At 49.7% G+C, this 141,917-nt stretch overlaps 2 protein-coding genes across 4 annotated transcripts; one reads left to right on the plus strand and one right to left on the minus strand.

Annotated features, from left to right (window-relative positions):
* The first annotated feature begins 2,829 nt into the window (after positions 1 to 2,829).
* On the plus strand, positions 2,830 to 50,554 carry Atp6v1c2 (ATPase H+ transporting V1 subunit C2). Of its 3 annotated transcripts, none has more exons than XM_076832858.2 (13): positions 2,830 to 2,908; positions 4,251 to 4,409; positions 6,638 to 6,705; positions 26,931 to 27,016; positions 33,206 to 33,300; positions 36,407 to 36,498; positions 39,584 to 39,682; positions 40,221 to 40,289; positions 42,239 to 42,331; positions 42,437 to 42,530; positions 45,684 to 45,781; positions 49,897 to 50,029; positions 50,292 to 50,554. In XM_076832858.2, exons 2-13 carry the CDS (start codon positions 4,281 to 4,283, stop codon positions 50,379 to 50,381), a joined length of 1,146 nt encoding a protein of 381 aa, XP_076688973.1. In that variant the 5' UTR covers positions 2,830 to 2,908; positions 4,251 to 4,280; the 3' UTR covers positions 50,382 to 50,554. The 3 variants fall into 3 exon arrangements, with proteins under 3 accessions (XP_076688973.1, XP_076688975.1, XP_076688974.1); XM_076832860.2 differs by having other exon boundaries at positions 36,410 to 36,498; XM_076832859.2 differs by having other exon boundaries at positions 2,843 to 2,908; positions 4,255 to 4,409.
* Positions 50,500 to 72,466, minus strand: Pdia6 (protein disulfide isomerase family A member 6). Its single transcript, XM_076832857.2, has 13 exons — positions 72,358 to 72,466; positions 65,806 to 65,947; positions 62,706 to 62,763; positions 61,960 to 62,086; positions 59,034 to 59,140; positions 57,455 to 57,585; positions 57,027 to 57,141; positions 56,410 to 56,550; positions 55,623 to 55,707; positions 55,438 to 55,510; positions 54,320 to 54,478; positions 52,174 to 52,270; positions 50,500 to 51,460 (listed from the first exon to the last, which is right to left on the minus strand). Exons 1-13 carry the CDS (start codon positions 72,374 to 72,376, stop codon positions 51,392 to 51,394), a joined length of 1,323 nt encoding a protein of 440 aa, XP_076688972.2. The 5' UTR covers positions 72,377 to 72,466; the 3' UTR covers positions 50,500 to 51,391.
* Positions 72,467 to 141,917: the final 69,451 nt, after the last annotated feature.

Here is a 141,917-nt window from a genome sequence, read left to right on the forward strand (position 1 = left end):
ATCTAAACACATAGGTGGTTAAATTTCAGAACAGCGAGTGGCGTACACCTGTAATCCTGGCTACTCAGGAGGCTGAGGCAGGACCATCACAAGTTCAAGGACAGCCTCAGCAACTTAACGAGCCCCTGTCTCAAAATAAAAAGTAAAAGGGTCTGAAGATATAGCATAGTGGTAAAGCTATATCAATCCTCAGTACTTCAAAACAAAACATAACAAAACCTCAAATCTCTTGGACAAGATATTCTCTCTCTCCTTCTCAAGATGTAAATTGTTCAAAAAGATATCTTTATTTGGCTTTGAAATCTGATTCGAGTTCAGGGCTGTGATAAATTGCTGATAACACTAAATTATCCTTAATGATAATATACATTTGATAATTTTTAGTCTTTAAAAAGCAACCAACCACAGGTTGCCAAACTTATACAATATACAATATTGTACAATATATAATAATCTGAATCATGCAAAAAGTCCACACTTGTATAATCAAATATGCATTAAAATTAACAAAAATAATTTGATTACCAGTTTCAGTTATTCTCATATCATAAAAATTACAGGCTATTTTATTCTTTATACTTTTTCACTTTCCAATTTCTTCATATTAAGCATAGAATTATCTTTATACTTAGGAAGAAAGATTATATGGAAAAAGCCAAGTTACCTCTGCACCTATGGTCATCCCCTATTATAAATTCAGATATTTAATAGGAAACTTAAGATGTGAAAGACCAGAAAAATTTCAGATTTTGAGAAAGAAGATTTGAAGGAAGACAAGGAGCTTATTGTTTTATTGTTTTCTTATTGTTTTCTTCAGCAGACGTCCAGGAGTTATTTGCATCTGATTTTTTTTTTTTTTAAATAGTAGTGGAGGCAGGACTCAACATACAAATCTTGAATATTTTGGGGTTTAATCCCCAGCACACACACACACACACACACACACACACACACTGCCATAAGTAATATTGGAGACACCATTAAATGTGTTGCCAATCTCTGAGAATTCAAGTCAAGTCAATGATTTTGAACGTTGGCGGGTAGAAAAATATTGACTGAAGGGACAGCTCAATTTCTTTCTGAGTGATACCTCATTCCTGCAGGTTCACTGGGAGCAGCAGAAGCACCCAGTCCTGGGATGGCTGGCCCGAGTTCCACGCAGCTCTTCCATTGACCAGTTGACACTGGGCAGTTCACACAGCCTCACAGGCACCTCTACACTTGTTTATAGACGATGTGGGGCCCCAGATCTACCATTCTGTTTTCCCTGACTAAGAATGGCATGACTCAAAGTCCAAGACTGCCACCACCCCAACTCTAATGTCCAACCAGGCCACTCCTCCCCTGGAATAGCCACTCAACCCCTGTGCCAGTGGGGTTTCCCCATCCCTGGGTTTCGGGTGTCCTCCCTCGGAAGATGTTGCAAGGACTGACTGATGCACATTAGTGTCCCAATAACAATGATACGCCGTGCAGGTGCTGGGAGTTCCACAGCCACAAGAGCACTGTGGTGACCGCAAAGCCACCTTTGTGTCTTGATTCTGGGCTTTCCATCCTACCATTTGGGGTTCCAGCTTAAGTCTCAAATGACGTCACTTTCCCCAGGGACTAGAAAACATGCACTAGGATAGATGGATATGGCTAGTTTTATATAGTAGGGGAAGTCCATTCTTAGGAAGCCAGGAGTGCCTTCTTCAGCGTACCCCTCAAAGAACAACCCCAGGGGGTGTTGCTATTTTCTTTCCTTTTTGCAGTGCTGCGGATCAAAGGCAGGGCCTGAGGCCACTGAGCTACACCCCTCCGTTGTAGCCCTGAGATTATCTTTCCCAGAAACCACTGAAAACATTGCCAACTCTAAAGTTTCCTCCTTTAACCCAGAGAAACCGAATCCTCAGGTTTTGTCTTGTTTTTAACATTCCTAGTTAGCTCCTGAGATTCCTGTCCTGGTTTCAGGCAGCGCAGGATTCATCCCGCGAAGTCAGCAGCTTTATTTTATGTATGTATGTAGCTACGCATGTATGTATGGTGCTGGGGACTAAATTCTAAAATAAATAGGACTGGGCTAGTCTAGTTAGACCTCACTAGTCGTACTGAAATTGAACGCAATTTTATTTGTTAATTTATTTGGGTGTTGGGGACTGAACCCGAGCGCACGCCGGCAAACCCTCTATCATTGATCCGCACCTCCAGCCCAATCCTAGTAGCTTTATATCCTCTCCATACACAGCGCAATTCCGGAGGTGGGTGGGGGGAGCTGGGTTTTTCCTGGGTAACAAGTGACAAGCTCGCGCCCACACGGACGGGAAAAGTCGCTCCTCTCCCAGGTGTGTGTTCCGAGCATCTGAACCTGTTGCGTTGCTCTCCACGGGTCAGCCCCGTCTGCCCGGCACGGGCCTGGGAAACACCCGCAAGCAGGTGTTTTCCGGAGACCCGTGCGGGTGCCCGGCGGCTGTGAGGTGGGGGTGGGAGGCGGCGGCAGCTGGAGGGCGGAGTCCCCGCTTCTGCCTCGCGGAGTCGTCTTCACTCGCGGTGGGCCCCGCGCAATCGTGGGGCTGGAGACCGGGCAAGCTCTCCGGCACCACCCAGGCCCAGCCCGCGCGCATCGGGCTCGGGGAAGCTTCGCCGGGTCTGACCGGGACCGCGTCCCCTCTCCGCCAAGGCCCAGACGGAGCCCAGCGCCTGCTACTGGAGCCGCTGGCCCCGGCCCGGCGCGACCGCGGGAGGCAGGCGGCCCGTATGCAAATGTCCCGCGGGGGCCGGGGGACGCCTCCAGCGCCGGGGATAAAAGGCGGAGTGAGGCGCGCGGGGCCGCAGAAGTCGCTGCTTCCCGGGAGCCTGCCGGCCGTGCGCTCAGGCCCCCGCGCCCCTGCCCGCAGCCCCGACAGCGCGGTCCTCCCCGCGGCCCCCGGTAAGGACACGCGGCAGCGCAGACACCGGGCGAGGAGGTGGGCCAGAGGCGCCGACGCCGCGATTGCGGCACCGCACCGGGCGACCCACGTCCCCTCGGTCGGGACGCGCCTCCGTGCGCCCAAGGGACCCTAGTCCGCGCTTTCTCACTGGGAACGTGGGAAGCAGACTCCCACACCGCGCTCTCCGGGACTGAGCAGGTGGCATCTCCCTAGGTGCCGCTCTGGGACAGTTTGTCCCCAGGCCATTGGCAGTGAAGACGGAAAGAACTGCGTTTGGTCAGGGTTAGGAGGGACTAAGAGGATCTCAGGCTGGAGTGAGTGGGAGTCAGGAGAAAAAGGCCAGGGGACCCCCGATAGTCCATGTTATTCTCCTGTTTTCCCCCCAGAACTCCGGGGACGCTCGGGAGGCAAGGGACCTGGAGAACCCGCGAGGGGGACCGTGTGGGTGGGTGGGTACGCGTTTGAATGAGCAGAATCGACTTTCTGGGCCCCTGCGCTGCACTGAAACTGCGAGTTACCCAGCCCTGCGGAGTCCTCACCTCCTCTAGTCAAAGATGTCCTGCTCCGCAGCCCCCTTCCTCCTTATTTTAAAAAAGAAGAGACCTTCTAAAGTCTGTTTTTTGTTTTTAATTTTTTTTTTTTTTTGTACCGGGATTGAACTCAGGGGCACTTCATCACTGAGCCACATACCCTGCCCCCCGCCCCCTTTGTATTTTATTTAGAGACAGGGTCTCACTGAGTTGCTTAGCTCTTCGCTAAGTTGCCGAGGCTGGCTTTGAACTTGGTATCCTTCTGACTCAGCCTCCTGAGTTGCTGGGATTACAGGCGTTCTTGCCAACAGGCACTGGCCTAAAGTTTTTGAAGCTAATACCAAACTCAAGGTTGGTGGGTTAATCTGGGGTTTGTGATGGCTCCTTCCTTCATCCACCCATCCTGCACCCGCAAGATGCAATGTGTGAGGAAGAAAAATATCCCAGAGAGCACCCAAGTCTGACTGTCTGTCCCCCCAGCTTACGATGGCAGGCAGCAGTTGTGACCTGGGACCTGGGGAGAGTGAAAGGAACCAGCCCTCCTGCTTAAAACCGGTCAGGGCCACCTGGGGATGAGAGCCTGTGAGTCTCCTGAGGGCTTCTCCGGAGGAGATAAGCACATTGCTTTGTTCCTATGGGTGTCTTTGGAGCTAGACTCTGAACTACAAGGTCCAAGCGACAAGGAATGAGAAACAGGAAAAGTGACGGATCCAGAGAGGATTAATTCTGAAGGCAGGGAGTGGTGACAAGTAGAGACATCTGACACATCTCTCCTCCTGTTTCTGTTTGTGTGCGTTTGTCTTGGTTCTAGACAGTGACTGGGAAACAGAAGACTGGAAACATGTCCGAGTTTTGGTTGATTTCGGCCCCTGGTGATAAGGAGAATTTACAAGCACTGGAGAGGATGAATACAGTAACCTCCAAGTCCAACCTGTCCTACAACACCAAATTTGCTATTCCTGACTTCAAGGTGAAATTCCTGGGGAGGGGAAGGGAGATGGTGGACTGGTGGGCAGGAAGCAGCCTCTGGGGAATGAAGGAGAAAATAACAGGTCAAAGTAGGGACACTGAGGACAAGCCTGAGCTAGGGGATAGATAGGGGAGTCAGTGGGCTCCATGGGTCTTCAGGCCATGGCTCCAAACTAACTGTGGCACCTTGGCCTTGAAGCCCCGGGAGAGAATGAGGAGAGGGAGATGGTGGTGGTGGCAGCATCTAATGCTTCATATAAGTGGGAAGAACCTGTGAATAGCAGGTCCTCACCCGTGGTCCTGGGGACCTTCTTGTTTTGTCTGCAACATTTAAGAAGACCAACCACAGACTTGGTGTATTCTGGCTTGCAGGCCTCAGGCCTCGATTGTACTCCTGACCTAGGGGAAGGGCAGGAAATCCAGGATCTTTCTGATTTTGTTGGGGGGGGGGGCTGTACAGACAGCTGGCAGAATGGCAGAGGTTTGGGGTAGTGCACAGTATCCGAGGGCTCTTTAGTGGACAGCAAAATGAAGATAAAAGGGTAAAGAGGAGGAAGATATATACAATCCTCAAAAACAGTGGACTTGGGCTGGTGGTGTGGCTCAGTGGTAGAGGGCTGGCCTGGCACGTGAAGTCTTAGGTTTGATCCTTAGCACCACACATAAACAGAACACAGACTGGCAGTATTTCCTAAGACTGTAGGTTTCCAAGGGGAAGAGGTAGCTAAAGAATTCTTTGGGACCACACCAATGTACACACACTGAGGGTGCCAACCACCCAGAGTCCTTATAATCAATCCTCTTCCAATCCTCAGTTTGCCCCCCTGCCAAAAGAGTGCACTGTCACCCTGAGTTGTTGGTGATGCTGCTCCATGTGCCAGCATTTATTGAGCAATGTGCTGGCAGCCAGGTCCTGTAAACAGAAGATTCCTTGTGGAGTCTTCGAGGCTCCCCCTTACAAGGTTGGGATGGGCTGAGAGAAGCTTAGTGATTGCTAGGCTGTGGGGCTGGCAAGTGGCAGGTGGGGTTCTGTATCCAGGTCTTGCTTCTTCTTCAAGCCTGCCTCTGTTAACCCTGGGGACAGACACTGTAGAGGTTAGTGAATCCAGCCTCCACTCATTTACTGAGCAGGGCACCCTGCTAGACTCTGGAGGATACAAAGTTAAAAAATGACGTGGCCCTACTAAAAGTTGCTTAAAACTAAGTTGCTTGCATGTCTATAATCCCAGAGACTTGGGAGGCTGAGGCAGGAGGATCTCAAGTTCAAGGGTGGCCTCAGCAATTTAGCAAGAACCTGCCTCAAAATTTTAGAAAAAGGTATGTAGCTCAGTGGTAAAGTGCTCCTGGGTGAAATCCTCAGCACCCTTTGCCCTCAAGAATTAATTTTTTGAAAATAAGCAACTTCGCCAATATCCAGTGGAGATTTCCAGACTTCATCAAAGATTTATTAGTTTTTAAATTTGGGGGTTTTCTGGGGACTTAATGCAGGCCCTTGCTCATGCTAAGCATGTGCTCCACCACGGAGCCATGCCCCCAGCTCTCCCTAATTGCTTTTAAAGTCTGGTTGGTCTAATCACAGGATGGCAAACCTTTTCTTTCTGATTCTGTGAAAAGACCTTTCAATACAATTTTGCGGACATTGCAATCATTTCTGCACTAAGAGACAGATCATGAATAATCCACAAAGGAAAGGTCCTCGAGGGGATGTAGCTTAGGTAGAGTGCTTGCCTCACACAGGGCCGTAGGTTCTGTCTCCAATATTGAAGAAAAACAAAAACAAAAGAAAGAAAAGGACCATTACAAATGAGTGGGAAGAAAAGCTGCTCCCTTCTAATCAAGGTCAATGTCAATAGCAGCAAAGGACAGAGAAAGGGATGGTGGTCCTGTCTTAGGGAAGAAAGGCTTTTAGAAAGGATAACTTGTTAAAGTTGCTGGGGATTCATCTCATGAATAGCAGACTGCCTCTCTCAGAGGAAAATGAGCTGAGGTCAGCCCATGACGTAATAGTTCTTCCTATGGTGGAGATATGACAGTTTATCCTGTTGGTCCCTAAAATAAAATAAAAATCCTAAATCCATGGGTTTGCCTTAGGAGTTCTTCCTACTTCTCAGTTTGGCTGTTGGCCAGGAGCAGCCAACTCCAGATGAAGGTAGAGTGCCTCACACTGCTGTTGAAGCGACAGCCACGCCTCTCTGCCAGCCAGCACTAATTATTTTATGATCTTTCTAGGTGGGGACCTTGGATTCTCTTGTTGGTCTCTCTGATGAGTTGGGGAAACTCGATACCTTTGCTGAAAGGTAAAATATTTCTTATTTACTACATACAAGTGAGAATTTGACATTGTTGTCAGAGGACACAGTGTTCTTGCTTTGGCTGAATCAAAGTATGGACTCATACTCTAAACCTGGCTCCAAAAGTCAGCAGAGTGATCAGGTGGGTCCCCTGGGGGAGTGGGGTCAGCAGGAGCATGCGGGGCCCATCCTTGCTTTGCTTGCCGGAAATAGCATCTTTTTTTTTTTTTTTTTTGGTACCAGGGACTGAACCCAGGGGTGCTTAACCACTGAGTTCATCCCCAGACCTTTTAATGCTTTATTTTGAGACAGGGTCTCTCTAAGTTGCTTAGGGCCTTGCTGAAGCTGGCTTTGAACCTGATCCTCCTGCCTCAGTCTCCTGATCTGCTGGGATTACAAGCGGGCCTCACCGCCAGCTAGAAGGCAGCATCCTATAAGGGGTTGCCTTCAGTATGAAGATCATGCATACAGCTGAGTCACTTAGAGAAATAATTGGTGCAATTCCCCTCAAAGCTTTTAAGTTTGTTGGTTTTTTTGATAATATTTGTAAAAAAAAAATCAAAGTACAAAAAAGAAAGAATGTAGAGTGAAAATTAAGTTTCCCTCTGATGTGTTTTCCTCTTTCCTGTCCCCTGGCCCCTCATTCCCCTCTTCTGAGGCAGTGCTATGACTTTCTAGGCCAACTTTCCAGAGAGAGCCTATTTGAGCACAAGTCCACATGCATGTATTTCATATGTGCTCTCATAAAGTGCAAACAACTGCATATGTTCTGTGTCTTGCTTTTTTGTTTAATAGCATAGCTTAGAGATAGTTCCATGCCAGTTCATTGCTGCACATTCTTTTTACTAGCTGTGTGGCCTTAAATAGATGTACCCTCATTTATTTGATTTCTCTGTTGTTGGACGTTTAAATTTTCTAGTCTTTTGCTATCACAGGCAGGGTGGTGATGACTGTCCTTTGTGCACATGTCGAAGTGGAACACTTCAAAATGGTTGGTAGTTCTGGGTCAAAGAGTCTTTGCAAGGACAGCTTACAGATATGTCCCTAGTGCCCTGCCAAGAAGTTGTTCATTCCATTCACACGCTCTCCAAAAGTGTATGAAATATCGGATTTCTTTTAAATAAGTTTATTACAAATTTGGTGCATAATCACTGGGAATCAGTTATAGCTCATAGAATAGCGTGAAAAAGAAACTACAACTCACCCATGATCAGGTAGTCCAGAGACAAACACTGTTATATTGTGTTTACAGCCTGTACCTTCAATTTTCCCAGCATATATATTATTTATATATACATATACTAATAAATGTAAGCCCATATTATATACCTTATACATGTAAATCCATATTTTGCTGTTCTCTTCATATTTTAGATTTTTTTTTTATGTATTGGGGGTTGAACCCAGGGGCACTTGACCACTGAGCCACATCCCCAGGCCTTTTTTTTTTTTTTAATTTTGAGACAGGGTCTTGCTACGTTGTAAGGCCTTGCTAAGTTACTGAGGCTGACGTTGAACTCTTGATTCTCCTGCCTCAGCCTCCCAAGCTGCTGGAATTATAGGTGTGCACCACTGTGCCTGGCAAAAATCATTTTTTAAACTTAGAGTCTTTGAACTATTATGGTAGAAATTGGTACTATGGATTGAATTTGGGGCACTTTACTTCTAACTTACATCCCCACCTCCCAGTCTTTTTTTTTTTTTTTTTTTTTCTTTTAAAAAAATTTTTTGAGACAGGGTTTTGCTAAATTGCTCAGAGCCTTTTAAGTTGCTGAGGCTGGCTTTGATCCTGCAAGCCTGCCTCAGTCTCTTGAGCTTCTGGGGTTACAGATGTGCACCATTGCAATTGGTGTGCAGGTCATAGTCTTTGAGAAAGAAAACCAACTTTGACTTTCTCATCTATAAAGCGAGGTACAGTGACCATCTCTCTGCTTTCAGGGAGGAATGTAGGGCAGTAGAATAATGTTAATTGTCATCAAATCCCAGCGCATGTCCTGTGAAAAATCACCATCCAGGAGATTTGGCTGGATTCCCAAGTGCCAGCTCCTGTCTGCGGCTGCTCTGTACCTGAGGTTTGGTGGGCCTTCTGTAGCAAGAGGACAGATGCTAGTCAGATCATCAAATCGGAGGACACCAAGCCTAAGCAATGGCTCTGACAGATGCCATCGAGTGCAGCCCCTGCCCTTGGCTGGGATGGCCTTCCGTGTTCCCTGCCAGCCCTGACAGACCACAGCACGAGGCTCTTCAGTCCTCGGCAGAAACACCAGCTGAAGGAATGAGAGCTGCTCCGTGGCAGCTGCTCAGCACTCTGGTCTCAGCCCTCAGTGGCTGCCCTTCTCTCTCTCCGACCCATTCACCAGTGCCCCCAGCTCTGAGCTTCTGTGGGCCTGGATTATTGCTGTTGGTTCCACCTGAGTTTCTTTCTTTCTTTCTTCTTCTTCTTTTATTTTTTTGATTGCTTTTTTCTTCCCAATAGACAGTTGTGTTTTGTTCTGTACATACTTGTTGTACGAATTGCCTCTGATGGTTCTATAGTATATTTGTTTATTGTTGTTGTTTTTGGAAATGAGGTGAACCCAGAGGTACTTAACCATTGAGCCACATCCCCAGCCTTTTTTATTTTGAGACAGGGTCTCACTAAGTTGCTTGGGGACCTCTCTAAGTTGCTGAGGCTGGTCTTGAACTTGCAATCCTCCCGCCTCAGCCTCCTGAGCCTCTGGGATTATAGGCATGCGCCACCACACCCAGCATGGTGTAGCATATGCTTAAAAAAAAAAAAAACAACTAGAAAATGCATGTACAAGCAAGTCGTGAGCTCTCATTTTGAAACACAGAAATGTACAAATGAGAGTGTTTTTACAAACAGGGACTAGGTGTGGTCAAGAATGAAAATCACTGTGCGCTGTTTTGAGTTTTGTTTGTAGGTGTGTATTCCCAAGAGCTTTTCTATCAGGGGAAAAAGAAAAAAAGTGAGGTTTGAGTGCCCTTAGAGTTCTAGCTTTGCTCTAGTCCAGGGCCTGGAACTGATAACTCCCAGGTCCATTTGGGAACAAGCTCCCTGGCTCCGTGGAAAGTGCTCCAGTGTTATTAGATAAATAAACCCCAGCTGGCCCTGTAACCTAGGCAGCATAAACCTGTCAGCACTGCTTCTGCCCAGGAGGACAGAGAAGGGACAAGAGTTTTCAAGGTGTATTGTTTCCCTATCCTTTTATTATTTATTTACCGGGGACTGGAGTGTTTTTCCATGTAGCTGGAAGGCAGCCTTTGCTTATGCGAGCTTTCCCATTATTTTTTGATTCATTCTTTCATGCCACTGTGTTAATTTATTCTGTATTTACATGGTGATTCATAAACATTTGAGAAGCCCAGTGCTTTTCCCCGCCCCAGCCCCAACCTTTCAGCGTGTGAGTCTGTCCCAGCATCGTGGCCTGTCCTGCCGTCCTGGTTGACATATTACATTTCACAGGCACTTGGCATTCAGCTATGCCTCATGGTTTCTCCGGGGCCATGTTGACTGCCTCTTGCCCCTGAGCACGTTGCCTGTGTTGTGGAATAGCTGATGGCTTTTTCTTTACCCACGTGGTTCGTGAAGCTGTCTGAGGGTTGGCTGATCAAAGATCACGGATCTGAGTGTGGACGTCCACTTGGTGATGCCAGTAAGTTCTTGTGGGGACCTTCTAAATAGGAGTGAGATGGAACGGGAAGAAGTGCCCAGGCTTCTCTTCTCTGTCCATGCAGAATATCAGGTTGAGGTTATCTGTGGACATTTCAGGCCTGTCCTGCACCGGTCCTTCCGCCTGCCCCCCCTGACACCTCTCCCAGCTCCTCCCCATGCCTCCAGACCTCCTGCTCGCCTTCTCCAAGCAGAGTGCCGCTCCACTCCCTCCTCCACGGCCCTCACCCCCAGGGACAGGACTGAGAGGCCGCCTGTCCTCTGACCCCATTCTGTTCTCTGCTTCTGTGAGTTAAACTGTTTTAGATTCCACCTGGGAGGGAGGAGAGGCTGTCCTCCTTTCTCTGTCCTTGCGCTGTTCACCATGGCATCTGCTAGCCACCGGGCTCAGCAGAGCTCTTGAAATGTGACCAGTCTGAATGCAGATGTGTGTCAAACACACATCAGGTTCAAAAGACAGAACGGGAAAAATAATTTCAAATATCTTATTATTCTTTTTAATGTTAACTGCCTGTTAAAATGATAATATTTTGGATATTAGATGAAATAAAGTAGGTTGCTAAAATTAATTTCACCTGTTTTTACTTTTGGAAATGTAGTGATTAGAAGTTCTTGAATTACTTACGTGGCTCCTGTAATATTTGTATTGGGCAGCACTGGGCTATAGCTCTGAGTGTTTCTCAACCTTGACCATGTAAGTGAGTGCCCTGGGGATCTTTAGACAACGCGGTTGTGACTCAGGGGATCTGAAGCCAGGGATTCTGCATTTCTTACCATGTTGCTGGCCTGCAGACTGCACTTGGCTTACCAAGGCTCAACACTTTAAATTAGTGGCTCTTCAACTTCAATGTGCGTCGGAATCATCTGGAAGGTTTGTTAGAGCACCCATTACTGGGCCTCATCCCTAGAATTTGTTATTCTGAGGGGCCTGAGAATCTGATTCTCTAAGCTCCCCGGGTGGCAGTGCTCCTGGTCCTGGCTGAGCTTTGAGAATGGCTTCTTCACCTGGTGGTGGGGCGATCTGTTTCCCCAGGGCCCAAAAGATGTCATTATGACATGTGCATTTTTAGAACTGGTTCTTGGATGATACAAAATTTTCCAGTTCTGTTGGTGTGTTGATTTTCTCTGGGGGAAGGAGTACTGATATTGGTATATTGTGTTTTTGGAGAGAAGAGTCAGTTTCATGAACTTTTTCAGGTTATTTGCATGGAGTCTACCAGGGTCTGCCGTAGCTGCACATTTCCCGTTGGTTTTGGCCTTTGCATTTTCTTTGGTTATGCTACCCATGGTCTACTTGTTTTGCTTTTAAGAGGAGCAGTTCTTGTCTTCATTTACCAATTTTATCATTTTCTTGATTTCTGATTTTTAAATTTCTGCATATATCCTGATTTTCATCTTCTTGCTTTATTGAGGTTTGTTTTCTTTCTGCAAAACCTACTTAATTGCATACTTAGTTCATTTATTCTCTCTCTCTCTCATGCTAAGATAATGAGTTTTTCTCTGAATATCATATAACTTAAGTTTTGATGTGTGGTGTTTTCATTTTTTTAAATTTAGCTCATTTTTTTTTTAATCCTATGTTTCTGGAAAGTTAGTTTTTTTGTTGTTGCTCCTCCTTCCCTTTCTTTCTTTTGTAGTACAGAGATTGAACCTAGAGGTGCTTACTCTACACTGAACCACTTCCCCAACCCTTTTTAAGGCCAGGTCTCATGAAGTGGCCCAGGTCCTGGCTTAGCTTCCCTGGCAGCTGGGACCACAGGTGTGTGCCACGGTGCCAGACTTGTTTTTCCCTTAATTCTTTTGCCTTGTGAGAGAATGAATTGGGTACTATGTCTGCCTTTGGGAATTTGAATTTTCTTTGTGACTTCATCTATTGCTGATTTTTCTTTTTTTCTCTTTCGGAACTGGAATTGAACCCAGGAGTGCTCTACTACTGAGCTACATCCCCAGTCCTTTTTATTTGTATTTTTTGAGAGAGTGGCTCACTAAGTTTCTAAGGCTGGCTTTGAACTTGTGATCCTCTTGCCTCAGCAAATCACTAGGATTTCAGGAATATGCTGCCATGCCTGGCTGCTGTGTTTTCCATGGATTCTAGGGAAGGGTGAGTTCTATTGGAAGGACATTATTTGTGATATTTCTATTCCCTACTTCATATTGTAAACGCCCTGCTGTTCTTGCGGGGTCTGTAAAGGTCTGTGCTGGTTCTGACTCCACTGAGGACTGTCCTTTTATTATTCTCCAGGCTTCTGTTTATACTGTATTCTGTTTTGAGTTCCAGACCACCTGATGTTTGTCACTTCCCTATTTTAGTAACTTCCAATGATTGATAGATGAGAGTATTGACACTCAAAGATGTAAGTCACTTGTGCGAGATCGTACAGCGTGGAGTGTCCGGCCTTTGCCTTGGTCACCCCAACCCCCTGCCTTGCCCTGTCAAAGCCTGGGCAGGTGGCAGTCAGTGCTCCCTCTCCTCTTCTGCCCAGCCTTCAGCTCAGCCCTGCTGGGACAGTCTGTAATGCCTGGTACCTGACAGGCTTCCCCAGCGCCCAGCCACTTTTCCCAAACCAGAAGCCCGGCCACCGGGTGGGGGGTGGGAGGGAGTTCTGGCTGCCCTAGGACCTCATGCCTGAAGTGAGGGTCAGCCGGAGGCCGCCATGTGAGATCCTTGGAGGCTGAGTTTAGCATAAGGCACTTCCTCCTTGGACCCTGCGGGGACGTTGGCTCCCAGATTCCCCAATCCCAGTCCAGTTAGTTCTTTGGTGCCCTGGGCGGGTGCTATGGTGTAGGCACTCCTTATTTTCAGCAGCCACGGAGGGTCTCAAATGTCCTTTCTTTGCCTCTTTCTGCACTGCCACATCCTCTTGACAGTGTCCACAGCTTGCTTCTGGAGAGTCTCTTCCTTTGGGATCTCAGGCCGGGGGTCCTTGGGCCCCAGGCGCCGCTGCTCACAGGTCACCTGTCCACACCTCCACCTGAGACACTGGGAAGGACCAAATCCTGTGGCTCCATCGCCAAAACCTGTCCCGCGTCCATCCAGGTCTCAACATGCCCAGCCCTGCACCTCTGTCCACACTGCCCTCGACCCATTCCTGAATCTGACAACAGATGCAGTTGCCTGCTGCTTCCTTTTCATCTGCTTTCTCCCCAGAGCCAGAATGAGGCTTTTTTTTTTTTGGTGCTGGGGATGGAATGCAGGGCCTTCAGGGCATGCTAGCCACTAGCCCATGTGTTCCCACACTCTCAGGCCAGAATGGTCTTTTTAAAAAATGACTCTCTTGCTTGAAACCCTCCCTTGGCTTTCCAGTGCCCTCGGTATCAAGTCTGGGCCCTTGACCCTGGCTGCCAGATCCCTAGCTTACCCGTCCTGGCCTTTCTTCACAGAAGGAGGAGGACCACTCTCCTCCAGCCACCCTGGCTCTGTCCTGCCGTAGGTCTGTACTCAAACATCTTCCTGAACATTGAAGGCTCCTGCCCACCACCCCACCCTGGCATGGGGGGCCCCTTGTTATCCCAGTTTCAGTTCAAATGCTATCTCCCCCAGGGACTTCTCCAGACTGCTGGAAGAAGACAGCCTAGTCGCTCAAGGACACGCTGTTTTAATTTTGCACATGCCATATACCACTACTGAGCACCTGTCCTCCTCCCTCCCTCCTTCCTCTCCCCCCTCCCCGGGGCCTTGCCCATGTGGAGCACATGCTCTAGCCCTGAGCTGCGCTCTAAGTACTTCTCTTGCCCATTTTTGTCTGTGATTCCTTACAGAGTATGAGCTATGGGAAAACAGACCAGATTCATCCCTTCTCTGACAGCAAGCAGTGCCTGCCTCGTGGCAGGGGCCGAGAGACTCTGCTGCCTACACATGTCTCCCCTGTCTCCACTCGCAGGACCCTGGGGAGCGTTTAGAAAGTGCAGGTCCTTGGCAGCAGCTCCAGGATTCCTTGCCCAGGTCTGGGGCAGGGTCTAGGAATCTGCATGTTAAGTGACCGGGCACCTGTGATTCTGCAGCTGGGGCTGGATACCCTGGGAGCACTGTTGTCTTCGCTGAGTGCAGTCACAGCCATCCTCCCACCTAATCCTAAAGTGCTTCCAAGAGTCAGTCCAAGGCCAGGAGTCTAAACACATGTTGGAGAGCTTAGGGCCAGGGACAGTGGAATGTGCCTGTAATCAAAAAAACTTGGGAGGCTGAGGCAGGAGTATAGGCTGAGTATCTCAGCCAAGTGAGACCCTGTCTCAAAATAAAAAGTAAAAAGGGATGGGATGTGGCACTTGCCTAGCATGTGCAAAGCCCTGCACTCGACATCCAATACTACTACTACAACTACTACAAAAAAAAAAAAAAAAAAAGGTTATAATGCAGTTTGATTTTTTTTTCTTGAACAGGTAATGTAATTTGTATGTACTGAAGATAAAAATGATATAAAAGGCTCTGTAAGGAGAAGTCTCCTTATACTGTCTCCCTGCCTCTTGCCCCAGACACTAAGGAAGCCACTTTTATGAGCTGCTTGGATACATCGCATCTTCATACAAACACAAGACAATTCTGTATATGTTTATATGCCCCCCCCCTTTTTTTCTGGTACTGGGGATTGAACCCAGTGGTGCTCTTCAGCCGGACTACACGCCCAGGATGCACGTCCCCTTTTTGTGACAGGGTCTCTCTAAGTGGCTGAGGCTGTCCTCAAACTTGAGATTCCTGCCTCAGCCTTCCAAGCTGCTGGAGTTACAGGTGTGCACCTCCACTCCCGGCTCTTCCCTTGTGAAATACAAAGTGAGATTCCACATGTGCTGATTTGCATCTTGGTTTTCTCTCTCCTCTTAACATCCTGGGAGAACTTTCCCATCAGTACGGAAGACCTTTCCTGCTATTTCAGGTACCTAGCATTTCATTGTGGTTTGTGAACTAGTCCCTTACAGAGGGACTCTCGGGTGGCAGACTTTTGTGGAGAGAGGCTGTTACCAGCAGTGCTGCAACCTTACAGATGGGTCAGTACTTCAGGGAGACGCATGCGGGTGTATCTGTAGGATAAATTCTCAGGAGGAAATTTGCTGGGTCCGGGAGTCATGTGCCTTTGTTATTGTTGACAAGTGTTCCAGAGTTCTGTCCATCTGAAGTGACCATCTTGCATTTCTACCAGCAATGAGGGAAAGCCCCTATTTCCTATAACTTTTCTTTCTTTTTTTTTTTTTTTTTTTGTGGGGGGCGTAGGTACCGGGGATTGAACTCAGGGTCGATCAACCACTGAGCCACATCCCCAGCCCTGTTTTGTATTTTATCCAGAGACAGGGTCTCACTGAGTTGCATTGCACCTTGCTGTTGCTGAGGCTGGCTTTGAACTTGTCATCCTGTGCCTCAGCCTCCAGAGCTGCTGAGATTACAGGCATGTGCCACTGTGCCTGGCTCCTGTAACTTTTCTAATAGAGCATGTCATCAGGCTTTTGGGTTTTTACAAGCCTGATAGGTATGAATTGCTACTTCAGTGTAGTGCTCTCTCTCTCTCTCTCTCTCTCTTTTTTAATGGTTTTATTGAGAAATAAGTAAATGGCAAAAATGTTTCCATTCACTGTTGGAGGACATTAACATGGTTTTGGGTTATTAAAAAAAAAAAAGCTGTTATGCACATTTATGTACAGTCTTCGAATTGACATATTTTCATTTCTCTGAAGTAAATGACATAGCTGGGGTCTTGGGTACCCTAAGTGTGGATACAGACATCCTCTTAGCTCTCGGTATTTGGGACTGATCCCTTGCCCTGTGGCAGACACAGCTTAGAAGAGGACCACAGGGTACACCGGGTCCCAGGGCAGCTCATCTGCATCTAGCGCTTAGTATTTTGTAGACACAGGGTGTGGTGAGTTGTTGTTGTTGTTTTGTTGTCTTAAGGTAGTAGTATTCATTCTTTGAAAGTCTCAGATTCTAGGAGATGACACAAATGCAGTCTCAATGCCGGGTCACACTTGCATGATGAAGGAATGGTAAGAGCCACGTGGCCCTGAGCAGCACTGGACCCACGTCCTGCTCCACATCTCTCTCTGTTTGTTTGTTTTTTTTTTGTGGACTCCTTCACCAGTTTGTGTGCCATCCTTGTGCGGGAGTCAAACTAATCGCTGTTCCAGTTTTAGGATCGTTGCTACTGAAGCAAGCCACCCCCTCCACACCTCAAGCCTTGGTCTAGCTGGCCACTGCTACCCAGGTTCTCACTGGGCGTTTCCCAGGAGCCGCTGCATTCTTGCAGAAGCCCAGAATGAGTAGTTCTGAAAGATCTTCAGAGACCTCTTTTTTTTTCTTGCTCAGATGAGGAAAGCAACCTTTTGATGTGGTCGATGGAGTTTCAGATATAGCAACGAAGGTTTGTTTTGTCCACCTTCTCCCCTGTAATATTCCCTAATGTGTAATACTCCCTGGTATGCAGTACATTTTCCTTAAGTGCCAGAAATAATAGGCATTGTACTGTGCGTGTCAGGTATGCGCAGGGTTTCCTGGGACTGTAACAAAGGGTCAGTAGTGTCCATGTGGCTCAGGCTATCCCAGGTGCTCCCAAAGTCCTGCTCAGGACAGGCAAGGGTCAGGTTGGGGTGGCAAAAACCATGGCTGGACAGGCAAGTGTATTCCTTGTAAACTCTGCTAAGGGGTTTGAACATAATATTTGAACTTCTCAGGAAACCACTGACATAGTCTCAGCAGTACAGCAACATGGCAGGGGAGTGTTTTGGGTGTGTATTTTTATTGAGATCTCTCTGGCTGCTGTGGGATGGGTGAACAGGTGGGGCCTCTTTAAGGTCCATGGGGAAAACAGAGAGCAGGTGGGTGAAGGAAGCCTAAAGAAAGACACCATGACGTGTCTAGGATATCGACCTCAGGGTAGGCTTGACAAATTTTGGTTGCTACAAAAAACAGTTGTGATGATGGAAAGGATGGGTTTTGGGTTGCCGACGAACTTTGGAGAATGTGAATTCAACCCTTCGAATCTGAAGGGCTGAATCAGTTCTCGACCTCCCCATCCAGGCTGGCTCTCCACCCTTAAATCCAGGGGAAGAGCAGGGCATTTTTAGACTGAGCTATAACGCACACTCGGTGACATCCACTCTTCGTATACAGGTAATTCATCTGTTCCCAATATATTTACAAAATAATGCAACTGTCACTACCATCTGGTTCCAGATTTTCTTTACCCACAAAAGAAACTCTGTACCCATCAGCAGTCACAGACCAGTTCTCTCCCAAATTATCGGCAACCATTAGTCCACCATTTGTCCCCTCACCATCTCTGTGGACACTTAGTGCAGAGGGAAAACCAGGATATTTTAAGAGAAACCAGGAAAAGAAATGTATGCCTTGCAGATTTGCCAGGAAGTGCACGTGGATGGCCCTGGAAGGCGGCTATGATTGACAGGATGTGAGGCAGGTATGGCTGGGAGGCTTCTGGGAGCCCAGGGCCTCTGCAGGGTTGAGAAGAGGTTTGTCTGACAGTCTGTTCCTTCTTCTGACTCTTAACAAGCTCTCGGGGCAGACAGACAAGCAATGGAAATCACGAGCAGCTTGTGGGAAATGCTGTTGATAAAGTCCAGTTGACTACTCTGAAGTTGAGGCGGGTGAGCCGGCTGGCCTGCGGGGCTCGTTTGGCCCTGGTCAGTCACTGCGGAGCTGTGTGTTCTTAGACAAGTCTCCACCCCTCCTGGGTCCAGAGGCCCTTCACCTGTGTCCCCTCCCATGAGTCTGGGTCACAGTGCCTGTGACGGTCACACTCTTAGGCATGATCTGAAGCCGTGGTGGTAAGGATGTTTTCATGGAGGGCTCATTCTCGCCATTGTTTTTGATGATGATAAAATGAACGTTTAATTCTACTACAGTGAACTCCCTGAAGAAATCAACTATCTCTGGCATGACTTTCATAATTAGCGCACCTCTCTGTATACTTTCTGGCTACATTTTGGGTTGTCCTAAAGTTGCATCTGTAAATTGAAATTACAGGTCCCCCTGCGTTTGATCCCCAGTAACAAATGCTCCAGGGCACACACACAGGGATCATGGGGTCAAGGGACATGGGCACATTTAAGCGGTTTGTACATATTGCTAAATTGTTTCCACAAGGTTGCGCAGCGCCCTTTCCTCATACCCCTGTCACTTAAGTGCCTTTAAGAAACTCTGCCATTTCCCCAGCATAAGAAGCAGGGTGTGTGAGAGGCTTCATTTGTATTTCTTGGATTCCCCGCCAGAGTAAACATATTTCCCAGCGCTTATCAGCCAGTCCTAGTTCCATTTTGGGGACGGGCCTGTGTCTGGCTTTGTTCAGGTGGCCCCTGGGGCAGGCTGTGTGTTGGGCACAGTGCTTGGGGACAGTCTCCAAAATTTAAACACATGTTCTTCCAACCCAGATGCTTAGGGGAGGGCCGGCTTCTCCTAAAAGGTGGGACCCTGAGGTGTCACCCGCCTGGGAGCTGAGTGCAGAATGAGGATCCCTCCTGTCTGTGCCTCCCAAGGGGCAAACAATTTCTGAGGGTGGGTTGGCCTTTTATTTTACTTTTTTGATAAGGGGTCTTACTATGTTGCCCAGGCTGACCTTGAACTTGTGGCCTCAAGCCATCCTACCCCAGCCTCTCAGGACCTGGAACCATAGGCACAAGCCACCATGCCTGACTCAATTTGTTTTTGAAGAGAACCCAAAATTGCTCTCCTGGACCACAGTGTGTGAATCAGGCTCTGTAATGCCCGCGCGGCCAAAAGCTCTTCTTTGAATGACAGGGCAGTTTGCGGGTGGCTCTACATACAGAATGCAGGGGAAATCTCTCTAAAAGATCTCATGATTGGTCCTTTATTTAAACATCCAGTCTGACAACCAGTGTTGGCCTCTAAAGCATGGTGGATGTGTGCCCAGACTTTGGGACCCTCCTAGAAGTCTCCTTGGACCTTTGGTTTCCTATAAAGCCATTTAATGGCTCCCTAGTCACATTTTCCTGGTGTGTTTGCTGCAGGCTCATTGATTTCTTTGTCCCTCGGCAGAGGTGGAAGCAGGGAGACAGAGGGTGAGGTGCCCGGGGCTCGCCACCTTTTGCAGAGGTTTCTGGACTCTCCTCCCCGGAGCGCTCCTCCCTTGTGGCTGTCCCCTCTGGACTCATTGAGGACAGTCAGGCACAGAGGGCTGGGGCTCAGGTTGCCCAGAGGGGCCTGTCAGCATCTGGCGCCGTGGAGGGAGGCCTGCTGTGGGGCCACGGCCGTGGAGACAGTACTGCTGGTGCTGTGGCCACCAGCAAAGTGACCTGGGGCAGTGTTCTTGCCTCTCTGAGCCTCGGTTTCCTCTGCTGTCTGGGACTTAGTCTTGCTTGTCGAGGATTTGGGTAAATCCGTGCAAAGCGCCCTTCTGGGGACTGAGGAAAGCTCCTAGGCGGGAGTCACTGTTGTTCCTACTTGGGGACCTTGAAAACCTCTCTGCCCTGGAATCTGTCTACCCTCCTCCAGGCACCTGGGTCACTTCTGACAACCACACCATCCAACCCTGCCTCACTTTTGCCAGAATTATCCAGAAAATCCGGGGAAGGGTGGGGAAGCCCCTCTCTTTCATTTGGACTTGCCCTCAGGAACCTGAAGCCTTGCATCCACCATCTGGAGAGAGCCAAGTGGAGGAGCCCAGTCCTCCTTCCCACAAAGCAGGGAAAGCAGAAGGGGGCACATACCTCTTGACTGAGGTGGGCCTTGTTGAAAGCTTGGCTCCCAGTTCTTCTCAGAAAACTCTGGGAGAAGAGAAGGGGGCGGGGAGAGAGAGAGAGAGAGAGAGAGAGAGAGAGAGAGAGAGAGAGAGAGACAGCGAGTCAGCCCACACCTTGGGAGCTTTGCTGCACCAGTTTACAGGCAGCATCCCTGGAGACGCCAGGTCTTAAGGCCGTTTAGGAGGACTCTGTGTGTGCCCTCAGGATTGGTGCATTGTCCAGGAATGCAGAGGTCAGCCCTGACCTCCAGAGCCCTGCCTACAACCTTTCTGGGGCTGAGAGGCTTCAGGGTCACCTACCTGGCTGCACCTCTACCCACATCCCAGGACTGGAAGGCTCCTGCGGGCCCTGCTGGTAGGAATTTCCTGCCTTGTGGTTGCAGGACAAGGGGGAACAGGAGAGCTCCTACCTCTAAGCCATTTGAACCCCAAGGACTGAGTAGCTGTAGGCCCCTCAAAGCCCAGGGTCCAAACACCAGCAGGGCTGAGAGTTTCTCTCCTTCTCGTAGGAAGGAAGGAAAGAGCGTTTGCAGCACGTCCCTGGCTGCGGGCAGATCTGTAGAGCTGCTTTGGCCAGCCCCTGTCGTCCGACTGTCCCCCCACCTCAATGCCAGGTGACTAGATGTGGCCTGCGAAGTTCACGAGGCCTCCCTTCCCTGCTGCCCTCCTTGCACCCGGGGCACGCCCCGTTCTTCCTGCTGCCATCTTCTGTGTCTGCCTGGCGAAGGGGCAGTGCTCGGGAGGCGTGTCCACCTGTATCCTCTACCTGCTGTGTGGTTTGAATTTCCACTATTGCCTTGGTTTTCCATATATGCTGATTATTTCTTAAAAATCCAGACTTGACCCCCCGGCCCCCTTCCTCAAGGGACTTGATTTCAACAAGCCCCCTGTTCCAGACTCTCCCATGGACGCACAAACCGGGGTTCAGCTGTTTCGTTTGTTGTGTGGAGAAGACTGTGATGGTGACTTGACATCTGTTCGTGACTTCCTCTTCCCCTGGCTCTTGACCTTCTGCATTCTAGGGGCTTCTTGGTGATCCATTGTATTTAGTTTTTCCCTAATAGTGACATGGGGGTGGCTTCTTGTCTTTTGCAATGACAGTCCCATTCTGTATGGGCTTCGAGCACCAGAGCCAGGGTAGCAGAAGGACAAACTCCTAAAACTGGAGTCACTGGGTCAGAACATCCATGTGTTAAAGCATTCGGTGGATCCTGTAAAACACTCCCCTGGCAAGTGGGTCCCGGATGACACCCGGGGCCACAGGGTGGTGCGGTTTGTTTCCCTGAGGACTTGTCTGGCTGTATCTTATGAATCTTTTCAATACGCCCATGGATCTGTGAAAAATGATGTTTCAGAGCCATGAGGCGGAGCTTCCCTCCATGTTCAGGGGCCGCCCGTTGCTCTCCCGGGAACCTGGAGGTGAGTGTTTCTCCAGGTCCCTGCCTTCGGTGCGCAGCTGCTGACCTTGGGGGCCCTCTAGCATCTGGCCTTGTTCTGCTTGGCCTGGAATCAGACGGTGTGTGCTCTTTTGCAATTGACTTATTTCACTTAGCACGGTGTCCTCAAGGGCAACTGTGTCAGAATTTCCGTGTATGTGTGTGTGTGTGTGTGTGTGTGGTCAGGGAATCACACCCAGGACCTCACACGTGCTGGGCAAGTGCTCCACCAGTGAGCTCCATCTCCAGCCCTTTTTAAGTTTTTTTTTTTTCATACAGCCTCTTGCTGAGGCTGGCCTTAGAGTTGTGACCCTCCTGCCTCAGCCTCCCCAGTCACTGGGATTATAGGCGTGCACCACCACACCTGGCAAGAGTCATGTTTCCACAAATTCAAGCACAGCAGTATATAAATGTGTAGAAATTGAAAGTCTCTCTTCATCCACATGTGAAGATAATGAGAAATGTCGGTTTGGTGTCTTTTCTTCCAGGCTTCTTACTTATGAACATACTGACATTTTAAAAGTGGTATTATAACATGCTTATCATATTTAACATTTTTTAAAACTTTTCATTTTGAGCTAACTTCAAAGCTTCAGAGAGGTTGCAAGATTATTTAAAGAATTCCCATAAGCCCTTTGTCACCTCCTTTCTCTCTTCCTCCCCCATCCCTCTGATGGTGAGGTGTGTATTTTAGTGTGTATTGTGTAAACACAAGGACATTGTTTTATACAATCTTAGTGTGGTGATCTGGGCCAGGATAGCAATACTGATGTATAACAGCTGTCACTTGGATATCACCATGTGTCTCAGTGGTATACTTCCAGCCAAAGTAAACCTTGCAGTTTCTTAGACAATGATGAACCTTGAGGTGGCTTCCTGTCTCGTAATGATCATCAGTTCTCTTTGGCTTTGATCAAACTGGAACATGTATTTACACTTTCTCTGCATGTCATGACACCATGTTGTTTTGTTTTATTTTTTAACTGTACAGGTCAGTTTTGTGAAATACCTGTTGTTTCCTCCAGGTTAGACTCAGGTTGTGTATTTCTGGCAAGAGGAGCACAGAAGGGTTACCATGTCCTTGGTGCACCCTTTGGGGGTACACGTGGTTGCTTCTGTGTGGGTGATGTTAACTTTGGTCACATGATTAAGGTACTATCTACTTTAAAGTGAAAGTTATATATTCACATCTTAAGTGAACAGTTGGTTGAATTTTGACAAATATGTACTTTCATGTAACCAACAGCCGAATAGGGATCTTTGTGTATTGTTGCAGTTGCTCTTCACTAAAAATATGATCTGAGCTGGGCATGGTGGTGCATGCCTACAATCCCAAGCACTCTGGAGGCTGATGCAAGGGGATCAAAATTTTGAGGCCAGCCTGAACAACATAGTGAGATTCTGTCTCAAAATAAAATAGATAGAAAGGACTGGAAATGTAGTTCAGTGGCTCAATCCCCAGCAACACCAAAAAAAAAAAAAAAAAATATATATATATATATATATATATATATATATATATATATATATGTGTGTGTATAATATATACATATATATATACACACATATTCATATATGCATGTATATATACACATGTTGTATGATATTCATGATTTGTACATCTTCCTTATGAGTTGATAATTATTTTTGCCAGGTGTTATAGGGAAAGGTGCCAGAATTTACTTTAGCTTTGAAGCACATGGGCTTTGGAGTTGTGCAGATTTGTGATCAGTGTCTGGTTTGACATTTGTTTACTCTGTCAAATTCCCTGTTTACAAAATCACCTGTTTATTATGGCACTTGTTTACTGTTACCTTTAGGTAAGCTTTAATTTTTTCATCTTTGGTGTATGTATGGTGCTAGGGATCAAACACAGGGCCTTGCCCGTGCTAGGCAAATGCTGTGCCCCTGAGCCTTAATATTTTTTTCTTATAATGGAAATGTCACCTAGAACAAACACTGTCTCAAAGAATTGGTCTCCAAAATACCTAAGAACTCATACAAATCAATGAAATAGAATTTCAAAAAGAGGACCAAGCCACAGAAACAGTGGCAGGGCACCTAAAGACGTCACTCACAGAAGACGCAAGCAGCCTTTGGTAGAGGTAATAAACATGAGGAAAGACGTCCAGTTGGTCGAAGCGCTGCAGATCGGGGCATCAGCCAGATGTAAGTTCTCAGCTATCAGATTGGCGGAGGTTCCAGCGGCTCCTGACGCCCACTCTGGCGAGGCTTAGGGAAGCAGGCTGCTGGTGGGAGTGGACGTTGGCGAGCAGACGTTGGCGTGTGGTCAGAGGGGTCGGCCTTACTTCTTAAAGTTTATTTCAGCAGCTGGTCATTTAGCAGCTTGTCCCACATATGCACCTGTGCATGGGCAGCGTAAATGTGGCGTCACGTCAAAGAGGAGGCAAATCCCGGCGACTCAGGAGGCCTCTTGAGTTAAAAACCAGCCTCAGCAACTTAGCAAGGCCCAGTCTCAAAATAAAATATAAAAAAAGGGGGTTGAGGGTGTGGCTCAGTGGTTAAGCTTCCCTGAGTTCAACCCCTGGTACAAAAAAAAAGAAAAAGAAGGAGGTACCCCAGGTGTCCAGGGAGGGAGTTAGTGGAATGCTGTGCGTCCAGCATGGGGTGGAGGAGGTGTGTGACCGTGGTCAGTGTTCCTAATGACTGCAAAGTGGGGACAGTGGATTTGACCAGTGTGGAGATGCTTGGGTCCCTTCCAATGAGAAAACCAGCTGACTGGCTCCATAGCTGCAGTTCACTGATGACCACAGCTAATGGCCACGGCTAGGTCGGGCTGTGTGTGTTAGGCGTCGTCAGAGCACGCTGCTCTCGGAGGTTTCAGGTGTACCGTGCATGCCTAAGGGCCTCACTTGCCACAGTGAACCCTTGACAGGGTTGGGACACAGAGCAGTGAAGAATCCTTAACACAATTTTGGGTGAGTTCTGCTTTTATGTCTGTTAGAGAAGAAGGAAGGATATGAGGGATGGAGAGGCTGTACAGCTAGCCACCTTGAGTCAGGCACTGTGGTCAGGGCTGGAATTACTACTACAGTCACATCAACAAATAATTCCTGAAGTGTCCTAGCAGACGTGGTGACAGGCGACAGTAACTTGCACATGTCAACATAGGGATTAAAAAAAACCACCACTGGCAGCTTTAAAATAGGAGCTCAGTGACCACAGGGACTTTGTTTTGTCCATAGCATCTTGTACAGTGCTTGGTATAAAGTAGTTGCTTCATATATGGAATTACTGAATGAATGATTAAATTTATTGAATCAGGATCCCAACAGAGAACAGAAGACCACTCATATAAGGTCACTTGAACCAGGTAGTGCCCACCTGAAATCCCAGCAACTCAGGAGGCTGAGGCAGGAAGATCACAAGTTAAGGCCAGCCTCAGCAAATTAGTGAGACTCTGTCTCAAAATAAAAAGGGCTAGGGATGTAGTTCAGTGGGAGAGGGCTCTGTGTTCAACCCCCAGCGCCACAAAGAAGAGGTAAGAGAACTGAGGAGGGTGGACTTACAGAGGGACCCAGAGTTGTGTGGGGCTCTAGAGAAACCACAAGGAACAATGCAGGGTCCCTAGCTGCTGGAGACTCCCAACCACACAGCTGGAGGAGACAGGAGGATTGAGTTACTCCAATAGGGAGGGACCTGGCTCTGCCTCCTTTAACCTCTGTGGAATCCGCCTAGGAACAAAGCTAGGAGCCCCAAACAGTCTCACCAGTCACCTGAGCATACCTCAAGGTCTCGGTCACAAAAGCCCACCCGACTCAGACTTTGCATATATTGCCCAGACTCCACGAAGAACCTGTGAGGTGCACCGTCCTGTCTATTTTATGGCTCAGGATCCTGCGATGGTCAGGGGCCTTGGCTCAGGATATTGGTGAGACGCCGTAACCACTATTCCCAGAGCTGCCAGCCCAGGTAGAAGTTTCAACATGGACCAGGTCACAGTGATTGTCCAGGTGTCGGTGTGACCTGCTGGCTGAGAGTCGTGCCTTTGAAGTCCTCATGCAGACTGGATGGGGGGGGTAAAAATTACTTCTTGGAGCCTTAGCTTCCTCATCTGTGAAGTGGGGCGATTCCCACCTTTTGGAAACTTCTGTGAGGATTAAGTGAGATGATGGCTACAGGATGTCGACACTTGGAAAGCTCTAGAGGAAGCAAGGTGCTGCCGGGAAACCGCAGCTCCCTTAAACATGCAGGGGTTCAGCCTTGGAAACAGTCAGGATGCTGTGTTTCCTCCTGGGTGTGGAGAGTTTGCTGTTGTCTCTGGTGCTGGGAATGCAACCCAGGGCCTCGTGCACACCAGGCAGATGCTCTGCCCCTGAGCCCGCCTCCCCAGCCTGGTGGTTATTTTTAAACAGACTTTGTATTCAGCAGTGTTTGATCACGTGCGCATTCACTTAATAGTCAGGAAAACAAGTTGTTGCCCTCCTTCCTTTCCTTGCTTCTGTCATTTCCAGGTAATTTCCTTCCTCTGTTTCTGTGTTTTGAACCAAGCCTCCATGCTCTAAGTGGCAATGTGGCCAGTGCCTGTGACAGTGGAGGACCCTGGGCTCCATGTGGGATTTAGTGACCTGGGTCCTCTCTCCCTGGGGAGAGGGCCTGAGGCAAAGCTTCGAACATTAGAAATTCCCCGTGGGTCCCGGCTTGGCAATTGGATTCCAATTGGATTTCTCTTTATTCAGCCTCCTGCCGCTGGGTGATCATTGCTGTTAGTTATAGCAATAGTAATCCCCCAAATGGGGCATAATCCACATCTTATGGGTAGGAGAACCAAGGCTCAAAAGAAATTCAACCAATTTGGCGCAAACCATACAGAAGTCACTTGGCAGAGCCAGGGAGAATTTGAGCCCTTTGCTTCTAAATCCTGTGCTTCCCGAAGGTGTCTGTCTTGTGGAGGCCAGGTTTTAACTTTCTCATATAAAAGCAATAGCAGATGACGATAGGGAGACGTCAGGTAGGAAGAAGAGTTTCGCAGGTGCAGCCAGCAACCATGACCGTCTGTGTAAGTTCACTTCTTGGTTTTTTCCGCCTGACTTCATAATGCGTGCCTTGTTCCACGGTATTCAAAATTCTTTGTAAGCCTGATTTTCAATGGCTGCCTAATAATCCCTCAGCTGGATATACCATTACGCCCTTGAACAATTCCCTATTGTTGAGCCTTCTGGTTGTTTCCAGCTTTTCACTGTCAGCAACAATGCTGCGAAGAACATCTTTCTGTTCAGAAAGCTTTTTCTGCTTGTCCTGTTTCCTTACAATGGTTTCCCAGAAGTGGAATTACTGGTTCAAAGGCTATTCACATTTTAAGTCCCTTCTCATGGATGCCAAGCTGCTCCCCCAAAGGCCGTAGGTGCCTGGCCCTGCCAGCCTCAGTCCTGCTCTCATGGGCTCTTTCTTCTCTCCCCACAGCCTCATAAAGAGAATGGCTCAGAGTGTAGTGGAGGTCATGGAGGACTCCAAGGGGAAGGTCCAGGAGAACCTGCTGGCCAACGGAGGTAGGTGCCCAGGGCTCTGGTTTCTCAGGAGCACCTCCCTGCACCCTGGTCACGTCGACCTGTGGGAAATGCCCGCTGCGCCCAGGCGGGCCTCCCAGCAAGGGTTTAATTGCTGAGCAATAAATAGGAATCAGAGAGCCACCCCCAGAATGCTTGGGTAGTGTATTGCTGCTTGGAGTTTTGGTCTCCCTGTGCTGACGGGATGTGTCTTTAGATTCCAGTGAGGCTTGGGCAAAAATCTGGAGTCTTTGGAAACTTTAGAATTAAATGTTTAAATATCCACAGAGATAATTAAACCTGTGACTGTGCATGTTCATTGAAAATGAGAGCATACATTTAAATTCATATCATTTGTCATGCACAGAATATATATACACAAATGTGTGTGTGTGATCATATTTCCTTCCTCCTAGAAACACTAAAAGGCTTTTAATTTGCTGGTTTGAACAGATAAGAAGAAATGTGCCTTCTTCCAAGTCTGACCTGGCTGGGTCTGTCTCCGTGGTCTAACACCCCGCCTTGTTGTGTTGCAGGTGTGAAGGAGAACATGAAATGCCTCAAGAGTAGGTTGAGCTCTGTTTGCTGTGCCTGTGTTCAGAGTGATGCTGCATGTCCCTGGGGAGGTGGAATCTGGTTGTGGGGCACAGTGACCAGGTCGTGGCAGTTTCTCCAGTATGACCCTGGTGGCTTGGCCACTGTGCCCGTAGGACACAGCAGCTGTAGCACGGCTTTTCCTCACCCTCCCGGCACCCCGCCCTCCCGGGGCAGCTCGGCCTGCTCCCTGGATGTCGGGCTCTTGCTCCTCTGCCTGTGGTCTGCTCTCTGAGGCCATCTGCTTAGTGGACGCAGCACCCTAAGTGCCAGGCTCTGCCAGGCAGCCTCGAGCTTCCCACAAGGGAGCAGCCTCCCTCCCGGGTGGTGCTCCCTCCTGGTGTCATTGCCAGAAGGAGCCATTTGCTTCGGGCTTGCTCCAGGGCGCTTCAACGGGTGGACTGAAAGAGCAAGTCATCTGGGGGCAACTAAGAACCTTTACAAATCGCAGGTGACCAATTGCCTTCCCCAAGGCCCTCTGCTTGTCACACCGAGATTCTTGCTGACGGTAAGGTAGCCATGTCTTGTCAAGTGACCAGCCGATCTTCTTTCCCAGCAGTCGATTCTAGGGCCCTGGACTGAAAAGCTGACCAGGTGGAGAGTTCCTTTTCTCTCAAAAACCTGGCGTGTAGGGCGCGAGGGTTTAAACTTACGTTATAGTGATTGAGATGCTGGCGTTCTGGGGCCGGGGCTGGCTCCACGGCAGGCCACCGCCTCGCCTCGCCTCTCCAGCCGTGCAGGAAGCAGTTACTCAAAGTTAATGCTGCTGGAAGTTAGGTGTCACCCTCGGTCCGATGGCAGGAACCCTAGGGGCAGCTGGCTTCTCCATAGGAGGAAACAGCTTTGTTTAAAATGTTCCATTTTAGGCCTCCTGCGACTTGGGCTCTGACGACTTCAGGATTAGAGTTTCCAGGGCATGCTTTGTAAACCGTCCCTGCCACAAGACCCGGATGGGAGGCAGGACTCACAGTAGCTTCTGAACCTTCTGATATACATTATCATATTAGAATCTCTGAAGAGTCCTGCAGGCCAGAGACCTTTTAAAAGCGAGTCTGACTGGAGTTTTTACAGTGCTAGCCAAATGAAGAAATCTTCTCCTGCAAGGCATCCACAGATTAGTGATTGACAGAATCAACCAGAGAAGCTCTTTGCTGACCCCCTGGCCCCTGCCCCCCAAAGTGAGATTGTAACCCAGTTTCCTCTAGGGGAATTCATGGCCGATCGCATGAAGGGCCAGCAGCAGGTCAGACCAGCCCTGATACGCAGTGTTTGTCTGGACCTTGGCTGGTCGTCTCTCTGGTCTTATTTTTCTCACCTGTAAATGGATTTAATAGCCATTGACAGGCCCTTAGCTCTGCCTGGGCACCTTTTGCTTTTGTTTGTTCCTTGCTTGCTGCTGAGCTCTGCACGGCAGGACACAGATGTGCGTGAGTGGCATGGAGAAGGAGCACGTTGTCTGGCCTGGGTCCTAAAATGTCTGCAGAGGATGGAAACACTGGGCCTGTCTGGCTAACCCATCAAGGGCACAGTCCCTGTGGTCACAGTCCTGTGCGCTGGCAAGGCCTGGTTCGGGTCTTCAGATGAGACCACTGCTGCTCACAGTGAGCCAGCCAGGTCATGGCCTGACCTAGCAGGCCGACAGCCCAGGCTCCGCCTTGCCTGCTCCAGGGACCAGGCCTCACTGACTCCAGCGCAGGCAGAGGATGAGGGGCCTTCCCTTCCTGAGCAGTGGAGAGAGAACCGCAGTCAGGAAGACAGTGATGGCGGAGGGCCTTCTTCCAACAGCGTTCTCACCAGAAGCAGTGTACGGGGACAGGGAAGTGCCCTTGGCGTCTGGCCTGGGGCAAGGGTCAGTGTCCAGAGCTGGCACTGGTGTTCAGGACATGGGAGAGAGTGGAGGAGCAGGGGGACGTGGTCAAAAATCCAGAGGTCTCCTGAAGCTCCTGCAGGGAAGTCCTTGTCCAGCATCGTGTTGGGCACTGCTGAGCATCTGTGGGTACCAAGCTCATGCTGGCCATTTGCCAGTGATGGCCACAGCCTTTGCCTGTGAGCGTGCATTGCCCTGTGTGCCAGGATGGAACTCACCCCTTTGGTGTGGGTGCCGTAAGGCCTAGGACTTGGTGAGAAGGCACAGGGAGAAGAGCTTGGTCAGAAACGTGAGTGCAAGTTGCTGCCCAGGTCGGGGGGTGGGCGGGGGTTGCTCTCAGTGTTCAGAGCGTGGAGTGGAGCAGTCACCCTGCGCAGAGCTCCGTGGGCACCGAGAGGCACAGAGAAGGCGAGTCGGAGGCTCCGCCCTAAAGGAGCAGTGAGGGGCAGGTAGCCTGGCATGTCCTTAGTATCATGGAACCAGACAGGAGGGACAATCAGGGCAGCTTCCAGAAAGAATTGGCCTCCATCTAACCTGTGGGTTGAAGGATAAAAGCAGCGGCGAGAGGGGGAAGGGGTGAGAGTGGCTCGGCTGGAGTGGAAGGGCCCCAGGGTGCTGCAGTGACGAGGAGGACCGGGAGGATCTAAATGCGCACATCTGCCTTGACATCCCACGTGGGCTGCTGCTCGGCCGCCGTGAGGCTGGCTGCCCACCTTGGGGATGGACTGGGACCACCGTGGCAGGTCATCTTCCATGATGTCCATAGTGGGTTCAGCCAGGGGGATCGATTGCCATCACTGCCCCTTCAGCCTCTGCATGTGTTTCCTACTATCATCGGCCATACCCGTCCCGTTCCTCCCAGGCCCAAGTCTTTTCTACGAAGTCATTTTCCCACCATGGTGTATCAGTGACAAAATCAGCACCAAAATCTGTCTAGTCCACTTGGGCTGCTGTCCCCAAATTCTGTACACTTGAGCACCGTGAACAATGTCTGTTTTCTCACAGTTCTGGAGGCTGAAGTCCAAGACCAAGCGTGCAGGCGTGCACTGTCTGACAGGGCGGTCTCCTGGCTCGTAGATGGCCACCTCCTCACTGTGTCCCTTACCTTCCTTGCTATGTGTGGATGGAGTTCTCTGATGTCCCTTCTTACAGAGGCACAAATCTTATCAATTCTGGCACCAATGTTAGAAACATAAGAATTCTCCCAAGGATCTTTTTCAAATCTGGGGATTCTAGAAAATATCTGATATGGCTCTTGGCAAAGGGACAGTGGCAGTGTAACCCTCCCCCTTCCACCTGCATTGCAAAGGGGAGGGTTACACTTGATGGGGAAGAGAGCTGTGTGCCACCCAGGGCGCTGGGTGCTTTGCAAGCATTTTCTCCTTTTGTCATGGAGCTTACGTAACTTTCCCTGTGCCAGAGTTTCCTCATGGAATAATAGTACTTAATAGGGCTGGAAAGTGAGTTATATGAAATGATTCACGTGTCCTGGCCCAAGCCCAGCAATCAGTAAATGTCGGTGACCTTAATGGACAGAATCACCATCTGCATGACTTAGAGGCATTTCCTCTCTCTCTCTTAAGGGCCCTTAATTCTGCCACCCGACCAGTTCCTGCCTGAGTTTCCTTTGGTTTCCATCGGCTTCTTTGAGACTTGCCACCCACATATCAAACTCAGGCTCATCCTGGGCTGGAATCATCCCCCTGCCCTCTGCCCCATCCCTGCCACTGCCCCCGAGGGTGCCCAGCTTCGTGCATATCCCTCCCTCCACCCAGTCACCCAGCTTTGGAATCTGGGTGTCACCTGGCCGCCTTCGCACCTCCATGTGTCATTAGCCCTGCATCCTGTCAAGTGGGTCCCACCTCCCTCCTCCCAGGGCTTCTTCGGTCCCTCTCAGCTTTGCCTTCTCCTCCCACACCCTTGTTGTCCTCTCTCCTCACCACCACAGAGAGGTCTCCACAGTGGGCGAGAGTCCTGCCGACTCTGGGGGCTCAGTGGTGCCCACGTTCAGCACTGCAGCTGTGAGAGTGGTCTGTGGCCAGCTTGGCACGCGATAGGGCTGAGTGTGTGGGCTCTAGTATTGGCATGCGCAGGATCAGGCCCTAGGACCCTCGTGCCGGCCTGGCTTCCTGTCCAGTTCTTACCCATCTCCCTGGACCCTCAGCCTCACTCAGAGGCTCTACTTCCCATGAACACGTGGGGCTGGCAGTCCTCCTGACTCCGATGCCTCCTTCACCAGCCACCCGGCTGGTTCCTCTTCCCTTCGGCCTCTGTGTGAGTCTAGGTCCAGGAAGCCGTTGTGCCCTCCCTAGGAGGAGCCAGAACCCTGTCCTCAGTCTCCTGGCACCTGTGTCCTGTCCCCAGCTCAGTAGCTCACTGTGTGCCTTTTCCTAGTTGAGTGCCCTGCACTTGGAGCTCTTGAGGTTGGGCAGGGAGTCTGTCTGTATCCCCAACAGGGTGGAGCTGGGCTCCATGAAGACAGAGAGGACTGAGTGTTGAGAGAGGACCATCCATTTTCTTACGTAGAAGGCTATCCTGGGAAGCAAGGCGGGGTGATAGCTGACCTCAGAAGGGCCATCTTGCTAGGGTTGGGGGGTTCTAGGGGCTCTGAGCCCTGAATCAACCACTGAGCTTCCTGCTTTGCCACAGAGCAGACACGGAAAAGATGCAGCAAGCCTGGCGCAGTGGTGGGTGCCCGTAGTCCAGCCGTCCGGGAGGCTGAGGCAGGGGGATTGTTTGAGCCCAGGAGTTTGAGGCCAGCCTGGCAACAAAGCAAGACCTCCTCCCACCACTGCAAAAAAAAAAAAAAAAAAAAAAAAAAGAAAGAAAAGAAAAGAAAAGAAAAAGAAAAAGAGGCATAGCACCTGGATAAGCCCTCGGCTCTCTGAATGTGCATAGAGCACATCCAGATAGGCCCTGTGTGGGCGGCTCCATTCCTCAGGTGGGAACCCATGGGGCTCCTCCTGGCTTGAGGTCCAGGGGCTCTGGGCCAGCAGAAGCCTAACCCAGGTCCAGCTGTCCCCAGCCTGGCTGGCAGAGGGAGACAGACGCACCCCGAGGGCAGCAGGCATTGTTTGTTTTTGGAGAAAAAAAGGGGAAGAGGGAATTTATGGGAACACCCGCGTGCTCTTTTCAGCGGAAGCATTTGTGAGAAGGCTGTGCTCATTGCGCCTCTGTCCCAGGAGGAAACACCATGGCTCCAACGCCAACATTTGGCAAATGATTAAAATGCCTTTAAAGTGGACCATGTAGGTTGAAATTGCCCTGTCTCCTGCCTGGGCTCAGGAGGCAGGAGACACGGTCCTCTGAGCCGGTGTCCCCTGTTGGCAGGCCGCGGGCTCTGTGGTTTTCTGGCTGGCTCGATGCTCTCTGGTGAGCCTTGGGCTCACTGGACCTCGTGGGAGGATAGCCGGAGCAGTAGGGAAGGCGGGGAGCAGCTGCGCCCTCCTTGGGTGTTGCTGGCCTCTGGAAGGCAGGCCTCCTGACGCAGGTCTCTGGGGCGGCGAGGCCCCTTCCTCTGGCTGCTGAGGACTTAGATTCTGGCTGGTGGCCCCACTGGCTCAGACCTCTAGGCCCATGGGGAGTGTGCATCCCCAGAGGGGGCTCCTGCGGCTGGCTTCTCAGGCCGCTTCCTTGGTGTGAGTGGTGAGCTCACTTGAGTTTGGCGGCCACCACCCTGGGAGACACGGAAAGTGGCATCCATTTATCAACCTGTGTTTGTGTCCCTCCAGTTGACCTGACATCCTTTGTGACCCATTTTGAATGGGACATGGCCAAATACCCTGCGAAGCAGCCGCTGGTGAACGTGGTGGACACACTAGCCAAGGTGAGAAGGGCCTCTGAGGACATCCGGCCATCTGAGATGTGGAGTCCAGTGAGTGACCCTGCACAGGGGCCCCTCACCCTGCTCAGATGGGCCTTTGGGCTTCTGAGGTGCATCTCCTTCCATGGCCTGGGCAAGATCTGAACCTGGGAGAAGCCGTCTCACACCCCTCCTGTCCCTGCTACCCTGGGGTTTGGCTGTGGTCTCTCAGGACAATCTGCTCAAGGGCCCAAGTCACCTGTGTTCTGGTCCCTGACCGCAGTCTCCACTGGCCTTGCTGCCCTGCCTCTCTTTACAGAAGCTCAGTGGAGGAAGCTCAGCCCCACCCTCGCCCACCCTAAGTACCAGCTGCCCAGCCCCTGGGTGATTATCTACATGCAAAACCCACTTGCTTTAGCAGTTTGTCTTAGGAGCCCCAACTCCTCAGAGATGGTGTGCCAGCTTGTCACCCGGACTCTGTGACAACTATGAATGGGTAGATGGCACCTGTGACAGGCTGCTCTCTGCTGAGCTATGGCCTCCGGCTCACACTTGATGAAATAAAAACTGCACAGTGCAGGCCTGTAGGGACACTCTGGCTCCTGTGTGCCTTCAGGGCACGCTGACTTGCTGATGGCCCGTCCCTCCCTCCTGCCACTGCTGGAACTGGTGGTTGGAAAGGAGGTCTCCGCGTGGCCAGAAACACAGCTGTCCTGCTCTCTACTGCAAGGAACAGAGTCCCCTGAGTGTGGCGGGTGGGTCACTGGGGGACATGGGTTCCATTCCCCTGCGGGTCCCCTGAGAACAGGGGTGAGGCCAGACTGCTTGGGAATCTGGGTTTGGCTCCTGCGAGCAGTGCTTATACCACACGGTCCCAGCTCCTCCCACGACAATCAGGCGGTGATTCTGGAAGGCCCTTCAAGGAGGGGCTGCCCAGGTACCCGTGCCAGGTGCAGCTTCTGGGAGGCTACTGTGGACGTCCACCAGGGAGCCAGAGCACATGGTTGTTTGTGGGGCAGGCTCTGCCCTGCCCTGCCCTGCCTCGCCCTGTACCAGCTTGGAATTCAGAGTCCAGGGATGCTGGATCCAGTGGAGGCCCCCCTGGAGCACGTAGCAGGCAGCAGAGTTGGGTGGAGGCCAGGCTTCTCTCTAGTCCAGGGTGCCCGAGTGGCTTTGGCAGGACAGCAGGGCAGGAGGGGGAGGAGGCACTGGTTTTGATAGCGCTGGGAGCCCTGCCAGGCTCTCTTACTTCCCTCCTCACCCACAAGTGGCTCCAGTTTCCTCTGATTTCAGATGAGAAGTAGCTGAGAGGCCAAGGCGTGCCCAGCAGTGCGGAGGTGCATGCTGGGAGGGGAGCCCGGCTCCCGGGACCAAAGCCCAGGAGTTGAGCTATGTGCATGGCGCTGCTGCCCGAGGAAGCCCTGGTGGCCCCACCATAGGGCCAGCTGGGGCAGAGCCGTAGGGTAGCAGCTCCCTCTGTCCTTCTTGCACCGGGAACCCTTGCGTGACACCCCAGTTCTTCCAACAAGAGGTCTGGTTCTGCCAGCCAGAGACCTCCTCCTCCAAGGAAGCCCCCGAGTTGCCTCAGTGTCCTGTGGATGTGGCTCAGGGAGGTCCTGGAGCTTACACCAGGTCCCACCAGTAGGAGCTGGACCTGGCGTGTATGGGGCCTCACTGGGTCCCAGGCCTCAGTTCTCGCTGTCTGGCTGGTGTCCAAGCACCCTCAGCAGCTTTTCTCTGGCTTATGGTGAAATCAAAAAAAAAAAAAAGGATAAACAGTGATTTTGTTGTTGTTTTCATTTTACTTTTTTTGGTGGTGCTGGGGATCAACCCAGGGCCTTGTGCATGGCTGCTCACTTAAAAAAAAAAAAAAGTATAAATATTTTATTAGAAAGTAAGATTGGGCTGGGGATGTAGCTCAGTTGGTAGAGGACTTGCCTCACATGCAGAAGGTCCTGAGTTCAATCCCCAGCACTAAAAAAAAAAAATCATTTCGGTTACGACACTGTTCCGGGGTATTCTGCATGGAGTGCAGTTGTCTGCACACCAGTAGAGAGCGCTATAGCTGTACGTCACATGGTGGAGGTGAATGGTATACTGTTGTTGTACAGTTGCCAGCACAGCTGGGTAGCGAGTGCAGCATGGTGTTCATTTGTGCACTTAGATGTGCAGTGAGCGGGGGTAGTACAGTTGCGCAGCAACTCCTGTGCCCTTCATTCTAAAGGGCACTGGTATTCAAGAGGAGCCTCCCTCCCACACACATATTTTATATATATATTTAGAATCAGATTGTCCATGTTTTGTATCTAATGACTCCTCATATCCCCAACTCAGTGATGGCACCATGCTCTGCTGCGTTTGCTGGTGTCTAGGGTGTAACAGCTCCGCGGGGGCTGATGGCCGGCGTCCAGCGGTGGGCTTGGACCACTCTCCCTGCCAACCCACGGGAGGTGGGCCTGGGTCCAGAATGTACTCCAGGATAAGGGGGTCCACCTGGAAGCCAGAGCAACTTCCTGCCCACACAGGCTAGAGATGGAGACCGTGAGGACTGAGTGTGGCGCAGCTCCTCGGGGCGCCGGCTGGGGAGGCATGGGCTGGAAATGGAGAGAGTTGGTGTCGGAGTGGGATGCCGACAAGTCATTGTGACTTGGTCCTCAGTGCCTACAGAGTGGTGTGTTGTCCCCTCCTCCTCCCAGGCGTGGGCTCACCATAAGGCCCAGTTGCTGGGATGACAGAACGGAGGGGAGGTCAAAGCCCCCTCTTCCTGCCATTTGGGGGGCAGCTGTTTTTCTTTTCTTTCTTTCTTTTTTTTTTTGGTCCTGGGGATCTAACCCAGGGCTGCTTTACGACTGAACTATGTTCCCAGCTCTTTTATTTATTTATTCATTTTTATTTTGAGGCAGCTTCTCACTAAGTTGCTCAGGGCCTCACTAAGTTGCTGAGGCAGAGCTTGAACGTGTGATCCCCCTGCCTCAGCCTCCCTAGTTGCTGGGGCTACAGGTGAGTGCCACCTCATCTGGTGGTGGCTGCTGCTTTTCTCACATGTCCCCTGAGCACTTGGTGGTTATTTTGAGACATTCGGGCACCTCCTTCATCACTCGGGGTGACAGAGCGTTTCCTACCCCCACAGCAGCTGGCACAGATCGAGTCGGACCTGAAGTCCCGCACGGCGGCCTACAGCGCCCTGAAGACGGCCCTGGAAAACCTGGAGAAGAGGTCCACGTGCGTACCCTTGCCCACCGCCACCGTGGGGGTCTCATGCTTGCCTTTCCCACTGCGAGGACACCCAGAGTCTGTGCCTGAGCTGAGGAAAGTGAGCCAGGGCAGCGTTAAGGGGACCTGGGGCAGGAGGAGGTGGTTGCACCTCCTCGTTTGTGCCCAGCAGAGAGCGTGTGCCCTGGGTGCGTCTTCCCTCTCCTGCCTGGCAGAGTGGCCACAGGGACTCAGGTGCCTTCTGTGTCCACCTGAACCGTGGGTGAGGCAGTGGGCTGCTGGACCCGGCAGACAGACCATCACCCACGTGGTGCAGCTGTTGGGAGAAAAGTGAGCCCATTCCACCCACCCCTGGCGGGAACTGCCGCGCTCAGGCGGTGACCCCGGTGGTGGAGGAAGGCTGCTGCGGGGCCTGGGGGTGCTTCTGGACTGGGTGGGACAGGCGTGGGAAGTCTCCCTGTCCCTGGGCCCTCTGTTGGTGATTTCTGAAGATTCTCCAGAGAAGGGAAGAGGCCCAAGGGCTCAGAAGCAGCTGCCAGCCTCTGATGGCCTTCCTCCAGCACAGGAGCGTCACCTCCTTCTGGGCTTACCTCTTGGAGGGCCCCTGGGCTAGCTCTTTTGGTGACAAAAGCAAATACATGTTGAGTGTCTTTAATCTGAAATGCAAAATGCCCCCAAATCTGAGAGTTTTTGAGTCCCAGCATGGGGCCGTGAGTGGAAAAACCCACATGTGACCTCATGACTCTGGTCACAGTGAAATGTGGAGATATTGAAATCACTGTACAACATGACCTTCAGGCTAGGTGTGTAAGGTCGATGTGAAACTAAAGGATTTCCACTGAGCTTGGGCCCCTTCCTCAAGATATCTCATTATGTACCTGCTACCATCCCCAAATCTGAAACAGTCCAAGAGCAAAAAACACTCCTGGTCCCAAGCATCTCAGAGAAGGGATATTCAAGGTGTAGTTTTTAGTGTAAAATTAAAACCAAAGAGTGAAAAGTACACTTCATCTAGAAGCCATCACTACTGCCCGACTACATGTCAGAACATGAGGGAGAGGCGGGAGGAAGGTGTGGCAGTGAGCTCTAAATGGTGACCTTGGCACAGGTCCATGGTGGCATGGTGGCCTTGGGGTTGGAGCATGCTGAGCCGCCCCCTTGCTGCATCAACGTGTTGTAGGCTTCTTAACTGGTTGATGGTGCTCGCCTATAATCTCAGCAGTTAGGGAGGCTGAGGCAGGAGGTTCGCAAGTTCTAAGCCAGCCTCAGCCACTTAGTTGCTCAACCCTGAGCAACTCAATGAAGCCCTGACTCAAAATAAAAAAGAAAAAGATCTGGGGCTGTGGCTCAGTGTTTGAGTGCCCTGGGTTCAATCCCCCATACCAAAAAAAAAAACAAAAAACTGGTCAGGACCTGGCCTAGCCACTTTGATTGATTTATTGAGCACATACACTGAGTGAAGGAGGGTGATGAAGCAGTCTCCCTCCTCTGATACTTCTTTTCTCCTTCCTCTCCTGCCCTCCATTCCCCTTCCCTCTTTCTTTCTTGGTACTGGGGATGAAGCTCAGGGCCATGCACATACTAGGAGAGCATTCTACCACTGAGCTATTTTGAAGCAGGGTCTCACAAAGTTGCCCAGGCTATCCTCAACTTGAGATCCTCCTGCCTCAGCCTTCTGAGTAGCTGGAATCACAGGCATGCACTGCCAAGCCCAGCTGGCTTCCTTTCTTCTTTCAATGCACATTTGTAAGTGCTTACTATACCCTCGGGCCTGATATTAGGCCCTAAAGATGAAAAGCAGAATAAAACACACTCTCTGCATCTGCAGAGTCACGGTTATTCATTCAACAGACATTGATAGAAAGTCTGCTTCACACTGGGTACAGAGGGAGTCCCACAGCTTGAGAAGACTGTGTCTGCTGCTGGGCCAGGGTAGCTGGGTGCCTCTGGAGGGCTTCCGAGGGACTTGTCTGTGGCCACACAGTTGTGTGTGATGTTATAAGCAAGGGCAGGCAGGAAGGAAGGCGAGCAGGCTCCTGGGCTGGTGGGGCTCTGGAGGAATGCCGCAGTCTGGCTGGGCACAAATCACGAACCCCCACAGCTTGTAGATTCAAACAGCAATTCTTTATTCCCGATCTCACACCGGCCTTCTACAAACACGTTCTCGGGAAATCCACGTTCTCTGCCCAAATCCACCACTCCACTGGGCTTCTGTCTCCCAAAAAATACTGTCCCTAAGAACTCAAGAGGAACTCAGGCAGCAGGATACGCCCTATTCCAGGCAGGAATAATCTTCCTAAACCAGCAACGCCCTAAACTCGAATCCGCGCTGGTCCTAGAGCAAGGTCACGAGTCCTTCCACTAAAGAAACATGGGGGTATGCTGGCAAGGAAATTGTCATACCTACTTGGCTGATGGCTCCCAGCAGAGGAAGGTGTTTCCCGCTGTCTTGAAAGCTTTGGCCTTGGCTTGGAGGTGCCCGGAGGCAGGAGCAGTCCTGGCCTCTGCTTCCACTCCCGTGTCTTCCTGGCTGTCTGGTCTTGGTAGCCGCGTAGTGTTGGCCCACACGACGCCATGATCCCTGCCCTGTGAACACAATGCCCTTTATTCAAGCCAGGTCCACTGGGCAGGTCCAAAGCTATTTCAGGTGAGTGTCCCCTGGCTGCTGGACAGAAAGGCCTGTAAAGTGACACGGAGCTCTATCTAAGCCTATCTCTGCCCAGGGCAGCCCATGCAGCTGGCTGCTGTGTTGACACTTGAGTAGCTTCGGTGGCTGCTACCTGAGGTCCCCTCCTGATAGCTTGTGGCTTGTGCTGGGCAGTGCAGGTCACTTAGGTGTTGGATTCAGCAGCCCCTCAGGACACTGGTGACAGAAGCCCAGGCCCTGCCAGCCTCCCTGTCCCTGGAGGGGAGGAGGCTGGACTCTGGCTGCCGAGCATGAGCGGCGTGAGTGACGGCCTGTGGGGACCTGTGCTAGCCCCGGCCCACCTCTCCCAGGCCTCGGCCACTGCCTGCCCCACCCTGGTGCCTGGCTTTGGGTGAGGGTCAGTGGCCCTTCCTGCTGGTCACACCTTTCCTTCTACGTGCCTTCCAGGGGGAACCTCTTTACTCGAACACTGAGTGACATTGTGAGTAAAGAAGACTTTGTGCTGGATTCAGAATATCTCGTCACACTTCTGGTCATCGTCCCCAAGTGCGTGGGCCTGGAGTGAAGGGTTGGGGGGTGTCTTGGCCTGGGTTTGGGGATCACAGAGGGAAACTGGCACTGCCTGGTGGAGAGGAGGGTGGGCCCCTTCTGCTGCCACCAACCTTGCTTCACGTTGGGGACTGGAGCTGTGAGGAAGAGGATGCCCCTGAGGGTCCCAAGGCACCGGCGTTCCTGCACGGGGGCTCCTGGAGGGCAGATGTGTCTGCGTAACAGCAGGAGGGAGATGGAGCAGTGGCAGAAGCAGCCATTTATTGAGCACCTGCTGTGAGCTTATTTCCTCCTATCCTGGGAGGTTGGTGATTATTCCCTCATCCTGTGGTCATGGTCACAGGTCACCTGGGACAGGGTTAGGAAGTCATTTGTAAGAGGCAGACATCTACAGCTGAGTTCCTATAGGGACCTTCTGCAGGAGCCCTGGGACCCTCTCGGCAGGCTTGGGGATATTAGGGCTCTCCCTGGTCCCTGCCGTGCAGCTTCCTGGGAGCCTTTCTGCCAGCAGCGTTCTGTGACTCTGCTCCCGCAGGCCAAGCTATGCGCAGTGGAGGAAGACCTATGAATCCCTCTCGGACATGGTGGTCCCCAGGTCGACCAAGTAAGTGAGGGCCCGGTTTGGCCCGGGGTCCCCGGGTCCCTGGCCTGGAATTCCCTCTTGGTCCCACACCAGACTGCCGTCTCTGGAAATTGCTTCACTGCCCCTCTTCTACCCTGGCTGCTGTCCAGCAGAGGGGCTCCTCCAGGGCCCCCTGACTCTTGTTTGTGGCTTAGCGCCCATCTTCTCCACTTGAGGGTCAAGCAAAGACGTGGCTGGAGTGGCTGACCCGGGAGTGGCCACTGCCCCCGAGCAGGAGAGGAAGATGGGCTCAGTGTGTGATCTGCTGGGGTCAGAGAAGAGTGGTCAGTGGCCACTCCAGAAGTGACAGGAGACACCCAGCGTGGTGGCACATGCTTGTAATCCCACTCCTCCAGAGACTGAGGCAGGGCGTTTGCAGCCAGCCTGGGCAACTTAGCAAGTCCTTGTCTCAAAATAAAAATAGAAAGGGCCGGGGTGTAGCTTGGAGTGGAGCGCCCCTGGGTTCCGTCCCAGTGCCTCAAAACGGAAAAGGCACAGGAGAGGAGCAGGCTAAGACAGTGTCCATGTGGAGAGCCACGAAGCTGGGAACACAAGCAGGCCAGACGTGGCATCAGCAGGGACAGAGCGCTGGGAACAGAGTGAGCAGCAGAGGAAAAGCCACAGGAGGCCACCAGTGCCCTGCTGTCTCCTAAAGGTCTGTGAGTAGGCAGGTGGCATCTCTGTGCCCTGGGCACACTCAGTGCACAGGAGAAGCTGGGGAGCGGTGGGGATGAGAAACGCCACCTTCAGGGTGGCTAGTGGTGACCTTGGGACCTAAGCAGAGTGCAGCTGGGCCAGGAAGCAGGGGCCTCTCTGCTGTGTGGCAATGGCTTGCTCTCCTAAGAGGGTGGCGGGTCCGCAGGTGTGTGTTGTCCTCTCTGTGCGACTGAGCTGGTTTGTGATTTGAAGGCCGCCGAGCCACCCACCCACCTTACCCCACGCGGAGCTGCCTGCTCCCCTCCCCTCCTAGAGGCCTCTGCCCTGCCTGCTCCCTCGTGCAGGTAGCTCCCCCAGGGCCACTAACTCACTGGAGATGGCCATCAGGAGCCAAGGAACAGGACGGTCACTGCCTGAGGTCACAGGGGAGGTGGAGGGGTGAGCCGGGCAGCGTTTGTGCAGGGGAGGAGAGGCCTCAGAGCTGCCCGCTGGCCTGGCCACTCTGCTGCTACCTGATGCACGGCCCCAGGAATCCTAGCCTTGCCAGGTGGGGCTGCCTTGGCAGAGGGCACCTGCACAGACGATTCTGGAAAGATGTGGAGCAGGGAGTGGCTCCTGTGGGTCTGAACTCTGAGAAACAGGAGAGGTGACCAGGCCAGCATGTGCCCGGGGCATGCCGTTGCCCAGCACTCCCAGTATCAGGGGCTTCTGGCCAGTGGGACTTGGAGGTGCGTAGACCGCTGGCTTCAGGAGCACCTGTGTTACGGGGGACAGTAACACCAGTGATCCTGTGCTGAGGCGTGCTGGGGATGCTGTGGTAGCCATATGGCACTTGGTGACATTGGAAGTGAACTGGACCTTGTGGGGTGGTTTCTACCAACTGGAAATCTACCCTGCTTCCTTATAACCAAGAGTGCCGAGGACTCCCTGGCCCAGCCTCCATGACCGAAGCCCCAGAGGGACTTGATCCAAAGCCATTTGGTGAGCGGGAGACAGCCCCATCCTCCTCACTCCCCACTGCTCCCACCTTCAGATCCCTGGAGGCTCCGGGGCCCTGGCTGGAGCAGAGTGTGGAAGGGAAGGAGGGAGCCAACCAGGAACAAGGAAATGATAAGGGTCACCTGTGGTTCCCAGTCCCCTGGCTGCCAGGGCCCCCAGCGTGGCCATCATGCCCAGCTCTGCAGTGGCTGACCTCCCGGGAGCCCAGCTCCAGTGCAGCTGGCTCAAGGGGACACCGGTAGACGGTGCAGTGTGTGGATTCTTTTCCCCAACAGACTGATTGCTGAGGACAATGAGGGTGGCCTCTTCACAGTGACTCTGTTTCGAAAAGTGATTGATGATTTCAAAATCAAAGCCAAAGAGAACAAGTAAGGGTGCACCCTGTGGGCTCCCCAGGTTTGGTGTGTGTCCCTGGGGGTGGGGGGGGTGTCTGCCACTTTTGGAAGCTTCTTAGTGACAGCTCTTGTTTTCAGGTTCACTGTTCGTGAATTTTTCTATGATGAGAAAGAAATTAAAAGGGAAAGGGAAGAGATGACCAGGTTGCTGTCTGATAAGAAGCAACAGTATGTGAGTATCCCAGGCAGGCGGTGAATTTCACACAATTGAGCTGCCCCCCGAAGGCTCTTGGGGCGAATGCCCTCTTCTAAATCACAGTGTCCCCTGGGCTCACGCCATCAGGAACAGCTGTCTCAAGGGCCTCGAGAGCAGGTCTGGGAAAGGATGGCAAGGAGGAACAGAGCTGATTCCAGGGGCCATGAACCGTGAGCCCACACTGTGCCTCGCTACACCGGCTCTCGCCTGCCCTGACCTCTGCACTTACCAGAAGGGGTCATCAGCCCCCTGCAGAGGAGAACCAAAACTGAGGCCCTCCCCTCCTTTGGCTAGAGGACCCTGCCTAAGGTCTCCCTGCAGGTGGGAAGTGCAGCCCCAGGGTCACGCAGGGCAGGTGGGCTCTAGATGAATCCTCTGTGCCCAGTGTGGCCGTCTCCTCGGAGCATGAATGGCGCCAGTCATCTGCTGACTTTGGCTGTGTGGCATCACCAGCACCTGTATTTACCTCCCCTGTGCTCTTAGCAAAGAGAGGGTACTTAGCTGGGACTTCCAACCACAGCCACTTGGAAACGCTGTGGAGGGGGCAGCCTGGCTCACGAGGGAGAAGAACTGGAGAGACCAGAGTGTAGTTTGGGGGGAGTTGCCACCTCTCTGTAAAATGGCCACATTGCAGACTGGGTGTCCTGTAGCTGCAGAGCCCAGAGGAACCTCTCTTTGGATGAGCATCCCCAGGAGCCCATCTGGATGGAAGGGTCTCCGCCTCTTCTCCCCCATCCCTACTGGGAAGGGTTCTTAGGAGGAGAGAGGAGGGAAAAATGAGTAGAATGTGCTCAGGCCTCGCTGAGGAGTGTGTGTCAACAGAAGGCTGTGTGTCTGTGCTTGGGGAGAAGAGCAGGCAGGAGTGTTGCACACGTGGCCGGGTGTTGGCCCCGGGCCTCCTCCCACGTCAGGCAGAAGGCCGGGGACCTGCACGTCCACCTTGACCTGGGTCAGTGCTCTTCGACAGGAAAGCAGCCACCACCTCGGGAGACAGCATGAGCCATGGAGCCCCTAGACTGGATCCCGGAACCCCCTGGTGCTTCCCTTTGGGGAGGAGCCAGGGCCGGGGACGTAGAACCCAGCCTGGGGACAGTTAGCCGCTTCCCCGGGAGCGAAAGCAGAGACATGTGTGTGCACCAAGCGAATGTGCACCTGTGCTCCTCAGACTGGAAGGCTGCTGGGCCCTGTGCCCGGGGGTTGCTCCCGTCCTTGGAGCAGTGTCACAGTCCTGGCATACCCAGGCAGTGCCCAAGAACAGCAAGCCCAGGGGTGTCCCTGCTCGATGCCCGCTTGCTCACGAATGCCCTGCTGTTCTCTTCAGTTGGGCCTTCCCTGGTCGCTATGGTCTTGACCCCACACTGCCACGGTGTTCCTGGATGAGGCCAGATGTGTCCGGTTAGAGCCCTGCCAGAGGACAGGTGGTGAAGTGGGACCTTTGGCACCCACCTCCATGCTGGCAGACCTGCCAGGCTGTCTTGAGTCAGGGTGACACAAAGATGCCTGCCACCTGCCATGTGGGGCTCAGGTCGCCCACTGAGTGCCAGGCTGCCATGTGTTGTCTGCACGAGGTGTGGACTTCGGCACCCCCACGTGCCCCAGAGAGGCCGCTAGGGCTCCCTGCAGGTAGGAGTGGAGCCCCAGGAAGCCGTGCCAGTGAGCGGAGCCTGACTGGGGCCCAGCTGCAGGGGCCCCTGCTGTCTGGAGACGGCTCTCCTCCTGGCCTGGTTGGAAGTGACACACCCCGCATCGTTATCCTTTCTGCTTCCTCCATCAGAGGCGACGGAGAGGGCCCAAGTTTCAGGGGGCGTTGACAGCACAGGGTGGAACTGTCCTGTTTTCCACCTGCTTTCAGAGACAGGAGATGGAGGGTAGAGTGGCCTCACAAGCGTGCCTGACTAATTTTCTGCACGTGGCACGCTTCAGTGCTCCGTGAATGCCAAGGAGGCATCTGTGGCGGGTGTGGCAGGGACACCGTGACCGAGCCCGGGCAGACCAGCTCTGCAGGCGGGGCCCTTTCCACTAGGGCCTCTTGTGCTGTCCTTATTTGCCCATGGTGGACAGTGGAGGTGTTGGCCCAGGCCAGGCAGGGAGGTGACGTGGGACCAGCCCCACTTGCTGGCGTGGGGAACCAATGCTTCGGCTCTGCCACATCCTAATCCAGCAGTACATGAGTGCCTGGGTGGGCCAGGGTGTCTGCGCTTGCTGTCACAGCTCTTCGGGCAATGAGAATTATTCTGTGTGTTTGTGATGCATGTTTGCTGAAAGATTAATAAATCATTTCTGTGCCTTTAGCAAACTTCCTGTGTTGCTCTTAAAAAGGGATCATCTACCTTCCGGGACCACAAGGTTAAGGTAACCCCGCTAGGGAACCCTGATAGGCCTGCTGCGGGGCAGACCGACAGAGAGAGAGAGAGTGAGGGCGAGGGCGAGGTAAGCAGCCCCCGGGAGTCCTGGGGGTCCCTGCGCGCATCTCCCTGCCAGCTCAGGTGTCTTCTGAGAAACCGCGTCCTTGCATTTCTGTTGTCTCATCCGGCTTGTGAGTTCTTAAATTCATTCGAGGAGCCCGGAATCACGCCTTTCTTTGATCTGCAGGCCCCTCTGGAGCTGCCCCTCCCGGCAGGGAATGGTGCTTGTGGGTCAGCGTGCTTCTGCCCTGGCCAGGTGGCTGGGGCTGGTGATGGGCAGGGCCCTAGTGGGGGTGGTGGCAGGCAGCTCTCAGTCTCCTTGTTTGGCTGCCCTGGCTGGACCTGCCCCTGACCTTGGTGGGCAGTTGGTGGATGGTACCAGGACCCCAAGGGCAGGGCCTTCCCAGAAGGTGGGCTCCTTGGCTGGTCAATGTCAGAAGCTGCCCTCCGACAGCCTTGAGGTCAGGGGCTGCCCTGCCCTCCATGCCCCAGTCTGTGGTGGCCCCTCGCATGTGCCTGGTGGCTGACCGGCTGAGCTTCCCCAGCACCAGACGCCCTGGACACGGTGGTCCTGAGCCTCCCCTGGGGCTCTTCCGACTCTGCTTCTGCTGGTTCCTGGGCATTTCTTCTCAGCTCAGGGCTTGCTCTGTCAACACCTGAGTCCTTTCCTGGGTCGCTGTCGGCCAGTGGCTGGAGGGGTCATGTGGCTGTCCTGTCTCTGCAGGGCCCCCTGCTGCGCTGGCTCAAGGTGAACTTCAGCGAGGCTTTTGTTGCCTGGATTCACATAAAGGCCCTCAGAGTGTTTGTGGAGTCTGTGCTCAGGTGCGTGAGGGGGCCCAGCTGTCCTGAGGGTGGGCAGGAGGGACCAGCTCTGGGCCACCAAGCTCCTGCCTTCCCCTTTCCCACCGTCTTCTTGCCCTCTGCTTGCCCTCCTGACTGTATCTCAGCAGCCCTCTTGACTTCCTGAGGCCAGAGAAGCCCCCTCGGCCCTTGTCTGCTGCTCCTTCCCGTCAGGCCAGGCTCAGGCCAGGGTCACCTGGGCTTCCTCTCGTGCCTCACTCTCCTACCCTGGGTGGACTTGTTGGGCCTGAGGGGCCTAGTGGCTCCTGGAAGATGTCCCAGACTGTCTCAGCCCTCAACCTCTAAGGCCAGTAGTTAGGTGGCCCGCAAAGAAAATCAAAGCCAAACCATCACCAGTGAATTTTGTTTTGCCTTATTATTTTTTAAATAAAACCAAAGGGTTAACCGTAGAATATTTGAAAATTATAGGTAAACAAACACAAAGGATGAATAAAAATCACCTGTACAGGACTAGAGGTGTGGCTTTTCTAGAAAGTGCAAGGCCCTGGGGTTCTATCCCAAGCACTGCTAAGGACCAAAAAAAAAAATTATTTGTAATATATCCTGGGACATGCCCGTTTTGGTTTCTGGTAGGGTGTGTGTGTGTGTGTCTGTGTATGTGTGTGTGTGTGTGTGCGCGCGCACGCACATGCGTGTGTGTAAACTGCAGACCAAACCCAGGGCCTCATGCTTGCTAAGCAAGTGCTCTACCCCCATACCCAGGTGATTTTTAATAGATATTTCTTGATATAAGGATTTTTAATATGTAGATAATTTGTATGGAAATTTTATCAGACAGGAAATGCCTTTTCCCCCCATCCCCAGTCTTTTTTATTCTGTTTTTAAATTTTGAGACAGGTCTCTGGGGGTCTCACTAATTTGCCAAGTCTGACCTTGGACTTGTGATCCTCCTGCCTCAGCCTCCTGAGTTACTGGGATCATGGGGAGCACCACCACTTCATTACAGGAAATGCTGTTTGAAGCCTGCTTCTCTGTCTTACTCTGATCATGTCTGTTCCCTTAAGTGTGCTGGATCTTGGCAGTGTCACACTTGTTGGCTGCTGGCTTCTCTGTTCCCTATGACCCTCTGGGTGAGCTCCAGGGACCCCTTCCCTGCCTGTTCTGGAGGGTGCCTCTGGATCCCTCTGGTCTCCGCCGGCAGTTCCCACTTGCCCTGTTTCTTGGTCTCCAGGGTCTGCCGTTTGCTGCTGGAGGTGCTTCCTGGACAGCTGGCTCATCCTCTCTCCCTCATGCCTCCTCTGGCATCCCTGGTTCAGCCAGGGCCTCACCATCCCTTCCATCCCCACACCCCGAGTCTGGCTGCCAGCCTGGACACCTCCCATCCTTACGCCCTACAACCTTCAGCCCTGCACCCGGTGATCCACCGGCCTCCTCTGTCCTCACTCTCCTGTCCTCTCCCTGCTGCCGTCAGCCTCTGTGGGTCTCGGCTTCAGTTCCTCTTCTACATAAGTGTCTATGTATGTTTTTGCCCCATACAGACCCAACTCTGGTTCCTTGTTCTTCCTCCCGACACCCACACACATACACCTCCGCATGACACTCGTGCCCTCCTCAGAGGCCCGCTGCGACAGATCATTGCATTGAGTTACAGGGTGCACCAGCTAACCTGGTCCTAGCTGGGTCTAGGAGAGAGCCCAGATCAACCCTCCTGGTGCTGGAGATGTGTTCTCAGGCCCCATGCAGTGTGGCCTGTCCAGGCCACATGGGTTGCCCATCTGCTCAAGAGACAGGTAGAGATAGATATCCCTAAAAATCTTCAGTAAATTCAGTAAAACTTTCAACTGTTTCCCTTGAAAGTATATGCAAAAATAATTCCTAAAAGATGATGCACATCATCTTTTACTCCCCATTTTTCTTGAATGTAGTTATAATACATGTGCACTGTAAAAAATTTCAAGTTCAGGGGTTGGGATTGTGGCTTGGTTGTAGAGCACTTGCCTGGCATGCATGAGGTCCTGGGTTTGATTTCAAGTACAGCAGGAAAAAATTTTGATAATGGAGGGTTTTTTTCTTAATTCAAGCTCAGAAATATGTACTGTTCTCAGTGCCCATCCATTACCACGGTTAGTGCTTTGAGACTCGTTATTCTCCTGTTTATACTTAGTGCTCTATAACTTATTTTATATTCCACTCAGATCAGTATGTGTAGAGCTGTTTGATTCTTTTGGAAGGCTTTCTCATAGCCTGCCACATGGAGATACCATAATCTAAAGACATAGGGAGCCAACAAGATCCTTGGAGGAAAGACATGTAAGGGGAGGAAGTGAGCCACCGCCTCCTGGGCCCTCATCTAGCACCGTGGCTCACTCCTGGCTGCTTGTGGCTTTTGTCCCCCCTGCAGTGGGAAGTCTGGCTCCTCTCTCCATCTGTTATCCAGCCTAGGGTCGATGGAAATGTTTCTTGGTTGAATAAAATCCAGGTAAAGGGGACACAGCCCTCAGTTGAGGAGGTGCTGGCTTGCCCTCATGGATGAAGGACACCAGATGCTTCAGTGACCCAAGACGCAGATGGAACAGGTGCTGAGAGCAACAGGCTGGGATGAGGTTACTGCAGCTGGCTGGGAGCTGGGTTTTGGTGGGGAAAAGATATTATCGTGCTGGTAGGTTTGGGGAATGAGACCACTCGGAGAGCTGCATGGAGGAAAAGTGCCAAGGGGGAGCCCTGACATTTAAGGGGTGAATGGAGAAGTCCATGGTGGGAGGAGGGAGCAGGATGAAAAGCTGAGGTTTAGCATGTCCTTTGGATTTGGCCTTTAGGAGGTAATTGAGAGAAGCTGAAGGGCAGTGGTTGAAGAACATAGGACATTACTCTCAGATTTGGCTCTGAGGAGTACGAGAGCTCTGGAGTTGAGAAGCTTTCATGTTTGATAGGTATGAAGTCACTATGGTAAAGGAAAGGGGACGGTAATGGAGAAAGGCTAAGTCCTGTACCAACAGGACAGCTCCCACCAGTGACCTCCGCCATCATGAAGTGGCGGCTCTTCTCCCAGGCAGGCCAGGGCAGCAGCCTGGGCAGCATCTTGTCTGAGGAGGAGAGCTGGTCAGCTACTGCTGGAGGCCACGTTCTGGGAGACGGGGAAGGCGTAGGACAGGGATGCTGCCACCAAGAGGCAGAAAGCAGACTAGATGGGTCTTGAAAGGGGATGGGGGCCCTGAAGCCACCTCCAGGCTGAAGTGGCCTTGACTGGTGGGTGACCAGGCTGAAGGATGACACAGCAGGGTGGCAAATGGAAGGGTTGTATCCTAGTGGCAGAGCAAGAGCCTAGCAGTTGCCTCATGCAGACATGTTGCCTGGCGTGGGTTAGGGATTCTGCCACCTGAGGCTGCACAGGAGAGGGAGAGCCACCAGGTAGAGTCAAGGTTTGCGGTGCTTGATGCCAGCCGTGGGAGCTGGTTAGGAAGGAGCTGAGCAGCACATCCGAGGTAGGGGGCTCTCCAGAGGGTACAGCAGCCTCTCTGCTGACCACAGATGAAACAAAAGGAATGGGGGGCAATTAACTGGGCCTATCCTCTCACCTGGGATCTACCCAAATGCCAGTCACCCTGCCAGCCGCTATGGCACCTGCCTCTAGGAAGTAAAGGCAGCAGGAAGAGGTTGGGCTTGTGCTGTCAGTCAAGCTGGAGCACCTGTGGCTGCTTCACTGGCTGGTTCACATGGCCCTTCTGCAGCTCTAACAGGAGAGCTCTGTATCCCAGGAACCCTCTGCATGAAGTGAGGCCCGGGAAGGCTTGGAGCGAGGGTCTGACTGAGTGCACTAGTGCCAACAGGTGCTGCCCTGTGACTCATTTCCACAGCAGGCCTGTCTGAAAGCCAAACCCTGAGTGAGTGTGAGGCATCCTGTCGGTGGCCAGGGAGCGACTGCTCGCCTCTAGTCCTAAGCATGTTCTACAGCTTTTTCTGTGCAGAGGTCTAGTGATCAGTCTCACCTCTGACCCTGGTCATTTCGCCCAGCTGAGGTTTCTTTTTTCTTCAAACTACACTGGTTGAAGCTGCTCATTCTTGGAACTCCTTTATTTCTGTCAAGCTCGTCTTCCTGGGTCTGTGCTCAGTAGCTGAATGCCTGTCTGTCTGGGCAGGTATGGGCTACCAGTGAACTTCCAGGCAGTGCTCCTGCAGCCTCACAAGAAGTCAGCCACCAAACGCTTGAGGGAGGTGCTGAACTCTGTCTTCCGGCACCTGGATGAAGTGGCAGCAGCAAGTATCCTGGATGTAGGTATCTAACCCAAGCCTGCGGCCAGGATATCCACAGGATGGATACTTGAAACATAAGACACTTGCCAACCTGTTGGGAAAACCTACCCTCACAAACATGGAGGCACACCAAGGAGGGCTGAGTGTGTGTGTGTTTGTGTGTATGAGAGAGAAGCACTGTGCAGGCCCAAACATGTGGTCAGTGCCTGGAAAGTTTCCTCAAAAATACCAAGGAAAAGCTGCTTCTGTACTAAGAACACTACCGTGTCCTCTCTCCTAGGCATCTGTGGAGATCCCTGGGCTGCAACTCAGTAACCAAGACTACTTCCCCTACGTCTACTTCCACATTGACCTCGGCCTTCTTGACTAGGAAGGCCAGCGGGCATAGCTGGATTCACAGGCATGCTGTCGGTGCAGACACTGTTTTCTCTAAGGCAAAGGATGAAGGCCTACAGAACTGTGATTTTCAGAGAAAGTGCTCACAAAAGTTAGTTACAGTGTATTTATTTTTTTAAGTTACAATAAAATGCTCAGTCCTTTGAAGTCTCTTATGTGCTAACATAATTCAAAACTTGATTTTTTTGAGTTGTTTACATAAATCTGAATGACCTATAATGTGGTAACCTGCTGCTTTCATGTTTGTTCCTGTAGCACAGGAATAAACTAAGTTCTAAGGGAGATCAGTAGGAACATAAAATACCTTGAGCTAACTGTATAACCAGGTATCCTAATAAATGGTCACTGGTGACAGCCCAAAGAGAAATTTGGGAGAGGAGAAGCAGATCTCATATGACAAGCAAGTTCCCTTGTGCACTCTGCATTGTGGGCATCCCAAGGCAGCATTTGAGTCAAAGAGGTCTTGTTTTCCATTTTAAAAAAGGTTCATGGGGAGAAGGAGCCAGGGTCATCAGTTCATGACATTAATTTACTGCTGAACATCAGACTCTGTATGATGTGTACACTAATTTCATACATGTATTGGCATTGTCCAAAATATCATTTTATTCTTTAATGGAAAAAGCCATTGATATTCAAATGAAGGAATCACATTTAAAAAACCTATATATAAGAAACAGCCTCCAAGAACATTCAAGCAGCCATCAGGGGGAGGGAAATGTTTCTACAGCCCAGTTTTCTTCAAAATATTATGTGAGAATACAATCCAATTCACTGGCTACAACAATTCATAGAATTTTTCAAAGTTTTCTTGAGATGCAAAAGCTCACTGTCGCAGTGCTTTCAAATGACCAATCAAGTGTTACTTCCTAGTTAAAAAGGCCACTGGTAGATTAGTCGGATTGTAAAGAATGTTCCTTCACTGCTGGAAAAATCTGTTCACTCTCAAGAAAAGAAAATGATCTGAAGCCTGGGCTGTGGCTCTCACAATTCGTCTTTCTCCAAGTCATCAAGCTCCACATCGCTGAGGTCAATGTCATCCTCCACAGGAAGCTGGGAGACAGAAAGCCATGGTCAGAGCTGCAGGTGGAGACCCCCCGACAGGTCCTCCCTCTCTTGTAACAAGGAACAAACTAAGTTCTAGAGGTCCCCAGATGGCAGGCTCGTGTCCCCTTGGCCAGCTCTTCCTTTTCCTCTGTGACCATTATCATACAGATGTAAATGCTGAGAACTGGGAAGCCAGGGGAGGGTACTAGGGACAGAATTGTATAGAAATGTGAATTTGAAGTATTGTTTTTCATTTCTCAGAGACAAAATATATGAATTCCAGGTCATGTGTTCACCTTAGGGGGAAAAATAAGGAAAGCGGCCTTACCACTGGACTTTAAGTTGGACATTTGTCAAGCTTACCCAGATTTACATAGACTCAAATTGCCTACTATGTGGTAAGCTGCTGCTTGTGTCTCAATGGGAATTTAAGGCGATCAGTGAAACATAAAAAAACTTGCACTAATTGAATAACCAGACAGCCTAATAAATGGTCACTGGTGACAGCCCAAAAGGCTGTGCAGCTCTCTTTCATGTGATAGGCAAAAGCATCTTTAGGGAAAGAGCCTCTGGAGAGGTGCAGGACTCAGAACACTAGGAGCTCCCAGCCCAGGGTCTGGCAGATGGACGACTTGATTTCCAGCCACAGAAACACACAAGCCTCAGGAAAGAAAATGGGACTTTTTCAACTGTGCAGCTTGGCCTTGACCAGCACTTACCTCACCATCCCTGCCATCCCAGGGCTCTCTTACAGTGATAGCAGGAAAGGCACCACCTCCCACTGGTGCTGTGGAGCCACGCCCAAAAGACAGCTCCCTTGGGGAAAAAGACCAGAATACACGCATTTATGATGGACTACTGATCAACCAACTGTCAAAAAGGATGAGCAGAGGAATGACATGCCCCCTGTGTGTGCGAGGCATTTCTTGCTATGGTATGTTCCTGAAAGGCAGCTGGTGGTGAACAGTATTATTTTCCAGTCAAGGACCACAGAGCCAGAAAGGATGTTCCTGAGGCCTTTGCATCTGCTAAAGCCAGGCATCAGACAGTTCTTAAAAACCTAGAAGCTGTGCAGCCTTAATAAAAGTACATACAACATACCCAGGTTGATTTAGAACACTGGCTACCAGTGAATGTTGTTTTCTAAGACTGTGAACTGTATAGAGCATGTCAACTCACTAGTGAGGTGAGTGGTTTTAGCAAACCCAGGGCTAGGGCTGGCAGAGAGCTGGTGTACATATCTGTTTAGCAGTGAGGCGTGAGCATTTGCACTTGAAAAATACCATAGGCTTCTTGTAATCTGGCCATTGGAAAACCAGAGCTCAAAATACTGTCAGTGCAGATACATAGAGACCATCCAACAACCCACAGAAACTCAAGGCAACAGCAATGAAATTAACTGGATGAAGTAACAGCAACAAGATTTAGCTGTATTCAAATTCTGAAAATCCCAACTTTACAACTGAGTAAACAGAACTCTGACAAATCACAAACTTAAGCAGTCCCTAAACTTTGTATGAAAACACCCCATTAACTGGCAAGAATGTATAGTTTCATTTGGAAATGAAATAAACCATAAAATTAAGATGATTGAAAGTTCAAATCATTTAGTTGTTTAAGGTGTACGATAATAGTACTATGATTGTCTTTGAAAGCTGTCATTTAGCAGTACATGATAAAATATTTTACAGCTGACAGGAGGGGACTTGCTTTAAAATATTGTTGGTAGAAGCAGATGATAATATAAGGCTTTAGTTGCTAGCTGTTGAAGTTGAAAACAAGTAGAAAAAAAGACCTTTAGTTTAGTTTCTCTGCTTTTGCAATGATTGAATTTTTCCATAATAACTCAAAAAAAAAAAAAAATTAAGGAAAAATGTAATACCTTGAGCTCCATTTGTTACAATGCTTAGGGCAAATGCAAACTAAAAAGATGCCCTAAAATATCCACTTTGATGTCATGTTTATTGCTTCTCACATACACCTACCTTCCGCTTTATTTCTAATAATTTCTAAACGAGCAGATTTACAACAAACCCTCTAATGTAACTCCTTCTTCCCATTATTCAAATCATGATGGATGTAATACTCTTAAGATTTTAAAAGTAACAGCTACATGTAGATGTGTACTCTGTCCCTGGCACTTTTTCTGGTGACTATATAGTCACCAAAGTCTATATAGGAGTTCTACAAGAGGTAGTACTAGTATCCCATTAAAATAAATAAGGAGGTGGGGTGTGTGCATATGTATAAAACTTATGTCATTTTTTTCATATAGTGGCTGAGAAATGAACAAAGAAGGAAGCAAGAATTGGTAAACAAAATCTTTTTGGGCAAGGCTTCATATTTGCCTAAAGTCGATCAAGGCAGTTTTAGCATAAGTTGCATAGCAGAGGAGAGTCAGTTCTATAAATGGCTGTGACTTGAGAATGCATGTTGTCTGCACAATGAGGGAGTGACTTAAGTAAGCACACCCATTTTCAAGTAACTCATTCCAAAACGAATGAAAACCAGAAATGGAAACCACATCACCTGAGGTCAGCAGTACAAAGCACACTAGGGTGGGAATGGGTGAGACAGGGCTGCCTGCAGCTTTATGAGAACTGGAATGAACCCAAGGCCAGGTGCACAGAAGGGCAACAAGGAGGCCTGAGAGTGACTAGGCACACTATGTAGAGTATTTCCATGAAAAGAGAATAAAGCATAGGAAACCAATTTAAAAGCTCTACTTTAGAAACATAGAATTCTAAGTTTGAATAAAAAAATAATTCCATTTATTGCTGGTTTATACATACCTAGTTTAAAATGAAAAACCACAATAGAACCAAATAGATCAAACAATAAACAACTAAGGAAATAAGAAATTACCTGAGAAACTCATTAATGCCTTGCTCACTGAAAGACCCTTTTAGAAGTGCAAATTTCATCTTGCGTGCATTGATGGCTGCCATGGCAGGATATCCAAACCCTCCAATACCCAGTGCGTTCTCAAGTTCACTCTGGGCTCCAGCTTCGGTCCACAGCCACCTAGAAAAGTACATGGGCTTTTAGGGCAAAGATGTCTTTTAAATCAGTTAGAAGTCTAGCTAGTAGATCTTAATAAAGTCCCTGGAGTGGATGGCTGTATTTTAAGACTATTTTTGTCCCAGTCCCCATAATGTCCACAAAACTGTATGAATTTCCCATTTTTACCTGAATCCCACCAATATCATTTGTGTTATAGTGCATACTCCTGCATTTGGTGTGTATGATATGTATGCTGAACAAATGGAGGAGGGGCAAAGTCATTGTCAGAGGGACAGCAGAGTGCACTAGGTACCTGGGAGAAACAATGGATACTAAGGATGAGGAGCAAGAAGAGAAACGGGAAGACAGAGACATACTTTGTTGTAAATCTGCCTGGATCTACCCCCGACTCAGAAGTGGGTAAGGAAGTTGGGCATGATGGTACATGCCTGTAATCCTAACAATTTGGGAGGCTGAAGCAGGAATGCAAGTTCAAGTCCAGCATGGACAACTTAGTAAGACCCTGTTTTATAAAATAAAAAGGCCTAGGGACGTAGCTCAGAGGTAAAGCACCTCTGGGTTCAAACCCCAGTACCAAAAACCAAACCAAAACCAAACAAACCCCACAAAAGGTGGATAAGGAAACTCCCTCTTTCTCTCATTCCTTCCCTGGCAAGGGCTCCCACTGAGTACATCCCTACTCCTGTATTCTTCTACATTGCTAATTTTTGCTTGTTAATAACCTAGAACTCCAGTCACCATTGGAGTTAAAATATGATAACTATGATAAAAATAAAATATATGCTGTGAGTCAAGAGCTCCTTGACTTCCCCCCTCCTAAATGCCAATTATTTTTCCATCTTAAATAAAACACAAGTAGGAAAGAGAGGAGCACATCCTAGAAAACACAGAGGGCACCACTTTCAGGAAGTCCCACACTCCCTATCTATCAACACACATTGGGAAGCTGCATAACTCACCCCCACATTTTCTTCTTGTATTTGTCTGCCAACTTGAGAAGAACTTCCAAGTAAGAATTTCTCCCTGAAGCTCCTGATTTTAATGAATAAAATAATGTTAAAGGTAAAAAAATAAGACTGAGCCATTTACAAAGTGTTCTCCCTGGCACAGGACAGTCAATGGGAAGCAGCTTCTTTCGGCTCACCTGTGTCGAGGATGTGGGGCAGCACAGCCACAACGCAGAGCTGGTGCTCCTCACACGTACTCTTGGCAATGTCCTCGTTGATTATCTGTAGGACCCAGAAGACAAGGGACAGTTGGAAGGCTGCACAACACAACACCAGGTGAGCATGAAAACAAAGGCTTGGAATTGGCACTTCCATTAGAGACGAGGAGACTCCTCCCAAATAATGCTTCCTTGTATAGAAACAATAACTCAATATACAAGATTTCTGGAGCGCCTACTGTATACAGTCTCTGAAATCACAATGAATACTCACTCATTTAAACAGATTATACCCATATGGACTATATTTTCATAAGCTTGAGGCTCTGTGCTTCAGTTTCCCCATATGTAAAAGAGATATAAACAGTATCTACTTCTCAGAATTCATGTGAAAGTTAAAGGAGAAAAATCTACCTAAAAGCACTATAGTAGTGCCCCTTCTGTGATTAGGTACTCAATAAATGTTGGCTATTGTTTTAAGCGTAAAAATAACTGAATTAACTCTATTTTTAAGAAATTAATGTATGTTTTTGCTCACAGTGCAATTATTTTAATGCTGAAAGTTACATAAAGAAGCAAAATTTACCAGACTTTTTTTCCATTTGGAAATTCAAAACTACTTTAGAATATTTTTAAAAGGAAGTAATAAAGCTTAAATTGAACAGACCTAAAACAAACAAAAAAAGCCCATGTCATTTCTGCTTTAATATTCCTTATTATCAGACTGGAAAATCTTTCCTTACTACCAATGGATCAAGTAGTTTACCTCAAGCAGCTCAGGTGGTGGGGCGTTATCAGAAAACAAATCAAGGGCCCGGGACACTATGTCAGACCTTGTCCGCCCTCCATCATAATCCACGGGAGACTCGTCTTTCTGAAATATCTTGATTGTAGGAAATCCTCTAATCTATTTTTAAAATCAAATTAAATTTAATTAAAAAACAAACAAATAAACCCAAGCAATCTTAATGGTTTCTAAGATATCATCTACCGTAACAAAAATATTCCCTAGTCTGCATCAATGTCAGATGGAAAGCTCAAGAGTGCTGTCAATTATGGAGTTTTAATAATCTGACTGCAAGGTTCAGCCAAACCTTATTCAAGCCTTTGATATTTGATTAAGACAGTCTACATGCTCTAAAACAGACAGACTAACTTCCAAAAGCCAGGTACACAATTTGAAAAAGCAGGGGCAGCTGAAGCCGTCCATTAGGCTTCATTCAGTTCAAGTGGGTATGAAGAACCCCAACCCCGGGAGTGCCAGGCTCAAGAGTTAGGGTAATAATGGGACTTAAGTCTGTTCATTACAAAATGGTTCGACATCTCCACACCCAGCCTGTGGGGAGGCCTGAAGTAATAAATCAAAGAGCCTTATGCACTTACGCCGTATCGGCTGGCTAGCACCTGATTCACAGTGGCGTCCACAGCCGCCAGCTTCACTTTTCCTTTGGTTTGCTCCTTTACTTCTGTGGCTGCAGCAGCCCACTCAGGCTCTAAGCTGTAGAAAAATTTGCATCTTAGAAGTGCTTTTAACTCACAGCACAGGTACTTTGATCAGTGCCTTTCTGCCCAATCCCTATAACATCTTGTGGAGCTTCACAAAAGAAATGATGCTAGCCTTCACAACTGCTTCCCAGCCCTTCACTGCCCGCCCTGGACACTGATGTCAATGCTAAACACTCATCTAGAGTCCAAGTTTTCCTGGAGAGCTCAGAGATTATCTGCTCTCTAGTTCACCTCCTTCAAAGTGAGCAGGGGGAGAATGTACTGAAAGCATGGTGCCGGACAGACAGCTCCAGGGAAGTACTTACTTTTTGCAGTGTCCACACCAAGGGGCATAAAACTCAACCATCCACACATCTTCACTGTCAAGGACATTCTTATCAAAGCTGTCGTCTGTCAGCTCAATCACATCCTTCTTACTTGAACTATCACTTCTGCCCTGTAATTTATGACATTGTCTAATTATAACCTGGCCCAAAAGAACATCATTCCTATTCTAAATATATAAATATACATGGATGACAGCTTTACATTGCAACAGTTTTAGAGTTGTTATTCAAATTGGGGGTATTCCTTATTATTAGTTTTGCTTGGTAAAGTCTTCATTTTCAAATAATTATGAATACATTCAGTGAAATGTGTAATCTGTACTCAAACTCTTTCACGTGCTGTATTTTTATAAAGACAAACCTCAAGATGATACACATAACCACAAGAACACTGTTCTTGCTCAGACTTAAGCACAGTTGCCGCTTTGGCCCAGGACATTCTACATGACTAAAATTCACTACATTTCATATGTAAAGTCACTATCATTCAAGAAAGCTAAAAAGAACATTTTCCTTTCTTTTTTCTTGGTGGTCCTAGGAAAGGAACCCATGACTTCATACAGATGAGGCAGGTACTACACCACTAAGCCACACTGCCAGACCTCCTGTTTCTTTCTTTCTTTTTTCCCTTCCAAGAATTTTTTTTTGGCACTTAAGCAGCAGCCAGTAACACTGTTATTTTCTGTTGCCAGGCTACTGTGCTCCTTAAACATCTAAGTCTGAAATAAAAGGCAAGATCTTAGAATCTTTGAGTAATTCTCAATCTGTATAAAGAAGCTAGTGTTACTGGTCTTCTAAATGGAAAGCTTCATATTTCATACAAGGGCATCTAAAACAATAATCTCTAAAACAAGAATGTCTTAGTTCTTCCTCTTCTTTCCAATTCTTTCACGTAGACTTTTCCATGGATTTCAGGTGGAATGCCACAGATACTGGTCAAGAACTCACACAGATTTCATTGTGTTTGCCCTTAATCTGGAGAGGAGCTGGTATCCCTTTCCCCTCTGAATGGTGACAGCCAGGAGATCCCAGAGTCGGCTCCCTTGGCTTGGAGCTTATTCTTCCTCTGCAGTCCAAATTCTCCCATTTCATCCCTGGGCCTATGATACCATCATGGGACCTCATTCTTAGTGACTGGATTTATCGCAAGACTGGTGATTTTAAGGAGTCCAGATGAGCAGCCTGGGGGATGGCTCCCTCCAAGATGAGCTGACCCAATCCCCTATTATATTTTTTGGGGAATACCAGGAATTGAACTCAGGGGCACTCGACCACTGAGCTAGACCCCTAGCCCTATTTTTTATTTTATTTAGAGACAGGGTCTCACTGAATTGCTAACTTTTACTGAGGCTGGCTTTCAATTCACCTGCCTAAGCACAGCCTTCCGAGCCACTGGGATTATAGGAGATTGCCACTGTGCCTAGCTCCCTATTATTTTTTAATGGACAGTTCACTGATTTTAAAATATTAGGGGAGAAAAATCTACCTTCTACAAGAAGTCCACACTGAGGCTACAGAATCATGACACATATTAAAAACTGACATTATGCAGTCTTACTTGTTTTCCAGAACTATATCCACCACTCTTTCCCCCGAGGCGATCCTTCACAAGCTGGCGCAGAGCACTGAGGGCAGCATCCACAATGGCTTCACCAGTTCTGGCACCTACAGGACAGCAAAGGAGAGTCAGGCAATCCTCAGCCCAACCTGCTGGAAGTGTCTCTCAATCACTGTCTCAAGACCTCCACCTGATGGCAAAAGGCTCAAACTACACAAGTATTTATGCCAAACCTTTCTCCCAGAACACGCTCAGCACACTTCAGACCTGGAAAGCCAATTTTTCACCCTTCGCTTTAGGCTATTAGTGTATACAAGAAGTCCGTTTGATCACTTGTAACTGCCATCTACAAATGTCTACTGAACAACTAATATGTACACAGATAAATAAGAAAGTAATCTAGTTAGGAAAGTAGTAAAATTGCCAAATAGAGAAAAAACTATTCTAGAAAAGTGTGGAAAAGGTAAGACATAAGGTGTCTTTGAAACCAAGTAACTAGAGTCCTCTTTTTTCCCCATCTGCTTAAAAGCCAGCTGTTGTGTTGCACTTACTATAAGAACTAAAGACCACTGTTAAAACTCAATGAGACAAAATCACAAACAGCTTTTAGAAGTTTGCCCAGAACTATGTGCTCAGGAGTGAAGGGCTATTAACTGGCCCAGAAGGGGTAGAGATTACAAACGCCTTGAGACCATCTTCAGAGCTCCAAGGCCTGAAGCTCTAATATAATCTCTTCATAAAGTTTCTTTTTCTCCTTTTCTTTAGCATTCTAATCAAACTGCCCAGGAAGAGATAAAAACATTTGAGAACACCTCAGAACTCACATCAGAAAGAAAATACAGTACAGTAGCCCCTTATCCACATCTTAACTTTCAATGGCTTCAGTTAACTGTGGTCAAATAGTAGGAAAATATTTTTCTTGCCTCTTTCAAGTGGGGAGACCTCATTTACATAAGTTTTACTACTGTATACTGTAACTGCTTTATTCTATTATTGGTGATTATTGTTAAATGCTCACTGTGCCTAATTTATAAATCAAGGCACGAATGTGTAGGAAAACCCAGTATGCTCTATGGTTGCAGGCATCCACTGGGTGTCTTGGAATGTACCCCTTGCAGATAGAGGGAGGAAAAGGGACAACCTATAGTGACACTCCAGAGGCTTAGGTAATGTAGTGTTCGCTGGGTTGCAGCTACCTAGTCGGTCCCTTCATACCTTCATAAAGAAGGGCTAGAGTCACCACAACCACAGCCTTCTACCCCTCACCTACTTCAGACAGCTCCACCACCTGAACCAGGGCCTCTTCCCCAATCCTTCACCTGGAATATGCCAAATCCCAGAACTGGACTAAGGAAAGGGAGGTGTTCTCCACAATAGGTGAGCAGCTGCAGATTCTCTAAGGGGCCAGACATAAGTATCTTCACTGCAACCCCTCGGTCCTGCTGTAAAAGCAGCCATGGATAATATATAAAGAACCCAGAGTGTTATGAAAAATCTTATTTACAAAAATAGCAGCAAGTAGAACGCTCTAAACATTTTATTTTATTCAAAATAGCCAAACTTAAAAAATTATTATTCCAAAACACATGCTTACTCAGAAATATGAAACTGATCATTTTATTGAGATTTGGAGCTGAAGAGTCTAGAAGAAATCCTGTGTCTAAGACCTTATCTCCAAGGATTCTAACCTTCAGATTGGAGATGTACCAACTACACTGATATCCACCAGCTATTTGTCTCCTATGCTTTGTATGTACTACTTCAATCAAACTTCTCACAGCTTAAAATAGGGTTTTCATTTCATTTTACAGATAAGAAGAAAGCTCAAAGGGAGTAAGTCCTATTTAGCTTCAGGCCCAAGTGTGGCAAGGCCAGCAGTCATGCAAGGCAGGGCCTAAGCCTTCTGAGCTAGTACTCTCAGATTCTGCATGCCTGGCCTCCCTGTTCTGTTAGGTAGACACAGGGATCACAATAACTCTGTGTTTTACTGTGATGCTGGCTCTCCTACTCAGCCCCACGGGCACATTCTGCTCACACAAAGTAAAACTATGGTGGCAGACAAGCTTAGCCACTTTATGTCCCATGTGAGCAAATCTTTGAAAAGATTTTTAAATCAAATCAGCCACATTATGTCCAATACTTTCATTAAAACCACGAACCTGGGCCCAACCTAATAATTCTGATGATCTTAAATATAATAATCTGTGATCTTCTTTCTTTCTTTCAATGGTGCTGGAGATGTATCACAGGGCCGTGTACATGCTGTGACCACTCTACCACATCAGGTGTCCTCCAAAGCTCATGTGTGAGACCAATGCAAGAAGGTTTAGGGAGACATGATTGGGTTATGAGAACCTTAACCCAATTTTGGTGAATTAATCTCCTGGTGGGATTAACTGAGTGGTGGCTGAAAGCAGATAGGGTGTGGCTGGAGTCAGTATGTCACTGAGGACCTGCCTTTGGGGTATATACTTTGTATCAGATGAGTGGAGCTTCTCTGCTTCCTGATATCATGTAAGCAGCTTCCCTCCACCACCCTCTTCCCCCATTAATGTTCTGCCTCATCTCCAGCCCTGAGGAATGGAGCCTACCATCTATGGGTTGAGATCTCTGAAACCAAGAGCCCCTAAATAAACTCTTCCTCCTCTAAAATTTGTTCTTTTTAGATCTTTTGTCATAATAGAAACAAACAAACAAACAAAAACAACAACCAACTGAATAAAACACATAATTTAAAAACTTACCTGCATGACACTTTAAATGTTCAGAACCCCCTCAGAGGGGGGTAGGAATCTCTCTACACCATTTATAGATAAGAAAACTTGGGAACAAAGAGGTTGAGAAACCTGTGGTAGCAGGGCTTACAAGTTATAGAATCCCAGGTTCTCACTAACAGGGGAATGGAGTAGTCAGAAAAGGTATTTACCCTGATAATCTTCTGGTCTGTTTTTGTTGGATCCAAAAATCTTGATGGTAGGAAATCCTTGAACACCATACTGTCCTCCTAGGGACTGATGTTTATCTGCATCAACTGCACCAACTTTTACAACATCCTGTGGAAATAGAAAAGAACTAATCTGTTTTTCTTTCAACTAGAACATCATCTGACTTACACACACAGGTAAAGGGCTGGGTGAGGCTGACAAATACGGTCACTAAGTGTTGTAGCACTGAACACCAGAAGAGAGACCTAAATGGCAAGAAGGACGAATCCAAGCCGAGCTCAGGGAGGTAACTCTGCAGCCCCCAGAATTAGTCTGGCCAGCATGAATGATATGCATTACCTGGGAAACAGAATGAACACAGACATAAAAACTGAAATGTGTATTTCTACACCCCCCACACGTGATTCTGGCAGCAGAACCAGTGTTTTAAACTCTGATGTGAAAATCAGCTTCCTATTGCATTAAACTTATCTGTACACCTAGACACACACAGGTGAGCGTGGGCATCTCAGAAATGTATTTACCTTTTTTTTTTTTTTTGGTACTAGCAATTGAACCCTAACCATTGAGCTACATCCCAAGTCTTTTTATTTTAAGACAGGGTCTTGGTAAGTTGCTTAGGTCCTTACTAAGTTAGTGAGATGGGCTTTGAACTTGTGATCATCCTCTCAGCCTTCTGAGTGCTGGGATTACAGACATGTGCCACCATGCCTGGCTTGAAACTTACTTTTAATGCAGTTGCTGCTTTCTTCCATTCTGGTGTTAATCTTTGGCAATGACCACACCTTTAGGGTGAAAACACAAATAGGGTGACAGTTAAAGTCTTTGATCTATAATTCATAAAATATCCATCAATGGTCTTATTGAGTAAGATACACTCAGGGTGGGAGCTTGAGAGGAGGACTAGCACTAATAAAACAGAATCAGTGATGGTCACGAGTAATGAAATGTCTTATAATTCACTAAAGAACATTTCAATACTTATGATACTTACAAAAATCATTTTTCATATCATCCTAATAAAAGAGATCAAATAAATCAGGAATTTAAATAAAGCTACTCATCTTACACCTCTTAAAGCTTGACACTCCCTGATCCAATCCTCCTCATTTATTAATTTTTGTGGTACTCAGGGTTGACCCCAGAGGCATAATCTATCACTGAGCAGCATTCCCAGTCTTTTTTACTTTTCATTTTGCAACAAGACCTCACTAAGTTGCTGAGGCTGGCCTTGAACTTGTGATCATTCTGTCTCAGGTCCCAAATAGTTGGAATTATAGGCAGATATCATTATATCCAGTTAGATATCACATTCTTAATCACTATACAGGGGCCTAATCTCAGCCCTAATATTTGAAATACATTTGAAATGCTGTTTTTACATATTTATATATGGTATGTTTTGTTGCTCAGATGAGATATTCAGAATATAGAAGTCAAATTTTCACAGGGCTTAGACTTCAGATTATATAAGAAAAGAGGACTCAAACCAGAGACTATCAGAACACATACCTCTTCAATTTAAATGTTAGGCAATATGCACACAAATCAATGCACTATATAAATAAATATCTATTTTACTAACCTGTAAGTGAAACTGAGTATTCCCTTCAATTGTGAATGTAAATATCATTCCACAGCCAATGAGTACTATGACTCTGTCACTAATAAAAACCACAGCTCAGATTTACTGTCCTAGTAAAGAAGTACAGGTTGAGCATCTCTAATCCCCAATTTCAAAATCCCAAAACCTAAAACTTTTGAGCACTGACACAAACTCCAAAATTTTGGATTTATGGATTAGGGATGCTCAATTAGAGAAATCTAAACAAATATTCTAAAATCTGAAAAACTCCAAGATTTCAAATACTTCTGGTTTCAAGCATTTTGGATAAGGGATTCTCTATCTGTACTATATTACCATGTCAAGATTTATTTCAATATTCTGAGAACCATGTTTCAACATTTTAGTTTTCCTTTGCAATCCCACAGGATACACATTATAGCCTTTATTTTATGAAGGAATTCTTTGGAATCCTTCACCAGTCTGCCAAAGAAGTCCAAGCACCAAACTGCTCTAATTAGACATTTTTCGTATTTAGAACAGTACGTGGTAAAACTTCATCAGTGTAATAACAATAATAATCCACCAGATCCAGATTCTGCCTTCTCAAGTGCAACTTTATTATTTTTTGTGGTGCTAGGCAAGCACTCTACCACTGGGCTACACCTGCAACCCCAAATCCTGCCTTCTCAATTAGGCTGTCTGATATAGTTTTATAATAATGTTCTCTTGTATTGCAGTTATCAGAAACAAAATAAACTACCCATGACACAAATGATTAAAAAGTTGAACTTGCAAAAATTACATAGAAGTTTTAAACAACATAGCAGTTTATACAATTACTATTATACAAGATAACCATATTGAAATTAGCATTTAGATTTAACAAACAAAAAACAAAGAAGCCTTTAAAATATAGCAAAGGCAGGCCAGGCATGATGACCCAAGCCTGTAATCCCAGCAGCTTGGAGGCTAAGACAGGAGGACTGTGAGTTCAAAGCTAGCTTCAACAACTTAGCAAGGCCCTAAGCAACTCAGTGAAACCCTGTCTCTAAATAAAATACAAAAAAAAAAAAAAAAGAGCTGGGGATGTAGCTCAGTGGTTAAGTGCTCCTGAGTTTAATCCCTGGTACCTAGATAAATAAAATAAGGCATTAAGACAAATATAATTCACAATATGGCAGCAAAATTTTATCTCAATTTGCTACACTGAACCATCAGTAAAGTACTTCATGAGAATCAGTGTTGAGCTTCCCAAACTCAGTTTCATGGTCTACCAAAGGAAAAAATTAAAGTAATACAGAAAAAAACTTTTCATCAGGTTATGAGAACTTGATAGTAATAATTTCCTTTGCTATGCCTTCCTCAAGCTTCAAGGCACTGTTCACATTTGTGAAGGTCCCTCTGGGCGTCAGCTCACTGTACAGTTCACCTTCACAGACATGCAGTGGCAGGGCTTGCGTCTCCCCCTCGTGTGGCCTGCTGCTTTACAGCAGCGATTGTCTCATGCACATTTTGCAGTTTCCATTGATCTGCCTCTACTCTTTTTTTTTTTTTTTTTGGCATTAAACACATAAACAATACCATTGGGGCAATACTGTATTCTGACCACATACAATTATGTACCATTTGTTCAACAATAATTATATCATCACAGGGCTTTTCCAGTAATGAATATAAGGCAAGAAAGAATTTTTAAATTAAACCAGATTTTCTAATTACATATTCAGAAAACAATCTCTTCAAGAGACAAAAAGGAATCCATCACTTATTTTTCCCTTTGCTCAAGATTTTTTCTTCATAAAATTAGTTTCCCTTCCACCCTTATCTTACTAGCTTCCTTATAAGGACAGATTTTCTTTAAATTAAGAATTTTTGGGCTGGGGATGTGGCTCAAGCGGTAGCGCGCTCGCCTGGCATGCGGGTTCGATCCTCAGCACCACATACAAACAAAGATGTTGTGTCCGCCGAAAACTGAAAAATAAATATTAAAATTCTCTCTTCCTCTCTAAAAAAAAAATTTTTCCTTTCTTATTTTTTATAACGATTAGCTACTCAACCTCCCCACCTATTTTTTTTTTAACCGACTCACTCTCTAGGGCCTTTAACAGACTCAACACTGCAATCTCCCTTTTCCCTCTCTTCTTCTTTTAAGCAAGCAATAATTTATATAAACTAGACGTCAGAATAAAACTAGGCACTTATACAATACTTTTCCCAATGTGTAAAGTACCGTAAATAACCACCATTTTATTGCACTTACCATGGAGCATAGAATTCTACAAGCCACAAACTGTTACTCTGAATAACTTCTCTGTTGAAATTAGATGGAGTTAATTCAATGACATCGTCGCTGGAGGAATACAGAGCATTCACTGCTAGAAAGAAGGTACAGCTCACCAGACCTAGAATAAAGACAAAAGCACACCAATGGGGCACGGTTCACAGCCACCAGAGACCTCTCCAACCCACCCAGGACCTTCTCACAGAATATGGCCTGGGCTCAACACTGCCCTCTGCCCTCCCTGCTGTCACTGGAGTCTCTGGACTTCACTCCCATGGGTTGCGCTGAGAAAGAAGTGAAAGGAGAGTCTCCACTCACGTTTCTTGAACTTCAATGGAAAAAAACTTTTAAGTACCATTTTTAGTGCACTCCACAAATTAACTTTTATTCCTTTACAACCATCCTATGACTATTGTTACCACTCTATGGGCATGGACCTACATTAAGAAATCACCTCTAGCTGCATGACCTTGCATAATCCACACAGCATTTATCCCTCATGTTATTCACCTGCAGTATTAGCACCCTACTTTTTAAAATTTTTGAAGTGAAAAAGAATCATCTCTCCCACTAATGACTGTGGAGTGCTTAGCCAGTGAGCCGCATCTCTGGTCCTTTTTATTTTTTGAGACAAGGGCTCACAAAGTTGCTAAGGCTGGCTTTAAACTTGTGACCCTCTTGCCTTAGCTTCCCAAGCCAGTGGGATTCTAGGCATGCGTCACTGCGCCTAGTGTAAATATTTTTGTCTCTACTTTTTCAGAAAAATGTTTAGCACATTTTTAGGCACTCTTGAATGAGCTTAGCATTTTCATGTGAAAGATGTAAAAGGGAGAATATTGGTTTCTTATTATTAATAGCATAGTTTAGCAACAGTGTGGATCAAGTATATTTTTGTTGGCTACTCTGGGAGCTGAAATGCAATTTTTAACAATTATACAGGAAAACATTCTGAACTGACTTACTAATATATTAAGAACTTTAGTTTTTGAACTGGCAATACTAAAGTTTCACCACCATTTAAGTTAATATATGTATATATTTTTAATTTTCTAATTATCTCCAGGACAATTTTAAATACAGAATATCTTTGGCTTGTTCTTGATCATAACAGAAATGTTTCAGATTTAAATGATGCTGACTTTGGGGCTGAAATAGATACACTTGTGAGGTTAAAAAATGTTTATTCCATTCTGACAGGAATAAGATGAAATCTTAGTTTTTATTTGGATTTCTCTAATTGCTAGAGATGTTGAACACTTTTTCATATATTTGTTGATTAATTATTGTTCTTCTTTTGTGAAGTGTCTGTTCAGTTACTTAGCCCATTTATTTTTTGTGTGTGTGTTAAGTTCTTTATAGAGATTAATGCTTTATCAGAGGTGTCTGTGGTGAAAATTTTTCCCAATCTGTAGGATCTCTCCTCACTTTATTGTTTCCTTTGCTCTGAAAAAGCTTTTTAATTTGAATCTGTCCCATTTATTAACTCTTGATTTTACTTCTTGCATTTAGGAGTCTTGTTAGGCTGATGTGGTGCAGATTTGGGCCTATTTTTTCTTTTTTTAGGTGCAGGGTCTCTGTTCTAGTGCCTAAATCTTTGATCCACTTTGAGTTGATTTTTGTGCAGGGTGAGAGATAGAGGTTTAATTTCATTTTGCTACATATGGATTTCCAGATTGGCCAGCACCATTTGTTGATTAGACTATCTTTTCCCCAGTGAATGTTTTTGGCACCTTTGTCTAGTATGAGATAACTGTATTTATGTGGGTTTGTCTCTGTGTCCTCTATTCTGTACCAATACAGGCAACAATAAATGTTGGCGAGAATATGGTGAAAAAAGCACTCATACATTGCTGGTAGGACTGCAAATTGGTGCAATTACTATGAAAAGCAGTTTGGAGATTCCTCAGAAATTGGGAATGGAATCACCATTAGACTTAGCTATCCCACTTCTTGACTTATACCCATAGGACTTAAAATTAGCATACTATAGTGACACAGCCATATCAATGTTCAATTCACAACAGCTAGACTATGAAACCAACCTAGGTGTCCCTCAATATGAATGGATAAAGAAATACTCGATGGAATATTACTAGGCTTTAAAGAAAAGTAAAATTATGGCCAATAAATGGTTGGAGTTAGAGAATATCACGCTAACCAAAATAGGCCAATCCCTCAAAACCAAAGGCCAAATGTTTTCTCTAATATGTGGATGCTAATTCACCATAAGACATGGGGGGGTGGGGGATGGGACCACAGAAGAGTAGCGTTACCTTAGATTAGGTACAGGGAAATGATGGGAGGGAAGGGGAGGGATTGTGGGGATAGAAAAGATAGTAGAATGAAACAGACATTATTACTGTATGTTTATATGTGACTGCATGACCAATATGAATCTGCAACATGTACACTCAGAAAAATGAGAAATTATATCCTATCTATGTATGATATATCAAAGTGCATAAGTGCATTCTACTGTCATGTATAACTAATTAAAACAAATAGAAAATTTTTTTTAAAAAGTCTATTCCCATCTTTTCAGCATGTGTGAAGATCATCATTTCTTTCTTTCTTTTACTCTGTTGATTCAGCATATTAAGTGATACTGGCCTGTAGTTTGAAGTAGTGTGGTTATGGCATCTCAGTCATGTTTTCATATGCTTACTTCATAACAGAAATTGGAAGATTTCAAACAGAACTTTTTAGAATCCCAATGGTTAATGTCTTCTGGAAGGAGTATATATTAGTGTTGACTGCCATGTGGCTAAATCCTCCATACAGTACTTTCTCAAATTCCACATCACTTCACTATATTAAAAACACTTGATTTTTTCACAGCATTACTACTAGAAAGCAGGAATTATGCTCATTTTGCAAATAAACAGGAAGAGGAGAATGCCCACCTGGGGTCATGCAACATAGTAAGTGGCAAAGCAGCTCTCGGACTCCAATTTCCAAGTTTTCCCATTAAACCATGCTGTCTTTTTGTGCTCAAGATAAAATAGTTTAGTAGGCCTGGGCATGAATAACAATTATATTATTCAAGAATATTGTATTTGAATGATACAGTTAATGCTGTAAGAACTTATGAAATAAAACTGCAGACTTTACTCATCAAAAGCCATAGCCCATAAACCAGGTGAAATACAGAGTGGGCATCAGTAATGAATGCTACCGGGAGATAACACAGGAAGACCGAAAGTGCCAACTGGGTTTAATGACAACCAAGTCAGGGGCACCTGCAGGTGTGAGGGAGTAGTGAAAATCAGCAGCCAGTCTGCAGAGGACTGGAGAGAGTAGGAGGGAAGGAGATGGAAAGAAAAATATAGATGATCTTGAAACATTTCATTACGATGAGCAGGGGAGAGCAAGCAAATGTGGGGTAAAAGGAGGGTTTCTTTTTAAAGATGGAAGTGATTTAAGCATAAAAGGAAAAAAAGGTGAAGTGGGGAGGCTTAAGAGGGAACACCTGAACATCCAGAGGGAGACAGGGAACCCCGTCAGTGATGGAGGAGACTTTCACAGGATGACCTTCTCACCTATTTTAAGAGGTGGGCAAGGTTGAGGGTGTTTGGAGATCAAATCAACCAGTGATACTCCCTCAAAGACTGTGCTATCCAAAATGGTACCATTAGCCACACATGGCTACCCACATGGAGATGTGTTCTAAGCATAAAAATAGCACTCTACATTTCAAAGACTTGGCAGGGGAAAAATACTGGGTAAATAAAAGTATGTGTTGCTTAATGACTGGATGCTTTCTGAGAAACACATCATTTATTTATTTTTTTTCTGGTGCTGGGGACCGAACCCAGGGTCTTGTACATCCTAGGCAAGTGCTCTACTACTGAGCTACATCCCTAGCCCTTTTCTAAATTTTATTTTGAAACAATTACACAGGAAATAAGTTGCTATATTGCCCATACTGGCCTCAAACTTGTGACCCCCCTGCCTGGGTCTCCAGAGTAGCTGGAATGTGCCACTATACTAAAATGTGTCATCACTGTGCAAATATCACAGAACAAATTTATACAAGCTATAATAGCTAGGACTTCATTAGCTGGTGTAACCCCATGGGACCACCACCCTTGATGTGCTCCACCACTAACTGAAGCATCTTTATGTGGCACATGCCTGCATGAAAACTAATTTACCTGTTTCGTTTCCTCTTTCCAAAAAAACCCACAAACAAACAAACAAACAAAAAACAACGTGGCTACAAGAAAACTTAAAATTGGATTACATACAAAGTTTACATTATATTTCTATGACAGTGCTACTTAGCAATCTTTGTGCCAGGTACAGTGGTGAACACCTGTAATCCCAGTGATTGGAGGCTGAGGCAGGAGAATCCCAAGTTCCAGAACAGTCTCAGTAACTTAGGGAGATCCTGTCTCAAAATAAAAAATAAAAAGGGGTGGGATGTAGCTCAGTGATGAAGCACCACTGAGTTCAATACCTAGTTCCAAATAATCTCCTTTGTTTACAAAAAAGTTTTAGTAGAATTTGATGTATTTACAAAGCAAGTAAATCAAGCAGAGAGAGTTCTAACTCTAAATAAGGGTAAAATGAAGACTGGCCCTGGCTAATTCCCCATGGAATTCTACTCCATAATTATGGACTACACATGCAACTACAGTGGTATAACCATGCTGCCTATCTACTACTGTAAGTTTTCACTATTAGTAGCTCAATGCTAAAAACTGTTAAACTCCCAACCCCCCCAAAAAATATTACTGTTTCCTTAAGAGGAATTTTTGCAAGGGAGATCAGTAAGTATAGCTAACATTTTGAGAGCTGACCAACTACCATCCAGAAACTAGGTTCTTTACTTTTTTTATGAGACAAAAATAGCAATAACATTTATATTGCTGTATACCAGCAATGCTGTCAACATTTTACTTATATTAATTCAGTGAAGAACTCTATGTGAAGAACTGTCCATTTTGTAGATTGGTAAACAGAGACATAGAAAGTATAACTTGCTGAAGTCACATAATTAGAATGAGATAGAACAGGGGTAAGCAACCCAAAAAACTCTGGACCAAAGGACCTGAGAATGTAGTGGTGTTTTCCCCTGGGCATCACTAGGTAGACCCCAGCAGGAGAATTACCTTCTTCCACTTCTCATGGCAATCAGGGACAGCCATAGACAACCTACTCTCCTCTGCAGGCTGGAGTCACCATGTGGGATTTTTTTCAACACAAAGACAATCAAACTACTGACACTCAGCATAATATGGTCTTGGATTATTTTTTTCCTTGGTAATGGTGATGGAGTTTTGTTTGCCTTTAAATTTTAAGAGTTACCCCTCTATACATGGCTATCCAATGGTAAAAGGTCGAGGCCTAAACTACTTAAAAGGACACGTACTACTTAACCTGATGGGGTTACAAAGAAGTCAAACATATTACGATGAACATGTAAAAACTCACAGCATAAAAGTAGCCAATAACTGTTCCCCTCCAGTCCTCCCTCAAAACAAAAATACTGAGCTCATTTAGGATGACAAAGTAGTTCAGTGATGCTGTTTCTAAAATTCACATGGCCAATCAACTCAAGTGATAATGAACAGCATCGGAAATCGAAACGTGTGAGTGTGGAGAATCTGTGAGCGGATGGCTCTGCAGCCGGAGGCCTCGCGCTCCTCCCCAGCACTCAGGGCGGTACAAATTCACACCAGGACCAGCTTTGCCCCCCGTCTGCGGGCAAGAGTATATGGTCCCAAAGCAGCCCACTATCAGAAACCAAAGGGCCCCCCCAAGGCCGACTGCGTTTACTAAAATAATGAACTAACTAACAGAATCAGAATTCCTAGTCTGAATTCGCTCATGGAACCTAAAATCTTTTCCCCTCATCTACTCTCTCGACAGTTAATACGGCAAGTTTTTAAAATCTTACCCTTTAGATTGTTCTAACTCATTCACACCCGTGGGGTACTACTGCTAACCCTAAAAGGTGGACACGGTTGGAAAAGCCCCGGCACAGAGCAGTCCAGTGACTCGCTGCGGTCGCCTGGCTAGGGAGGGCTGGATCCCGAGCTGGGCAGGCACAGTCAGGGCGCCTGGGCGGCGACTGGGACCCTCGACTTCGCGCCCGGGCGAGACTAAAACGGACCTTTACATAATTCCGGAGCCTGGGCTCCGCCGCGCGGCTCAGAGGTCCAACCCCCTGAAAGCGCTCCTGCGTCGTCAGCTCCGCTCCCTGCGCACGGCAGCCGCGCGGACTTCGGCTTCAGAACCGGGAGCCGCGCGGGAGGTGGCACGATCGCACACACGGGGCTCCGCACGCGCGGGCCGGAGCGGAGGCCGCAGCGGGACCCGGCCTCGCCGCGAGGCCCCGGCCCCGACGCCCCGGCGTGGCTCCGCGGCCCCCTCGCGGCCCCCGCCCTCCCGGCCCCGCGCCCGCCACCCCGGAGCCAGGCCGCGTGCGCGAGGCGGGGCGGGTCTCCGCACGCCAGGCGCGCTCCCGGCCGCAGCCCGCCGAGGGGGCGCGGGGCCCTGCAGGTCGAGTCCCCGGCCCGCGCCTACCGAGCCCCAGGCGAGCCATGCCGAGCACCGGTCAGTCCGTCCGCGCCGCCACCGCCTCAGCCCTGCCGCCGCGCCCCCGCGATCGCGTCCCGCCCTCGGCCGCTCTGGCTGCGGCGAGACGGCCGGCGGGGGCGGGCCGGAAGGGCTCGCCGCGCGTGGCCGCGGCTCATTGGCCCCGGCGGGCTTCGCTCACTCGCTTGACCAATGGGAAGCGGCCGGGTAGAGGGCACCGGTTCGGTTTTTTTTCAAGGGGGCGGTGACGAGCGGCGGGGGCGGGGAGGGGCGGGGTCTCGGAGGGCGGGGAGGGGCGGGGCCAGCCGGACTCCGAGACCTCCTCAGTCCTGTCTGAGTGGGCGCCTCTCCCACAGAGTCCGGTGCTAGGGGTTTCTTCTCTCAGTTCTTGGTTCCTTTCTCCCTGCCTCTCACGTGACTCTCCCGGTCCTCACGCCTCCTGGTCCTCATCCTATCACGGGAGAGTAGAACTCGGGGCCTTCGGTGTGTCCCCACCCTTATTAAATAAAGGACAGTCATTCCTCTTGTGCCCACGTATATTAATTAAAACCACTTGCTAAGCACGTCCGTGTGCCAGGTGATTCAACACGTCTTTATTTTGTTGAATTACTTTGAGTTCCGATGTCCTCTGCACACGACTACAAAGCCTTTCCCATGCAGGACCCCAGTCACCCTGGAACCTGGAACCTGCGCTGGAACCGCAGGATTCTTCCCGCGCAGGCTCCCTTCTTGGTCCTGGGGTCGGGGTCGGGACCAGCGATGCGCTCACGTGGACAGTTGTTTTGTGAAATGTGCAAAAGTAAAGTATTCTAGTCCTAGAAAGTTAAGTGAGACCCCTGGGTCTTTGCGTTCTGTTCCCTCTCCTGTGTTTGGAGTGGACGTGGTCAATTTATTTTTGTATTAGTAGTTTCTCTGTAGTAATTACTGCATAAGAAGGGCTCTAACTTTAGCCAAAGCTTTCCTTGGCAAAGGCGTCCGGGAGTGGTGATGGCTGGCTGGTGGTCTTCCTGGAGGAAGTGGCCCTATAGTTGCCCCTGGAGTTCTGTTGGGCAAACCAGACTCAGCCACACTCGGCCCACTGGAGTCATAGGGAAGCCCAAGTAGTCATCCCAGGGCTCTGTGGAGTCAGAGCACAGGCTGTGGTCTGTGACGACACAGCCAGGCTTCTCTTCTCCACCTGGATGGCGCTTGAGTGAAGTGCTGCTTATTTTTCTGACACCTTTCTGTGCTTTACACATTTCCCCTTGAAATGTGCCTGTTCTGCAGGATTGAATGACAGTGAGGCCCTTCTCCTCTCACCTAGAAAGTCGTTCCTTTCCTGTCTGCTGTGGGAATTTAAGTCCTCCCACATTCAGGGGCCCCCTCCTTTCCCTTTCCTCCAGGTTCATGGCAGTGTCTTAATTGGGCCCCAGGGACCCCCGACATCACAGCTTGCACAATGCACTGTGGCTATTAGGGCCACAGTCCAGCTCAAAACAGCAACTGCTGATAGAGTGGCCAACGCCCACTCATGCCTTCCCTGACATGTGTGGTCTCTGTCGGAATCTGCCTAAGAGGTAATTGTCCTGGAGAAACAGAGGCACAAGCAAAACTCCCTGCTAAATTGTTCCCAGGCATAGGGCCATTCTGGGCTGTGAGATAAATGCAGAGCACCCCACAAGTGCCTCTGTGAAGCACCCCCTACACTGACAGGCTTCCAAAAGCGTACCAGGGTGGGTGTCATTCATTTCTTTTTTTCATTAAAATAAAGCACATATTAATGGCCTAATTATATCAGGTACTGTCCCAGGCACAGCCACTGGCTCAGGAGCACACAGCCAGCAGAGGCCAGAGAAGACAAAGGCACATTATACTGCAGCATTCTGACCAAGAGAAGCCTCTGGTACAATGGAGCCCAGAAAAGATAACTTCTGTGTTTGTTTGCTGACCTGGTAAAATATGCATACAAATTGTCATTTTAACCTACCTCCCTTCTTTTTCACCGTGGGTCCAACATTCACTGCATGCACAGAATACAGAGTACGTTTGTGTTTCAAGGTCAGCCTGTGCTGCAGCAGGTGTCAGAATTTCATTCTTTCCGAGGCTGAATACTCTTCCGTTTTATGGTGGACCATGCTTTGCTTCTCCCGTCATCTGCTGATGGACATTTGCATGGTTCTCACCTTTGGGCTGTTAGTAATGCTGCGTTGAACATGGGCACCCACGAATCTGAGTCGTCGTTTTCAATGCCTTTGGGCACATATCTAAGAGGGCACTGTGGGCTCCTGTGGCCATTTCACATTTAACTTTCTGAGGAGCTGTCGGTTTTCCATAGCAGTGGTCCCATTTTATACGCCCGCAGTGGCATGTCCCATGAGCAACACGGTTTCTCCCCAGCCTGGCCCATGTGAACTTGCCATGTTAGGGATCTTAGCCATCCTAGTGGGTGTGAAGAACAATCTCTGAGTTGAGTCGGGAAGGATTTGTAGAAGCAGTCAAACAAAGAATGGGAGGGAGAGAAGCCACCCAGAGAGCCAGTTACAGAAGCAGGAAGTCCCTGAAGGTCCTGGGAACTTGAAGTGGAGTGGAGGATGGGGAGGCCAAGGCCGCAGGAACAGAGAGAGACCAGATGTGGAGGTTCCTGAGGATGTGCCCAAGCAGGGAGCCTGCTGAGAGCAGCAGGGAACCCAGGAGAGGAGCTCAGGGAGGGTTAGGGAGCCCAAGGGGCCTGGGGGCAGATAAGTCTTTGGAGAAATCCCCCAACCCCTTTCTCTCCTGTAAGTCTTCAGGCTTGATATCTCTGAGCTTCAGTCTCCTTGGTTGTGAACAGGGATATGACTGTATTTTGTCACAGCATGGCTGCCTGGTTTCAATGAGACAAACTGTGAAAATCATTCTGCATGGCACTTGGCCCAGGGCACGCACCCCTTGAATGTTAGACATTATTATGAAATGATCATCACAGTAAATGCTAACAGAACATTCATTTGTTTCACAATAAACTAAAAACAGCGTGGCCAACCCAAGGTAGATGTGCAGTGTGAGTGAGAAACACTTTCAGGACTGAATGCTGAGATTAGAGTCCTTGGTTACTGCAGCAAAACCCAGCCCAGCCTGACTCTAGCATCTAAGTTACTGGGCTCTGGGCTACTTCTTTGAGCCTGTGTTTTCTTCTGTAGAAAAGGGCGTGATCACAGCTCCCTGATAGGCTTTGTTCCTTCACTCAGCTCAGATCCCCATCAGCACTGTGCCTTGTACCTCACAAACAAGACAAAAGGAAAGGACAAGTAAATATTTACAAGCTGAGATAATTGCCAGGGTAGGCAGAAGAGAGGCCCATCCTCCAACCCTCAGAACTGCTGAGTAGGTGACACTCTAGGGCAGAGGGGAGTGCCGTTGGCTGACAGAAGTAAGGGTTGCCAGTCAGCTGTCCTTAAAACGGAGATGAGCCTGGCTTCTCTGGGTGGCCCATAGAGGGTCCTTAAAACTGGAGGAGGAGGTCGGACAGAGGAGCAGGGATGTGGCACAAGAAGGACACAGTGCTGGAGATGGAGGGGCCATGAGCCAGGGACTGCAGTGGCCTCTAGCAGCAGGAAAAGCTCAGGAGGCGGTTTCTCCCCTAATCCTCCAGAAGGTGCATAAGCAGCCCACACCTGGCGCCCAGGAGACCCGTGTTGAAACTTCAGCCTAGGGAACTGCAAGGTGGTAAACTGGCACTGTTTCAACTCACTCCATTTGTGGTCGTTTGTAGCAACAGCCAAAAAATTAACACAAGTCATAATAAGAACAGGAAGTGATAGGAAATCAGGGGCCAGGGAGGAATGAACCTTAGTCAGGAGGCCTCTGAAGACCAAGGTGTAAGCAGAGCCCTGAGGATGGGAGGCGGAATAGATTCTGAGAGGTAATAACTTAGCTTCAGGCTGGATGCATAGGAGGCATTCGACCGCTGGTCCCTGCGACTGTGAGTTCTAGACACCTGCTTTCTGAAAAATGTAGCCGCTGAGGAAAAAAAAGCCGCATACCTACCTGCCCGCCCTCCCTGCCCACCCTACCCTCCTGCCCACCCTACCCTCCTGCCCACCCTCCCCACCTGGGAAATCCTTGGCTGAAGTGAGGCAGGCAGGGCCTCCTCAAGGACATCGCCACTTCCTTCCTCAAGGACATCTGAGCAAATGTAACAAACACGGGGTACTCATTCCAATCCAGCCCTCTTGCCTTCCTCTCCTCTGCCAGAAATGAGCTCTCCAATTTACTTGTCAACACCCGCCATGTGAGAAAAACTCTGGGGGGAGTGCACACAAAGTCATAACATCATGTATCATCACCGTTAGTGACGATATGAAGTGCAGTGGGATTTCCATTGGCCAGCGCGGGAAAGAAGCAAAACAAAGGTTGCCGGGTCGTCCTTCCCCTACTTTAATCCCCTGGTTTATTCTTTTCTCATTGGTCATCAAAGGCAAGAATAGGAAGAAAATATTGTGGTTGTCCTCTGTCTTTTCCAGGAACAATGTCCTAGAACTGCTGTTTGGTGGCCTACTTTATAGCCAAGGCCAAGGGGATTTTCTGAAGTTATCTCCAATCCTGGTCACTTGACCCTGGCCCATTCTTATTTCCTGGGCATCCAAAGAAACATATTGTCTTAGACCCTAAGGAACTTTGGTCATGTAGGATGTGTTAATCTTCTGACCTTAAAACTGACTGTGGAGTGAAGACAGCGAATGGCTGTGTCCCCTCAGGTGCCTCCTCCGGATTCACCAGTGCTTTCCACTTCCACATCTTTGTTCATAAGCCCACCCCTCGTCCACATCAGACTCCCCTTCTGAGTGACTTTACACTGATCCCACAGAACTTCCATGTGGACCTTGACTGCAGTTGTTAAATGACCTGTCCCCACATTACAGTGTGAGCTCCTAGGGGCCAACTATGTCTTATGATTGTCCCTGAAGACCCAGGATCCAGCATAGGACCTGAAATCAATGGGTTTTCAGTCAAATGAAGGCAGGAAAGCGGAATGTGTGAGTGAGTGGCCACGGTGGGCCCTTCTTCCTTTGCACCTGTAGCCAAAGGCTTCTCTGTACTTTAGCTCTTAGTTTTGAAGCCTTCGTTCCGGAGAAGCCAGTCCTTTCTAGATTACAGCCCAACTATTGGACTGAGGAACCTGCTTTTTGGTGGTGGGAACATTTTCATTTCTTTTGTGCTTCCCACCGTATCTAGGACATTACAGCTTGAGAGACCCAGCCCACCCACCTCCACAGACCAACCGATTCTTCTGTCATGATTTAACATATTGCTTTGGCTCTGAGCATTGCTTACGGAACGACCCCAGCCTGGGGTTTTCCTAAGCTGTATGTGGTTGTGAGGTATTTGCCAGAACTGGGATTTAACTTGTGACACCCACAGTCTATCAAACACCAGGCATCATTCAGAAAGAGAGGCCCTTTGTGTCTACCACAAACACCTTGGAATCCAGATGCTTCCTCAGTGCCTCCCTCTCTTGACTACTTCCTCAGGCTTCATTCTTAGCAAGCCATGACCCCTCCTGCCTCCCAGTGTTTCATATTACAAATTTCAAACAGTCAGGGTGGGTGGTGCACGCCTATAATTCCAGCAACTTGGGAGGCTGAGGCAGGAGGATCACAAGTTCAAAGCCAGCCTCAGCAACTTAGCTAGGCCCTAAGCAACTCAGTGACAGCCTGTCTCAGAATAAAAAATAAGAAGGGCTGGGGATATGGCTCAGTAGTAAAGCACCCCTGAGTGCGATCCCTATTACTGAAAAAAAAAAAAAATGTGAATCTTCCACTTCACTTTCCAAAATCAAGCAGCTGAGCTTTACTTCGTGGGATCAGATCATGGAAGAGTTGAGAAAGTTTTCCAAGGAGGATATTGAATTCAACCTTCTACTTAATGGAGGGAAGGGGTGAAGGTAGAGAGGATGGGAGAGATGCCATGTGACCTGCCCAGGAACACTTACTGTGTCTGTGCTTGGCACAGTGCAGTGTTCTAGAAATGTTCTTATTTGAGTTTATAGCATGTAAAGACCAGAAGCCAAGTTCCTTGACTCCACGTGGCCTGCTACTGGTGCAGGACTCCTTGGATTGCCCCTGCTTAATGTTCAAGGTCCTTTGGTGATATGCAGGATGAACACAGCCCCCACCCCCACCCCACCCCACCCCACCCCTGTGTGAACACAGCCACAGACACTATCACCTTTCTCTTCCATCCAGGGAGCCCACGCCGTTCCTGTGAGTGACAGCGATGTCATTAGCAGTCCAACTTGTTCACGCTCTAACTTAAGATAAAGTAGTGAACGCTGTGCAGACATCAGTCCTGCAGGTTATTAGCAATGACTGGCTTGCCTCACACCTGGGAGCTGCCAGTGACGTGTGACGCAGAAGGTAGAGGCCTGGCTGCAAACCTCCTCGCTTAGCTCCCGGGGTCCCCAGGGACTAGTTCTGAGCCCTGGTCAGCCGTGTGTTCTTCCTAGATTGGCACAAAGAACTGTCTCAAGCTCCAATGTGGAGAAGGACTTTAGTTTTTGGAGCTTGTGGCAGAGACTTCGAGCTGACCTTCCTGCAGGGTGACAGAATCCCAGCCAGGTCCCCGGCTGTCTGCTGCGCTGCACTCCCAGTTCACCTGGTGTTTGCCCAAGGACTTGCCCGGGAAAGGAGGGCAGAAGTGGCGTGCAGGGACAGGGAAGGCTGGTCCCCAGTGTTGGCCTCTGTGTGGTTGGGTGCCTTCTATTTAGCCATATCTAAATGTATGCTAAACAAACATTTGGAAAGAGGAAGCTTTGTAGGAGAGTTCAGCGTGTCCCCCACAACAGGGTGTCTCTGGGGCTTTAAGGATCCTAGTCAAGGGCAGTAATAGATTTTATTTTGAGAATTTACTAAAAATGTACTTAGCATTTATTTATTGAGAACTTACTATTGCCAGACATTGTGGTATGTGTTTTGAATGTACACAGCAAACAGACAAGTGGGCTTAGGCCCCTTATCAGGAACCTTCCCAGGAGCCATTAGTAACAACCACACCTCCACGGTCCACCCAGCCTGTGAGTCAAACGTCTTCTAGGCAAAGCTAAAAACCAAAAGAAATAGGATATGATGCCTTCTCCAAAAAATAAAGCGTGACCCTGAGCTTCTGTTAAGGGTGTGGCCCTCAAGTCGGCTCAGGAGCCCAGCTTGAGGCAAACCTTCCTGCCCAGGGTGACAAGGCCCCACCTGTCCCAACCTCCTTCCTGGAGCGCCAACACAGGCCACGTCCCTGCGGCTGCCTCCAGGGCTGTTCTTAGATGCCCAGTGTTTGGACTGGTGTCCTCTGACCCGCCTGGGGCTGGGCTGTGATGGATAATCTCTGTGACTTATTTTCCCAGGAGTGAAGACAGTCTGTATGGATCCCCTTGCTCAGTTTTCCTGTGTTTCAAAGGTTACATCTGATGCTGAAGAATCCCCAGAGTAAAAACTGGGGCTTATTCTAACAGCGGGGTGCAGCTCAGAGCCACAGCCCGGTTTCTCCCTTCTCCTCCACGGACCAGGTCCTCCGGGCCAGCCCTCCGTAAGGAGCAGTGGCTTCCGGTAGTCCCCACCACCCCTGCTGCTGGCAAAGCCCATCTGGCTCCAATCCTTCAGGTCCCCGACAGGGCCCCACGTGATTCACAGTGACGAGGGAGGGGACAGGGAAACAGGAGGCAGCCCTTCGTTCAGGGCCTGCTTTCCCGCCAGATGGCGCCACTGTCCGTCCAGTGGCTCAAGCCACACGCGTGCGCCTCCTCTCCAGCCCCGCTCCACCAGCAGATTCTCACTCTGCTGCCAACACACAGCCAAAGCCGCTGGCCTCATTTCCCCATGTCTTTACAACTACCACCCCGGTTCCAGTGCTCATGGGGACTTGCACTGTCGCCTAGCAGAGCAGCTTGTATCTCCCTACTGTGGTGGACGCCTGTGGGGCCACCAGACCCCTCAGGAGGAAGCCCTACTCCTCCAGTAGATGGGAGCCTCAAGTGCTGATCCCCCACAACTGTGTCCCTCCTTTCCCTCCAGCTTACGCCTTCTCCCGGGACAGTCCTCCTTCAGTGGGTGGTTAATAAGGGACATGAAGGACTGCTGTCTTAGCTTCATTTGGGACAATTCTGAAGTTCCAAGTCCAGGTCCAGGTCCCCTGCGGACCCACTGAAGCCATGTAGGGACTGTGACCCTGCTCATCTTCTCCTGCCTGGTCTGTCCCTCATTTCCTTGCAGTGTCACCAAGCACCAGCTCCAATAAACTCCCTGTAGGCAAGACCATCTCCAGCGCCTTGTTCCTGCAAGCAGCTTCCCCCATGGTGTGGCCAGCAGGGGATGTGGATGGGACAGACCACTCTGGAATGGAGTCTTATTAGCTAAATTCCTTTGGCCAGACTCTACCCCCTTGCCTCAGTGATTGGCCCAGAAAAGGGTTGGTCACCACCATTGTAAAGGCGGCCTTAGCCTAACTGTAAGGATGGCATTGGCCTAAGCAATGCCATTTTAAATAAACCTGCAGTCCCACCAGGCACCATCCTACAGAGCCCTCCAATATGTCAATCAGGCATAGCCTGATAAAGACAAGTCACTTTCCAGGGTGAAGTCACAGGTCTTTAGCCTTTGCAAATGAACAGACATTGGGACCGGCTGACACTGATGCACACACCCGAGAGCCTGATGAGAACCTGGACTGACAGCCCAACTCTTCTCATCATCTGCCTGATCCTTTGCATCATCCTCACCATTCTCCAACTCAACAGCAGCCTCCTCACCCTAGTGAGAATGGCGACTTCTCCTTATTACTGTCCCCTCAACCAGCCGTCAACTCCACACCAGGAGAAGCCTCCATCTGTTCCTGACCTGATGACCGTGGTCTGAGTGAGTGTGCTTCTGCTGGACTTTAGATCTGGCACTTGATCTTAGCATGCAGAGGGAATGTCTGCAACAACTCTGTCATGATTAAGTGTGGTTACAGTGCTTAGAGTTAACTCAGAATTTTTTGCATTGAATTGATTATGGCCATCGCAGTGCCCAGCATTAAGGATTGTCATTTTCTTGATTAAAAACCTATTGAGTGAATTGTATTGAGTGATTTTGAGTGAATAAAATATTGAAAAGGGCAAAAACTCGTGGCCATTCTTTATTTCTCCCCCTCAACTGCATAAGTTGCACCTTTGCCCATGGACAACCATCCACACCCAAGCCGGGTGGCCTGATGATTCCAGGATCGGATTAATGGTCCAGTGGTAAGCATGTGACCTGACTGGGCCAATCAGAGCAAAGCTGTGGTGGGCGGTTGGGGAGGAGCAGGTCTGGAGGAAGCCTGGAGTCCCAGGTGCTCCTAGAAGCCACCAGCAGCCTGAGCAGACCTGACATGAGCCCGAGGCTGAGAAGGGCAGAGCTGAGGAGGTCACAGGGAGAGGGGATCAAGCCCTGGGTGGCACCTGCAGGCTGCCCTCAGTGGAACTATCAAGGCCTTGTCACCAACATCGCGATTTCTAGCTGGGTTTCTGAGGGGGTCTCACCAAGCAAGCAACTCTTTTTAAAATTTTTTTTCCTACATTATGAAATATTTTTAATTAATTTTTTAATTTATATATGACAGTGGAATGCATTACAATTCTTATTACACATATACAGCACAGCACAATTGTTCCTGTCTCTGGTTGTATACAAGCAATTCTTGATAAAGTTTAAATTAGATGGTGCTCTTCTCCCCTATTTAAGTCTCCAATAACCTCAAAGGGGAAAAAAATAGACAATTTGGCAACTGCATACTTACTAGTGTGGCTAGAATTTAGAAGTCGGAGGAAAGCAAGTCTGGAACAATGGGAACCCTCCTCCCCTGCTGTGGGGCAGTGAGCGGCTTCTCTGGGACAGTCTGGCAGCTCCTAAGCAGGGAGACAGATTGCGGATTGCTTAGATCCTCTGCACTCCAAGTATTCATCCCCCATCCCTGAAGTGCACAGAGGAAAATGACCCCAGTTGCTCCTGTGCAGCGCCAGTGCCCCCTCCTTCCTGGCGGGGCCCTGGGCTGTCCCTCTTCTCCAAGCTCCCATCCTCACACCCCCACGGCCTCTGTTGCTTGACACTTTGCCAAAACCCACAAAACCAAGGATGTTGACTTTGTGTTCTCCAAACAAAAGATCCTGTCCTCGCCATGATCTGCCGGTCAGGAAGCAAAGGAGGGATTATACATAAGATCATCCATTCGTAAACCCGCCAAATCCTGCCAAGTTCGAAAGCGTAGTAGCATTTTCTCCTCTCCATCTGCACAAATCCTGGCCCAGGTTTGAGCGTCTTGACCTGGGTACTGCCAACAGCCTCTTCTTTCCTTTTCTCCCTTTGTTTCTTCCCCAGAGGCTCTGAAGATTGAGAGAGGTCCTGGCTCTTCCTTATTTTGTTTTTTTGCCATCCTGAAAAACAAACATGTATCAAAGCAAGGTTACAAGGTATTTTATAATTTTAACTTACTTTGCAGTGCTGTGGATCAAGCCCAGGGCCTGGCGCATGCTCGGCAAGCATCCTACCCCTGAGCCACGCCCTCAGCCCTGTGGTAGATTTAACGTGCTTATTTTTAATATAATTAATGCTTTAAACTAAAGGATATGATTTTATCTAGTTGTGCTAGTCACACAGTGGCAGTTCACACAACATATGACCTGGTGACAGGACACAAGGTCAGAAGTCTCATGAACATGGCATGGTTTCCATCCTGTCAGTTCGGCTCGCCTGACCCCCTCGCACCATGTCACCCCTTCCAGGGGGCTGCCCTGGCGCCATTCCAGGCTTCATCTATCTGCCCCCTCCAGTGCTCAGTGTGCATGGAAGTCATGACCACCACAGTCCACTGCACAGGGCAATGAATGAATGCTCAAGTGAACAGGAAAATAGAAATGAAGAAAATGTCACAGACCTCTCTGCTTATCGGTTTTCTGTTTGTTTGGGCTGCATGTTTGAGCCTTTGCAAATTTACAGGACCACAGCTGTTCCTGCCCAAGGGTCAAGGTCCCTGGGGGGTGAGGTTGTGCCACTGGAGTCACCATCACAAGTACCACCAGGTGGCGCCAAGTGCGCTTTCTGGAAAGCTGCGATCCACCTTCTTCAGGAGGTCCTGGAGCAGTTCCAAAGAGACCACTGATTTTTCTGGATTATTTTCTGGAAATCATTCTAAAAAACCAAAGTCCTCACACCCATACAGCCCATGGAGGCAAGGCAATTTTGTAAAAGATATATAAATTCTGTGAAAGAAGCCAGCTCAAGTGAACCTGCAGATGGTAACCTCAAGTTGGAGCTGAACAGGCTGCTCTTATAGGGCCTCTGGTCACCACAGCGGCAGCCAAAGTCCCTGAGAGGGCGTGGCTTTGCTCCTGGACACACCTGGGGTCCACCTGCCCAGGTACTTTGCCAGCTGGATGTTCACAAGGTAGAGGAGGCCTGGCCGGGCCTCCTCTAGGCATGAAGCCACCCAAACCTCTCAGAGGAGCATCTGGCTGGGGGTGACCCCCTTCCTATCCAGGTCCAGCCTTGCTGTCCCCAGCCACTTGTGGGCCTTCTCAGCTTGCTTTGTGAGCCTCTCCACCAATCCTGTCCTTCCAGGACTCCTTCCAGGGCAGCAGCGTGGGTGAGTTTCACTCCCAATGCTTGGAGCTGCAGGTGAATTCTCTGTAGCAGGCCAAGTGTGTTAGATTTTAAGGTGATTGACTCTGTAGCCACTAGCTCCCCTTGGGCTTAACCTTCCCCTTGACCCTGGCAGCCCAGGTTGCAGTTTGCCCAAATCCAGGGCCCTGTTCCCCTTGGAGTTTACGTGAATGGCGCCCTCTTGGGGCTCATTTCTAAGGGCTACTCAGCCTGTGCAGTCACTCAGCTCCTTAAAAGGTTGACAGGCCCTGAAGCAAATACACAGGAAAGGCAAGGCTGAGTCTGGACTGGTCTGACTCCCTCCACCCACTGAGCCCCAGCTGCACAGCAGCCAGAACCCTGGAGGCTCCCACAACACCAGCCCTTTTCTTGAGGGGAAAAGGAGTGAGTCAGGGAGTGGGCATGACATCAGGGAGCACCCAGTGATATTAGGGCACAGAAAGAAGCCAGGAGTACCTGCCCCCTGGGGGCAGAGCACCCCCAAGCACCCCCCTGCTCTTGGGACAAGGGTCAGATACAGAGCCCTGGCTGGGTCTCAGGGACAGCTGAGGTTGCACCCACCCAGCCAGCCCATGGGTAGGCCAGCTCCACAGAAGGGGCAGGTGTCAGCTGGGCCTTCCGTCTCAACTTGGGCCCAGCCTGGGATTCAGGGCCCCCATCCTTCTCCTACCAGCGGTGGGTTTGCCCTGCTCACCACAGTGGCCACCACTTCCCTCTGGGATTTCTGGACCAGGGCAGACCAGAGCCTTCCCTTTGCTGTGTTTCTCTGAGTTTGTCCCCAACTCCCCGGGGTCTTGGTCATTGCAGGTGAGTATCAACATCGCTGAGGGGGTGAGAGTCCCCCAAACCTCAAACACCCTCAGAGGGCCCAATACTGGACTTCTGCTGGGTAAATAGGGACAAGCTGTCTCTTCAGAACATGTGGGAGCCCCTTCTCAGAAGTTCTCAGAACGCCATGGACCTGTCTGGGGCCTTGTGAGCCATTACCAAGAGTGACCTGTCATTCTCACACGGGTGAACAGGTCAGAGCCCCTGGAGGGCAGTGCTGGGGACTTGGGCCTGTGCCTCACCAGGCACAGCACCTGGGGCACAGGCCCCAACAAGCTTTAAGGAACAAATGGGGTGGAAGTCGAGGCTGGAAAGGCAAACGGATGTCCCAGATTAGAAGCCACCAAGCCTCTGGAAGTGGAACTCAGGCACCAGAATCCTGAAGAGGTGGCCAGTGTCCGGCCCGGCATGTGGTCATCTCTGGAGGAGTCTGCCTTCTCTGGTCCTTGGGTGCTTCTGCAACCAGTCCCCTCCCTCTCCACCCCCACACACTTCTGAAGACTTAAACGGGGCATTAGGAATTTTCTAAACAGTGTCGCGGAATCCCAGCAGCTTACAGGAGGGCACAATGAGGATCTGAAGAGAAATCCGCGATGAATTCTTATCTTTGCTTTGGCAGCAGCGGCAGCTGCACAATTTCAAAGGGAGGCAGCTCCTCAGCCTCCTTTCAAGCTCCACTTCTGAGCAGAGATTAAAAGGGTGAAAATCTCAAGCGGGATCAAAGGCGAGCTCTCGCCATGGCAAGCCATGGGTGCTGCCTGCAGCAGTGTGCTCTGGAGAGAAAAACACTCCCTGAGCGGGCGTGGGGGGGGGATGGGAACATTCTGGAACCTTGTAGATTCATGCGCCTCCTCCTCTGAGAGGCTCCCCTCCCTCTCTGAGGCTGGGTCCTCCACTGTGCCCAGACCACTCTGGGTGAGCTCGGGCAGGTGTCCACCCTGCGGCACCCTCCTTCACCTCTCCAGGCGGGGACTCCAAAAGGCGGGTCTCACTGGGCTCCGAGTGCTTGAGGGCACCAAGGAGGTGCGCAGCAGACACTTGTTGATGGGATGAAGGGTGGAGCTCCTGTGGCCGAGGGGTGTCCACGTCTTCTTTGTTTAGGAACACCAAAGCCAGAGGCAGGCACGGTGGACACTAGGAAGCGGGTTAATTTCATAGCATGTGGTTGTAGCACGCGTGTGTGGAGGGGGCAGCGGCCCGGACACCACGGACACTCGGCGCCTACTGAGCGTTTACTCTGCTCAGCTTCTCCCCACAAGCGCTTGGGAGGAGCGGGGTTTTAGAGCCGGCTGTGCAGAGAGGTTCGACTCCCACAGGGCCCAGGGCCGGGGGTGGGCAGGATGGGACACATGCCACGTCCTGAGCCTGCCTTCCTGGCCACCCTACCCTGCAGGGAGTGAGTGCCGTTCCATTCTCTGACCTGTCCAGGTTGGTCTTCCTGGCCTCTCTGGAGGCCAGTCCTCAGCCTGTGGGGGGCAAGGCCTGCCACGTCCAGCAGGGGGTGCTGCAGGCCAGGCTGGGGCTTGCCTGGAGGCCTCAGCAGGTGGCAGGCGGGCAGGCGGGGAGGCGGCTCCAGAAGGCACGGACACCAACATTGCCAGGTGGGAGACATCAGGAAAACGTGTTCGTCAGAGAAGTGTGAACATCTCACACCCACGAGGAAATCAGGAAATCGGCGTGGGCCTCCACCTGGGTTCAGTTTCGCCTTTCCTCAGCTGTCAACTGGGGACAGTGGCCTCAGCCCTGTGGCTCACAGGGCCGCTGTGGGATCAGTGACGCTTGTAAAGTGCCACTGAGGTGTTCCTGTCATTAACCCAGGTGCTGTGTAGGCAAGTTATCGCTCGCCCTGGGCGGGCTCCTCCCCATTTTGGCTGTGACAGGATAGGGACAGTGACAACAGTAGCTGAAAAAGAAACCTTCTTCCCACTGTCCTCCTCTAGTTCTCCTTCAGAGCCCTGAGTCCCAGGGACTCAGCCAGAGCCCTGGAGAGGACACCTTCCCGTGGGCGGGTCTGGGCTTTCCTCCAGGGTGAGGCCTCATTAACCAAGGCTCTCTCCACGTCTCTAAAGTGAACTTCCTTCTGTCACAGTGGAGTGCGGGGGACCCTCCTTTGAGAGTCCCTCGCAGGAAGCAAATGGTAGCCAGGCTCCCTGTAGCCCTGTTACACAAAGCCACCGTCCCCAAGGACACGTCCAGTCCAGCGTCCCACTCACTGGTCAGCTCTAGCATCCTTGTGTAGGGTGGGCCTGGCTCCACGGTTTAAATGCACTTTCTTTTAGGCTTTTTTTTTTTTTTTTTCCTAATTGAGAGATAATTCATATGCCCATAAATTGAGTCTTTTTTTTTTTTTTGGTCATGTTAGGGATGGAACTAAGGGCCTCACATGTGCTAGGCAAGTTCTCTACCACTGAGTTACATCCCCAATCCAAATTCTTCCTTTAAAGTGTCCAATTCCGTGGTTTTTAGTATATCACATGTGTGCAAACTGCCACTACTAATTCCAGAACATTTCATCCTGACATAAAGAAACGCACCGGCCATCCCCCCCTCAGGCCCAGCAACCTCTAATCTACTTGGGCTTTTCTTCATACTGTGTCTTTTTATTCCTGTGTGTGTTCAATGAGGTAAAATGGCTGACCTCCTGTCAACAAGAAGGACATGCATCTTGCATACAAGTCCTTGGTGCAGCAGACAGGACACAGGGTCCCACTCTTCCAGGGTGGGTGATGGGTGGACAGGGGAATGGTAAAATCCCTCTCACTTCCCATTTTTAAGGATTAATAATAGTTGATGTGTCCCGCTTTCGACAAGGAAATCCCACCTCCGTTAAGTAAGTCTGCCTAGATTTGATGCAAGCAGGAGAGCCTTCTAACGGCAGCTGGATTGAGGAACTCGTGTCTGTTCCTCAACTCTGTTCTTAGGCAGGCCCCTGGGGTGGGCTTAACCCCCTTCTCTAGATTCCCCCGCCCAGTAGGGAGGCCTGGCATTCTCACATTCAAGGAGATGACCGGGAAGGAGAGCACAAAATGCCTCATTTGTTTGTACGCTGCTTCGATCCCCAAAGTATTTGTGGCAGTTTGCAAAGATGCACTCAATATAACAAGATTAAAAAAATACTCAAGATTAAAAGAACTCAGAAGCAGAAATGAGAGGAGGAAGATGCAGCCAACAGCTTTCTGATTAGGTCCCTTTTATTCCTCGTTTCCCAGGCTCCGAGGCCCAGGCACAGAAGGATTGTGTAACTTTCCCAAGGACTCCCAGTTACCAGGCGGAGACCCCGATGTGAGCCTGGAGAGCCTGGTCCTGTGAGTCCAAGCTGCCCCTGCCCCTCCAGGACACCACACAACACCCCAGCCCAGAGGGGCAGTCTGAGCAGGAACACAGCAAACAAGAAACCCAGGAAGTCCTGACTGTGCACTGTGCTTCAGCCCCGCGATGTTCGTATCCGGGCATCAGACGGTTTAAGATTAGATGCGCCACTGTCTGAGTTTCAGCTGGGGTTCCAGAGGGTGCTGAACAAATTCAGGTGTTAGGTGAGCCGTATCTCAGGGGCAGCCTGGGTCTGCTTCTGTCAGGACCGGGCGTCACCTGCCTCCGGGGAGAAGGACAGGCTGGCTTTGGTGGTCAGCGAGGCTGGTGCGGGGATTCCTCCAGAGGGCCTGGGGGTGTGGTCTCTGACTTCCCTTCCCAGTGCCGGCTGGCCTCCAGGGGACCCACTGGATGGACTGACATGCATCTTTGGAATTAGAGGGACTCAGGGTCCCTTAGGAAGTTCTCACCATGACAGGCTGTGGCGTGATGGCTAAGAGGCTGTGACGTGCTAGCTGAGAGGGTGGTGTTGGAGGTGCTACTCTCTCAGTCATTCGTTCAACAAACATTTACGGAGGTCCAGGCCATCCTATGGACGGCACAGATTGCTCTGTTACCGCAGAGTCTAGTCAGGAGGGTGACGTCTTCAGAGCAAGGGCCAGCCGGTGAGGAGTGGTGATGGGGGCTCGGCTTGGTCTCGGGAAGTGGCAGCGGTCCTGTCCTGGATCCCCCTGCAGCAGTCCTAGGTGACGAATGGGTAATAGTATCAGGGCTTCGCCTGCTACAAGCTGGCCTCTAATCCATGTACTCCTAGAAGGCAGGACACCTGAAAACCCACGGGAATGGGTGCCCAGGCCCACACTGGGCTCTTCTGCTCAGGGCTGGCCTCTTCTTGCCGCTCTGATGATCTTCTCTTGGTTTCCAAAAATGGAGAAGGCAGGAGTGGAATCTCTTTGAGATCCATCTTTGCTGCCATCGGACATAATCCTGAGTGATGTCTGTGTTCCCAGAGGCTCCAGGCGGGGAAGGCTCCCCTGGAGACCTCAAGCTCTCTGAAGGGTGGGTCAGGTGGCGCGCAGGGAAGCAGGCTTTGAGTAGTTTTCTCAGCATGTAGAGTTGTGGGTGGGTTTTTTTTTTTTTTTTTTTTTTTTTTTGTGTGTGTGTGTGTGTGTGTGAACATTTCCTAATGGTTTAGCCAAATGTGAATACCATTGAGATTGTTTTCTTAATGAGCACATTGCATTGTATTGGGAAGCAGCTAATTAATTAGTGGTAATTTTATTTCAGCTTGGAAAGCTACAGATGATAGGAGGCCCCATCACGGAGACCTCCTATCCAGGCCAGATGGAGAATATGGACTCTTTCCCAGGAGGAAGACTGTGACAAACCCAAGGACCCAGGAGGTGACAAATTGGGAAATAAAGCTATCTTAGTCTGTTCAGTGGACTGAGAGGTTTATAAACAGCAGAAATTCATTTCTCACGGTGCTGGAGGCTGGGACCAAGGTACGGGCAGGATGCAAGAGGACCTGTCTTCTGGTTTGAATGGCCATCTTTTCACTGTGCCCTCATCAGCCCACTCATGAGGGTCCCATCCTCAGAACCCACCTCCCCAGGTTAACACGGGGAGGGGCGGATAGTGCCTATCAGCAGCCCCAGCCCAGCCCCCGCCCTCTCCTCTGTGTGCTCATGCTGCTCCCCAGAACCCAGGACCTGCAGGGAGAAGGTCTGGGTTCCTGGCTCTGCTTCTGGACAGGCCTGGGTGGAGGCTCTCCGTGCCAGGACTGGCCTTGTCCACATTAGAAATCACACAGGGTCATTTGAGGGTCAGCAGGAAGCAGTCTAAGGCAGCGTCGAGTCTGACTTGACAGGTGTTTTCCAGAACACCCATGGGAGAGAACAAAAGTGCTGAATTTTTAAGAAGAAAACATACAATACAAGGTTTCTTTCAGGTGGTTGTTTATTTCCAAAATCTGACTTTTAAAAATACTGGATATATGACAGTATTCTTTGCACCTGTATTATAATAAAGTTTAAAGTGTCAACAGGGAACAAATATTTACTATGTGTCAGGCACTGCTCTGGGTGCTGGGGATACTAGGGAAGAATAAAGGTGGGTTTGTTTGGCTCTGGGGATTACATTTTATTGGGGGGGGCATGGCTCACAGACAGAACAAACATAACAATCCTAGGTACAGATGCTTGTGGGAAAGATGATAAAATAAAGCCACATGGCATGGGGGTGGCTTTAGCTGGTGGGGTTGGTCAGAAGGAGGAGGAGGCCCCTACAAACATTCTGAGGGATTCAGGCTGAATTGAGGGAGTGTCATCATCAAAGGTCCTGGGGTAGAATGATGTTGGTCTTGGAGCCCAGCAAACCAGGAGAGGTATCAATGTGAGACAGGTGGGGGCTGCAGGCTTTGGGCAGAGCATAGACTGGTCTGAGCCAGGAAGTCTCTGGAGGGTTTCAAGCAGGAGCTGGAGGCAGTGAGGGTGCAGGAGTATGTAGCTGGGAGGAGTCAAGTGCTGGAATCAGGATGGCGAATCAACCAGGGCTGGTCAGGAGACAGACTGTACCAGTAACCTGAACAGGAAAAACGTAATGAAAAGAGTGGTCACCTAGCCAAAGGTGGTGTTAGGTTGAACCTGTCCCTGGAAAAGATGTTAGGGTCCTTTCCATTGGTACCCGTGACAGAGAAATAGGGACTTTGCAGATGTAACTAAGGCGGGTCATTGGGGGTGGGTCCTTATCTACAGTAACTGGTGTCCTTAGAGGAAGGAGAATCAGGGAGGCGGTCACGTGAGGAGAGGAAGAGGTTGCAGTGGCCCAGCTCCCAGGACCCTGTTGGGGGGCGGTCACCTTGATTTTCTGGCTCCAGAACAGGGCGAGAACAAGTGGCTTTGGCACTTTTGCTGTGGCTGTCCTAGGCCACTCACAGGTGGTGAGCAACTGAAGGGGTGCTAGAGAGCTCTGGAGCCTGGGAATGACCAGCACAGGAAGTAGCAGCCCCTGTAGGGCTGAATTAAGGAAGGCTGTGGAGGAGGCGTCCACCCTCTCAACACACTCCATCTTTTGGAGGGGGCGTGGCTGCTGCTGGAGCAGAAGGAACCTGCTCTGGTGGGAGCGGGAAACCTGCGGGACCCGGCCATGGGCAGGCCCCAAACCTCACTAGGAAGGGAGAGCAGGCCGAGCTGATGCAGTTTGCAGGTGCAGAAGTCCCTCGCTGAATGAGAGACACCATCCCTGCGGGCAGCGCTGCCAGGGCAGGAACTGCGCGTCATCGCTGAAGGAGCTGTCCCTCTGCGGTGACCCAGTGGTGGCTCTCCCGCGCCCTCTATCGACACATTCTGGGATTGCACCAGCTGGCAAAAGGGAACCGGTTTCCCCAGGGTCCCGCCATATTATTCCACAGCAGGGCAAAGAAGGGTGTATTTGTGGAGCCTAGAGACAATAAACTGACGATGGCATAGGTGACAGCAAGAAAGGTGAGAGGCTAGAGTGAGAGGACGGAGCTGTGCCTCCCCTATATTGCTCACGGTTCTGTGATTTTACAAAATAACATTGAGATTTTTGTGTTAGGGATGAAACCGTATCCTATTTCATCACATAGTCTGTGTCTCCTTGTCATTTACCTTCTTAATTCACATGATTATTATTATCCCTAATGCACAGGTGGTAAGCAGAAGCTCAGCGAAGCTGAAAAACGTGCTTAAAGGCACGCTACTAAAAAGTAGTGTCCCTCTGCCTCCAAGACTGTCCTTCCTATTGCATCTGCTGTCTCTCTTGTGGACAGCTGGACTTCCTGAGGACTCAGTGTGGCCCTCACTTTATGCTTCTTTGGTGACATGGCCCCTCTGCTGCTCCTGTGGCTCCTGGCAACAGGGACGCTGATTTTGGTACTCCTAGGCTTGGGGGACACACTGGCCTGAGCGCGGGACCCCTTAGCTCCAGTGCTAGAACAATGCCCATCTCAGCTCTGAGAGGGCCTGGGCTCTGGGCACACTGGGCATGGAAGGACTGGGGGTGGGTCTCACCTGTAAGAGGGTATAATCTTGTTTTCAGTTGGTTTGGTTTCTCCTTCAGGTAGAAGGATTTCTGCTTTGAAGGGGGTGAGTTGGGGACATACCTGTGTCCCTTCCACAGAACACCTCCCCTGTTGGCTCCTTGCTAGCAGGCTAGGGAAGGGTGTGGCAGGTGCAGAGACTGTTTCTCCATAAACAGGATCCTAGTGAGTGCCAGCTTGGGTCAGAGTTTCCATGCCCTGGCAGGAAGTAAGATGACCTTCTTGGAGGAGGTCAGAACCCCATGGAGAAAGACTGGGAGTTGCAGGCACCTCTGAGTTCAAGGTTGCAATTGTGCCCTCTGGGGAAGGTACTCCCAGTGACTGGGCACTAGGGATGGGGGACGAATTTCTCTAGGAAACTTTAGGAACCCTCTGGATCCTGTTTATCCAGGTTCATGACACCTACGATGTGCTGGGTACTGTAGTGAGGTCTTTCATGAGCTATTTGGGGAAGTAGGCACTGTGGTCTCTGGTCTACAATGAGGAAACCGAGGCTCCAGGAGGTTAAATGAGCACCCCGCTGTTCTATGGACAATTGGATTCTGGCAGTTTCTGGCCGCTTGCCTTCGATGCTCATTTGCCCATGACAGTCTCTTGGTCCCTGTCTGCCCTGTCAACACCCTTGAAGGACACCTGGGGTGTGCAAGTATCTTATGTATCATCCCCAAATGCACATGAGGTATGTAATAAGCAGAAAGAGAAGAAATATGGGCAAATGAAAAGCCAGGGCAAAGAAAGATACAGAGTAGAAAGAGAACCCAGCAGGAGGGCCACCTGTGCCCACTGAGCTACAGAGTCAGGGCAGAGATCCCTGGGAGCAAAAATAGAGAAGCTTGAGCAGTTAACACAGTTACTACTACATACCAGGCAAAAGAAACCAATGGGCCTATGTGTATGCACACATTCCTGTGCCAAGAATACTGATTGCAGCACTTAGATCTAAAAAAAAAAAAAAAAAAAAAGGCTGAGAAAAGCTCAGAGGTGTTGAGGAACTGGCTCAAGTTTGCACAGCTATTAAGAATCTGACCCAGGATTCGGAACCAAGTGTTCCTGACTCTGGAGCTGGCTGGAATTTAATGCATTACTGTTTTCCTTCATTTTAAGTAGGGATAGTTCTGGTCCTTAAGACTCTGGAGAGAAGACAGGTCCACATTGTATGTTGCTGCTGTAGGTTCACAGCAGCTCAGGCTGTGCGTGGGTTTCAGAGTTGTGCAGGCGTGGGGTGCAGTGGTCATAGCTGGATCTTGAAAGATGCCTGACTGGCTCTGCCCTGAGCTGGAGTTTGGTAGGGATGCTAGACATTCTGAGCTGGGGGTACAGCATGAGCAAAGGCCCGGGGACCAAAAATAGTGTGTGTGCAAGGTAGCTCTGAATGCAGTGCTCCCAGAATTTGCAAGGGTCAGGCAGGGGCCTTTGAGGCCAGAGGTAGGCAGGATGCAGACAGCTGTGGTCCATGATGAGGCTGACTTGTATTTTTAAGATCATCCAGAGTGGGATATAATTTATTGTCCACACCAGGACACTTTCAATGGTGAAAAGGTGCTAAAAAAATAATAGGTGTTAATTGCTCTGTTAGAAGCATACACTGTGACCCTCCTGGGACACCTCATAGAGAGCCCCTGGAGACTGGCAGCGGGGGAGTGACATGACCAGATTGCACCTTGGGAGGCTGCTGGTGTAGTGAGCAGGACCGGTTCAGTGTGTTTTTATTTGGAAGGTAAAATATGCTTCACATAAAGAATTTTCCCAGTACAAAGAAGTAGACAGCGGCAAGCTGATTCCCCTCTTACCCTGCCCCAAAGGCCCCCTTCTCAGAAGCCATCATTATCCCCAGATTTAGAGTTTTATTCCAGAGATAGTCTGAACATCAGAGCATATAGATAATTAGCATATATGTATATATAAATTTCCAATTATATATGTCCCTGCTTTTAGCTCAAGTTGCAGCACATGATGTGCACTGTTCCATCCCTTGATTTTTATTGATAGGCCTCAAAAGTCATTCTATATTAGTGTTAGAGCTGCCTTTGTCTTTTTATTGACTGTAAAATGTTCCATGTTCCACGGAAGAAGTTGTGTTGAATTCAACTTCTTTCCTGTTGGGCACTGAGGTTGTTTCTAATTTCTTGGTGTTAGAAATAGTGCTGCAATTCATGCCCTCACGTGCAGGAACATGGCCAAGGCGGAGCCCCTTGGAGGGGGCATACACATTCCGGACGTTGATCTGTGTGGCCAAGTGGAGGGAGTGCCTTGCAAGGCACTTTGCTGTGTGGGAAGATGCCGATCTCGCTGGTGGCAGCAGAGGGAAGGGTGTTCCCGGGAAGCCCAGGAGACAGTGGCCGAGGGTCTCATCTACCTCAGTAACAGAGGCAAGGGGGCAATGAATTGGAGAAATTCAAGAGGGTTGCTCAGGAGCATGGGGTAGGAGGTGGGCGGGTTGAGGGGCTGGAGAGAACCGGGTAGCGACATCCAGAAGTTGGATGCGGGACATGAAGCGCGGGAGCAGCTCTGGGCTGGAGGAACCTGCTTGCAAAGCTGGGAGAGTGCAGAGGGGAGTCCTGGGGCACAGCACAGTCCTGGGGCACAGGCCCTGGCAGGGGGGCAAGCAGGCCTCCTCCAGGCGCCCCCTGCAGGAGCGCACCGGGAATGGGGCCTGCTCACTGTGGTCCCCGGCCGGCCTCCCCTGTCCCAGTCCTGGCCCCGGTGGAGGGAGCCCAGAAGATGGGCTGTGTTCAGGGGCAGGCCCCAGGGAAGGGAGAGAAGGAATGCCGGGAGGGGGGTGTCGTGGGGTGCAAGGGCCATGCGATAGGAGGTCCCTGCAGTCCTAATAAAGAGCCCGAGGCTCAGATGGTCTCGGCTTCTGTGAAGCAATAATAGAAAGCCAGGGTATCCGCCCATTGGTCGTCTCCTAGCAGCAGTGCGTTCTCAACAGGGTAAGTGTTCTAGATGCGAGACCAAATTATACTGGAACACGGTGTTCTAGAATGTCTGCGGGAGTCTGCCAGCGATCCCTCGCGCGGAGATTAGCGAAAATTGCCCTCTTTTCCTCTCACATTTCCAGGTGGTTGATGACAGGCATTTATTACGCTAATAGAACTTCAATGCTTTGCCAGGGACGCCTCCCTAAATTCAGAGTTAAGTGAGGGCGCAGGATGAGAGCGCCCCCAGCTGGGAAGACGAGCCGGGGCTCTGGTGGCACCCTTTCACCTCTGTTCTCGGAGACTCGCTGACTCTGCGTTCCTTTCCCTCCTCTGGGGATCCTCCTCCAGCTTTGGCGGCAGATTTAAGCCAAGTTCATTTTGCTGCTGCAGAGAAAATTGGAAGGGGGTCTAATTCAGCCTCTTCTTCCTGTTTGGGCACTCCAGCCCCTTGTGTGCCTCACAGAGGGCACCTGATACAGCCGATGGACACTGTCCAGCTCCACGGGTCCCTAGCTGGACCAGTTGTTTCTAGGCAGGCTCAGGCCCTTCTGGGTCTGGCTCATTTCCCACACCAAGGCTGGAACTTGAAGCCGCTAGACAGCGCTGGCTGACACCCCACCCCCACCCCCATGTTGGGAATCTTGCTCAGGGGACAGGCCTGCCTCCAAGTGCTCCAGCCAGGCTGCTCGGCCCAGCCCAAAGGGCTCCCCTAAAGGTGCCCAGGCACCTGCTGCTCCAGCCCACCCTGATGTCCTTTCCTCTGCTGGCTCATGGAACATCCCTCTTTTGTCTAGTACAATTTCTGCCCACCCCCGACATCCTCAAGAACTGCCCTGGGACCATGCGAGTGTCCTGAGCCCTGCTGCGTATTTGGGCCTGGTCCAGGCAGGGGGCCGCTGGCTAGCAGCCACCTTAGCTGTTCACTAGTTACCCACCAGAGGGTGCTCTCCTTAACACAGAGGTTGGATTACCAGCACAGACCACTTGTGATGGCAAAGGAACTTAATGCTTTGCCAGGGTCACCTCCCTAAATTCAAAGTTAATCCAGTAGAATAGGATGAGAGCGTCCAGAACTGGCATACTGTAGGCATTTGAAAAAAAAATGATGAATTGAAATAATGGTAGACCAGGAATGTTAGGTCTGTTTATATGAAAGTCTCCCTTTTAAAATCGTCTTTGCTGGGCTAGAAAGATGGAGTATGAGAACCCCTGCCTCATAACATAGACAGGAAATTTTAGCTCTCTGTGTCTTGGAAGAAAGAGGAACCTGTGTTTGTTGCTCGGGCTCCAGTGGGCCACTGAGGTCTCTGTGAAAGAGCAAGGTTCACTTTGGGGAGGGGTAGGCTGGGGTGGGAGAACAGAGCAGCTGAGAGAAGCCTGGAGCTGGAGGAGGTAGCAGGGGCTCTGGGCTGGGCTCGGGAGCTGGGCTGGTCCCAGGAAGTCATCCCAGGATGGAGCGGTGGAGCCAGAGAGGCCCCTGCAAGGGCCTTGCTGTGTCCAGGTGCATAGGAGCCTGCTGAGCCTCACCCCGGCTGGGCCAGTGCCTGGGCTGCTCCACGGATCCTCCTGTTGGTGCCCGAGGGTCTTCAGCCCTTGATGGAGCATCCACGAGAGCCGCTTTCTAGCCAGGAGCCTAGGAGGCCTTCTCCCTCCAGGAGTTCATGGAGGCGCCTCCACCATGCCTTGAGAAGCCACGATATGCGTGGGGTGTACATGGGGGTGTACACTTGTACACGTGTGTGTGGGTGTGTGTGCATGTTAAACTGAGCAGGCCTGAATCCCCTGATCTGTGATGACCCCCACTGACCTCCCCCCTGCAGCACACATGAAGCACTCAGTGCTGACCCTGCCTACAGCCACCTTTCCAGGAGTGCCCTCTGGGGTTTTGCGAGGCTCCCTAATAGGCACCGAGGTCGCACAGCCAGCAGTGGCAGCACTGTCAGGCGAACACAGGTCTTTGGTTCTGAGTGAGCTGTAAAGACGACACCTCAGGGTGACATCCTGGCAGCCTCTGGGGATGCTCTGAGGCTTGGGCTCTGGAGTGTCCTCATCTGTGTCCTGTGGATGAATAAGATCCCGGAGAAGCAGAGACGGAGATCTGCAATAAGATCTATTTTAAACAAGAACTATTTTTAAATACTGTTTAAAATAAGTCCTGTGAAGACATTTCAAATAGTGATGTTTATGAAGACGCTGGGCGTCTACCAAGAGCCGATGGTGTGTCAACAGTTTTCTTGTTGAAACCTTGTGGCAACTTGTGAGGTGGCCCTTGCCACTGGCTTCTTCTTTAAAGGGTGACACCTCCAGACACGCGGCTTGTGGCCCAGGGCATGGAAATGGCGCTCCTCTTGCAAACTGGTACTTATTCCACTATTTCCTATTCCTCAGAAACAGAGATAATGGGCCAGTTCTGAGATGGAGCCCAGGGCGCGAGTCTGATGGGCCGGGCTGCTTTCCTCCCGCTGTGTCAATGTATGAACAGTCAAGAATTTGTTCCTGTTTGAGCTCAGAGGGGGCCAGTTAGACATAACCATGGTAACTAACAGGCACTAATGCCAATCACCACTGCCGTCGCTGGTTTCAGGTGCCCTGCTGGAGCCCTTTCTGAGCTTCCTCAGGAGTGGCCCACAGGCTGTGGTGGGAGGCAGAAGTCCTCTGGGGCTGTTCCTGTGGCCCTGGGACCACAATAGCAGCACTGGGAGAAAGCCCTGCTTCCTTCCGGTCAGAGCCTGGGCTCAGGTCCCAGCCTAGCTGCCTGCCCAGTGGTCCCTCCTGGTCCCGCAGAGTTCCCACTTTAATGGCTGCCTGGACTCTGACGTGTGGACAAAGAGTTAAAGCTTGTGAGTCATCCAGTCATGCACTGCACAATGTGTTTTTGTCAACGGTGACCCTGTATGTGACAGTGTTTCCATGAGATTCTCATGGATCTGAAACCCCTGTTCCTGGTAGTTGCTGCACTCACTCTCTCTCTCTCTCTCTGGAGGTGTGTTTAGATGCAGGGCACCTGCATTGTGTTACAGTTGCCTTCAGTATTCAGCGCAGTGATATGTTGCATGGGTTTGCAGCCTAGGAGCCATGGATGGAGAGGAGGCTCTTCCACCTACGTCTCGTGAGTGAACTTAACCAGACAGCAACGCACTCTCCAAAGGCATCCAAATTGCTTTCCATAGAGGTTGCACCGTTTTAGTTTCTACCATCAATGCACAAAGGGTTCTCCACGCCCTCACCAACACTTACTTTCAATTTTGGCTTTTTTTTTTTTTTTTTTAAATGACCATCCTAAAGGGGTGAAGTGGTATCTCATTGCCATTTTGATTTCCATTTCCCTAGTGACCAGTGACGTGAGCATCGTTGTATGTGCTCATTGGCTATTCGTCTGTCTTCTTTGGAGAGATGGCTGTTCACATGTTTTGCCCCCCCTCTTTAAGTTGTCTTGTTCTTTCAAAGAACTCTTGTCAATTCTTCCTTGATCCTCTCATATGTATACTTGCTATTATGCTCTTTTAAATTTTGTCCTCCTCTTCTGATAGTTCTGTTTTGGGGGGAGTGATATCTATTTGACTCTCCTGGTTTCACGGTGGGGTCCCTCTAGCACTCAGGGGACTTTGGCCTGTGAGGATGTGAGGCCTCAGGAAGAGTCAAGGCAGGGCCTGGGTCAATCCCAGAGTTCCTTGGAAGGGCTGTGGGGGGTAGGGCCCCGGCGGAGACTCTGGGCCTGGAGGACCTCTCCTCAGTGGGGTCCCCCTGTCTGGCAACTGCTCTTGTCAGTGTTTCCCTGTTACCCACCAGGAAAGGGCTGTCTTGGGAGACCCCTCCCCCAGATCCCTGTGTGCAGGTGCTCTTGGGAAAGCCTGGGGTTGGGTGCTCTCTTTTTGTTAAGCTCCTGCCTCAGCAGGGTTCCTGCTCTTCTGTGACACTATGTCAGATGCTAGGAGCAGTGGCCTATCCTGGAGGGCCAGGCAGTGGCTGAACCCAAGGCTCACAGAACAGTGGCCTCTCACCCACCTGCCTTCTATTGCCAGTTGTCATCCACGCTGTATCCCCCTGTGCCACACCTGGGCACCAGCTCCCTCTGACCAATGAGAACCGAAGTCTCTGTCCCCATCCTGGGCCTGGACATAGAGCAGAGACGGTGATGACATGGCTGGCTGCTCTTCCTCTGTGTTCACTAACATGAAGCAAACAGCTTGATAATTCTTACAGGAACTTCCAGAAAGATCCATGAACTCCTTGAAGGAAAACATCAACAGAGAGTATTCCAATTCTTAGCTTCAGAATCCTCACCTTGCTCTGCCCCCAGTCCCCGATCGGGGCATCATGGCAGTTACCCCGTCCTTATCAGACCCCCCCATTTGAAAGACCTGCCTTAAATCAAACTTCCAGTTCTCCGGAAACTGGCTTCTAGACCCTGCCGAGCTCTGGGACGCCACTCCTCAGCTCTCTTTTCCCGCAGGTTGTGCCCAGAAGCCAGGGCTGGCTCTTGTCCTCTTCCTTCAGCTGTTTCTCTGGCTCTGCAGCTTCTGCAGGTGGTTTTGGGGAGTGTACGTTAGGCTGCCATGGTCTCCATCTCGACTTGCCCTCAGCAAAACTCAGTTGTTACCTCGTAGACATCAGGGGCCCCATGCCAGTTCCTGCTTCTGTTCTCTGCCAATTTCTGAGTTTGTTTAATCAAAACCCCACTTACGTGTTCTGCTTTTTGTGATTGACCCTGAAATTTAACTAATCTTGATCAGCGTTTCAGTTTCCATCAGGAAGGGAATTTGTTAGTGGTGGGACTAAAGCACAATGGTTATCTAATAATGGAGTAATCATTGCCAGATTAATTATTCCTGCTCCTTGTGACTATTTTTAAAAATATGAAGTCTGTAGGCAGTGAGTAATTATATATGGGTAGATGTTGCAAAGCTTTAAAAATGTCCCATTTTCTAATTCTAGGTATCTGGTTAGTGTGTTGGGCACTTTTATTCATAGGCAATAAGAAAGCCAAGTATTTACAAAGATTAAATATGGTCTTGAAGTCTTGCCTGTTTCAGTTTGTAATTCCTGACTATGATAGCGCTAGCAATGACCCTGGGGGTGAGACTGTAACAGGTGAGAAGAGCAGGCCTGGGTTCAAGTCCCCGCTCTGTCCCTTACCATGTGTGACCTGGCCGAGGTTCGTGAGATCTGATCCTTTACTCTCCTCAGATATAAATAGAAATATCCCTATCTCATGGGATTATGGGAGGATTGCTGGCTTGATTGACCTGGATGTCATTTTAGGTTTTCAAAGTGATTGTATGAAACCTGCACCACCATGGACTCAGAACGTCTTTCCTCACCCAGCTCAGCCCATCATCTACAAAGCAGAGCAGATCATTTGAAATAGGAGGAGGGGCATTTGCTCACAAAAATCTACCATGATGGAGAAAGATGAATATGGATGAGCTCAGTTTCTGCAGATGTCCCTAAAAACAGAGAATGTGCCACTAGCCGGACGGGAAGGGCCCTGCCTCCTGGGACTTAATGTTGACAAGGGCAGAGCCCAGTGGAGAAGCTCAGGTCCACAGGCGGGAGGGAGGCCTTGTCTGAGGGAGGGGGCTCTGGTCTCTCTGCACCCCAGCAGGCCTGGGCCATGGTAGTAGCTGGGCCAGCTGCTGACCCCACACTGCCTCCTCTCAGCCTTGGGTCTGTCTCTCACGGCCAAGCATCATCATTAGCTTTCGGTGTCCTGCTCCCTGTAGGACAAGACGATTCACAGGACCCGGATTCCGACTTGTGCGTGGGAGTGTTCAACGTGATTCATTGCCCACAAATGAAACTTCCGTTGGTATCTGTCTCTTATCTTGCTCTAACCTTCTAGTTTGGGCTTATGTGACAGACTGTGCAGATTGTGGTTGTGGAATTGCATTCACTGCTCATGCCATGCCTGGATTGAGGGTGCGTTCTCTACATATTCTCCTGATATGCTGCCCGTGAAAACAACAGGGGCCACTGCCCTAGGGGTCTTATCCCTGTGGTCTTTCTAACTTGAATCGCAAATTAATTCCCCAGAGTCTTTTCTTATTTCGACCCCCAGCCCCCCAAATGCACAGCCCACAAGCCCACTCTCTCCCTAAGGGATATTTCTCATATCTACACCTTCATTTCAGTTCTCTGCTATAAGTTCTTGTGGATCTTGACCTAACAAAGCCACTTCTAAGTGGATCTTTGTTAGAAACAATTTTCATAGTAGAAAAAGCTCACCCGCGCCTCCACTTGTTTGAAAGTCTTAATCTCTCTGAGACTGAGCTTCTTAGAGTCTGTCAAGAGTTACAATAACAGTTGTCCTGTCTGCCGCCCAGGATGGTTGCAAAGGTAAGCGAGAGATCATACGTCCCTGCTGAAACCGCAGAACACCAAAGACACTTAGATGACAGCAAGAGTGGCGAGGGAACAGACAGATGGTCGTCAAAGGAGTGGAAACGGAAACCAACAGGTTTCTCCCTGGCTCTGCTTCCCCAGGGTTGGTTTTCTTTTTCTTTTTCTAATGCTGGGGAATATTTACACAACGGGATGCTACGAAACAGACTGAACAAATGCATCACAACTGTGTGCTTCAAGAAGGAGGAGCTTCAGAAGACACGGTTGTTTGCAAGGTACCCCACAAAAGTGTAGGGTTTGTGTCCATTAAAAAACACACAATTGAGAAAAAAAGCATAAGAGTGAGTCTGTGTCATCTCATTTATGTGAAATTCAAAATTATGCAAAACTACGTCTTCAACGGCACAAACATGGTGAGACTGTGGAGTGCACTGGGGAATGTCAGCACGTGGTGTGTGACAGAGGGCATGGCAGGCTGTGGCGGTCCCAGCCATCCTCCCTTTCTTAAGTGAGGCTGTGGGTGCATGGTATTTGCAGTACTAGCAGTTTTTACACCCCATTCCCTGGTTTTAAATATCCTTCTATTTCTATTTGCTAATATCTTATATCTACTCAGTTAAGACGATGGTTCAAACACTGAGTTTGCAAGAGCCCACTGTAACAGCATCGCCGTGGGTAGACCTGGTTGCACCTTGTGACTGTGCTGTGCCTCTGGCTGCTGGCCACGGTCTGCTGTTGCGTCCTGATTTCTGCACTTGGTGTTTTTATGACCACCTAAGCCCCCTCCCACCCCAAGTAGGCAGGCAGAAAGCAGGACCCTGGGAAGCTGCTCTGCACTTTGCTCACCTCAGGAGCAAGGGGTGGACTGTGTCCTTCTAGAGCCCATCTGGACCCTTTTGGCCAGAAGCAGTTTAGCCAGGTCGATGCCAGGCCCTGCAGGGCACAGGAGAGGATAAATAAGCCAGCACACACCGAGCTTTGTGGGGAGGCAATAGGATGGAATACAGAAAGTGGATGCACCATGATTCCTTCTTACCTATGGTTGTCAAGGTTACCAGAGCCTCTTGTCTCTTAGTAACCACTCCTCCCAAAATAGCCTCCATTGGTGCAGCCAGTGAACTGCGTGCCATGTCACCGTCTTTTATTACATGTTTGAGGGGAAGTAAAGTAAAGGAGGCCTCTTCCTATCTAATAAGGTTATACAAAGCACACAGCACGCTTCCTCCCCCAGTTGTTCCCGTAGCAGGGCAAAGGGTCACAACCTCCGTTTTATAGACAAGAAAACAGGCTCCGGGAGGGTGAGAAGTGACTTGCCCTGGATGATTAGCAAGTGTCAGAACTGACAAGGCCCCAGGTCTGAAGCCCTGGATCAGAACCCCTCCCACACTCTGCCTCCCCTCACTGGAGGCCCCAGGGGTCTGTGTGTGCTGGGCAGAGGTCCTACCAGCCCCCACCGTCTTCCTGGCTAACAGAACCCCTGTTCTCTTTGGGTGTCGGGGACTATACGCTCTGGGGGCTCCCCCTGGCCGGGGGTGGAGGGCGATCCTTGTAATGCTAATCCTGTTCCTGTGGCTAGTGGTTCTTTACCTGTGACCCAATCCCAGCCAATGGGGGTGGGGTCACCTGCAGGGGAAGGTGCTTCTCTCAGGAGGAAAGGCCCCTCCTGCTGGTCCGCTTCCCTGGGGTGGCCACAGGGGTGGAAGCAGGGAAGGCAGAGCTGGGCCTCTCACCTGGTGGCACCTTGCTGGGTCCCCTCCACTGCACCTGTGGCCTCCTGCCAGGTGGCAGAGTCCTGTCCACCTATGTGCTCCACTCCGTGGGGTGTGAGCTCCTGGTGCTGGGCGTTTGTCCCTTCCCCTCCCCCCCAGGCCACTCTCATGACAGGGCTCATGGTGGAGAAGTCATGAGAGTAGGGCTGGCTCCCTCTGGGAGGTCTCCGTACCCCCCTGTGTGAGGGACCCTGAGGACCCCTCAGAAGGCCTTGGTTTCCCGCCTGGCAGTGGCAGTACTACACCCCGCCACCCCTCCCTGCCTTGAGGATTCTGTCACTTGAGAACCCTTCACAGTGCTCACGGGATCCTGTGACGGCGGAGGAGGTTTTGTTTCTGTGCAGTGAGCTCCTGTCCTCGCAGAGGAGTGTCCCTTTACCTCTCACCCGGCCCCAAGCGAGGGCCCCTTGTAGGACGTCGGGGCCTGCTAAGATCTGGGCACAAAGAAAAGTTACAGGGAAACGGTTTGATGTGGTTCCTGTTCCAGAGGCCGCAGACGGCACAGTGAGACGCAGCGCAGAGGGGCCGCCCAGTGGTACTGCGCTAGGGAGAGGAGGGTGGAGGGCTGGTGGCTGCCCCGCAGTCGGAGTTGGAAGGAAGTGAGATTGCAGGACAGGTGGGCTCCAGGAGCACCGAGTTCTCCCATGGGGACCCCCTGGGGACATTTGCTTCCCAAGTTGTAGAAAGGACCGAGCGGTTCCGACTCCCAAGGCCTCCGACCCCCAGAAGATTGGGGTCCCTGTTTGACCTGCAGTGATGGGGAAGATGTTGAAGGGTTCCGATGGGGACCGAGGTGTCGGGAGCTGCACTTCTGGGGAAGCAGGGGGCAGAGGGAGGACGTGGGAGGGAGCTAGTTGGAGGCAACTGGGGCAGCTGGGGCCTGGCCCTCAGCGTGGAGGGTCGCCTAGGGAAGAAAGAGCTGGTCAAGTCGTTTTGTCCTGGGTTGACCTCTGGGGGGATGTGACCTGGCCACAGCATGATTCTTCTCTGGCCTTTGTGTTCTCAGTGCCAACCAAGAGGAAAGACCCCGGGGTCTCCCCATCATGGGGTCTCAGCATTCCCTGCGCCTGTCCTGTGAAAGGCACCTGTAGGAATCCACGCAGGCTCTGTGGCTGACTGGTGGGGGGCTGGGGGGCCCTGAGGCATGGCCAGAGCAGGGAGGTGGACGATGGGGAGGCGACAGGCTTGGGTCCAGGTAGGGTGACTGAGATGCTGGCAGGACAGGGGGGCAGGGTCCAGGTCCAGCAGGCCGTTGGAAGAGGTCAGGGCTGGAGAGGTGGTTTGGAAGTTCTTGGTGCAAGGGCAGAGGTTAGGGTGGGCGGGGGTGAGAGAGCACAGGCAGCTGACAGGCAGAGAGAGCTGACTGCAGACAGTGGAGAAATAGGACCAAGGGGACAGCAGAGGAGAGTGGCAGAGAGCAGAGAAGCAGTCCAGGCCAGCCCAAGGGGAGCTGGAGAAAGGCATTTAGAAGGGATGGCAACGTAGGTGGTCATGATCTTGAAAGGAATTTCACAGTGAAAACAGTTTATTAAATAATAATATAGAGAAACCCTGTGGCGGAGATCTGGAAGAGAGGCCTGTCCAGGGCCCAGAGATGCACAGTGAGCCACCCAGCACTGGGGTTCCTTATTCACCAAAGCATGGCTCCACAGCCAACATCAGGGGACATATAGGCTTGAGGCTGTCACCGCCACAAAACTGGGATATCACCACTTATATCAAGGAACAACAATAAGGACCTGTAAACATCATCAAGGTCCCTGAGGCCTGGCTGCACCCCAAAGGTATCTCTGCTAGGGGTGCTAACAGTTATCCTGTTGCTGAGGTCACAGGGAGTCTTGCATGGGGTGGCCTCTCTCTTGTTCCTCCTATTAACAGCCAACTTCTTGTGATCACCCTCTCACTAGTCATATAATCTAATACTCCATATTCTCACATCCTACCTCATAAACACCTCAGCCAACCCCCATATACTCCCTTCTACCATTAGAAACTGTAAACCATTATGCAAACCTATTGACTATAAGGTAGCAGATAACCAAAATCATCATTTCTGATTATAGTGACAAAACTCTAAATGCAAAAATAGAAGCTAGCTGATATATGGCTGCACGTTGGGTTCACTGAGTGCTGTAATATTGATCTCCCCCTTAAAAGTGAGGTATTGGTAACCTATAGGGACACTGTCAGACAATAGGGCAGAAGCTGTAATACCTCAGATCTACACTGCAAGAGAGGAAAACTCATAGACATTGTGAAAAAACAAGGGAGGAAAGTGCCCAAACAAACCAAGATACTACAACAATAGGATCCATAGAGAGCGCAGTAGGTGAAATGTCAGAGAAGGAGTTCAGAACATACATAACTAAAATGATTTGGGAATTAAAGAACGACATAAGTGAGCAGACGCAGGCAAAAATTGATCACTCCAACAAAGAGATAAGAGAGCAAATACAAGTTGCAAGAGATTACTTCAAGAAAGAGAGATACTAAGGGAAAAAAAAGAAAGAAAGAAATCCTCAAAATGAAAGAAATAATAAGCCAGTTAAAAAACTCAAAAGATAGCATCACCAACAGATTAGATTACAGGGCCTCAGACAATGAAGACAAAATGTACAACCTTGAAAATAAAGTTGACCTCACAGTGAAGATAGTGAGAAACCGTGAACAGAATATCCAAGAACTATTGGATGCCACCAAAAGACCAAATTTAGGATTTATTGGGAAAGGTTCAGAGATTTATTGAGAAAGTTTCAAAGATTCAAACCAAAAGAACGCACAATCTCTTCAATGAAATAATAGCAGGAAATCTCCCAAGCATGAAGAATGAACTGGAAAAATCAAATACAAGAGGCCTATAGGACACCAAATGTAAAAAACTACAACAGATCTACACTAGGCACATTATAATGAAAATGCCCAGCATACAGAATAAGGATAGAATTTTAACAGCCGCAAGAGAGAAAAATCAGATTACCTATAAGGGGAGACCAATTTGGATCTTGGCAGATTTTTCAACCCAGACTCTCAAAGCCAGGAGATCCTGGAACAATATATACCAAACTCTGAAAGAAAATGGAGGTCAACCAGGAATCTTATATCCAGCAAAACTAAGCTTCAAATTTGATGAAATAAAAACCTTCCATGAGAAACAAAAGCTAAAAGAAAGCCTGTACTACAGAACGTTCTTGGCAAAATATTCCACGAGGAGGAAATAAAAAACAACAATGAAAATCTGCAAAGGGAAGAACTCCAATAAAGGAAAAGCCAACTAAAGGAGAAACCAAGTCAAGCTAAATATCAAAAATAAACAAAAATAACCTGTAATACAATTCACTTCCCTTTCAACTCTTTTTGATAAATTTTTACACATAAAAATTTTAACTACAATATAATCTAATTTTTCAGGTTTTTTTCTTTATTTCATATTTTTTTTGTTTTCCATTTCTCTTCACAAAGCTATACAAATATATTCTTTCAAAGTTTAGCATTTTATATTTTAATATATAATTAATCTGGTTTGTGTATATACATTGCCTGTGTTATGAGATGAGATATATTTTATTCTCTTATAATTTAAAATTCATTATTCAAGATTCAAGGATGAAAAAGATCAATCAGAGTAAAAATTGTGTAATAAGGTATTGATAAAGGTAAGGGCAAGGTTGAAGGTAACTAACAAATTTTGTGAAGCATCTTTCCTTCTATAAACTTGGAGAGGTAAGAAGTGAAATAAGAGAGCCATTATGAACAAGTTGTAGGAGAAGGTGACCTGACTGCAAGTTATTCCCACCAAAAGCATGTAGAAACCAACTCACAGTCTAATAGAGTCTTATAGAGAGGAATAAAACACTATGCTCTACTCTTGTATATTCTAAGTTCATCTCTTTGGTGTCCCTCTCTGATGGAACTCAACAAGACACCACATAACAAAGGGACTTATCATGCAGCCTACAGCATATGTCTCACCAAAAGGTGAAAGATGGAGAAGGGAGCCAATATGGCAGCCATTGGTTACATGAGGCCACTGAGTATTTGAAACGTGTCTAGTCTGAATTGAGGTGTGCTGTGTGTTAAATAGACATTAGATTCCAAAAAATTACAAGGACAAAGGAAATGAACATGAAATATCTTACTAACAATTATTCTCTTTGCAAATTATTTTGGTAATCCAGTGGGTTAAGTGAAAATATATTAAAATTAATTTCTCTATTTGTTTAAAAAAAGAAGTAAAGGAGAACAAGGTAACATATTCTGTATCATGACGGTAGTACTATATATCCATATATATATGATGTCATTTTTTATATTTATGTTACCAAAATTCATATAACTATAAAACTAAATGGGGTAAATTGTACCATATATAAATTATATCTCAACAAACATGACTTTAAAAAGAGATGTAGTTCATGAAGTGTTTTAACAGTATTTGGCACATACTCACCACCTGATAAATAATGGCTATTATTATGATTCATTAGAACAACCAGCATCAAGTTGTTTCATAGTGGGGTAGGGAGGGGGAGCATGGGATGATCAGATAAACTCTAGATGGGGCAAAGGGGTGGGAGGGAAGGGAGGGGGCATGGGGTTAGAAATGATGGTGAAACGTGATGGACAGGATTATCCAAAGTCCAGGTATGAAGACACAAATGGTATGATATGAAAAATTGTGCACTCTATATGTGATGTGATTTGTAATGCATTTCGTTGTCATACATACCAAATCAGAATAAAAAAAATAAAATTGAAAAAAAAACCCCTGTGACTTCCACAAAGTGGGTATGATATGGAACCTCTTCAGAGAGGGACCCTATTGGTCAGCCCCTCACACACTTCCACCCCTGAACAAGCCCTTCACTGCACACCATGGGGGCTATGCCAGGGGGCTGGGAAGGGCCTGGCCCCTGGGCCTTGAGTCAGGCCACTGGGTGAGCTTTAAAGGAGTGCAGTTTTCCTTCTCTGATTGGATGCTTCCTACAAACCGGTGGATTGGGCTCTTGAGCCTTATCCAGAGGAAGGAGGTATGAGGCAAGGCCGGAGCTGTTCTGTGAAATGAGCAGCAACTGTCCTGCTCGCATGCCTGGGAAGGGCTTGGAACAGCAGGAGGGACCTCAGGCCACTCAGGGCATTAGCAGGAGGGACCTTGGGCCACTCAGGGCTGGAAGATGGCCCAGAGCATGTGTGGGGTGAGATGAGGAGGTGGATGGGGAGAGGCCCCATCTCTGTGAGGAAGCAGGGGCTGGCTTGGGGACACAGAGAGGTTAGGACAATCTTCTGTAACCACATGGCCACAGGCTAAGTCCATTGTTTTTGACAGAACAATCTCCACTGCCAAGTTCATAAGCATTTGGAACCAGGAACGCACGTGTCTGCAGTGGCTTGTTTTTCTGCCCGTTGTTTAATTTCTCTGTCTGATTCCCAAGTGTGTATCGGAGTTAATGAAGCAATTCTATTATTAAACCACTTAGGAATTTAGAAGACAATGTACTGGGGTTTGAATGGGATAATTAGATATTGGGGAAAAAGCATTTGTAAGAGAGCTCCATATAAATCTCAGTGTTGTCCCCTGGTACCACATCTCTCTGCAGAATAAGATCCCTCACTGAGCTCAGAAGCGAACCACTTCATGCGTGTTGGTAAAAAGCAAAAGCAATTCTATTTCCAGGGGACCGCTTTGCGAAACACTTCAAAATATAGATCTGAAACTCCATTTCTGCTTTCACGTCTGCTGAGAAGGTGAAGATCACTTTTCACTTTTGAAGTGGTGCATGGCACTGCTGGAAGCCATGAGGGGCTGCTTTGGCAGAACAGGTATCTGCTAAGAGGCTGGGGTGCCATTCTATTAATTGCTGAGAATTATCAAATACAGTTTAAGTTACATTTTTGTCTAGGGAGAAAGGGCTGTTTTAGAATATGGTGAGGATGTAGAAGGAACTGGGGTGGGGATTCATGGAGTCTGGAGAGAGCCCCAGAGGCCTTGCAGCAGGAGCTGTGTACCCCTAATTCTATTTCCTGCTGATGATTAGACTTTGACCTTGACATTGACCCACATTTGTATGGGTTATCAATTTACAGGGCTCATCTTAAGCATTACAGCATGAGTTTCAGATCACCCTCAGAAACAGGTGCAAATAGTTTCCTTCAAAGGGCACACACTGCTTGCTCAGAGTCAAGGCAAATTTGAGTTGAGTCCAGCTCCAAATTTGTCCAGATACTATGTGCCAAGCTAGACATATGTATTTGTGTATAAATGAGGTGTCTGGCAGGGGACCTAGAAGCAACTTGGAAGGGTGCAAAGAGCACTATATTTGGAGCCAGGAAAGTGCGAGTTCAGACCTGAGCTTGGTCTGGTTACGCGACCTCAAGCAATTTATTCTACACTATGAGACCTAGAGTCACTGTAGGTTTTAATACCTTCTCTCAAGGGCATTTAGAGGCCCAGATGAAACATGGAATGTAGATGTACTTTATAAATGATGAAGAATCCTACAAATACACCACCTTGAAGTGTGCCAGCAGACCTAGTGTGTTCCAAGGAGTGGGTGAGGAGAATGTCAGAGGACCAGGATCAGGTTGCATGTTGGTGGTGGAAAAGCCGGCAGGGCTTAGCCCCAGAGATGATGCCCACCCTCAGGTTCTGCTTGGTGAGTTAGCACAAGGCAATGGAGCTGTGGCCAAGGGGACTTCAACTGAGTCATCTCCAATCTCAGCAGTAGCCAGTGCCTGGCATACGGCCCTTTGCAAATGCCCAAGGGTAGACGGAAACTGAACAATGGTCACTAGGAACCTCCGATGAACAGGGAGATGAAGAACATGCTTCTTATTTTTGTGTTCTTTCTGCCTCTGACTGATCTTCAAATAGCTCTAATTATTTAGTTGTCACTTTGCATTTAATTGTTTGCCCATAAATTAATTCACTTATTTAACAAAATTTATTCTAACGTTCAGGCTCACATTACACAAAACGGGAATTTTGGGCTGTGGCATTGATGTGGGAACCAGGAACGGGGTTCAAGGACTCCTATTATGCACCCCCAGGTCCTTACCATGACCCCCAAAGCTCAGTGTTATGGTGCAAGAGATGGGGAGTTCTTTGCAGACCAGGAGCATCCAGAGAGGACAAGACAGCTGCCCTCAGGGAGAGGATGATGAGGGCAGGGCATCTCACAGCAGGGTGCGGCAGGGTCTTCAGACCAGAGGGAATGGCTTTAAGGGATTCTGAAGCTCCCGTGGAGCACCTGCACCCCATAAATTCTTTTTTTTTATTGGCTTCATTTTTAATTTTAAAATCGGGTGACATTTCATTCCATAAAACAGAAACAGTTTTCCTGCGAGCCAAGCACTCATCAAAAATAATTTGATGAGTTAACATCAGATTATTTATTTTGCTTACACAAAATAAGGACAAGGGAACTTCACTGTTTCGCCAGTTGAGAATGGCCGTTCTCCCTCCAATCCAGATTTCTCTTGGAGGACCAGATGTGTCAGCTTGTTTGAGTGGCTCCATGTGGTGGTTGTTGTTTTTTTCCCCCTAGAATATGGTCTCTGTTGAAAAGCTGGCTTCACAAAGAAGGTGGCAGCAGGAAAATTTCAGAATCTAAAGCTTAAAAATAAGTCTTGGGCAGGGTGGGGTTATTTTCTGTCTCTGGGGGGATCATCCGGTGTCTGAAGCCTGGGACAGAGGCAAAGTCCCCAGCCACCCATCCAGGAGATGTCACTGTCAGTAGTGTCTGGTGTCCTGACCTCTGCTCGCCCAGGATGACAGTGGGTAAGGAGCAGCAGGTCACAGAGGCCCCCTGACCCTGGAAGACAGCGCTCTCCCTGGGCAGACCCCGGGGCTGAGGGTCAGCGGGCAGGGGAGAATCCATGTCAACGACTGTCCCCGCTTGTGGTCCCTGAGGTCCTGGGGCAGGGATGCAGGAGGCAGCCAGTGTCACAAGACGTCCCTGTCCCCAGCCAGGCTGGGCGCCTGGCTAAGTGAGGAGAAAGACAGTATCCCTCCTCAGAGCCTGGCCCCTGTGTCTGGTCTCACTTCCTCCCTGGCACCTCCTGGAAGGGGAGGAAGTGACACCCAGGGGAAGGCCAGGAAGTGAGGCCACCATCACATTCAAGTTCAGGGTGCGACAGCTCAGTCTGCCCCCCAACAGGCCCCATATTCAGCTCCCCTTCATGGGCCATGTCTCTTCTGAGAGTCAAGCCCTGCCCTTTATAGGCACAAGGACCCAGAAGTTCTAGGGACATGTCCATGTTTAGGCCCCCGGATCTGGAAGTGCCTCAGACATCCATGTTTAGGATCCAGATCCGAAAGTTCCAAAGGTGCACGTCCATGTTTAGGTGCCCAGATCCGGAAGTTCCCAGATCTGCACATCCATGTTTAGGCTGTAGCATCCGGAAGTGCCTCAGGTGCACATCCATGTTTAGGCTCTAGGATCCGGAAGTTCCTCAGGCACATGTCCATGTTTAGGCCCCTGGATCCAGAAGTTCCTTGGGTGCATGTCCATGTTTAAGCCCCTGGGTCCGGAAGTTCCTCAGGCACATGTCCATGTTTAGGCCCCAGGATCCAGAAGTTCCTCAGGCACATGTCCATGTTTAGGCCCCAGATCTGGAAGTTCCTTAGTTGCATGTCCATGTTGAGACTCTAGGATCCGGAAGTTCCTCAGGCGTTCATGTTTAGGGTCCCGGATCAGCAAGTTCCCCAGGTGCACGTCCATCTTTGGGCCCTCGGATCCAGAAGTGCCTCAGGTGTCCATGTTTAGGCTGCAGCATCCGGAAGTTCCTTGGGTGCACGTCCATGTTTAAGCCCCTGGATCTGGAAGTGCTTCAGGCATACATGTTTAGGCTCTAGAATCCGGAATTTCCTCAGACACACGTCCATGTTTAAGCCCCCAGATCTGGAAGGCTTCAGGCATACATGTTTAGACCCCCAGATCCGGAAGTTCCTCAGGCACATTCCCATGTTTAAGCCCCAGGATCCGGGAGTTCATCAGGTGCACGTCCATATTTAAGCCCCTGGTCCGGAAGTTCCTCAGGCATCCACGTTTAGGCTCTAGGATCTGGAAGTTCCTCAGGCGTCCATGTTTAGGCTCTAGGATCTGGGAGTTCCTCAGGCATCCATGTTTAGGCCCCTGGGTCCGGAAGTTCCTCAGGTCATGTCCAGTTTCGGCTCTAGGATCCGGAAGTTCCTCAGTCCTCCATGTTTAGGCCGTAGCATCCGGAAGTTCCTCAGGCGCACATCCAAGTTTAGGCCCCAGGATCCGGAATGCCTCAGGCATCCATATTTAGGCCCTCAGATCTGGAAGTTCCTCAGGCGCACATCCATGTTTAAGCCCCCAGATCCAGTAGTTCCTCAGATGCATGTCCATGTTTAGGCTCCTCGATCTGCCCATAAGTTCTTTAGCAGGAAATTAAACCGATAGGCTCCAGTTCCCAGCTCTTCTATAAACTCTACGATGCCCTTGGGAGCTATTTTCTTCCTCCAAAAGACTGAGCAGTGGAGAAAAGAATGTTTGAGAGCTGTTCACGCAGCACTGGATGCTGTGTGTGACAGTCTTGCACCTGTCAGCTCAGCCACCATGACAGGCGGGTGGCTTAGACAGCAGAAATGTATCTTCCCACAGTCCTGGAGGCTGTAAGTCTTGAGACCCGGGTGTGGGCATGGCTGGTTCTGATGGGGGCTCTTTCTGGCTGGCAGTTGCTGCCTCTCACTGTGAGCTCCGCCCAGTGTCCCTTTCTAGGAGGACCCAGGTTCTACTTGATCAAGGCTCCACCTCTCATCACCCCACTCAATGCAATCTCCTCCCAACGGGCCCAGATCCAATTTAGCCACCTGCTGGGGGTGTTAAGACTTCATTATATGAATTTGGGGCACCCCTTCCAGTCCAGGGTGGCCTGCAGAGGTAGATGGAGCCAGGGTCTGGGAATGATACTGACCATGACCATACCCTGCCCTGCTGCAGCCGTGGGGCTTGGGCAGGCTAACATCCTGCTAATTCCTCCTCTGTAGCACAGGGATCACAGGATCACAGAGGCACCGGTCCACCCGTTAGCCCCTGTTCGCCCCGTTAGCCCCTGTGGCAGGCAGCAACAGGCCTTCCCTTCCTGTCCTGCGCCGAGATGCCACCTCCTGGCATTGCGCTCTTGGCAGGTGAGGGTGTCACTGTCTTTCCACTCCGCTTCTACTCTTCTGCTCCTGCATTCTGGAACCCGGTCATCTTGAGACCACAGCATAGCAGTCCAGTCAAGGCCCAGTGGGGAGAATCATTCCTAGCTTTCAAGGTCATCAGTACGACCCTGTGTGGGGAAGTGCTGGTGTGCCGTGGATACTCAAGCCGTGTTCTTGCACTCTGCCTGCAGAGGACACCTGTGTTGTGAGGCTGTCACTCAGCAAAGATTTGTGGAGCCTCCCCTAGGTGCCAGGTACCAGGGACATGACAGAGCAGACAGGCACAGGCCTGCTCTAATGGAACCGCAAGTCTTAGGGAAGAAGGGAGGCATTTGAAAGATCACTGTGAAGAACAGTAAGAGCCAAGGCCTCTTTGCCTTTCAAATAAAGCTGCCAGTAGGATCAGAAAATGTGACATGAGGAGGGCCCTCAGCTGCCCTCTCCTTTCACCAGAGAGGGAGGGGGTTTTCTTGGGCTCACACAGTGGGAGGCAGGGACAGAACTGTTGGCCACAGTCTTCATCCTGCCCTTGATCTGAGGAAAGGTGACAAAATGTGGCAGCTGAGTATGAAGCTGGGCAAAGGTACCTGTCGTGTGTGCTCAGGAACTGTTAGCTCCCTCGGTCTTCCCTTGCCAACTCTGAGGGATGGTGGCCCTGGCTGGACCTAGACACTGTCAGGCACTGGGCCTGCTGTGCATGCAGGAGGCTCTGAAGGGAGCAGGCTGGGCCCAGTTCTCTCACTCCTGCTTCCAACGAGGAGAGCAATGGATGCTGTTGTCCATGGCTCTGCCCAGCGCCCTGCCGGGCTTCAGGGCTTGGTCTCATTGATTTGAACCAGTGAAGGACACTTGATCTCCACCTTCGTGAGCTGGCAGGTGTCTAAGCCAAGGCCCAACCTGCATGCAGGTCCCCAGGCCCTCACCTGGCCCAGTACCCTGACCTCTGGGGCCTGTGTGGCATAGGAAGCGGGGCTCTTCCTATGGTCTCAAGTCCATGGTCTTGGGTCCCTGACCACCTGCCTGGGACCTCTGCATCTCCTACTGCTGACAGAAAGTGTCCCCTAGAGGGGCCCTCACGGCCTGCCAGCCAACCCTTTGAGAGAGGTGCCTGGGTGAGGGTGCTGACATTCCTGCTGCAGGCGCTGGCACCTCGTCAAGTGCCAGCTCAGCTTGCAGCTATGCGTCTGTTAGACCATCTCCTGTTTTGGTGTCCGCTGGGCAGCTAGCAGCAGGTCTCCATGAGTCACGGGGATGCTTCCTAACCCTGGTCCCACTCTCAGTGGGGAAGAGAGTTCCATTTATAACGAACACGTCGCGGGAGTCCAGGAGCCACCTGGAGCCGTGCGGTCTGCGCTGTGACTGAAGGCGCTCTGCACGGGGCGCTGAGAGCTGCGCCCCCTGGTTTCAGCTTTGCCAGCCCTTGCTGGATGCCGGGGGCAAGCCTCTGCTCCTCTTGGGGGTGTTGGGTTTGTCGTCTAGAAAATGCATGGTATGGGTTTGGGATGGGAGGCAGACCGTGTTTAAACCCGAATAAGCAAGAAAGGCAGATTGACGAGTGTCACAGGGCAAGACTGTCACTTGCCCTCTTTGAACCTTGGTTTCCTGACCTTTTAACTGAAGAGATTCTCCCTGGGGTGCTGGGTTGTTGGGAGGCTGTCTTGAGAACACGCTGGGGCAGTGTGAGCTGTAGTGAGTGCTCAGAGAACCTGTCCCCTCTCCTGCAGCAGGGGCTGTGTCGTGTCCCCAGGAAGACAGGTTGAAGTCCTACCCCAGGACCTGTGAACGTGACCTCTGGAAATAGGATCTTGGCAGGTGTGATGAAGTTGAGATGGTCATAGTGGATCCCGGGGATCTATTGATTGGCATCCTTACAAGGAGGCAGATTTTGAGCCCCGACTCCTGAGCCATAGGGAGACACAGGAGAAGGGCATTGAGGACAGGCAGGGGTTGGAGTGAAGTGGCTGAGCCAGGGACCTCTCAGGAGGAGGCCAGGGAGGACGGTGTTCCGTCTCCTAGGGACGCGGCCTGCTAACACCTTCATGCAGGGCTTGCGGCCCGGCACTGGAGGGAACACGCTTCTGTTGTAAGCCACCTAGTTTGCCGTGATTGGTTGGGGTGGGCTCCGGGAACGAGGAAGCTCTCCTGATTCCCTTCCCAAGTTGAAATTAGAGGACTTTCTCAGTTTAATGGCCCAATTATAAAAGAAACGTGCAGTTGCAGGGAGGCGCTCACTGAATACACAGGGACTCCTAAGTGAGGCAGGGTTGGGGGCAGGACGGAATCCTGCTTTTCTGCGCCCCCAGGAGGGACCGAAGGATCAGAGTCAGAGGGCTTGGCCTCACCTCCTCTCTCTGGCCTATTCTGGGGCCTGGGTAACAGGTGAGCAGTGGCTAACACTGCTTTCCTGGGGGTTGAGGAATCATACCTCAGAGGCCTTGCATCTCAATCCTGGAACCCCAGTGGCAGGCGTAAGGGGTGGTTGAGAACCGTGGGAGAAACGGCGTAGAGCTGTCTGGGCCACGGGCCTCCCTGTGTGCCGCAGAGTGCATCCAGCCAACCTGTGCCTGAGAATCTCAGCTGTGTCTCCCCAGGCAGCGGACACAGTGGTGGGACTGGCCCTCCCTGGGTCTCACCTGGATTGTTCAACCCGTCCTCAGTTGATGCTGCCCTTTTCGGACAGTCACATGTCTCTTAATGACAGGATACGTTCCCAGCATGCGTCCCTGGGGGCTCCCATTGTTGTGTGAACATCACAGAGTGAATGATGGTGTGGGTCAATTACTCTTGGTGACTGACGTCAACAGACACGGTGGACAGCGAGACGCCGGAGGCTGCTGCTGGCTTAGTGTGGCGCGCAGCTTCCCCGCCAACTCTCTTCACAGGCAGGAGCTCGCTCTAACAACAGTGGTCTCGCTAATGCCCGGCAGGAACGTGGCCCTTTATTATCCTCAAATATTGTGAACTATACGTAATTATTTGTACTGTACTCATTAAATCAGCCGCGCAGCGAGTTTATTCACACAAGCTGCATCTTTATGCAAACACCAGCAGAAGCCGGGCTGCAGCGTTTCAATGGCTGTGGAGTCACCAGGCACCAGGAACTCTTCCGCTCCTCTGTGACCTAGGGGACCCCTATTGTCCCTGTGGGCTGTTGTTGAATGAAACAATGGTGTGTTCTGCCTCTTTTCATTTCCTACACGTCTGATGTCCTCCTTTTACATTCAGTTAACATTCTCCTAGGTAGCACCTGAATGACCCCAGTGCCTTTTCCTGGGTACCTTGGAGTCACGTTCTCAGTGGTTACTCCAGGCTTCTTCATAGAGACCTGATCAGAGTCTGTTTAGAATGATGCTGACTTCACTCCAGTGAGATTGAGGAACCTTATTCCTGTACAGTTCTCTCCCACTTCCCATCCTTCTGTGGGATAATTGCTTAACATACTACAGTTACACATGTCACATGCCCCACGGTACATTGTTATGTTTTATGTTATGTAATCTTATGTCTTTGAAATAAGTTGAAAGATGAGGGGAAAGCAAGTATATGCTTAGAGCTTTTTGAATATTAGATCCCAGAGTTCCTATTTCTGGTTCTCTTGGTTTGTTCGTGGTGACTGTGTTGCCATATGGAGTCTTTGCTCAGCTCAATATAGCTTCGTCCCCGCCCACCTCGTTTGTGCTGCTATTGATGAATGCGCTTCATTTCTATATGGTAGAGGCCCAAAAATACAAGTCAGTACATATGGTCTTCCATCCTGGCTTTTAAAATCAGTGAATGGAAGAACGGAAAAGAAATGTACATTTAAAATGTCATTTATAATGACATAATTATCTATGCTTGTGTTCTTTGTTCTTCCTGTGGCTCTGAATGACCTTCTGGGGTAGCTTCAGTCTAAAGAACTTACACTGGCATTGCGTGTAGCAAGCCTGCGAACAAGAGATAGTTTTTCTCTCTCCACGACTGTCATTTGGCGTCTTTGTGGGTGCTGTTTTGTGTGCTTTGAATGTTGTCCTTGGTGTCCTGGACTCCGATGCTTGGATGACAAGGCACAATTGGTCACATCATGGTTCCCTTGTGAGTGACGATTCATTTCTTGCTCCTTTGCGCTAGGAAGTGTCTGTGGGTTTCTGTGTTCATCCTACAGTGGAGTTTGCCAAGCTTCTTGGATGTGTCGATGGAGGTGTTCCATGAACTTGGGGATTCTGATCATTGTTCCCACTCCTCTTCCTCTGGTAACCCCACTGCACATAGGCTGGTTGTGGCCGCTCGCGGGACCCAGCATTCTTCTGAAGTTCTCGTCATCTTTCCTCCTCCATTTTCTGTTTCTCTGTTCTTCAAGTAGCCATCTCTGCGGCTTTGACTTAAGTTTGTTTTGTTGTGGTTTGTTTTGTGCTTTGGTGCTCGGGATGGGACTCACTGATGAGCAGCCACTCTGCCACACCTAGACCTTACATCTGGTAATTCTTTTGCCCGTTGAAACCTGTTGAGTCCAGTGAAGATTTTATTTCCATGAATCATGTGTTTCAACTCCAGAATTTCCATTTGGAATGCTCTTTCAGAATTTCTCTCTTTATTGACAGTCATATTTGATGAGACGATGCCCTCATAAAGTGATGTGGTTCACTTTACTGTAATCACAACTTCCTTTAGTTGTTGGAACTTTTTTTTTTTTTTTGGTACTGGGTGCTGATCCCAGGGGTGCTTAACCACTGAGCCACATCCCACATCCCACAGCCCTTTTTAAAATACTTTATTTAGAGACAGGGTCTCACCGAGTTGCTCAGTGCCTCACTTTTTTGCTGAGGCTGGCTTTTTTTTTTTTTTTTTTAAAGAGAGAGAGAGAAAGAGAGAGAGAGAGAGAATTTTTTTAATATTTACTTTTTTTTTTTTTAGTTCTCGGCGGACACATCTTTGTTGGTATATGGTGCTGAGGATCGAACCCGGGCCGCACGCATGTCAGGTGAGCGCGCTACTGCTTGAGCCACATCCCCAGCCCCTGAGGCTGGCTTTGAAAGTGTGATCCTCCTGCTTCAGCCGGCTGAGCCACTGGGATGACAGGTGTGCGCCACTGACCCCAACTTTTTGGGACATATTTGTAACAATGCCTTGCAGTTCATCTGTTAAATCTTTTCTCAGTATGTCCTGCCTCCTTTCCCCCGTTATGTATGGGTCAGATTGTCTTGTTTCTTTCCATGATTTAGTTTTTTTTGTTGGAAACCAGACATTTTAGAAAACATACTGTGGCAACTCTGGGTGTGGTCCCCTCTCCTCTGGGGCGTGTTATTGGTCTTGGGTGGTGTGTGTGTGTGTGACTGGCTGTGCTGTCCTAGTGAAGTCTACTCACATAGTTTAAACCTGTCACGCTGCTCAGCAGGGGCTCGGCCCTGGGCACATGCACAGCCCCCATGGGGAGCTGTGGGTTTGGCAGGGCTCTGCTCTTTCCCTGATCACGCCCATGTGTTAAACTCACAAATTTCTGGCTGTTTCTCTATTGTTTTTAACAGTCCCTGGGTATAAAGTGCTCCACTAGCTGATTCCATGAACTTGGAACCTTTGAGAGATGGCTTTTGAGGTCTTGCTTTGAGGCTTGTTCTGATTGTGGAGGGGTCTTCTCGGCTGTCTTCCCCTGGCCCCTCTGGTACAGGAGGCAGCCTGCGGTTTACTGCCTTCTCTAATGCATGGAATGGTCTCCTAATCGCTCTTCATGGCAGCTTCCATTGTTCATCTTAGCCTCATTGTGTTGAGAGAGTGCCCTGGGTCTTAAAGGGCCCCCTATCTCCCCACTACCTTCACCCTGAACAGGGGCTGAGGGCAACTTGAGAAACCCTGACATCCGACATCCTGCTTCTCCCAGGGGGAAGCTGTGGCTGGGGGAGGCGAGCCAGAGCACTGCACCCTGGGCTGCACCTGTCTGCAGCCGAGTTTGCCACCCTGAGCTGGGACAGGAGGGTGTCCGTGGTGGCCCAAATGCAACAGACAGTCACTTCTCTAAGTTCTTGTAGATTTCCTCCTATGACTGTTCCCTATTTGCTCTGTGCCCTTAGGACTCTTGTTGAGTATTTAAGTGGTGTTTTTTTAAGAAATAATTTTCGCCAGTTTCACGGACCACAGTTCACAAGCTCCTCACTCTGCCCTACTGGAAATGGAAACTTCTCCCAGCAATTTTCATATCAAGGGCTTAATTGTTTTTGAATCTCTCTCTCTACAGAACTTGAAGCTATTACTGTGAAGCCAGTGGCTTAAGTATTCTCAATATAGATGTGGGCATGAGTCATGTATATATATGCAAGTATTTTCTCAATAACTTTTTGATGCTTAAAGAGCTAAAGATGTCACATAAATTTCCATAATGCATGAGGAGTTTGGACTTGTATGACTTTTTAAAAAAATCATTATTCTTTCAACTAAGACTTTCTATTGATCTAAAGACATGTGCTACAGCAAGGGCCTGAATTTTGGGATCAGACAAACTTCATTTCATCATTTGGCTTGGTTCACACAAACCACCTGGCTAAAACCAAGTGTTTGAGGCGATGAAATCTGGTGGATCCTGGAAGTGTCCGTCTCATAGTGAATGTGGTCAGAATCTCTTTGACTCTCACATTCTTCACCTGCAAAATGGCAACACCTGCTTAGCTTACCTCTCTGAGCCAGACGGGTGCTCCTAACCAGAGGGGAGAAGGATAAACAGACTAAGAAAGTGGCTGAAAGTGCCCTGTGCCCCCCATGGGGGCCCAAGCACGGACATTCCTTCCTCTTGTCAAAGGCTGGAGGCTTTGGGGAGGAGGGGCATCTTCACCAGGTCACACAGACTTTGACTTGGGAATGGTGCTGTCCCGTGTCTTGCAGCGTCTGTCAGAGGAGTCAGGCATCCTGTAGCCTCTCTACCTTTCTTGGACCTGCAGGCTTTGGATGGCACCTCTGTGCCATGGGGGCCTCCACCCCTGTCACTGCTGCAGGCTGGTGGAATGGCCAGGCAGGAGGGAGAAGGCGATGACGGCAGCGACCCTCATCTGCAGAAATGGCAGCAGGCAAGGCCGACGGCCAGCACCGCGTGGCTGGTCTATTTGCTTCTCTGCTGAGCGGCCAACTGGCATTGTCTACCCAGGACCCTGGGTCTTGCTCTATGGGGATCCTTTTCCCTCAGAACAGGAAACTGTATGTTCACGGATTCTTTGATGAATACTGTCTCCTTCATTGGAATGCAAATGCTCACTACCTCTTTCCAGGGGAGCAGGGTTTGTTTACTTCTGTTGGCCGCTGTTCTCTGCCAGGCACACAGGGATCAGCATTCCAGGAGTGAACAAATGAGAGATTTGTGATAAAATTTCTTTCCAGAAGCCATAACTCACCCAGGAAGAGGACCCAGCCTGACGTGGCCTCATCAACATTCTGCCATTGATCACATAAGCAGGGGTAGGGGTAGCAATAAATAGCATAGATTCTGAAGTCTGGACCTATCGGAGATGTGTATGATCTAAAGTGTGCAACAAATGACAGAAGACAGCCTACCTGCTGCTCCAGGAACCTCCTCCAGTGAGCGGGTCCCAGAGGACCGGCCTGTGTCCATCCCACCTACTTGACACACCTGGTCTGCATTCTTTCCTTCTTCCTCTTAGAATAGAGCCACCTGAGTTCCCAAGAGCTTGTGAATGGAAGGTACTTGACTTTTGTCAGGGGAACACATAGCTCTGTGTGGCTGTGGTCACACCCTAGGACTGTAGTTCAAATCAACCTGGAAAGAGGGAAGGCCACAACCTGCACAGGGAAGGCTCTCCTCTCCTGGCGACAGCAGCCAGCATGGTCAGTGCAGCTCCCAGCCCACCTGCTTCTTCCTCGTGGGATCTGGTCCTGGAATTTCCAACTTGCTTAAACAAATGACAAGGACATTCTGAGGCAGGAAATGGTAGACGCTCTGCTGTGTGTCTTTGTAGAGGTGCTCAGGGGAGACCTAATTTCCCCATGACTCAGAATCGGAGGGCTCAGCTGGCAGGCCTCAGTGGTGGTGAAGAGCCAGCGGGTGGCTCAGGAGGGCGTGTGCCAGTGTGTGCCGCCCTGCTGGCCCTGGGGAATCGCTCAGGGGGGATAGCCAAGGTCCCCTTCATTATTTTATTTTTGCAAACAGCTTGCTAATAGGAATGGTTTATCAATGAGAAAAGAGCAACTGAAGAGGAGAGGCTGGTTGCCCAGGGCCAAAGGGAGGAGGCCAGGCTGACCCTAGTCTTGGGGGGCCAAAGTCTATTTTCTCTTCACTGTGCCCACGGCAGCCAGGGACACTGGCGGGAGACCCAGGGTGACGACTACGGCGGGCCCTTCCCACATGAGGGTGGGGCCGTGGTGAGGTCTGCCAGGGCTGTTCAGAAACCTGAACTTGGCCTTGAAGAAGGAGTGATAATGCAGCAAGCAGACAAAGGGTGGGTTTGGGTGGGCTTGGGGCTGTTTCTAGACTGACAGGAGCAGCGTTGCCAAGGCCCAGAGGAGAGAGAGCGTGGCGTGGGGAGTTGGGTATTCAGAAAGCCCTGGGTGGGCGAGGGGTGCAGAGGCGTGGGAGACTAGGTCAGAGGGACAAGCAGGTGTCTCTGGGGCCTCCCTTTGGAATGAGCCCCTGAGCTGGTCCTGAAGGCAGAAGGACAAACGTGCGTCCATAGGATGACATCTCTGCCAGGCAGTGGCTTGTTCACTTACTGAGCTTGGGCATAGGTCTCTGTGGGAGGGGGCACCCTCCTGAACCCCTGTTCCATGCACCCCCCGGGGCATCCTCATTTCCCAAAGTACCTTTCATGGAGCACTAAAACGTTTGAGGAAAACAGTTCTGTGACATAACAGAGAAAACAGGGTTTTTCCTCTTTTGGGGGGGGAATTCTTTCAGGTGAGCTGGGGCAGTCTCGGGAGTAGAGGCTGGCTTGGGGCTTCCAGTGCACTTCCTAGGGCTGCCGTAACAAAGTGGCCCAAGCCTGGGTGCCTTCAGCCTCCGCAGGCTCTGTGGGGGGTCCTTCCTGCCTCTCCCAGCCTCTGGGGGTGCATCCCTGGTGTTCCTTGGCTCCTGTGGCCGCTCCTGTCTCTGCCTGGATTTCATGTGGTGTCCTCCCGGTGTCTCCCTTAGCAGGACACTGGTCACACTAGATTAAGGCACACCCTATGCGGAAGGACTTCATCTTTAAAATTCCTGTTTCCAAATAAGGTCATAGTCGGGGGGCACCGCCACGTTTTGGGGGGGAACAACTCAATCAGGACACTTTGTTTAGCCAGCATTTCCACGGTGTTATCTTCTCTCTCTCCAAGGTGCCCCAGCCCCAGCCCAGCCCCTCACCCCTCGTGGATACAGCAGCTCCCTTTGGGACCTGCATGAACGGACCCAGCCCTGGGTGACATGGGCTGTAGAGGAGCCAGAGAGGCCTCCCACCTGCTCCTGGGCCTCCTGAGCCCTGGGGCAGCAGCAGGTGAGGGGTGGGCACGGGTTGGGCCGGGCGTCTGCCTGCCCAGGGCTTCGCCCACCTGGTCCAGCCCGGAGGCCCTGACGGCTCCTGTTCCAGTCATTCCTGGGCCCGCCCTCACTGCCAACAGTGAAGGTGGCCTTTTCAGATTCCTGGAGAATGCCCCCAAGAGACCGCGGGTCTGCACCCACGTGTTCTTCCTGCTCCTGGATTTTCCCCTCAGCTGGGCTCCCTGAGGAGCGGACCTCCGCCTCCTGCCTCCTACTCGGTTGCTTCTGGAGAGATGAAGGAAAATATTCATGGTTCTCTGTGGTCAAAAGACAGGGACTCGGGTTCAGGGCTTGCTGCCCACCTGCTGAGGGTCCTGCATGAGCTCCTTAGCCCCTCTCTGCCTCAATGGAACTGAAGCAATGATCAGTCCGCCGTGCCGCCCTCCCGTGGCCGTGGAGCAGTGAGTCACGGGGGAGAAGCACAATAAGAATCACCAGACCGCCACTTTCGTCCCTTTGTGCTGGGCCGGGGACTGCGACAGAGAGGGCTCTGAACGTCCCTGTCAGCTGCGATGTGCGTCGCGTTCCGAGGGCCTGTGGTGAGCGTGGGTGTTCATGGCTCTGTGGACTATGAAATGCAGTCGCGTCCTGATCAGAAGAGATCAGCAGAAATGACGCTCCCTTCCTCCCACGTGAACGATAGACTTTTGTTAAAAAAGGAGGAAACAGTCCATGAATATTGGGATGGTACTTAAAAAGTTTTCATGTTCGCTTATTAAAGTGGATTTATTGCTGAGAAAGGTCTGTGTGCGGTTGTGGGAGGTTGGCCACGTCCACACAGTGTACGCGCATCGCCAGGATGCGACAGAATATTCCACTGTCCCCCCAAATACCCTCTTAGTCCTTTCAAGGCGATCACTCCTCCCACATCCAGTTCCTGGCAACCACTGATTGGATCTCAGATCGTGATGGTTGCTTTTTTTCTGAATGGCACATAAATGGGATCACAGTAGCCACTTATGGCTGATGTCTCTCACTGGGTGTCATGTTTCCAGGTTCCATCCCGTCCGCGTGGTTGAGCATGTCGGTGGTTCATCCCTTTTCCTTGTTGAGTGGTGCTCCACTGTATGAATGTGCCACAGTGCCTTTATTCATTCATCTGTTGAAGGGCATTTGGTTGTTTTCACTTTGGGACCATCGTAAATTCGGTTTTATGGCTATTCATGTACAAGTCTTTCTATGGACATGTGAAGTGGCTGGATCATAGTTTAGAGGTATGTTTGACTTTTTAACAAACTTGCCACATTATTTCCCAGGGAGTCTGCCCACCGGGGTGTGTGAATTCTGGTTGCTCTGTATCTTTCAGAACACTTATCATTGTCAGTATCTGTCTGTCTGTCTGTTCTTATGGGCATGCCGCGGTGGCTGATTGTGGTTTTAAGCCGTATTTTCCAACCGCCTGATGATGGTTAGCATCTTTTCATGCACTTAATTTCCATTCATATTTCTTCTTTGGTGAAGTATCTGTTCAAATGTTCTGCACAATTTAAAAATTGGCTTGTTTTCTTGAATTTTGAGATTGAAAAAACATATTTGGGATACACTGTTTTACCAGATACATGTTTTAAAAATATTTCCTTCTAGTCTGTGGCTTGTTTTCATTTTCTTAGGTGCTCCTCAGAGAGCAGTTTTTAATTTGATGAAGTCCAGTTTCTCTTTGGATTCTGGCTTTTTTTTTTTTTTTCTTTTTTAATGTCTTAGCTAAGAAACCTTTGCCTGACTCCTAGGTCGGAAAGATTTTGCAGCATGCTTTTGTCTCAGCCTTGTAGACTGGGTCCTTATAGTTCGGCCTCCGTGCAGTTTGACTTCTGTCTGTGGTGGGGGTCTGCAGCCGAGGGTCTTTCTCATGCCGACATCCTGGTCTCATACCATCGCCTTCTCCATGGATCAGCATCCTGCCTTAGTTACAGTCAATGGGCCACAGAGGTCATTTCTACTTCTTTACTCTCTATTCTGTTCAAGTGGTCTCTGTCTTTTCTTTTGCCAAGACCACACGGTCTTGACTATTGTGCTTTATATTAGTTTTGAAATCTAATATTGTGATTCTTCCAACTTTGTTTCTCTTTCTAAAATTTGCTTCGCCATCTTCATTTTGTCCTGTTGACCCTTCTGCTCTTTTGTCAGAGCCGTACTGCCTGGAGGGCTGCAGCGTTTCCTTGTCCTGTCCTGAAGCTAGCATGTCTAGTAAAATGTTGATTGGGAGGGGAGAAGGGCTGTCTTGTCCTTGTCTGGTTCCGGGTCCTAGGGGAATGCTGCAGGCAACATCCCAGCCGGTAGGCATCTATTGGTGTGATCATGTGATTCTTCCTTAGCGCGAGGCTGCAATGAATCACATTCGCTAATTTTCAAAAGTGGAGCTAGCCTTGCACACCAGGAGTACACCCCACTTGGTTGTGGATTTTTGCATCTTTGCTTACGAGAGATGTTGGTCTTTGGTCTTCTTTTCTCCTATGTCTAATACCCTTGAGTATTAGGTGGTGCCGGCCTCACCGAATGAGGTAGGAGGTATTCTCTCTGCTTCTCCCTACAGAACAGACTGTAGAGAATCGGCATGACTTCTGCCTTCCATACTTGGTAAAAGTTACCAGTGAACCCAACTGAGCCTAGCCTTTCTGTTTCATAAAGCCATAAATTACTGATTCACCGGTTTAATACACGTAAGTTATTCTGATTGTCTAGTTCCTCTTGAGTCCATTTTGGCAGATTGAGTTTTCCAAATAATTGGCACATTTCATCTAGATTTTCAAATTTATGGACATGAATTATTCATAGTTTTCCTTTATTATCCTTTTACTGTCCATGGAATCTGTAGTTACGTCTCCTGTTTGGTTTCGGGAAGTAGCTATGTGTGTGCCGTGAGTCACAAAGTCCACTGCCTCTGACCCGGGGACTCAAGTCTCCTGTCAGTCTCGTTCCGTTACAGCAGGCTCGCTTGCACGTAGGGTGAACATCACGGTTCCTGACATTCACTACATATACAATAAGTACATGGCTTATTCCTCTGTTCCTGTCAAAGGCGTCCTGGTGCCTCCTCAGGACGCAGGCCCTGGGGGTCCAGCGTCTCTGTCTGCCGTCCCTGCTCAACAGATGGCCTCAGCCGGGAGGACTCAGCCTCGCCCCTTCACACCCTCCTGGTTTCCCACGGTGCCTGCAGGACCACAGCTCCCACCTGGGATGTCAGCCCACCTCACCTTCTGAGCCCCTTGGGTCTGGGCTTCATCTCTCACCTCCTTCAGTGTCACCGAGCTCACGGCGGCTCTACACAGGACTTTCCAGAGAGGGATCTCAAATTATGTCTCTTCATTATGTGAGACTCCATTCAGCCACATGCACCCCGTGCCCAGAGCAGCTGGACTGCAGAGGGGCTTTCTCGGGCTTGCTGGGGTAGGAAGGTCCCTAGGGACCGAGGGCATCACAGAGAAATCTTCAGAAACCAACTGGGAGGCTTGTGTGGGAGGGAGCTGCACTTTTTAGCCTTCCCCCTGGTTACAGAGATCTGGGGATGTAGCTGCATTCATTTAAAAGTCAATTTGCCCCCAGGGCTGGAGGAACGCAACCTTTGAGAGCTCAAATGGCTTTTTGCAAAAGTCCGCCACTGGGTAAATCAAACCACTCCCATTTAAAACCCTCAAAATCAAGGTCTCTTTGTTAAGCTGTTTATTTGGTACAGATGAGCTGCCAGGACTACAAATGAGCCCTTTGCTTGATTTGTCCTTATACCTGCTGATGGCTTTGGGGGGGCCATCTTCCTGCTCACTGTGACTTAACCCTTCAGGGGTCTGCAGCCTGTGCCTTCAGCATTTCTCAAAGCTGTTGGGAGACCCCTGGGGAGGATAGGCGGGTGACAGCAGCACCCCAGATTAGCTGCCTCTGTCTAATGGAGAAACTCTTCCCTTGCTGCTAATATTTAACTCTGGCCTGCCAAGTGTTTTTTTTTTTTTTTTTTAATATTTACACAGACTATTTACACATTCTCTAACAAACTGTCATGCCTGAGGGCAGGAATCAGGACTACTCTTCTCTCCAAGGCCTCATCACCCTGCACAAGTGTTCAACAAGTATTTGTGGGTTTAGGGTATGTGTGCACACGCACAGGCGCAATAATGCAGGGGATATTAATTAAGGAGTGAGCCCCAGGGAGGCAATCCGCAGACAGTTTCAAGTCTGGCTGCCTAGCGGGGCTAATGGGGTGGGTGGTCTTCAATAGGATGCAGTCAGCAATGATCATGTAAGGGGAGTTTGGTAATGGGCGAATGAATCTTTTAGAGAATCAGCTCAGATGACATTTTCTTCTAATCCCCAAACTTCAGATTCTGGCGGTGGCTGCCCTGGGGAACGGAGGCACCCTCCTGCCCATGTATTGCCCTTGTATTGATTCAAGGGCAGAAAATTACAAGGCCTTTGGAACAAGGAAACTCAGTGGATGGCTGAACCACACAGAGAGAAAGGAGTACAGAGGCAGCAGTGCCTACTGTTTACACCATCTCTTCCAGTCGGCACCGAGTGTGGGAATCCTTTTCTTCTTTGTACCATTTCCGTGCTAACAACAAATCAACTGCATCTCAGGAAGATCCACAGGGACCATCCCAGGGCCCAAGCTGAAGTGTGATGTGTCTCTGTCCCTAGCAGGTCCCTCTCCAGCCATGGCCCGCCCTCCCAAGCGTTGCTGAGAGATCCTGGGCCCAGCCAGTGCTGAGGGTGCAGCCATCTTTAGTGCAAGGGTTTAGGCTCTTCTTAGACCTCCCTGAACTTTTAATTTCGTTTTCCTTTAGCCAGGAAATGCAGGCTAGTTCCTACGTTTTGTTTATTGTGTCTTGCTAGAATCTTTCCAATGTTTTGTAGTTTTCTTTCCTTAGAAAAGCAAGCACATTGAGTGTATCAGTCAGCTTGAGCTGCACAACAAAACCTGCTACACGGGGTTGCTGAAAGAAACAGAAGTTCAAGTGCAAGGTCAGCAGTGTGGCTGATGAGGTGCCATGAAGCCTCTGTTTCTGGCTTTGCAGTCGCTGCCGCCCACGGTCCTTTCTCTGCTTGCTCATGCTGGTGTCTCGTCCTCCTATAAGGACCACTGTCCTACCAGGTGAAGGGCCCACAGGAAGGACCTCGTTTACCTTTAACTGCTGGGAAAACATATAATGGTGCAGCACCCCAGAAAAAAACCCCAACATGGCGTCTAACGACTCTCTTTCCCCTCTTTGTTTCTTTCACTGGCGCAAAACGTTCCCGCCGGCGCCAATGTTCAAACCCTGCTGGTGGGAAGCCTTAGCCCCAATAAGAATTAACTTCTTGGGCTCTGGAACTGACATATGGAAGAGCTTGCCAAAAAACAGGCAACCTGTTATCTACCTCAGCCCCTGCTACCTCTCCTTAGACCTATATAAACACACAGCCTTTTGTAATAAAGTGGAAGACCTCTTTGGTAATCTGTGTCGTGTGGTGCGGCATCTTCCAGTCTTACAGTGGTGCACACTGGGAGACAGTGTGCTCGACAAACTGAGCCCCGTCTCTGCCACCACCGGCACCAACGACACATTTTTGCCCTTGTCTGTCTTTTTGGGCGCGGGCTTCGTGCACTCACCACTGATTGGGCTTAGGTAAGTTATCCCCACCACTCTCTGGCTCGCCAACTCCCTTCGGACTCCCAGCAGGAGACGCGACCGTGGTCAACCGGCATGCTCTTGACGCCCGGTAGGGAGGAGGGAATACACCCCACTAAGACCTTCACTGGTCCAAGTGGACCCTCTAGAGACCCGCTTCCCTTTGAGGCTTGAAGCTTCTGGGTTTACAGAGAGAGGCTCCCTGGTCTCTTCCTCCTCCGCAGAGCTGCTTACCATGGAAGCCGCGCGCCCCGCCCAGCAGAGTCACACGCCCCCGGCGTGGAGCCACGCGCCTCAACCGGCCCGCAGGCCGGGCGATCGCCCCTCACACCCCGCCAGCCAGGAGCGGTGTGCCCCACACGGCCTGGAGCCTTGCACGCCCCCTCCCAGCGGAGCCGTGCGCCCTGCCCGGCCCGGAGCCGCAGGTCCCGCCTGGTGGAGCCCTTTGCCCCGCTGGAGCTGTGTTCAGCCCAGAGCTGAACTTCCGGCCAGGAGCTGTGTTCCGCTGGGGCTCTGCTCTTTCCTTCCTTCTTTAAACTTCTCTTCTGGTGGAAAATTTTCCTGGCGCCAGGTGACCCGCGGCCTTGACCCTATAGGGTCACACAGACTGCACTTCCTCGGTGACTACCGAGCTGTGCCCTCTGTGCCTACTCGCAGTGGACTGGTCACTTCGGGGACGCCCACGTGACCCTCCATCTGCTCTACGCTTCCAGAAAGCTCCTAGGGCCCAGGTTAATTCTTTTTCTCTCTTTGCTGTCCCTTCCTCCACTCTTTAACCATGGGTGCCTCCCCTTCTGTACCTGAAGGCTCACCACTCAAGTGTCTCCTTAAGAATTTGGCTACTCTCTCTCCCCAGATCTCAAGCCTCAAATTCTTATCAGATTCTGTACCCAAGATTGGCCCGCATATCGGTTAGATAATGACAATCATTGGCCTCCAGAAGGCTCGTTAGACCCAAACCTTCTTCAGGATCTTCTTAACTACTGCTTGCGCCTAAAAAAAATGGAGAGAGGTCCCATATGTTGAAGGTTTTAGCCTTCTCGCCCAACACCCCGCCCTCTGCACTTCCTGCTCTCCCTCTCAGGTCCTCCTTGCTTGTAAACCCCTCCCTCCCCCTACTTCTTCCCCCGACTCCGCAGATTCCTCCTCTTTTGACTCAGCAGATGAACCCCCACCTTATCCCCCAGCCCCATCCACCCCTCCTCTCCCGCTACCCCCTCGGCTTCTTCCGCCTGATTACACTGATCCTCAGCCTTCCGTTTCATCCCCTTCCCACCCCCCCCCACCGGTCCCACCTCCTCCTCCTCCTCCACTGAGACATCCCCTTCCCCTCCCTCTCCTTCCTGTCCGTCGACTGTCTCTTGCAATCCTCCTGTCACCAGGTCTAAGGGACCCCCTCCTACTCCCATGACGATTGCACCCCTTTGTGAGGTAGCTGGTCCTGAGGGTGTTATTAGAGTACATGTGCCTTTCTCCATGTCGGACATTACTCAGTTAGAGAGGAAGTTAGGCTCATTCACCACTGATCCCACCACTTACTTTCGGGAGTTCCAGTGGGTCCTGCAGGCATACAGCCTTACACATCACGACATCTGCATGCTCCTGGCCAATACACTTCTCCCTGAGGAAAGGCGACGGGTCTGGGAGCTAGCCCAAGCCCATGCTGATGAAAATCATAGGACCAATCCCAACCACCCCACGGGCCCTCATGCTGTCCCAGAGCAGGATCCTCTATGGGATTACAACACCCCTGGAGGCTTACAGTCTCATGACCTTTTTGCATCCTGCCTCTTGGCGGGCCTAAAAAAGGCCACCGCAAGGCCGTTAATTTTCAAAAGGTGCAGGAGGTCATTCAAAAGAGGGAAGAAACACCTTCAGAATTCCTGGATAGACTAACCAAGGCCCTCCAGCAGCACACAAACCTCTTCCCAGAAAGCCCTGATGGCCGTCATGTCTTAATGACATATTTCCTGGCCCAAAGCTACCCTGACATTAAAGCCAAGCTTGAGAAGCTTGAACAGGGCCCTTCTACTTCTCAGACCGAAATCCTCGCGGTCGCTTTCAAGGTGTTCCATTGCAGAGAGGATGAAAGCGAACGCCGCAGGCAGAGGGCTGAAAACGCCAAATTTCAAATGCTGGCCCAGGTCATTCAGAGAAGGTCATCACCATGCCGTCCCAATAAGACACCCCCTGGAGCTTGCTTCAAATGTGGTAAGGAGGGACACTGGGCCAGGGATTGTCCTTCGCCCAGGATACCCTCCACCCACTGCCCAAAATGCCACCAAAGGAGACACTGGGGGGTAGACTGCCCAACAACCCGGAGGGGAGGTTGGTCAGCCGCCCCCACAACCCCAGCCTCTCCTGGGCTTGGCAGAGGAGGATTGACGGAGCCCTGGGCCTTCCCTCCCGACTATTACCATCAAGAAGCAAGAGCCTAGGGTCACATTTCTAGTGGATGGATGCTTTATTACCTTCCTCTTGGATGCTGGTGTCACATTTTCAGTCTTGAGGGAGTATTGGAGTCCTACCACGCCCTCAAAAACTCCTATTGTCGGGGTAGGAGGTAAACAGATTTTCCCTCAAAAAACACTCCCCCCCCATCATGTTATATGCAGGGATCCCTTTTGTCCTTCACACACTCCTTTCTCGTTATGAGCCACTGCCCCATTCCCCTTCTGGGAAGGGACATACTCTCATTATTGAAGGTCACCATTCACATGTCACCCCACACCTCCCCTGCCTCTCATTTCCTCACGATGATCCTAGGGACAGATACACCTCCATCATGCACTCTCCTGCGACTATCTAAACCAGTTAATCCTGAGGTTTGGGACACAACTACACCCTCCATGGCTAAATGCAGTCCTATTCATATTGTCTTATGGGACCCTTCAAGATATATTAGTCAACCACAATATCCACTCACAACCACAGCCCTCCTCGGGTTAGAACCCATCATCCAGGATTTAGTACGGAAGGGGTATCTTAGGCCTCCACACTCTCCTTTCAACACCTCCATTCTGGCAGTTAAGAAACCTAATGGGTCCTACAGGCTGGTTCAAGACCTTCGCCTCATCAACTCCTCTGTGGTCCCCATCCATCCGCTAGTGCCCAACCCTTACACCCTTCTCTCTCAGATCCCTGCTACTATCACCCACTTCTCGGTCCTAGATTTTAAAGATGCCTTCTTCTCTATTCCCTTGTCCTCAGAATCTCAGGATAACTTTGCTTTTCCCTGGACTGACCCTCACACCCGCCATTCTCGTCAGCTTACCTGGACCGTCCTCCCGCAGGGATTCAGGGACAGTCCCCATCTCTTTGGCCAGGTTCTTGCCCAGGACCTCACATCCTTTCACCCCACCTGCCCTGACTCTACTCTTCTTCAATATGTCGATGACCTTCTTCTATGTAGTCCCTCTTGGGAACACTCTCAATCCCACACCGCCCAGCTTCTCAATTTCCTAGTGGATAAGGGATATAGGGTGTCTCCCCACAAGGCCCAGGCTTCCCAGTCTTCTGTCACCTACCTTGGTTTTCACCTTGCACCGGGAAAAAAGGAAATAACACTGGATAAGAGGCAACTCCTCTCTAATCTTCCAGCGCCCCATACGAAAGCCGAAATACTATCATTCCTAGGACTAGCAGGTTATTTTAGGGCCTGGATCCCAAATTTCTCTCTTCTAGCCAAACCCCTGTATGACCTAACAGAGGGACCCCCTGGTGAATCTCTTGCCTCTTCCCCCCGCTACCACTTCCACAGTCTTCAGCAGCTCCTCTTAAAGGCACCCGCCCTTCACCTTCCCGATCTTTCAAGACCGTTTCATCTATATGTCCATGAAACAGGGGGCAAGCACTTGGGGTCTTGGGTCAAAATTATGGGCCTACATTTGCACCTGTGGCATATCTGTCCAAACAATTAGACCCTACCATCCGTGGGTGGGCCCCTTGCTTAAGAGCTCTGGCTGCTGGTCAAATTTTACGCAAAGAAGCCTCTAAGCTGACTTTCGGGGCCCCTTTAACTATCCACTCCCCACATCACTTGAAGGATCTTTTAGCTTATAAGGGCCTTCAAACCCTTCCTCCATCCAGAGTTCTGTCGCTCCTCACTTCCTTTCTGGAAAACCCTAATATTACGTTCCTCCCCTGCTCTGCACTGAACCCTACCTCACTGCTCCCAACGACCCCCACGTCTGACACACCAGCTCATAATTGCTTGGAAACCTTGGATGATTTCCTCCCCTGTCATTCTTCCATTTCTGAGGGACCACTCATCAAGCCTGACCTTACCTGGTTCACTGACGGCAGTTCCTTTAGGCAGAACGGCACTCATTACTCTAGATACGCTGTGGTTTCGTCCACTGAGATTATAGAGGCCAAAGCTCTGCCTTCAGGAACTACCAACCAGCAGGCTGAATTTATAGCAGCCACTCGTGCCTGTCTTCTTGCGCAGGGCAAATCCCTCACCCTTTAAACTGACTCAAAATATGTCTTCCATATTCTATTATCCCATGCTGCAATATGGAAAGAGCGAGGCCTACTTACCACCAAAGGTAATGCAATCACTAATTTGGCTCTTATAACCAATTTGATAGAGGCCTCCCACTTACCCACCCAGCTGGGAGTTGTCCATTGTAGGTCCCATCAGAAGGACGGCTCTCTTATCACTGAGGGCAACGCCAAAGCTGACCAGGCGGCACGAATGGCTGCTATCACTTCCAATTATGACCCTCCTGGGGGACATATAATGGCCGCTTTAGACTGTCCATCTGAAGCCCCTACTTCTTCCAGTAAGAACAAGAACCTTTTTGAGTTCCTCCATACTCTATTCCATTCCAATTCTCAGTCTTTGACCCTCTTTTTACAGAGCTTCTTCTCCCTCACCCCCTCTGACAAAGCCATGCTACAGAATATAGCCTCCAATTGTCAGATCTGTCAGCGGACCAACCCTCATACCCCTTTAAGGCCTAAACCGTTTTCCTCCCACCAAGCCCGGGGACGCATTCCTGCTGCTGACTGGCAGGTAGACTTCACCAACATGCCCACAGTACGGCGCACTAAATACCTCCTTGTCTTTGTGGACACTTTCTCTGGTTGGGTGGAGGCATTTCCCACTTCCAATAAAAAGGCTTCCACTGTAGCTTCGATCTTACTGACAGACATCATCCCCAGGTGGGTATGCCCACTTCCCTACAATCCGACAATGGCCCTGAGTTTATTTCGAGGATCACACAAAAGGTCTCCCAAGCCCTCTCCTTCAAGTGGCATTTCCACTGTCCATATCGCCCCCAGGCTTCAGGGAAAGTGGAAAGGGTAAATCGGACTCTGAAGGAAGTCCTTACCAAATTAACAATGGAATTAAACTTACACTGGGTCAAACTCCTTCCCTTGGCTTTGCTTCAGATCAGAGCTCTCCCTAAGAAACCATCTTTACTGTCTCCCTTTGAGATAATGTATGGAAGACCTCTTGTACCCCCCGGGTTGGTCATTTCACAAGGGCCTCTCACAGGAGATTTGTCTTTACCTCTCTTGTTTCATCTCTGCTCAGAACTCTGGAAATATCAAGACTGGCTTCTTCCGGACCCAGACTCCTCTCCAAATACTCCTCCCTTAACACCTGGGAGTTTAGCCTATTATAACACCCCGAGGAGAAAGGGCCTCTTGCCCCAAAATGGGAAGGCCCCTATCCTGTCATTCTCTGTACCCCCACCGCCACCAAACTTTCCTTATCAGGCAACCGTCTCACCCCCTGGATTCACATTTCTAGGTTGAAGCCATATTGCCAGGAGGCCCTATCTGCTGACTGCTGGGAGCCATCAGCCAAGTAGGTATGACAATTTCCTTGCCAGTGAACCCCCATGTTTCTTTAGTGGAAGAACTCATGGAAATAGGACATTTTGCAGGACTTTGCATGTAAGGTGACCTTGCTCAAGGACCAGGGCGGATCCGTGTTTAGGGTGTCCCTGGTTTAGCATAATAGGAGATAGGGTGTTCCCCCTTTAGAATAGGGCGTATCCTGCTGCCTGAGTTCCTCTTGAGTTCTTAGGGTCAGACAGTATATTTTGGGAGACAGAAGCCCAGGAGTAGTGAATTTGGGCAGAGTGTGGATTTGGGCAGAGAACGTGGATTTCCCCAGAACGTGTTTGTAGACGGCCGGTGTGAGTTCGGGAATAAAGAATTGCTGTTTGAATCTACAAGCTGTGTGGAGACTCGTGATTTGTGCCCAGCCAGAGACTGCGACAGCTGACGACAAGACTACCCCAGAGGAGCCTCAAGAGTCACCTCCTAGACCTCCCCTTTACTCCTGCTCTCCACCTCCTAACTATCCTCTAAAGCTTCGCCTGTCTCATGTGACCGCCCATACTCCACCATGCCTCCCACTCTTCTGAGTGGTATTTTCACAGTCATCACCCTTCTCCAGGGGACATCATCGTCCTCCTCTTATACTTGGAGATTCAAAGTCAGAGAGACATATGTCCAAGGCAACACTCGTTACACTCGCCTAGTTTCTTTGATTGATTGCGCCCCTACAGGATGTAATGCATCTATCTCCCTTCCCCTCTCCTCCCAGAATTCTGAACTTTAAAAAAAAGCCGCTAGGCCTTACCTTTGCTTCTTATATGATCAGACAGAGGATTACTGCAAATGGTGGCCCGAAACCCCTGGGGGGTGCCCCTACTGGTCATGCAACATTCATAACCCACGTGCATGCATCGGGGATTCCTGCGTTGGAAATTTCAGATCGATCTCGGGGGGCTATCAATTGGCTATCACTGACCCTAACCATCCACACTGGACCTCTAGGGTAAATGCTTCCTTCTACTGTGACATATCCTCTCCCACCCCCTGTGGCTCCATCTCCATCTCCCGAGAGCTTCAACCCTCCCAGCCCTCAGTAGCTAGAATCTCTACTGACATAAAGCATTCCGAACAGCAGATGCTAGACTCCATACAGGATCCATGTGAGCCTAATGTCGGGAGTCCACCACAGTATCCATGGCTACCACTACTTACTGAAACTGTAACCTTCTTAAATCTAACCCTCCCCGCCATCACACCAACTGATTGCTACTTATGCGCCTCTCTGACTCGACCTTTGCTTGCAGAGGTTCCCTTGAACTTCTCGGCTTCTGACCTCTCAAATTTCTCCACTCTGTCTGCCCGCCGTTCTCTCTGAACCCTTTTACCCGACGCTCCATTAGGGGAGCCCGAGGAGTCTAACCATACTGTGATTCCCCAACGCTGCCTCCTGGGCTTGGGTGTCTCCAGTCAAAGTTCTGCCACTCTAACATCACCTCTAACTTCACCCTCTCTGCACCACCTGGCTCATTCTTCTGGTGTAATGGTTCTCTCCTCACTATCTTATTCACCAACACCTCCATCCCATGTATACTGGTGACGCTTGTCCCGCAATTGACTCTCTATACCCAGCTGAAGTGCAGGCCCTCTTGTCTCCCCCAGCGAGGAATAAGCGGGCTGCTTCCCTTCCAGTACTGGTGGGTCTCTCACTGGCTGCATCTGCGGCGGGAGCAGGAATTTCTGGTGGAGCTCTAGGACACTCCTTATGGGCTGTACAGGACTTAAGTTCTAAACTTGAACAAGCGCTCACTTCTACGGCAGAATCTCTAGCATCTTTACAAAGACAGGTCACATCCTTGGCTCAGGTTACTCTTCAAAATCGACGAGCTTACTTACTCACAGCCGAAAAAGGTGGAACCTGTCTTTTCTTGAGGGAAGAATGCTGTTACTACATCAACGAATCAGGCCTTGTGGAAACTAATGTAGTCAAGCTCACCGACTTGGCTACCTCTTTGAAAAATCCACTAAACCAAAACCCATTTGCTACCTTCTTTTTAGCCCACTTCCAGTCGTGGCTGTTGCCTCTTTTAGGGCCCATATGTCTCCTTTTCCTGATGTGTCTGCTCCTGCCCTGTCTGCTTCGCTTCCTACAGGGCCAATTACGGAAGATCTCTAACCAAACTTTCAACCAGCTTCTGCTTAGGTACTACCAGCCTCTGATGACCAATGAACCCCCAGCACCCTCAAGAGAACAGCTCACTCAGTGCTGAAGCCCACTACCAGGCGCGATGGAATGCAACGGACATCGGACAGTGGGAGACAACGAGCCCGGAGAACCTCTTAATCTGCCATCCTGGATTCTTGAGCCTTTATGTCCTTTCAAGCCTCCTCATGGCCCTTGGCCTCTTCTCTGTCAGTCCCCCGACATGGAACTTCTGCCAAAAACTGACATTTGCTTTAATTTTTATCTTCATCCTGTTTTTGTTCGCTCTGATTTTCTTCAGGTGCTGGTGACGCCATGTCAAGGCAACGCTTCCAGTATTTCCTAGAGTCTCTGTTACAGGACCAATGGCTGATACTAACAATCTCCTCCATCCAGGACTGGTTCAACACCATCGACGACTTGTGGTTTCAGGGAACTTTCATAGACTTCACCCCTATGGAAGTAGCTGTCTATAGCCACTGGGTTTTATTTCTGGTTGCCATGATATCCCCAGACCTGCCCCCCCCCCCAACATTCCTCCACTTCCCCTTCTAGGCCCTACGCCGCCCCCGCACAGCTGGAAGCAGCCAGATCTGACCAAGGATGCCCCACTTCCTAAGAAAACAAAAAGGGAGGAATGTTGGGAAAACATATAACGACGTAGCACCCCAGAAAAAAAACCCAACATGGCGTCTAACGACCCTCTTTCCCCTCTTTGTTTCTTTCACTGGCATGAAACGTTCCCGACAGCGCCAATGTTCAAACCCTGCTGGTGGGAAGCCTTAGCCCCAATTAGAATTAATTTCTTGGGCTCCGGAACTGACATATGGAAGAGTTTGCCAATAAAAGGGCGACCCGTTATCTACCTCAGCCCCTGCTACCTCTCTTAGACCTATATAAACACACAGCCTTTTGTAATAAAGTGGAAACCTCTTTGGTAATCCATGTAGTGTGGTGCAGCGTCTTCCAGTCTTACATTAACGATTTCCTTGGAGGCCAAATACAGCACACTGGGGTTAGGGTTTCAACATGAATTTGGGGGAGACCCAGACAGTTAATCCATTACACTGGAATTCACAGACCCAAAGCACCCAGGGACTAGATGTTAGGAAGTAGAGGACTTCGTTAGGCAGATAGGGAACTGAGCCCCAGGTGGGGGGTGATACAAATGAGAGAGTTGTCACAGTAGTGTCCTCAGGTGGGACTCAGCCCTCTCACAGGGCAGAGCTTGGGATGTGATGGCTACTCTTGACCATGGACTTAGCTGGCTTAGGTCAAACCTGCTCCTGGGTGGTCTGTGAGCATGTTTCCAAGGATGATTGGCCTGTGGATCAGCTAACAGAGAGGGGAGGGACTGTCCTGAACTTGGGCAGCACGGTCCAGTGGCCTGGGGCCTGGAGGGAGCAAAGCAGAGGAGGGAGCTCAGGCAGGCACACGCCCGACTCTTCAGTGGGTCCATGTGTATCTGCTGTTGCTGTGGCCAGCGGATTCCGGGTTCTTCAGCTCTTGAACATGGACTTGAGCTACAGGCTCTCCAGGGCCTTCCAGGAACTTTGTCCGTGGACTAGGGCTGCATCATCTGTCCCTCTTGTTCTGAAGTTCAGCTTCTCGGACTGGTTCCCCGCTCTGCAGCCTGTAGCCAGCCACCGAGAGGCTCCTGGGCCTCTGCTCTTGTCAGCCAGTCTAACCCCCCTCCTGGAGTTGTGCTGCACACGTTCTTAGTCTCTCTGGAGAACCCCGACTCACTCAGAGGGGCATCAGGAAAACTCCAGGACACACTCTTGGTGTCCTGCTAGTGGTCATCTGAGTGTGGGAGGAGAGTCACGGCGGTCACCAGAGTCACCTGGGTACAGTCTACATTTCCTCAAGGCCCGATGCATTTTGGAATCAACCCCCCACCAATTAAAAAGAGAGCATTACAGCCTATATTTTATGTATCACCCACCTCCAGCAGGTTGAGAGGGCTGGTGGCACCCTGTAACCAAACATGAATTCTGTGGAGCAGTCCAAGCAGAGGCACCCCAGGTGGGAGAGGTCAGGTCTAGCACTGCTACCACAAACCTATGGAGACAGCTCCTGCGTTCAGAGTGGCCCACAAGGCATTGTGTGTGCCAAGATTTCAAAAGAGGGGACTCGTGGTGGAAGAAGAAAACAGTCACTTAATGAGAGAGCAGGAAGCTGACCAGTCCCAGGGTCTCCTGGGCCAGTCTGTTTGCTGAGGCAGGGAGCCGCAGGGAGGGTTTGGGTTCCCTTCTGAGGGAAAGAGCCCATCTGCCCCTCCATGCACAACCAGAAAGGCTCCCCAGCAACTTCCCATCCACCGCCCACTGAGCTGCAAATTGCCACCCCACTCACAGAGTGCAGATGTTTCTCTCTAATCAGGGTGTAATTAACACCTGCCACTGCACTGGGCTGGGCCTGGAGGGGGTCCCATCTTCCCGGCAAAGGCTGTCCAGTGTCTAGGACTTGGAGGGATGAAAAGTGATATTATTGTAAGGTGCAGAGGCAGGTGGTGTTTATCTGAGCCAGTGCTTCTGAATTTACGTGTTTAGTTCCAGAGCACACCAACAGATGCCCGAGGAGCGACAGAAGCTTATTTTGTTCACTAATGGACCCATAGCCCCACATGCTAATGCCAAAAATCTGGGGATGACATTTTCCTTTACTCCCAGAGAAACTTCTGTGGGTAGCAGGAGGTTGTTTGTTACCAGGTGCCTCCATCTCCATAGTTATTTCACGTAAAGCAAAACAAGGAAAAATAAGTTCAACGTTCTATTTATGATGCCGTATTTTAGGGAACTCTGCCATCAAGTAAAGGCCTTGTGGCAAGTGAATTGCTGAGGAACCTGTGGTTTTGTGGGACACGGTTGCACATGACTGCTCCACAGAATTTATGTTTGGTTACAGGGTGCCACCAGCCCTCTCAACCTGCTGGAGGTGTGTGATACATAAAATATAGGCGGTAATGCTTTCTTTTTAAGCCCTGGGGAGGGCTTTTCCTTTCAAGTTTGAAGGGTGCTGAAGTTGCACATCTGTAGGTGAGGGGACTGGCCACATCACTAAGGCTGCCACCACGCCCGGTGCTCTGGACTTGACGATTTCACCTCACTGTCTCCTGTGGGCCTTGCAACGTCCTTATGATGAGTTTCATTCTGATGCATCCGTTTTTAGATTCCCATAGACTTAGGGGGTTGAACAGCTTGGCAGAATAAGGGAGGATGTGACTTCAGACGCCATACATTTTCCTAGAGATGAATCCTCCCTTCTCCTGCCTTAGGAGATGGGGTGACATAGCCTTATGAAGACACCGGTCAACTCTGGAAAGCACCATGGAGATTCCTCAGAAAACTTGGAATGGAACCACGACTTGACCCAGCTATCCCACTCCTCGGTTTATACCCCAAGGACTTAGAATCAGCCTACTATAGTGACACAGCCACATCAATGTTTATAGCAGCGCAATTCACAATAGCTAGACTACAGAACCAACCTAGGTGCCCTTCAACAGATGAGTGGATAAAGAAATTGTGCTACATATACACAATGGAACACCACTTAGCCATAAAGAAGAATGAAAGGATGGTATTTGCAGTTCAATGGTTGGAACTGGAGACTGTCATGCTAAGTGAATAAGCCAATCCCCAAAACCAAAGGCCGAATGTTCTCTCTGATAGGGTTGCTAACTCACAATAAGCAGGGTATGGGGTGGGGAATAGAAGTTCATTGGATTAGACAAAAGAGAATGAAGGGGAGGGACAGGGGATGGCAACAGGAGAGCGAGTACAGTGAATCAGACGTTAGTTCCTACGTCCATATGGGAATACATGGCCAGTGTAACTCCACGTCATGTACAACCGAAAGAAGGGGAAGTTGTACTCCATGCATGCACAATATGTCAAAATACATCCTACTGTCACGTACAACTAAAAAGAACAAATAAAAAAATTTGAAAAAAATCTCTAAAAAAAAAGATACTGATTGTTTGGATTAAGGTCCACCGTAACCCATAATTTTCATCCTGATTTGGTTTACACCTGCAGAGATTACTTCCAAACAGAGGTGCTAGAGGCTGAGGCTTCAACCTGGTTTTGTGGGAGTGGGTGCAGATGAAACCCACAACACTGTGCATAATGAGGGTTTCGAGGCCACCATGGTCCTGTGCCCTGTGGAGCTGCAGAGCCCAACAGCTGCGTGATGTGACCACCTGCGACACAGCCTGAAGACAGAAGAGGAAGTCTGGAGTCTGTGCCCCGCTGGGCTGTGCTTGCTGCTGGGATGCTGGCCTGTTCAGGCTCTCAGAAAACAGCCTGGGTGAGAGTTCTGGGGAAGGGTGGGAGTGGGTATTGCAATTCCAGCTCAGCAGGGGTGAAGGGAGAGGGACATGGGACCAGAAAGGAGGGAAGGCAAATGCAAAGTCATGCTCCACCAGGCAGTCCATGGCCACCCAAGGAAACGGCAGTGAGCTCAAAGTCTTGCAGCTGTGCACCCGCCCGGGCTGGAGGCAGGGCAAGAATTCAGCCGGCCTCTCCTGGCCTCCTGTTCCTGGTTTAAGCTAACCCTTGTAGTCTTTAACTCCTCTGATGCTGGTTTGTCATTAGGGTCCCTCTGGGCAGCCTGTCTGTCCCCAGAAAGCCCAGACCCCATACTGTGTCCACCTGAGCCCAGAAGCTGCAGGAAGAGCCAGGTCATGTCCTGCTCCAGAGCAAGAAGCAGCTCCTATGGTGGGCTCAGGAAGGACCCTGGGGCTGAGTCTGAGCAGGATGGTCTGAGGCTGCCCAGGGGACCAGCCGAGCACCCCAGGCGCCCAACCAGGTTGCTAACCGGGGAGGCAGGGCGGAGGCTGGAGGAGATGGGCATTCTGGATACAGCTGTACAAATGGCCCAGAGCTAGAGGCTGGGCGAATCTGGAGGGGCAGCAGGGACTGAGTCAGTCTCTAAATGTCGGACTCTATTTTGGAAGCCCTTATTCAGGTTGCTGACACCCCCTGCCTTCTATTTGTGAACACTTTGAATGTGCCAAGTTGATCACAGGCTTTTTGGAACAGCCGAGCAGGCAGGTGTGCACTCGGACAGGCTGAACCTCTGCTCAGTTGTCCTTGTTGAAGGGACAGCAGGGGAGCTCACAGGGACCTGGACAGTCACGCTTCCCGGGCCACTCCAGGTTCCCCGAGGCAGGACAGCCCTCGGGCAGCCTGGGGCAGCTCTGCGTTCACCTGGACACTCTGCACACAGGCCATGCACCTCGGAGTGGATGCAGCAGGTGTGCCTCCTCCTTCCACAGGTTCTCTCTGAGCCTGTGGTCCCTGAGGTCCTGGGCGCTGGGGAAACTCTTGAAGTGGACAGAGGGAAGGCACACTCTATACCTCTTCTATCAAAGTCACACATTCTTCTCTCTGATTTTGGGATGGGCTCCCTTGAGCCCCAGCCTCTTCCCCGTCTGGAACTCA

Source organism: Callospermophilus lateralis, chromosome 14, assembly GCF_048772815.1.
Source record: "Callospermophilus lateralis isolate mCalLat2 chromosome 14, mCalLat2.hap1, whole genome shotgun sequence".
Lineage (NCBI taxonomy): Eukaryota > Metazoa > Chordata > Mammalia > Rodentia > Sciuridae > Callospermophilus > Callospermophilus lateralis.

Bases quoted from the DNA above. Each gene is read 5' to 3' on its own strand.
- Atp6v1c2 (XM_076832858.2), top strand. From the start codon at position 4,281: ATGTCCGAGTTTTGGTTGATTTCGGCCCCTGGTGATAAGGAGAATTTA. The intron at 42,332-42,436 runs GTAAGGGTGCAC...TCTTGTTTTCAG, and splicing joins ATCAAAGCCAAAGAGAACAA to GTTCACTGTTCGTGAATTTT. The intron at 50,030-50,291 runs GTAGGTATCTAA...CCTCTCTCCTAG, and splicing joins CAGCAGCAAGTATCCTGGAT to GCATCTGTGGAGATCCCTGG.
- Pdia6 (XM_076832857.2), bottom strand. The intron at 62,764-65,805 runs GTAAGTGCAATA...TTCACCCTAAAG, and splicing joins GTAGAATTCTATGCTCCATG to GTGTGGTCATTGCCAAAGAT. The intron at 57,142-57,454 runs GTAAGTACTTCC...ATTTTTCTACAG, and splicing joins TGGTGTGGACACTGCAAAAA to CTTAGAGCCTGAGTGGGCTG.